The following is a 143,001-nucleotide window of genomic DNA, read 5'->3' as shown; positions in this document are numbered from 1 at the left end:
ACGTGCTGTTGGAGTGTGAGCAAAGTAACATTTATGAAGGGGTTCAGGGAAACCGGCAGGCCGGACTTGAGTCCTGGAGATGGGAAGTACAGTGCCTGCACTCTGAAGGAAGGGTGTTAATGTTGCAGTTTAAAAACTGTAGTGTAAAGCACCCTTCTGGCAAGACAGTGATGGAGTGAATGATGGTGAAAGTTTTTCTTTTTCGGGCCACCCTGCCTTGGTTGGAATCGGCCAGTGTGATAATAATCAAATATATATATATATATATATATATATATATATATATATATATATATATATATATATATATATATATATATATATATATATATATACTATGCCAAGACTCAATGAATATGACGCACACCTGAGATCAACTTTTAAGAAGGCACTGAACCTGTCACTAGAGGATGAGCAATGGGATCAGTCAACCCTCCCAGTGCGACTTGGAGGTATAGGCGTGGGTAAAGCATCGCATGTTGCTTTACCTGCTTTTCTGTCTTCGTGTTTGGCTTCCAGTGCATTAGTCAAGAAGATAGTTCCCGAACGCTTGAGAGACGTGGTAGGAGCTCAAGACCCCATGTTTACTGAAGCAGCGATTCGGTGGGACACCCTTACAGACTCCTCCAGTAGACCAGCTCCTCCCAAACAGCACAGTCCCACTGGGACAAACCGATCATGGAAAAAATCGCCAACACAATGCTCTCCAATGCTTCAGGAAAGGACAAAGCTCGTCTCCTGGCAGTGAAGGCACCACACTCAGGAGATTTCCTCTTAGCTGTTCCCAATTCCTCCCTGGGCACCCGTCTCGACCCACAGGCCACTCGGATTGGTGTTGCTCTTCGCCTAGCCGCCCCCATCCTCACCGAACATAGGTGTATTTGCGGCAGGGCGACAGCTGATCAATTCGGTCTTCATGGTCTTGTGTGTCACACAGCAGAAGGGAAGTATGCCAGACATGAGGAGGTGAATGACATCATAGAGAGAAGCCTCGCCACAGCCCGTTGCCCAGCTCAACGGGAATCCCAAGTACAGAGGTCTGATGGAAGTCAAAAGCGTCCTGATGGAGCCACCATGCTACCCTGGAAGGATGGAAAGCAGATTGCCTGGGACTACACCTGTTCTGCCACATTGGCAGACACCTATTTGCCATACTCTGTAGTGGAAGGGGGTGGAGCTGCCAGCCACAGGGAGACCCAGAAGATCCGAAAATATGAAGACCTACCCCTTGCTATAACTTCATTCCAATAGGGTCGGAGACCCTTGGTGCATGGGGCAAGTGTGCTCTAAAGTTCCTCAAAGAGCTGGGTGAAAAGCTCATCATAGAAACCAAGGACCACAGGGCGACCAGCTTTCTCTTTCAGAGACTCAGTGTTGCGATCCAGAGAGGAAATGCCTGCAGCATTCTGGGCACGCGGCCCACCGCAGGGGAGCTGGACGAAGTATTCGAGATGTAGCTCTGAGTTAACTATGTTGTTTTACTTTCTGATGTATTTTTGTGAATGTTTGGCCAATGTATTTTGTCTTTAAATAAAACATACCTGAAATATAGGGGGTGGTAGGAGAAAATTCTCAAACAGCTTCAGGGAGAACTTGAGTTTTCCCTGAAGCAAGTTTATTCTTTTCTCTGAGGATGAGGGTCCCTATGACAGTTCTAGAGGTGGTACCTCCCTATATTTTATATATATACAGTGGACCCCCGGTTAACGAACTTTTTTCATTCCAGTAGTATGTTCAGGTGCCAGTACTGACCGAATTTTTTCCCATAAGGAATATTGTGAAGTAGATTAGTCCATTTCAGACCCCCAAACATACACGTACAAACGCACTTACATAAATACACTTACATAATTGGTCGCATTTGGAGGTGATCGTTAAGCGGGGGTCCACTGTATATATATATATATATATATATATATATATATATATATCTTTCTTTCTTTCAACACACCGGCCGTATCCCACCAAGGCAGGATATATATATATATATATATATATATATATATATATATATATATATATATATATATATATATAGTAATAACAGAAGTAGTAGCAGTAACAGTAGCAGTAGGAATAATAGTAGAAGTAATAGTAGTAGCAGTAGTAGTAGGAATAGTTGTAGCTGTATGAATCTGACTGTTCACCGGTATTGTGACCCATAAGCACATATTCTCTAGTTTTCTTAATTTTTAAACCCAACTTACATAGTCCACACCCCAACGGAAAGATGTTATTTTTTTGCTTAATGGGTTATCTTAGGTTAATTTATACATAAGTTAGTTTATAAGAAACTTGTACACCCAACCATGATAGTTCACACTTTTCTAACGTATAGGGTTATTGTTTATTTTATTCACAAAGCATTAAAACTGTGGTTATTCAGCAATCTAAACACATTCAATAAATAACATTATCAAATTTACACTATCATTATCAACAATATTCCATAATTCATCATCACAAAGAAAGTAAAATTATTCAAAATATATTTTACACATTCTGCAATCCATATTCGTAAATCGTTTCGTGTCATCTACAGCGTCAGCAAATTTAGACGAAAGGGAAATTATTCCCACCATTTATACAGAAATGCTAAGTTCTTAATGAGGTAAACACACCATGGGAAAAGTGGCACTCCTCCTAGAGAAGATGCCTCTACCCCAAGATACAACCCACTCGAACTTCACCACGTTAAGGTAACCCAACTCAGGGGGGTTGTATATGGAGACGATTAATAAATCTATAATACTAAACGAAAAGCGCCTAACATGCGAAGAACAATAGCTTTCACCAGAATAAATACATTAATAACAAAGCAGCGTTTACTTGTTTCTCATTGTTCTGTTTCTTTTCGACTACCTGGCTTTATTACATCACGTTGCATGTGACACACTGGGGGTAAATTTTAAATTTCAGTGTTGCACAAAGAGATCGTCTGCTAAGGAAGATTTTGCTGCATGGTAACTTGCAAGGATCCTAGTTAGGATTTATATTTGCTGGTGGTGGTAGTTATAGCCTCAGTTGATACAAGGGGACCCCGAGAGCCACGTTGCATCTATGTCTTAACAAGAACCATATCACAGCTTCCAGATATGAGCATTATGATTCAGCGTGCGGGTGACCCACCTGGCCTGGACCCACCTGCACATACCACTTTCTCACCTGAATATAACAATCATCCACCTTTCTCATACTAAGGCTAGGACGGGTGGTACCAGGGGTTGAAATGGCAGACTGGTCATTCTTGCCGATTATCACATCTTTCACGTTAGCCATGTCATATTTACTTGCTCTTATACCTTAATTATTTACGTTCATTTCACCATAAGATTCTAAAGCAATCTTTAGAGAATAATGAGAAAATATTTCCCGTTTCTGAAGAGTATAAATAATTTCAGCTCCTCTTTAATAATACAGAGGAACTGCAAACCTACCCATGAAAATTTACTTATGATTCATAATTTCCTCCTTTCAGTTGTTGCAAGCCATCAACAACTAAGAGAGGCAGAAGAGACTACTACGTACCCGTAGATTACCTCTGAATAGTTTCAGAGTTCACTGCCCCCTCGGAGGTTGAAGCCTGGCTCCCAGAATAATTTTTTTTTATGTTATTTTAATGGATGGAGAAACGAATCCTGAACACGCGTTTAATACTTTGCATAAATTTAATAATATGTACTAATAATAATACTAATGCTAATAATAATAAATCAGACCTAGTTGTTGGTGTTAGTTTATCTGAGGAACATGGCAATTTTTATCTTGAAGACAGATAATATTTCTACTGTCAACTACCCTAGGACCTGAAGGGAGGGAGTTAAAATACCTTAAAGCCTTTATGCTTAATGACTTCTTTCTAAGTGCTCTCCAATGTAGGGCACGACGTTGCCACAAACCACAAAATTAATGTCCAAATGGTGTACGAGATACATCAGCACAAGCACCGGCAGCCGTGAATGTACAATAAACCACAAGTTAGTATTGTGCTCGTCTTGCTAGCGTGCAGCCAACCATGAGAGTCGAAAATGAACAAATGGTATGATAAGCTGGGGGCACTTCATAAACTATTAAAATCTAACAAGACAGGGGAGGGGCAACTGTGTTGTGTGTGCATATATATATATATATATATATATATATATATATATATATATATATATATATATATATATATATATATATATATATATATATATATATATATATATATATATGTCGTGCCGAATAGGCAGAATTTGCAATCTTGGCTTAAATAGCAACGCTCATCTTGCCATATAGGACAAGCGAAAATTTGTGTATGCAATAATTTCGCCAAAATCATTCTGAACCTAACGAAAAAAATATATTTCACTGTGTCTGTTTAGTATTAAATTATTGTAAACAAATCTAAAATATATTTAGTTGGGTTAGGTTAAAATAAATTGTTCTTGTTATTATAAGGTTAGGTAAGTTTTCTAAGATTCTTTTGGAGCAAAATTAAATTTTTTTACATTATCATTAATGAAAAATATAAATCTTTAAACGTATAAGAGAATTTTTTAGAAGGGACTTAATTTTAAATGAGTTCTTGCTAATTGACCAGTTTTACATATTCGGCACGACATATATATATATATATATATATATATATATATATATATATATATATATATATATATATATATATATATATATATATATATATTTATATATATATATATATATATATATATATATATATATATATATATATATATATATATCATTCGTCGCTCAACCTCTGGGACGAGCGGACGTGAGCTGAGCCTGCCCTCTGCTGTCAGCCGGTGACAACTTGGTTTTCTCAAAATGGCGCAGCAGGCAAGAAGAAGGGTAAACACTGTCGGCATAGAAGTGGTGCGTGGGGCTGTGCATGCCCACTCAGCTCAAGTTTTATTACCTGCCATCATCAGGGACACATACGGCATTGCCAACGAAGAGCTGTATGGTGTAGCCTTGAACGGGGCATATAGAATTTTTGTGAAATTTCTCAATGCAAGTGTATACGAGGACATAGTCGCCAGGTTCCAAGATCTTTGTGTACCAGTGAATCCTGCAGTGACAGTAAGGCTACATGATGTGTCCCGCCATTATACGTGGGTGAAGATCAGAAATGTACCCTTTGAGGCTAATGAGGCAGACCTTCGTGCCGTCTTCGAGAAGTTTGGGACTGTTCATATGGCGACATTGGGGAAATGGAAGGAAGGATCGTATTCTGGGATGCCTGAAGGAAGTTTTTCCTTAAAAATGACATTGAGGCATCCTATTCCTTCCTATATTTTCCTAGAAGACTTCAGGACTCAAGTAATGGTGACTTACGCAGGGCAACAACGTACCTGTCGATTATGCGGTGCCTATGATCACATTGCTGCACAGTGTGTTAAACAACAGGGTATACAGGCGAAGGAGCAGCATAAGGAGGCATCAGAGGACCTTGAGACGTTGAATTTGGCACGACCTGAGTCGGTTTCCTTGAACATGGCTTGGAGTGTGGAGGTCGAGGAGGCCTTGAGGGAGGAAGAGTGTGTAACTCTTCCGAGAGAGACATGCACTGCCGGGCAGGCACCGGAGACCAAAGATGTGGTGTCACTGGGTGAGGGCAGGGCCGTGGAGGCTACCATTGATTCAGTCCTCCACGACCTGTTAGGGACCCCAGGAGAGGTCACAGTTGAGGGGCTTGTGGGTGCCCTGGATGCTGCTGGGGTTCCAGGTGGTGAGAGGGGGGGAGGCATGTCAGAGACCCAGGTTGAGGCTGGGTTGCAAATTGGCACGGTGGTGGCGGAAGTGCACGGGGATGGCTTCCGGGTGGAGGCGGGGAGAAAGGCTCGAGTGTCACGGAAGAGAGCGGCAGTGGGCAGTGCCCTCGGACGTGGACGATGTGGATGTGCTCACTCCGGCACAGCGTTCGGGCAAAAAGGTTTGGGCTGAAGTGGTTGAGCATGGACCTGGGGGGTCCAGGGGCAAGGGGCATGTAAAAGCAGATCACAGAATGGTGATTGAAGATCAAGGGCGTATAAAGGGGAAGGGGGATAAAGGTGGTGCAATACGTAAAGGAAAACCTCCATTGACAAATTCAAGAGTCTCTCTATAAATGTTAATGGTCTGAAAAAATCTAGGAAGTGTGAATGGTTTCATGAGATGCTCATTAGGTATGGTGTAGATGTAGTGTTTGTGCAAGAGCACAACCACAAGCCGGGTTGTATGTTGATGATTGAGGGGTATACTGTATATGCGGCACACTCAACGAGATTGAAAGGAGGAGTGGCTATTTTGGTGAGGGAGGCTAGCCCGTTTACTGTACATCATTGTGAGGAGGGGGGTGAGGGGAGGGTTATAAGAGTGGATGGGACATGGGGAAGAGATAAGATGTCTTTTGTGTGTGTTTATGGTCCGGCGGAGGGGGACAGTCGAGTGAAGAATGAGTTTGTACGTGAAGTGTTGGTGTATCACTTAAGGTCGCTTCCAGCATTAGCTGTGGTGGGAGGGGACTGGAATTGCGTTATACGCCACAAGGATGTGGAACCTAGGGGAGCAGGATATTGTTCTTGCGTTCTGAGGGACCTGTTAACCGGGGTGGGGTTGGTGGATGTGGAGGGGGGGGCAGCGTGGGAGGTGCAGCACACCTTTGTGAGGCAGGGGTATGCTGCACGGCTGGACAGGATATATGTGACAAGGAAAGCAGTGGTGCGGAGTGTAAGGGTTTTGGATGTCTTTTTTTCTGATCATAGAGGTGTTTTGGTGGATTTGGGATGGGAGGGTCGGCCGAACAGGTATAAGAGTTATTGGAAATTGAATGTTCGGTTGCTTCAAGATGTTGAGGGGAGGGTCCTATTTGCACAATGGTGGAAAGGCTTATGGGAAGGGATGGAAGTCAATGGGGATGTGTTGAGATGGTGGGATGTGACGGCGAAGACGAGGAATCGAGAGTTCTATGTCCGACAGGGAAGGCACGAGAATCAGTTGGCTTATGGGCTTATTAGGTATCTTGAGGGGCAGTTAAGGGAGTATTATGAGAGAGGAAGGGGGGGGATGGGAGCCCCTGTGGCTGACATAGAGGGAGTGAAGGAACGCCTAATGGAAGTGCAAAATGAGAGGTTTGATGCGGCAAGGGTTTTAGGGGGGTTGGAGGAGGTCATGTGGGGTGATAGACCATCGGCGTGTGTCCTGCGAGGGCAGGGGCGCCGGCGTGTTGCAATGGAAATGGTGGGTTTGAGAGTTCTTGAGGACATCGAGGAAGGGACAAGATTTGGTGACGACTGAGGGGATGGGAGGGTATGTTGATGCTTGGCTTAGTGCACATATGAGGAGTGTGGGTGTGAGAGAGGGGGCTTTAAGAGAGACAGGGGGATGGGTGCGGAGTGTGCTGGAGAGGGACGACAGGGAACAGTTACAGGGGCCTATTGTGGAGGAAGAGGTGTGGACGGCTTTAATGAGTATGAGCAGGGGTAAGGCACCGGGGATAGATGGGCTGCCTGCGGAGTTTTACATACAGCATTGGGGAGTATTAAAAGATTTTTTGGTGCAATTATTTAATATCATAAAAGAGAGGGGTGCGTTGGGACCTTTGCAGGCGACAGCACTAGTAGTTTTGGTGCCAAAGGGTGAAAGTCAGTGCACAGTGAGAGATTACCGGATGATATCACTCATGTGTGCAAACTACAAACTTTTTGCAAAAATTTTGGGAAATCGTATAAAAAAGGTCATTGGAAAGGCAATAGTGAGGGGTCAGTATGGGATTCCGGGGAGATCTAATGTATGAGGGGCATGGGGTTATTAGAAGGTTTATTGAGGGTCTGCAAGAGGGGGAACGAGGGGTATTGGCGTTGGATTGGAGAACGGCATATGACAGTGTCGAGAGGGAGGCTCTGTGGAGAATCATGGAGTGGCAGGGGTTCGGGGAGGACATTGTGAATTGGGCACGTACTTTATATCGGGGAGCTGGGATGTGTGTACAGATAAATGGGAGGGTGGGGTCGCATGTGAAAATGGGCAGGGGATTGAGGCAAGGTTGCCCGTTGTCACAAATATTATTTGCATGTTTACAGAATCCGTTTTATAGGGCAGTGGAAAGGTGCATACAGGAGGGGGTAAGGGAGGACATACGAGGTGGGAGTCCCAGTATCATAGGTTACGTTGATGACACAACTGTCCTAGTGAGTGGGAGGGAGGGATTGGAGGGTCTGGAGAGAGTTATAGATGTTTTTGGGATGGCAACAGGTATGGCAGTGAATGTGCATAAATCAAAGCTCATGAGATTGGGTGAATGGGATGGGCAGGAGGGCGGGGGTGGGGGGGGTGAGGTGGAGTGTCGTGGACCGGGTGAAAATTTGTGGAGTTGTGTATATGGGTAATGCTCAGATGGCGAGGGAGAATAATTCAAAGGGTGTGGTAGATAGGGTATTGGGAAGATTGTCAGGATTGAGGCCGACACATCTTACGCTACACCAGAGGGTCATTGTGGTCAATGTGCTTTTGTACAGTAAAATATGGCATGTGGCAGCTTTGTACCCTTTGGTGTATGGGGATGTCCAGAGATTGTTGAGCAGTTTTCCGTTTTATCTGGGGTTCGGGATGCGATTGGTTGAAAAGGGAGGTGGTAACACTTCCGGTGGCCTTGGGAGGGCTGGGGTTAATTCATTTGGAAAGAAGGTTGAAGTGTGTATATGTGAAACATGGGTTGCTAAGGGCTCGGGGGGAAGGGAGTGGAGGGTTGGGGATGCTGCAGGGAGATCTTCGGAGATCGTGGAAGGGACAAGATTTGAGAGATGGTGAGGAGTTGTTGCGTCTATTGATGATGGTCAGAGAGCCGAGAAACATGCGGGTAGGGTCCATGGAGAGGAAGATATGGCCTAGGGTGGTAGTGGCAACGGAAGGAGTGTACCCGATGTACGCATGGGAAGACATTTGGGGTCGATTAAAAGGGTTACGCATCCGGCCACGCGTGAGGGAGGTAATGTATAGGTTTCTTCACGGAATATTGCCGTCTGGGGTTGTTTTACGAAATAGGCGAATAAGGGAGGGTGGGGAGTGTCAGGTTTGTGGGGTAGATGAATCAGCTTTTCATGTAGTTTATTTTTGTGAAAGCCTAGGGATTGTGCGGGAATGGTTAGGGAAAGTTATCCGGTATGTGGGGGGGAAAGGGTTGTCGGTTTTGAGAGCGCTCAGTTTAGATGTAGGTGGGGTTGGGGTAAAGGTTCAAAGGGCAGTGGCTTACTTAATGGTTGATTTTGTGTATATATCATGGGCAATGAGAGACAAAGGGGCGGAGGAACGTAGGATGGCCATAGCAGCATCCTTTTATAGAACAAAGTGTCGCAACAGGGAAATATATGGTAGGAGGTGGGAGAGGGATTTCTCGGAGAGCTACAGGGACTTTCTTTTGAGGGATTTATGGTCTTTATAAGCGGTCAGGGGCATGAACGGGCTGGCCTTCCCAGGGAGGGGGGGTGTTGCAGAGGTCGATTGTGTGAGTGTGTGTGGAATTGTGTGAGGAAAGGATGTTGAGGTGATATCAATGTGATATTCAATGTAATGTCTTGGTGTTATTGTGAACACCGAAGATTATAATTTATCTAAGGATTCCTTCATGTTTTGTAAGGATGTACATAAGCATGTTAGTATATAAGCATATTTTAACCTGTAATTATACATGTCTACCTATATATGAGCAATGTAACTTGTCATAATAATGAGGTTTCATACCTGTTTTTTAACTAGTGGAACGTTTTGGTATTGTATATAATGTAAGATCTTGCCTGGGGTGTTTTTGCTTATATATTGTTACAGATGTTTTTTCACATTTTCATTATATATGTTCAAGTGAATGAGTTTTTGATCTTGTGTATAGCCAGGTGAAACTGGTCAGTTTTTCACTTGGGGGGGGGAGGTAGGAGTTTAAGTAATCTCTGCAATAGCAGGTCATGTGATACACATGTCATATTATTTTAGATGTCTAATGTTGTCCATTCTCTGTAGGATGTGATGTATAGATTATCTCCGACAGTGTAAATAATCTGTCTGCAGGAGGGAATAATGTGTAAATTTATTTATTACTGTGGTAGGTTTATGTGTGTAGCGTGTTTTTAGGGTGATATATTATAAGACGCTAATTACTATCAAGGACTGTTGGTGGTTATGAGTGGTGATGGCAGACACAGTTACTAGGCATGTGGGGGGGGGGTTGAAGTGTCAGCGGTAGTGTCTTAAACCCACCACCGTGCACGATATTAATTATTACCATAGGGTATATGAGGGTAGGGTGGATTGTGTTCTATGGTGGATGTGAGCCATCAGGTTCAGACATTCCTTGTATTATAGTGTCAGCCGTTTAGCTGGCTGGATTGTGTTTATATATATTGTCATTGAAGTTTTTAATGCTTTTACAAATGTATAAGAGATTTGTCACTGTGTATCTAAGGTGAAAGTGGCACGTTTTCATGGGGGGGGGGGGGAGTGTAAGCTTTACGGGGGAGGGTCTATCTTTTTTTTTTTTTTTTTTATGACCACCTCTTCATGTGAAGCACAGTACGTACAAGCGGTGTTTGATTTGAGTGCAGCAGCCAGTTCTGTCATTATATATGTGCTTCTTCAGTACTGTGTAGTCACAGTTGATTATTGTTCACTGCCTGTATCTTGTTACATATTGATTATGTACCCATATATTTTTGTACCTGAGTTTTAAATAAAATATAAAAAAAAATTAGCAAGAATTCATTTAAAATTAAGTCCTTTCTAAAAATTTTTCTTATATGTTTAAAGATACACTTTTTTCATTAATGTTAATGTAAAAAAAATAATTTTGCACCAAAATTATCTTAGAAAACTTACCTAACCTTATTATAAAAAGAACAATTTATTTTAGCCTAACCCAACTAAATATATTTTAGATTTGTTTACATTAATTTAATACTAAACAAACACAGTGAAATATATTTTTTTCATTAGGTTAAGAATGATTTTGGTGAAATTATTTCATACACAAATTTTCGCTTGTCTTATATGGCAAGATGAGCGTTGCTATTTAAGCCAAGGTCGCAAGTTCTGCCTATTCGGCACGATATATATATATATATATATATATATATATATATATATATATATATATCACTAACAACACTGCACTAGTCAAGGACTCGAACCCATGTGGCTTTGGCCTTCATCACGGTGGGCGAAAACACATGACGCCCTAGTCCACTTGACCATACGATCCTTCAGAGTAGTGCATCCAGCGGAACTGGATGTCGTACTCGCTACCCGAGGACACACGATGGTGTGGATGACTCTAGGCTAATTTCATTCTAGTCCCTGTTTGGTGTACTAGTACAACGAGGAGTATTTTATATTATTGTGACCACGAACGAGTGGTATTGATCAATAACAACACTGCACTGGGTTCGAGTCCTTGGCTAGTGCAGTGTTGTTATTTATCAATACCACTCGTTCGTGGTCACAATAATTAACATATATATATATATAAAGATGGCAGTCAGTAGGACTCGATACTGCTTACTGGGGAGGACAGAGTCCCAGGCAGCACTCTAGACCACTCGACCATCACAAATGCCACGTAGACTGGGCAGCCTGGTTCACAAGCCATGTTTCTCCCAGCCCGGGCACGTCAGTGAGCCTCAAGCATGGATTCAAGCTATTTCAATCTCCTCCTGTATGTTCTGACCTCTCAGGCGATTTAGTAATGCTGACTGCGATCTTTCTTTGTATATACCCGCTTGTTTCTGCGTGGTGCATTGATATAAAAATAGCTTGAGAGGTCAGAACATACAGGAGGAGATTGAAATAGCTTGAATCCATGCTTGAGGCTGACTGACGTGCCTGGGCTGGGAGAAATATTGCTTGTGAACCAGGCTGCCCGGCTTATGTGGCATTTGTGATGGCCGAGTGGTCTAGAGTGCTGCCTGGGAATCTGTCCGCCCCAGGGAGCAGTATCGAGTCCTGCTGACTGCGATCTTTCTCTGTATATACTCGCTTGTTTCTGCGTGGTATATATATATATATATATATATATATATATATATATGCATATGCAATAAGATCACAGTAAACAGGTGATTTTAAATTATGCAAAACAACCACTGTGAAAGAGTAGTGAAATTCCAAGCGGTTTCGTGATTACTCATAGTTCCTTGACAATGTGAGTAGTCACGAAAGCGCTTGGAATTTCACTACTCTTTTACAGTGGTTGTTTTGCATATATATATATATATATATATATATATATATATATATATATATATATATATATATATATATATATATATATATATATATATATATATATATATATATATATAGAAGTTGCAGAGATTGGTGGATGAATTTGGTAGGGTATGCAAAAGAAGAAAATTAAACGTGAATACAGGAAAGAGTAAGGTTATGAGGATAACAAAAAGATTAGGTGATGAAAGATTGAATATCAGATTGGAGGGAGAGAGTATGGAGGAGGTGAACGTATTCAGATATTTGGGAGTGGACGTGTCAGCGGATGGGTCTATGAAAGATGAGGTGAATCATAGAATTGATGAGGGAAAAAGAGTGAGTGGTGCACTTAGGAGTCTGTGGAGACAAAGAACTTTGTCCTTGGAGGCAAAGAGGGGAATGTATGAGAGTATAGTTTTACCAACGCTCTTGTATGGGTGTGAGGCGTGGGTGATGAATGTTGCAGCGAGGAGAAGGCTGGAGGCAGTGGAGATGTCATGTCTGAGGGCAATGTGTGGTGTGAATATAATGCAGAGAAATCGTAGTTTGGAAGTTAGGAGGAGGTGCGGGATTACCAAAACTGTTGTCCAGAGGGCTGAGGAAGGGTTGTTGAGGTGGTTCGGACATGTAGAGAGAATGGAGCGAAACAGAATGACTTCAAGAGTGTATCAGTCTGTAGTGGAAGGAAGGCGGGGTAGGGGTCGGCCTAGGAAAGGTTGGAGGGAGGGGGTAAAGGAGGTTTTGTGTGCGAGGGGCTTGGACTTCCAGCAGGCATGCGTGAGCGTGTTTGATAGGAGTGAATGGAGACAAATGGTTTTTAATACTTGACGTGCTGTTGGAGTGTGAGCAAAGTAACATTTATGAAGGGATTCAGGGAAACCGGCAGGCCGGACTTGAGTCCTGGAGATGGGAAGTACAGTGCCTGCACTCTGAAGGAGGGGTGTTACTGTTGCAGTTTAAAAACTGTAGTGTAAAGCACCCTTCTGGCAAGACAGTGATGGAGTGAATGATGGTGAAAGTTTTTCTTTTTCGGGCCACCCTGCCTTGGTGGGAATCGGCCAGTGTGATAATAAATTATATATATATATATATATATATATATATATATATATATATATATATATATATATATATATATATATATATATATATAACAATCGCAGACAGGCGATCTTAACAATGCAAGACAAGCCTCGGGGAGTGGAAATCTTAAGCTCAGTACTTTCACACTTCTCAGTGCGTCATCAAGAGCTGTGCAATGTTGCAAAGGCAGCAACAGGAGAAATGAGGGAAAGTTCTTTCAGAATATGATAGCGTGATTCTCACCCGCCAATGCTACCTTTGCAACATTGCACTGATCCTGATGAATCACTGAGAAGTGAGAATGGTAAAGCACTGCGTACCTTGTTCCGAGGTTCGTAGGTTCGAGTCTCCTCCGGCCAGAGATCAGTGTCTGTGTATATTTCGCCTGCTCTTGCGAATTCCTTACATTGTTAAAATCTCTAGTAAGGCTGATGCATGCAGGGGATGAGATGAAAAGGTGTAAGCCTTCTCCCTGAAAGCTGGCTGCCTTGGATCAACGTGTAGCACAAGTTGGACGCCAAGGTATTGGTCCAGTGTGGTGAGAATTGTAAAACACTGCGTACCTTGTTCCAAGGTTCGTAGGTTCGAGTCTCCTTCGGTCAGAGATCAGTGTTTGTGTATATTTCGCCTGCTCTTGCGAATTCCTTGCATATATATATATATATATATATATATATATATATATATATATATATATATATATATATATCAAATTGGGGAGGAGGAGTATGGAAGAAGTGAATGTTTTCAGATATTTCGGAGTTGACGTGTCAGCGGATGGATTTATGAAGGATGAGGTTAATCATAGAATTGATGAAGGAAAAAAGTTAAGTGGTTCATTGAGGTATATGTGGAGGCAAAAAATGTTATCTATGGAGGCAAAGAAGGGAATGTATGAATGTATAGTAGTACCAACACTCTTATATGGGTGTGAAGCTTGGGTTGTAAATGCTGCAGCGAGGAGGCGGTTGGAGGCAGTGGAGATGTCCTGTCTAAGGGCAATGTGGTGTAAATATTATGCAGAAAATTTGGAGTGTGGAAATTAGGAGAAGGTGTGGAGTTAATAAAAGTATTAGTCAGAGGGCTGAAGAGGGTTTGTTGAGGTGGGTTGGTCATTTAGAGAGAATGGATCAAAGTAGAATGACATGGAGAGCGTATAAATCTGTTGGGGAAGGAAGGCGGGGTAGGGGTCGTTCTCGAAAAGGTTGGAGGGAGGGGGTAAAGGAGGTGTTGTGGGCGAGGGGTTTGGACTTCCAGCAAGCGTGCGTGAACGTGTTAGATAGGAGTGAATGAAGACAAATGGTATTTGGGACCTGACGAGCTGTTGGAGTGTGAGCAGGGTAATATTTAGTTAAGGGATTCAGAGAAACCGGTTATTTTATATAACCGGACTTGAGTCCTGGAAATGGGAAGTACAATGCCTGCACTCTAAAGGAGGGGTTTGGGATATTGGCAGTTTAGAGGGATATATTGTGTATTTTTATACGTATATGCTTCTAAACTGTTGTATTCTGAGCACCTCTACAAAAACAATGATTATGTGTGAGTGAGGTGAAAGTGTTGAATGATGAAAGTATTTTCTTTTTGGGGATTTTCTTTCTTTTTGGGTCACCCTGCCTCGGTGGGAGACGGCCGACTTGTTGATATATATATATATATATATATATATATATATATATATATATATATATATATATATATATATATATATATATATATATTATTCCCCGAGCAGAATAAAGAACCTGGAAATAACACCTGACAGGAAACAATGGGATCTGTTTGTACTTTGTTTATTTACCTAATATCGGATCTAATTTATTTGTTTTAATGATTAACTAGCTTTTAAGTCTGTCGTCTACTTGAGTCACTAAAGCTGGACACGGTCTTCTCAAAAGTAGTCAAGAATACTTTAATCCCTAAAATCAGGATTAAACTAAACAATGAAAGATTGTAATTGTGCGTTTTTGCACGGGAGCGTTTGTGTGAAACTTACAATTGTTAAGGATCTTCTCGATAGACACTTGGCTTTTTTTTTACTCACCTGTTTGTGGCTGCAGGGTTCATGTGTGTGTGTGTCTGTGTGTGAGTATGTCCTGTTGTGTGTGTATGTGTGTCTGTGTGTGTGTCCTGTTGTGTGTGTGTGTGTCTTTGTGTGAGTGTGTCCTGTTGTGTGTGTGTGTGTGTGTGTGAGTGTGTCCTGTTGTGTGTGTGAGTGTGTCCTGTTGTGTGTGTGTGTGTGTGTGTCTGTGTGTGAGTATGTCCTGTTGTGTGTGTGTGTGTGTGTGTGTATGTACTCACCTAGTTGAGGTTGCAGGGGTCGAGTCCAAGCTCCTGGCCCCGAGTCCAAGCTCCTGGCCCCTGTGTGTGTGTGTGTACTCAATTGTGGTTACAGAGGTCAAGTCTCAGCTCCTGGCCCCGCCTCTTCACTGAACGCTACTAGGTCCTCTCTCTCCCTGCTCCATGAGGTTTATCATACCTCGTCTGAAAGCTATGTATGTTTCCTGCCTCCACTACGTCACTTGCTAGACTACTCTATGACTGAAGAAATTCTTCCTAACATCCCTTTGACTTATCAGAGTCTTCAACTTCTAAGTGTGACCCCTTGTCTCTGTGTCCCCTCTCTGGAACATCCTGTCTCTGTCCACCTTGTATATTCCACGCAGTATTTTGCATGTCGTTATCATGTCTCCTCTAACCCTCCTGTCCTCCAGTGTCGTCAGACCGATTTCCCTTAACCTTTCTTCGTAGGACAATCCCCTTAGCTCTGGAACTAACCTTGTCGCAAGGGATGTGTGTGTGTGTGTGTGTGTGTGTGTGTGTGTGTGTGTGTGTGTGTGTGTGTGTGTGTGTGTGTGTGTGTGTGTGTGTGTGTGTGTGTGTGTGTGTACTCACCGACGTGTTGTTAAGGGAGTCTAGTTTCAGCTCTTAACTTGCTACTTGCTGGATTTCCTCTCTCCTAGCCTAGCAATGCCATACCTATTCATAAATCTATGCTTAGTGGGCACTGTCATACGTATTCTTAAAAATATGCATGAAGCCTGTCTTCACTACTTCGTCCAAATGAGTCGACTTCCTGACCAGCCTGAGGATGAAGAAATGTTTCCTGACATCTCCGTTACTCATCTTTCTTTAATTTCCAACTGTACCCTCGTGTACTCGTTCACTCGCCTCTGGAAGTGTATCCCTTACCATCCTGTCAAGTCCTCTGAGTATTTTGCTTTTATCGTGTGATGTCTCCTCTGTTTTTTCTATCTTTTAATGTAGTCAGGTTCATATCCACTAGCCTCGCCTCACAGCTCATTTCCCTTTGCTCTTGGATTAATCTCGTTACATTCCTTTGCACTTGCTCCAGTTTCTTAACATTCTTTATCAGGTGAAGATTCCATGTTGGTGCTACATGCTTAAAGATAGGCCTACCATATGTCACATATTTGGCCGTGTATGTGTGTGTTAAAGGGGGGGGAAAGGGGATGAGTAAGGGGGTCAGCAGCAACGCCGTAACATCCGCTATAACCAGGCCTTCACCCCGCCAAGGTCCCATTCCCTGACCTCTTACTGTGTAGTCACCTCCGGTGACGCCGCCACCGCCAGTCTGCTGCTCCACCCGAGATTTTCTTTGTTACCTAAGACCTGGCAGATATTCTTTTCTTTTTGGAGGATTTTTACCCTGAGGAGCGAGTTATATGGTAACGTCACATAATGAAAGAATAACTTTTATGATAAAATAATATATTTTCGTCCTAATATCATGAGTTGATGAATCTACGCTGAACGAAACGTCCCAGTAAAAGACTGACTGATATGCATATTGCATATTATCAGATTTGTCTTCATACCTGTCGGCATAACGCTTGTACATCCAGATATATAATTTAATTAATACGCACCTCGTTAGCGAGGGGAAACTGTGTAGTAATTATCTATATATTAGCAAAGTGTCACAAACAAAACCGCTTATCTCTGAAAATAAAGCGTTAAGAGTAATGACATTTGTATTATCGTGACTATGTTGACCATAAAAGAAAAGAGATTGAGGTGAGTCTAGGAGACTGACACATGTTGGTTTAACATTGAGAGCGACCTTGACTCATGGGATCCCACCTAGCAATGTTGATGCCCGCTCACTCACCCGCCAGTGAGATGCTCTCTGGTAAAATGAAATGAAGGTGGAGGGAGCAGCAAATGGCAGTGTGCTGATCTCTGGTAAAATGAAGTGAAGGTAGATTGGTAACTCTCCAACGTACCAATCTATATAGATTGGTACGTTGGGGAAATGTGTGGGAAAGTGAAATCTTTATTATATGTTAAATTATTGATGGGCTTTTTATTTAGCAAAAATGATTGCGCCCACAGTTACGTGGTAGGAACAAACGCTAAGTATATTCAATGTCACATTCCATCTCGCAGGATGAGCTTCATATGTGAACTAATGAACTTTATTGAGCTGAGCTTGAAAACTTGGGTAAAGCGATGAGGATATCGTCAATCATTCAGCTATGAATTCACTAGCTACGGCAGCTTCCTGGGCGAGGGTAAGGATGTCGTAATAGGGTAATGATAGTGATATGTATGTGTATATATGTATATATATATATATATATATATATATATATATATATATATATATATATATATATATGTAGTAGGTTGGTAGACAGCAACCACCCAGGGAGGTACTACCGTCCTGCCAAGTGAGTGTAAAACGAAGCCTGTGATTGTTTTACATGATGGTAGGATTGCTGATGTCTTTTGTCTGTCTCATAAATATGCAAGATTACAGGCATGTCTTGCTACTTCTACTTACACTTAGGTCACACTACACATACATGTACACATTTATTTATACACACTCATCTGAGTTTTCTTTGATTTTATCTTAATAGTTCTTGGTCTTATTAATTTTCCTTTTATATCCATGGGGAAGTGGAATAAGAATCTTTCCTCCGTAAGCCATGCGTGTTGTAAAAGTCAACTAAAATGCCGGGAACAATGGGCTAGTAACCCCTTTTCCTGTAAAGATTACTAAAAAGAATAAGAAGAAGAAAATTGTCAAAGTGGGAAGTCTGAATGTGCGTGGATGTTGTGCAGATGATAAGAAAGAGATGATTGTGGATGTTATGAATGAGAAGAAGCTGGATGTCCTGGCTTTAAGTGAAACAAAGCTGAAGGGGGTGGGAGAGTTTCAGTGGAGAGGAATAAATGGGATTAGGTCAGGGGTTTCAAATAGAGTTAGAGCTAAAGAAGGAGTAGCAATAATGTTGAAGGATAAGCTATGGCAGGAAAAGAGGGACTATAAATGTATTAATTCAAGGATTATGTGGAGTAAAATAAAGATTGGATGTGAAAAGTGGGTTATAATAAGCGTGTATGCACCTGGAGAAGAGAGAAGTGTAGAGGAGAGAGAGAGATTTTGGGAAATGTTGAGTGAATGCGTGGGGAGTTTTGAATCAAGTGTGAGAGTAATGGTGGTTGGGGATTTTAATGCTAAAGTGGGTAAAAATGTTATGGAGGGAGTAGTAGGTAAATTTGGGGTGCCAGGGGTAAATGTAAATGGGGAGCCTTTAATTGAGCTATGTGTAGAAAGAAATTTGGTAATAAGTAATACATATTTTATGAAAAAGAGGATAAATAAATATACAAGGTATGATGTAGCACGTAATGAAAGTAGTTTATTAGATTATGTATTGGTGGATAAAAGGTTGATGGGTAGGCTCCAGGATGTACATGTTTATAGAGGGGCAACTGATATATCGGATCATTATTTAGTTGTAGCTACAGTTAGAGTAAGAGGTAGATGGGAAAAGAGGAAGGTGGCAACAACAAGTAAGAGGGAGGTGAAAGTGTATAAACTAAGGGAGGAGGAAGTTCGGGTGAGATATAAGCGACTATTGGCAGAAAGGTGGGCTAGTGCAAAGATGAGTAGTGGGGGGTTTGAAGAGGGTTGGAATAGTTTTAAAAATGCAGTATTAGAATGTGGGGCAGAAGTTTGTGGTTATAGGAGGGTGGGGGCAGGAGGAAAGAGGAGTGATTGGTGGAATGATGAAGTAAAGGGTGTGATAAAAGAGAAAAAGGTAGCTTATGAGAGGTTTTTACAAAGCAGAAGTGTTATAAGAAGAGCAGAGTATATGGAGAGTAAAAGAAAGGTAAAGAGAGTGGTGAGAGAGTGCAAAAGGAGAGCAGATGATAGAGTGGGAGAGGCACTGTCAAGAAATTTTAATGAAAATAAGAAAAAATTTTGGAGTGAGTTAAACAAGTTAAGAAAGCCTAGGGAAAATATGGATTTGTCAGTTAAAAACAGAGTAGGGGAGTTAGTAGATGGGGAGATGGAGGTATTGGGAAGATGGCGAGAATATTTTGAGGAACTTTTAAATGTTAAGGAAGAAACAGAGGCAGTAATTTCATGCACTGGTCAGGGAGGTATACCATCTTTTAGGAGTGAAGAAGAGCAGAATGTAAGTGTGGGGGAGGTACGTGAGGCATTACGTAAAATGAAAGGGGGTAAAGCAGCTGGAACTGATGGGATCATGACAGAAATGTTAAAAGCAGGGGGGGATATAGTGTTGGAGTGGTTGGTACTTTTGTTTAATAAATGTATGAAAGAGGGGAAGGTACCTAGGGATTGGCAGAGAGCATGTATAGTCCCTTTATATAAAGGGAAAGGGGACAAAAGAGACTGTAAAAATTATAGAGGAATAAGCTTACTGAGTATACCAGGAAAAGTGTACGGTAGGGTTATAATTGAAAGAATTAGAGGTAAGACAGAATGTAGGATTGCGGATGAGCAAGGAGGTTTTAGAGTGGGTAGGGGATGTGTAGATCAGGTGTTTACATTGAAGCATATATGTGAACAGTATTTAGATAAAGATAGGGAAGTTTTTATTGCATTTATGGATTTAGAAAAGGCATATGATAGAGTGGATAGAGGAGCAATGTGGCAGATGTTGCAAGTATATGGAATAGGTGGTAAGTTATTAAATGCTGTAAAGAGTTTTTATGAGGATAGTGAGGCTCAGGTTAGGGTGTGTAGAAGAGAGGGAGACTACTTCCCGGTAAAAGTAGGTCTTAGACAGGGATGTGTAATGTCACCATGGTTGTTTAATATATTTATAGATGGGGTTGTAAAGGAAGTAAATGCTAGGGTGTTTGGGAGAGGGGTGGGATTAAATTATGGGGAATCAAATTCAAAATGGGAATTGACACAGTTACTTTTTGCTGATGATACTGTGCTTATGGGAGATTCTAAAGAAAAATTGCAAAGGTTAGTGGATGAGTTTGGGAATGTGTGTAAAGGTAGAAAGTTGAAAGTGAACATAGAAAAGAGTAAGGTGATGAGGGTGTCAAATGATTTAGATAAAGAAAAATTGGATATCAAATTGGGGAGGAGGAGTATGGAAGAAGTGAATGTTTTCAGATACTTGGGAGTTGACGTGTCGGCGGATGGATTTATGAAGGATGAGGTTAATCATAGAATTGATGAGGGAAAAAAGGTGAGTGGTGCGTTGAGGTATATGTGGAGTCAAAAAACGTTATCTATGGAGGCAAAGAAGGGAATGTATGAAAGTATAGTAGTACCAACACTCTTATATGGGTGTGAAGCTTGGGTGGTAAATGCAGCAGCGAGGAGACGGTTGGAGGCAGCGGAGATGTCCTGTTTAAGGGCAATGTGTGGTGTAAATATTATGCAGAAAATTCGGAGTGTGGAAATTAGGAGAAGGTGTGGAGTTAATAAAAGTATTAGTCAGAGGGCAGAAGAGGGGTTGTTGAGGTGGTTTGGTCATTTAGAGAGAATGGATCACAGTAGAATGACATGGAAAGCATATAAATCTATAGGGGAAGGAAGGCGGGGTAGGGGTCGTCCTCGAAAGGGTTGGAGAGAGGGGGTAAAGGAGGTTTTGTGGGTAAGGGGCTTGGACTTCCAGCAAGCGTGCGTGAGCGTGTTAGATAGGAGTGAATGGAGACGAATGGTACTTGGGACCTGACGATCTGTTGGAGTGTGAGCAGGGTAATATTTAGTGAAGGGATTCAGGGAAACCGGTTATTTTCATATAGTCGGACTTGAGTCCTGGAAATGGGAAGTACAATGCCTGCACTTTAAAGGAGGGGTTTGGGATATTGGCAGTTTGGAGGGATATGTTGTGTATCTATATGTTTATGCTTCTAGACTGTTGTATTCTGAGCACCTCTGCAAAAACAGTGATAATGTGCGAGTGTGGTGAAAGTGTTGAATGATGATGAAAGTATTTTCTTTTTGGGGATTTTCTTTCTTTTTTGGGTCACCCTGCCTCGGTGGGAGACGGCCGACTTGTTGAAAAAAAAAAAAAAAAAAAAAAAAAAAATATATATATATATATATATATATATATATATATATATATATATATATATATATATATATATATATATATATATATATATATATATATATATATATATATAAATGTCGTGACGAATAGGTAAAATTGGTCAATTAGCAAGAACTCATTTAAAATTAAGTCCTCTCTGAAATTTTCTCTTATACATTTAAAGATATATTTTTTTCATTAATGTTAATGTAAAAATTTTTAATTTTTTCACCAAAAGAATCTTAGAAAACTTACCTAACCTTATAATAACAAGAACAATTTATTTTAACCTAACCCAACTAAATATATTTTAGATTTGTTTACAATAATTTAATACTAAACAAACACAGTGAAATATATTTTTTTCGTTAGGTTCAGAATGATTTTGGCGAAATTATTGCATACACAAATTTTCGCTTGTCCTATATGGCAAGATGAGCGTTGCTATTTAAGCCAAGATCGCAAGTTCTGCCTATTCGGCACGACATATATATATATAATGTCAATAACAATGCTGCGACTAGCCGAGGATTCGAACCCATGTCGTTTTGGCCCGCCTCATGGTGAGCGAAAACCACACATGACGCTCTAACCCACGGGACGCGTGGTCCCGTGGGTTAGAGCGTCATGTGATTCTCGCTTACCATGAGGCGGGCCACAACAACATGGGCTCGAATCCTCGACTAGTCGCAGTGTTGTTAATGGTTAATACCACTCGTTCGTGGTTACAATAATACATACACATTTCGTTTAAAAATAAGCCTTTCATTCTGTATGTACAGCACTTAAAAGATAAGCAGGTAATTAGGTGCGTTAGTATAATGATGGTGCGGGTGAGGGTAGTGCCCAGAGCAGATGCGTGTGGTGGAGGTGACCAGGTGAGCCAGAAATAACGACTCCTCATTACCATCCCACAGGTAAACACCCGCATACTTCCACTCTCACACATCCTGTCATTCACTTGATCACATTCACTGTAACCCATCCTGTCATACACTTGATCACATTCACTCTCACACACTCGCCAGTCATACACTTGATAACCTTCACTCTCACACGTCTTGTACACTTGATCACATTAACTCTCACACACTCGCCAGTCATACACTTGATCACCTTCACTCCTAAGAAGTTGCAACTTCTTGGGATCTTAATACTTGGGAATTCTTCGCTTGCCTAACCCTTGGGCACGACCTACTTCCACATTGAACAAATGTGACACCACCTATGACTGCTGCACCTCTCCTGCCTACGGTATATAAGCTCCTTCTCCGCACATATGCTGTATTCTATTCAAGATTGATGGACTGACCACATCGACTCAAGGTTGAGGGAGTGATTACCTCATTCTCCTCCTGTTCTTCAAGATTCTCCTTTGTATGGACTGATGAAGCCACTGTGTGGCGAAACGTTTCCTCAATAAAGATACCCAGGAGTTGCACATGTGTCTAATTTATCAACTTGTCGGTTCTCTGAACCATTCATCTACAGTCATACACTGACTTGGTCAACAGGACACTCATACATTCACATGGTCAGCAGGACACTCATACATTCACATGGTCAGCAGGATACTCATAAATTCACCTGTGGTGTAGAGAGGTATTAGTGGTGTAGAGAGGTATTAGTGGTGTAGAGAGGTATTGTAGTGGTGTAGAGAGGTGTTAGTGGTGTAGGACACTCATACATTCACCTGGTCAGCAGGACACTCATACATTCACCTGGTCAGCAGGACACTCATACATTCACCTGGTCAGCAGGACACTCATACATTCACCTGGTTAGCAGGGCACTCATACATTCACATGGTCAGGGCACTCATACATTCACCTGGTCAGCAGGACACTCATACATTCACCTGGTTAGCAGGACACTCATACATTCACCTGGTCAGCAGGACACTCACACATTCACCTGGTCAGCAGGACATTTATACACTCACCTGGTCAGCAGGACACTCATACATTCACATGGTCCGGACACTCATACATTCACCTGGTCAGCAGGACATTTATACACTCACCTGGTCAGCAGGACACTCATACATTCACCTGGTTAGCAGGACATTTATACACTCACCTGGTTAGCAGGACACTCATACATTCACCTGGTTAGCAGGACACTCATACATTCACCTGGTTAGCAGGACATTTATACACTCACCTGGTCAGCAGGACACTCATAGATTCACCTGGTCAGCAGGACACTCATACATTCACCTGGTCAGCAGGACATTTATACACTCACCTGGTCAGCAGGACACTCATACATTCACATGGTTAGCAGGACACTCATACATTCACATGGTTAGCAGGACACTCATACATTCACCTGGTTAGCAGGACACTCATACATTCACCTGGTCAGCAGGACACTCATACATTCACTTGGTAAGGACACTCATACATTCACCTGGTCAGCAGGACACTCATACATTCACCTGGTCAGCAGGACACTCATACATTCACTTGGTAAGAAGGACACTCATACATTCACCTGGTCAGCAGGACATTCATACATTCACTTGGTAAGAAGGACACTCATACATTCACCTGGTCAGCAGGACACTCATACATTCACTTGGTAAGAAGGACACTCATACATTCACCTGGCCAGCAGGACACTCATACATTCACTTGGTAAGAAGGACACTCATACATTCACTTGGTCTGCAGGACACTCATACATTCACCTCGTCAGCAGGACACTCATACAATCACTTGGTAAGAAGGACATTCATACATTCACTTGGTCAGCAGGACATTCATACACTCACCTGGTCAGCAGGACACTCATACAATCACTTGGTAAGAAGGACATTCATACATTCACTTGGTCAGCAGGACATTCATACACTCACCTGTTGAGCAGTACACTGATACAATCACTTGGTAAGAAGGACATTCATACATTCACTTGGTCAGCAGGACATTCATACACTCACCTGGTCAGCAGGACACTCATACAATCACTTGGTAAGGACATTCATACATTCACTTGGTCAGCAGTCTTCATTCATTCATTTGTTCATGCTCATTCATAGAGACCACTCATCTGCCATCCATACTCACTCACCTGCTCCCTCAGTCATCCTCCCTCACCCTCACCTGCCACCTCAGTCATCCTCCCTCACCCTCACCTGCCACCTCAGTCATCCTCCCTCACCCTCACCTGCCACCTCAGTCATCCTCCCACACCCTCACCTGCCACCTCAGTCATCCTCCCACACCCTCACCTGCTCCCTCAGTCATCCTCCCACACCCTCACCTGCCACCTCAGTCATCCTCCCACACCCTCACCTGCTCCCTCAGTCATCCTCCCACACCCTCACCTGCCACCTCAGTCATCCTCCCACACCCTCACCTGCTCCCTCAGTCATCCTCCCACACCCTCACCTGCTCCCTCAGTCATTCTCCCACACCCTCACCTGCTCCCTCAGTCATTCTCCCACACCCTCACCTGCTTCCTCAGTCATCCTCCCACACCCTCACCTGCTTCCTCAGTCTTCCTCACTCACCCTCACCTGCTCCCTCAGTCATCCTCCCACACCCTCACCTGCTCCCTCAGTCATCCTCCCACACCCTCACCTGCTCCCTCAGTCATCCTCCCACACCCTCACCTGCTCCCTCAGTCATCCTCCCACACCCTCACCTGCTCCCTCAGTCATCCTCCCACACCCTCACCTGCTCCCTCAGTCTTCCTCACTCACCCTCACCTGCTCCCTCAGTCATCCTCCCACACCCTCACCTGCTCCCTCAGTCTTCCTCACTCACCCTCACCTGCTCCCTCAGTCATCCTCCCACACCCTCACCTGCTCCCTCAGTCATCCTCCCACACCCTCACCTGCTCCCTCAGTCATCCTCCCTCACCCTCACCTGCTCCCTCAGTCATCCTCCCACACCCTCACCTGCTCCCTCAGTCTTCCTCACTCACCCTAACCTGCTCCCTCAGTCATCCTCCCTCACCCTCACCTGCTCCCTCAGTCATCCTCCCACACCCTCACCTGCTCCCTCAGTCATCCACCCTCACCCTCACCTGCTCCCTCAGTCATCCTCCCACACCCTCACCTGCTCCTTCAGTCATCCTCCCACACCCTCACCTGCTCCCTCAGTCATCCTCCCACACCCTCACCTGCTCCCTCAGTCATCCTCCCACACCCTCACCTGCTCCCTCAGTCATCCTCCCTCACCCTCACCTGCCACCTCAGTCATCCTCCCACAACCTCACCTGCTCCTTCAGTCATCCTTCCTCACCCTCACCTGCCACCTCAGTCATCCTCCCACACCCTCATCTGCTCCCTCAGTCATCCTCCCACACCCTCACCTGTTCCTCAGTCATGCTCCCACACCCTCACCTGCTCGCTCCCTCACCTCCCACACCCTCTCCTGCTCTCTCAGTCATCCTCCCACACCTTCACCTGCTTCCCCAGTCATCCTCCCACACCTTCACTTGCTTCCTCAGTCATCCTCCCACACCTTCACTTGTTTCCTCAGTCATCCTCCCACATCTTCACCTGCTTCCCCAGTCATCCTCCCACACCTTCACTTGCTTCCTCAGTCATCCTCCCAAACCTTCACATGCTTCCTCAGTCATCCTCCCACACCCTCTCCTGCTCCCTCAGTCATCCTCCCACACCTTCACCTGCTTCCCCAGTCATTCACCCATACGTTCACTTGCTTCCTCAGTCATCCTCAAACACCTTCACTTGCTTCCTCAGTCATCCTCCCACACCTTCACCTGCTTCCTCAGTCATCCTCCCACACCTTCACCTGCTTCCTCAGTCATCCTCCCACACCTTCACCTGCTTCCCCAGTCATCCTCCCACACCTTCACCTGCTTCCTCAGTCATCCTCCCACACCTTCACCTGCTTCCCCAGTCATCCTCCCACACCTTCACTTGCTTCTTCAGTCATCCTCCCACACCTTAACCTGCTTCCCCAGTCATCCTCCCACACCTTCACCTGCTTCCTCAGTCATCCTCCCACACCCTCTAATGCTCCCTCAGTCATCTTCCCACACCTTCACCTGCTTCCCCAGTCATCCTCCCACACCTTCACCTGCTTCCTCAGCCATCCTCCCACACCTTCACCTGCTTCCCCAGTCATCCTCCCACACCTTCACCTGCTTCCTCAGTCATCCTCCCACACCTTCACCTGCTTCCCCAGTAATCCTCCCACACCTTCACCTGCTTCCTCAGTCATCCTCCCACACCTTCACCTGCTTCCACAGTCATCCTCCCACACCTTCACCTGCTTCCTCAGTCATCCTCCCACACCTTCACCTGCTTCCCCAGTCATCCTCCCACACCTTCACCTGCTTCCTCAGTCATCCTCCCACACCTTCACCTGCTTCCCCAGTCATCCTCCCACACCTTCACCTGCTTCCTCAGTCATCCTCCCACACCTTCACCTGCTTCCTCAGTCATCCTCCCACACCTTCACCTGCTTCCCCAGTCATCCTCCCACACCTTCACTTGCTTCTTCAGTCATCCTCCCGCACCTTAACCTGCTTCCCCAGTCATCCTCCCACACCTTCACCTGCTTCCTCAGTCATCCTCCCACACCCTCTCCTGCTCCCTCAGTCATCCTCCCACACCTTCACCTGCTTCCCCAGTCATCCTCCCACACATTCACTTGCTTCCTCAGTCATCCTCCCACACCTTCACCTGCTTCCTCTGCCATCCTCCCACACCTTCACCTGCTTCCCCAGTCATCCTCCCACATCTTCACCTGCTTCCTCAGTCATCCTCCCACACCTTCACCTGCTTCCCCAGTCATCCTCCCACTCCTTCACCTGTTTCCTCAGTCATCCTCCCACACCTTAACCTGCTTCCCCAGTCATCCTCCCACACCTTCACCAGCTTCCCCAGTCATCCTCCCACATCTTCACCTGCTTCCTCAGTCATCCTCCCACACCTTCACCTGCTTCCTCAGTCATCCTCCCACACCTTAACCTGCTTCCCCAGTCATCCTCCCACACCTTCACCTGCTTCCTCAGTCATCCTCCCACACCCTCTCCTGCTCCCTCAGTCATCCTCCCACACCTTCTCCTGCTTCCCCAGTCATCCTCCCACACCTTCACCTGCTTCCTTAGTCATCCTCCCACACCCTCTCCTGCTCCCTCAGTCATCCTCCCACACCTTCACCTGCTTCCCCAGTCATCCTCCCACACCTTCACTTGCTTCCTCAGTCATCCTCCCACACCTTCACTTGCTTCCTCAGTCATCCTCCCACACCTTCACCTGCTTCCTCAGTCATCCTCCCACACCTTCACCTGCTTCCCCAGTCATCCTCCCACACCTTCACCTGCTTCCCCAGTCATCCTCCCACACCCTCTCCTGCTCCCTCAGTCATCCTCCCACACCTTCACCTGCTTCCCCAGTCATCCTCCCACACCTTCACCTGCTTCCTCAGTCATCCTCCCACACCTTCACCTGCTTCCTCAGTCATCCTCCCACACCTTCACCTGCTTCCCCGGTCATCCTCCCACACCTTCACCTGCTTCCTCAGTCATCCTCCCACACCTTCACCTGCTTCCCCAGTCATCCTCCCACACCTTCACTTGCTTTCTCAGTCATCCTCCCACACCTTCAGTCATCCTCCCACACCTTCACCTGCTTCCTTAGTCATCCTCCCACACCCTCACCTGCTGCCACAGTCATCCTCCCACACCTTCACCTGCTTCCCCAGTCATCCTCCCACACCTTCACTTGCTTCCTCAGTCATCCTCCCACACCTTCACCTGCTTCCTCAGTCATCCTGCCACACCTTCACATGCTTCCCCAGTCATCCTCCCACACCTTCACCTGCTTCCTCAGTCATCCTCCCACACCTTCACCTGCTTCCCCAGTCATCCTCCCACACCTTCACCTGCTTCCTCAGTCATCCTCCCACACCTTCTTCTGCTTCCTCAGTCATCCTCCCACACCTTCACCTGCTTCCTCAGTCATCCTCCCACACCTTCTCCTGCTTCCCCAGTCATCCTCCCACACCTTCACCTGCTTCCCCAGTCATCCTCCCACACCTTCACCTGCTTCCTCAGTCATCCTCCCACACCTTCACCTGCTTCCCCAATCATCCTCCCACACCTTCACTTGCTTCCTCAGTCATCCTCCCACACCTTCACCTGCTTCCCCAGTCATCCTGTCACAACTTCAATTGCTTCCTCAGTCATCCTCCCACACCTTCTCCTGCTTCCCCAGTCATCCTCCCACACCTTCTCCTGCTTCCTCAGTCATCCTCCCACACCTTCACCTGCTTCCCCAGTCATCCTGTCACAACTTCAATTGCTTCCTCAGTCATCCTCCCACACCTTCACCTGCTTCCCCAGTCATCCTCCCACACCTTCTCCTGCTTCCCCAGTCATCCTCCCACACCTTCTCCTGCTTCCTCAGTCATCCTCCCACACCTTCACCTGCTTCCCCAGTCATCCTGTCACAACTTCAATTGCTTCCTCAGTCATCCTCCCACACCTTCACCTGCTTCCCCAGTCATCCTCCCACACCTTCACCTGTTTTCCTCAATCAACCACTGTAAGTTCTTCTTACCTATACATATTCAGTACGTTCAGTCACAGGTATTGTTAATGTTGCTGTAGAGGACCTGCTCACATCAACTCGCCCAGACCTGACACCATCAACAAGTAATACATAGGTTGTTAACAAGACACGATAGTGATAAAACGTTTCGTGTACCTGGAACTTTATCAGTTGATAAAAGAAACGTTTTCTCAGGAGTATGCTATGAACTACATATTGTGTCTCCTTAACTTGTCGTCACATTCTACCATTAGTACACAAGAGATACGTAGTCCTCAACAACTCGACTACCAGACACATCCAAGATGATCTTCAACTGCACACTCATCATAGTCATCATTGCCTCTACTACAATAAAAAAACATCCCTAGACAGCAACAACCAACGTAATTTAAACTAAGGCTGGAGTTATACAGTCCCACGTAATAACAGTGGCAGAATCTACATAGAGGAAATATCCAAAGAAATTAAAAAACCCATTTAAGAATCCCCCAGAAGAATAGAATATTAACAGCGTCTGCATAATACATTACAGTTCTCACAACTACTTGAGAAACAGGAATGGCGAACTACTTGTTACCAAAGAAGATGACACACAAAAAAAGAAGAATCCCTGAATTTGCACTCATCAGTATCTCCAGTAATTTCAGAACAATGGTTTTTACAACTTACCCGAACCTCTTACCAGAAAATTACTTAGAAGCTTGGGAATCAATTTAACCTGACGAACACGTCAAAATTATTTTTCCAAGGTTGATGAATGATTTTTGTTTTTTATATTTAAAACTCAGGTACAAAATAGATATGGGTGCATAAAATAATATGTCGACGAGATACCAAGCACTAACTAGATTATTATTATATAATAAATAATAATTCAAAACACAAGAAAATATAAACACTATACAAATAAACAATGTGACAAAAACAAGCACACAGAATTACACACATACACAAGCAATCACGTATTATACAACGTGGTACTACATCTGGCATATTACTAGGCGTGGCTTCCGCCTACCAACACACAACGTATCCAAGACTTAATCTAAGAACTCAGGTGCCTTAAAGAGCACAACAATACATTAATTTGGGCGACTACCACGGGGTTATTATCATTGACTAAGGATAGGCATTACAGTTCAAAGGTGGAACAGGACGACACTACAATTCACAACAATGAAAATATCTAATATAACAAAACGAAACTACACTGTGATATTTGACATCTCAATAAACACAAATGCCAGCAGCTATAAGTGAACTTATACACTGACGAGATGCACACATTGAAAAATGCTGCCTCCACATATAGTTCAAGCTCCATCACAGCTTACAGGAAAACGAACACTTGCATAGATACATATACTATTGAAAAGCACACGGACACGGCATAAAGTATAAACGGAAATAAGAAAACGTTCAACTGTGCTAGGAAGCACACCATGTACAAAATGTACACCAATGACTTGTAATTGAGGCATAAATGACGAGAAACATTCCTAAAATTGTATATACAAAGCACGTAAGATATATCGTCATCACCGTTACATAGGAGACACACATAAACTCGGAGAACACAAAACATTCACGCACTTGACAAACACATTTAGGCACAGCTGACCAGCCCGTTAGATTACCCACTGAACACTCACAACTATCTCAAATCTCGTAACTCCAAGGCTTTATATTCAGGCGGGAAGTCTCTCTCCCATCTCCCCTCATATACCAACCTATTTCGACATTTTGTCCTATAAATCGTCCCCGCTAAAACCCTAATTCTTCTGTTACCATTAACGTGCCTCATAGCCCATGACACGAAAATATAATCGGTCACAACGTACAACACCTCACGTTGTACACGCAAGTCAACCCCACCTACTATCAAAGCTCAACGCCCGGAGTACCGACAAACCTCCCCCCCCCTATCAAACGCAAAACCCTACTGAACCACTCTCGTACCATACCTAAAGTCTCACAGAAATACACAACGAGAAAAGCAGATTCCTCCATCCCGCACGCCGGACAACCCCAGTCTTCCTCCAAACGCCTATTATACAACACCACCCCGGACGGCAAGATTCCATGAAAAAATTTAAAAACCACTTTCCGTACTTGAGCAGGCAGACGCAACTGCTGAACTCGCCTCCATATATTACCCCACGCATACATGGGATACATTCCTTCAACTCGCACCACGACTACCTCCCTACCCGCCCTTTCTAAGGTACATAATTTTACACAGCGCACGTCCCTCATGTTCAATAATACGCGAAGCATCGCGTCGCACCAAATTAAATTCCTCCCTCTCCACCACCTGCGCAGGTCGTGATACAATTCACTTAACCCACCATGCATCCCACCCAGTCGGAGAAAACGACGCTTCACGTAACATGCCATGACACGAGCCTCTAGACTAGAGGAATGAGACCCAACCCTCCCTGATGCATTGGTGTCTCCACCACCGCTCTTGTGAGGCAATCGCATCCTGAACCCCACAAAAATCGATAAACTCTATGCAAAAGACGTTAGACGTCCCCCTGCAACAGAGGATACAGTGCAGCAACGTGCCATACTTTGCTATAAAGCAGGACATTAATGACCACCGCCCTCTGATGCAGGGTTAAATGTCGCGGCCGTAGACTATTTAAGCGCCCCAAGACACGATGTACAACCCTCCCCGAATTGCACGCCCTCATCTGATCGACCTCCCGCATATAATGAATACCACATATAGTAATACGATCAACCACAGTCCACCCCTCTGCATCCACCCCATCCCCCACCCACTCCCCCAACTCTATAATCTTCGATTTTTCTCTATTAACACACATCCCCATAGCCTTGCCAAATATGTCAACAAGTCTCCCAACAAAACCCAATTGCTCCCGTGAACGTAATAACACAGTAGTATCATCTACATAACCCACAAGGGTCGGTCGACCACTACTCGGACCCCACGATGTCTCTATTCCCCGCCCACAAACAGCCCAGTAAAAAGGGTCCTGCATACATGCATAAAACATTTGAGACATGGGGCATCCCTGACGAATGCCCCTGCTCAAGTGTACAAAAACACCTAACTTGCCATTAATTTGTACTTTAAAACCCGCTCCATTGTACAACGAACGGGCCCACATGATGACCTCACTTCCAAAACCCTGCCACCTCATAAATTTCCACAGAACCTCCCTTTCCACACTATCAAAAGCGGCTCGCCAGTCTAAAGCCAAAACACCACCCCCACCCCTCACCCCGCATTCCTCAACAAACTCCCTGATATTCCCATGACCATCATACATTGACCTACCTGGCACACCAAACTGACTCTTGTGGATTACCTTATCAAACACTTTCTTAATTCTATTCATCAATATTTTCGCATATAGTTTATAGTCACTACACATCAACGATATGGGGCGGTAGTCCTTAATCGCTAACGGCACATCACATTTCCTAACTAAGACCAACACTGCCGTACGCTGAGACAGACCTAACACCCCCCGTCCTTCATCGCATTGAGTAAACGAACCATAAAAGTCCGTATTACCTCCCAATGTTTGATATAAAATTCACAAGGGATGCCATCAATGCCTGGAGCCTTCCCCTTACTTATTCCTTGTAGTGCCTCCCACACCTCTGCCTCAGGTATAGGCCTACCCATGAGAAGGCGATCATAATCATTTAACTCGCATCGTACTCCTCTCCCCAAATCCTGTATCGCATGCACACTCACATCTTTACTTTGCATCTGGAGCTTACTCCAAGTATCGACATAAAAACTTATCCCCCTCAGTTGTTGTTAAGACCTGTCCCTCACTATACCCGTCAACTTCATCCTGCACCACTAAACTCACAATTTCAGTCGCTTTTCGCCTTTGTGTCTGACTTCGTAAGACACAAGCAGACGGCTTGTCACCCCACAAAGCCTCATCCACCCCACTCGAAATGCGCGCCCCATCAAAAACCTTATTTTTCAATACTTGGATTTGTTCTTTAATAGCATCGATCTCATCCACTGGGTAAACCCCAGATGCCTCTCCCTGCGCATAACATTGTCGTAGATGACCCTCCAGGTACCTCTGAAAACTATACTCCAAGCGAGTGGCCTCCTTACACCGATGCACATAAAAATTCATAATTTGAGGCTTCACAACCTCATCCCACTGTCGTACTAAATCCCACCCCTCCCAGGAGTCTACTCCCATAGACGCCCAGAAGTCCGCAAATAGTTACCTATCATCCGCACTTTGTAGCATCCTCGTATTCAGTTTCCAGTATCCCTTAAAACGATGCGGGAGACCTCCCCAGTCGAGCTCTACAAAAACTCCCCGGTGGTCGGAGAAAAAGACATTCAATACATGCACATTGATTACGATCACCCGCCGAGACACATACACCCTATCTAAACATGCCGCATAGCCCCTACGCACAAAAGTATGCTCAATCCCCAAGTCACGTCCTCCGCGTACATCTACCAACTCCAACCCAGACAACAAGTCACCCAAAACAAGCAAACAGAAACCCGCCCCCCTCGGTTCAACGTCTTTACGGCGCACCACACAGTTCCATTCACCACCGACCACTGTAATTTCTGGCAGGGACCTCAAATAATATACCAAGACATCTCTAACAAAAGTATTTTTAATATTAACATCATGTTCAGCTGGCCCATATACCCCTACGAAACCAACCCTTCTACTACCCCAATCCCCCACGACTCGCACCACGTGACCCTCCCCCCCTTCCTCCCAATGTCTCAACACAAACGGGCTGGTCGCTTTTATCAACACAGCCACTCCACCTTTCAGACGTCTGGAGTGAGTCACATAAATGTCATAACCATCCATCTCAAACAAACTTCCTACCTTATGGTTATGTTCTTGCAAAAAACGCACATCCACTGCAAAACGATTCAACCACTCACGCACCTGCACACACTTTCTGACAGATTTCAAACCATTAACATTAATAGTTACACACCTAACTGTGTTAAAGGTGGCTTTCCTCTAGGGGCTACCACTCCCTTTTTCTCTTTGCGCCGGCAAGCACCCAAGGCACTTCCTGCACCTTTGGCAATCCCCGGGATATTACCTGCTGTCCTGGACTCGCGCAACCTCCCCCCACCCATGATTTCCGACCACGTCTTCTTCCCTGAACGTTGTCCAGGGGTCAAGACATCATCGGAGTCGGACGGGGTAGCCGCACGCTTCCTAGAAACAGCATCTTCAGACATGTCAGCACTTGGAGTGTTCTCCTTGTGAATTTCTGCCTCAACAGTATGAACTCTCGAACTCTCCAAATCTCTCACTTTAGCTATCTGATCAGCATCATCTGCACGTAATCTTCCCTCATCAGAACACGGCACAGAATCAGACTCATGCGATGCTAATAGGTCACTTATCGCAGATACAATGTCGGCCTCCATATCACCTGCCTCTCTTGCTAGAGGGATTTCACTGTTCACATGTTCCACCTCGTCAAGGGAGGCAGTCCCAGGTAGAGTCACACATGGCCCGATCAACCTCAGCACTCCATGATGTCAGACGCGGCGAGTTCTCGACAACCTCCTCTTCCAGAGCCTGACGGGGTACCTCACCGTCAGGACCACGACCACGCCCCGATGGTGGCTGGCGCTGAACACACTGAGCCGCTATGTGATCCAAAGCGCCGCAGAGGCGGCAAGTTCTTCTCTGTCCAGGATACATAACGTACACCTGGGAACGAAAATCCTCCAGTTGTACGTACGAAGGAATCGGCTGACGCAGGGACATTTTCAACGTAAATGACCCCTCCTGAAGACCAGCATAGTGGCCGTCAGACCACCTACCCATGGTGACCAGGTGGATCTTCCCATAATGTTCAAAAACGTCACGTATATCAACTTCATTGGCCTCAAAAGGCACGTTTCGCACACGTACCCACGTATAGTATCGTGAAACGTCATGCAACTGGACAGAAACTGCTGGGGTGACTTGCTTACTTATATCCTGGTACTGGGTCACAATCTTCTCGTAAATCTGAGTGTCACAAAACTTGACGAAGATCTGTGAAGTTCCATTCAAGGCGACGCCACACAAGGATTCACGTTGAATGCCATATGTATCACGAATGATTGCTGGCATTAACACATTTACTGATTCGCTGGTGATAAAGCCCTGCGTTAGTTGAATGCAAACAGTATTAACACGTCGGCGAAACGCAGTCGCCATTGTTGTTGATATTGTAAAAACTCCTCCACCAGGTGTCGGGACTGAGGAGAAGCAGCTGACAACCGCTCAGCACAACGTCTGAGCAGAGGCTGATGAATGATTACATCAACTTCGCTTCCACGTCTGCTGCTTCTGTATTTAACTGCATAAGCCTACTGTGTAGGTGTAACGTTTCAATCAACAGTAAAGATATTCAACTGTTGTACGTTTGTCTCGCTCTTCAACTTGTCGATATTGTATACCATTTTGAACATGATAAAGTCGAGTGTGTGGGCAAACCGTCATCAATAAAGAATTGTATTTAACTGCACCTATGTCTAGCATTATGTATCTTAAAGCATTATTTACCCAATTTCAAAAGTTGTACGAGATCCGAACCCAAAATGCGAAATAACTCCTTGAGTGTTAATGAAATAACTACACCTGATAGTCATAACTGTTGCTGGAAGCAGCATGGCTCTGCAACAATACCCACATATATAACGCAGGGTTCTGAGGTACCTACTTAGCAGTACTACTCGAGCTCTCATTACAAAGGCAAGAAAAACAGTATATGATGAAAGATTACCACTTTGTTTTTTTCCCTGGCGGTCCATTTTCACGTAATTTGTTTAACGAGGAGTTAATGGTCGCTGTCCATCTGTAGCAGGAAGAAATGTGTCTTTTCCCAGACCCATCCTAAAAAAAGTAATCCTTACATTTCACACTATTTATTTTCTCGACATATGTTCACCTCTTAAAACCAAACTGAGAAATTTTTTTAAAAGTATAAAGTTTACTCGAGAGAGAAATAAATAATTAAGGAACAACTTCAACGACGTTTAGTGTTTTGTGAGTTAATGGATTTTTTCCTTAGACCACACAGAGAGTCTGAGGCAGACACCTTCCAATTTAGGCCAGAATTTTCCGTTTAAAACTAACAACTTTTTTTTTTAAGACGCCCCCAATCAACACAACAAAAAAATGAAATGGCGTAATACTGTACTATAACAACGTCTCGGTCAATGAGAGCTTTAAGTTATGATAATTAGATAAAGTTCTCCTTGAGTGGAACTATGTCATAATAATGAAAAAAGCTTTTTCATATGTCATCGTTATGTACTTGTGGGATCGCTGCCCAATGTTACAAGACATTTCTCAATGTTTCACTTTATATACCTGGAGTATACCTGGAGTATACCTGGAGAGGGTTTCGGGGGTCAACGCCCCCGAGGCCGGTGTGACCAGGCCTCATGGTGGATCAGAGCCTAATCAATCAGGGTGTTACTGGTGGTTGCACGCAAACCTGTGTACGAACCACAGCCCGGCTTGTCAGGTACTGACTTTAGGTACCTGTCCAAAGCCTTCTTGAAGACAGCTAGGAGTTTATTGGTAATCCCCCTTATGTGTGCTGGGAGGCAGTTGAACAGTCTTGGGCCCCTGACACTTATTGTGTTGTCCCTTATCATGCTAGTGGCGCCCCTGCTTTTCTTTGGGGGGATGTTGCATCGTCTGTCGAGTCTTTTGTTTTCATAGGGAGTGATTTTCGTTTGCAAATTTGGTATATGCAAAACAACCACGGAAGGAGTTGAATAACAGGTCTAGGCCTTTCGTGTTGCAATCAACACATCATCAGGAGCTTGCAATGTTGCAGAAAAAGGAGGAATTCCAAGCAAATGTGTTCGAGCACACGTGTCTACTCGATTCACTTTACAATCGTTGCTTTTAAATTTCCTAAATCATGTACTTCATGTGACATTATCGACCTTCTCTTCGAATAATACTTTTATTTATATTTCTACCTGATATTATATTATGTTTATTTACATTAGGCGCAACGCTACAATTTGTATTTATGTACATTATTTCAATAGCATTCATCTTTATTATTGACAAAGAATGTTATCTATTTAGGATTCATATATACATTGTGTTGAAATTCCCTGAGGAAACTGAAGAAGATTCAGCCATGTATCCTTAGATAATCACTCTTCAGTAGCAATTACTTCTGTACCTGTATGTGTACTGTTTAATTTTGTCAAGAAAATAAATATATACTGATATCACAAACCTATACAATACCTAAATATTTATTGTCGGTACATTCTCAGATATGGCCTATTAAAAAGAAGTTTTAATACTTTTTCTTTTTAATCAGACGTGCTTCAATTATCATATTTCTGCTTAACAGCATTAATTGTATAAAATAACTCGGTATATTCAATCAAGGAACTATCAACGTAAATATTAAGTCAAGAGCGGTGGCCAATAAGGTAACGTTTTCTCAGTGATGTCATTAGTGTACTGCAACTGGTATTATAATAAAATATGAAGCACTAAACAGTTTACTCCAGTAAAAGCGGGCTTTTTAAAACTGGCACGTCTTTACCATTATTAATATTATTACAATGAAGGGGAGAGATAAACCCGTAGGATTATGCAGCGACTGTGGGAGTGATGTGGAAGGAATTCAGGAAACTGCAGCACAGATCCAATTCCCTAGATCAAGAGCCCCTCACCAGCGTCAAGGAACCTTCCTTGAGGGGCATGTCTTTACCAATAGGAGCGCTGCTTTCATCCTCGCTAAGAGCAAAACGGTGACGCAATGGTGACGTAGCCATCCGAGGTATTAAATAGAGGCGTGCGAGTCTCGGGTTATGTACTTTCACTTCCATCATCAAGAAAGGAGGATCTTGTGTAAAGTGTTGCGTTAAATTTATTGAATGATAAACGTTTGTGGTTTAAGTGTAATAGTGAATCTCAAGCCCGAAGCCTCTAGGATAGTTTAAAGCTTTTAAGTAAAGGTAAGCATAAATGTTTCGCAAGTGGGGGAATTGGTTTTGGATGGGTTGTAGGTGTGGTCTCCTCAAGGGAGGTTCCTTGATGCTGGTGAGGGGCTCTTGACCTAGGGAACTGGATATGTGCTCCGGTTGCCTGAATGTCTTCCACCCCCTCCCCCACTACATGCGCTGCATAATCCTATGGGTTTAGCGCTCCCCCATGATTATATAATATAGGCGTGGTGTAGATGGCAACAACTGGGGTCGATGGTTCTGAATGAGATGTCGGCGCGAAGGTGTGGGTAGTAGCAAGTGGGTCGATGGTTCTGGGTGGATTGTAGGCATGTTGAGCGCTGCATGATCCTGGTAGGTTTTGATGATATAGGCATGGTGTGGGTGGTAACAAGTAGATCGGATCAACGGTTCTGAATAGGTGTGCTTAGCAGTAAGTCGATGGTTCCGGATGGGTTGTGGGCGTGGAGGTGTGGGTAGCAGCAAGCTGGTGGGTCGACGGTCTGGCTGGGTTCTGTCTGCCGTCCCTCACGCCAATTTCCTTCCAGTCTTTTCTCGCGCATTGTTGCCGCTTCGTGATTTTTTCTATTACAAGTTCGTAGCTTGAATGCTTTAATTTACGAAGCGTTAAGCAGTCCTCATTATTGTAGCATATATAGTATTTATGATTTTATAAGAATCTCTTTTTCCTACAGATAAAATTATTTTGCCTATATTACACTACAGAGCTGCTTGGCAATATGTTCGGGACTACTACTTAACGTTTTTCCACGTTTTCCTGCAATTTATTGTTAATCATAGTTTCCTGTGCTGTTTTTTTTTTTTAGTTTTCTAATAGATGATATTCATTGTTCTGTATAATAACTATTTCAATATAATAAATCTATTTTCGAACTTAGTCTCATATGCGACATGATTACTTTGGGTAGTTTTAATTAAGAACTTTTTACAAAGTGGGTGACTGGATGTGATTCAATTCGGCCTAACTTAAGTTAGTAAGCTGCTTAGTTTTTCCCTATTATTGCATCCATTACATCTGTTGTATTCCTGTATAGTTAGATCATTTATTCCCGTCCTTTGTAACTGTATAATAAACTATTTGTGCGTAGTTATATGCAATGGTGTCAGTTTTCAGGGACAACAGTTAATGACTAAGTGGTTATATTCACTCTACCAGTTACGGGCTGTAGCTCGTACGTTAGTTTACGTGCGACCAGCAACCTGGTCGATCAGGCCCTAATCCATCTGGAAAGAAATGGTTCATTAGGATTTGAGATTAATATATATATATAAAATATATGACGAGAGATCTCTATGCATAACCTGTTTATTAGGATGCGTTTAGTGAAAGTACCTTGAGACCTCGACTAAGAATTTGTTTTTGAACATATTTGACTGACTTGTTTGATTAAAGCAGCACCTTGATAATGGTACTGCTTTAGTAAAGCATGCGACGCTTTGGTAATTACACCGAATACTCTCGTTAATGTCTATATACTGTACTCAGATTACTAACTACCTATGTTTAAGGTTTATAGACTACACGAGGGTCATAGTTAACTAAATCCAGCTAAGTATAAACTAAATAACTTAGTTTTAAAACAAAACGGTATTAAAAAAAACACATACCGTACACAAATGTATTATATATCTTGCATATGTAACTAGATGAAGAAGCTTTAATGACCCAAAGTAGTATACATGTACTGGGTTTAACCCTAACAACCTAAACATTGGCAACTGTAATAAATCTTACTTTTGTTTTAAATTTCTTTTTAAATCTGCAAGTTGTTGAATGTATAAAGTGATTATATCGGTTATACATAATAACGCATTGTGCCCCACAGAATATACTTAACCTTGGTTCAGTACATTGGTAATTAGTTTCCTGTTTTTTCACTCAGGAGTTAAGGCTAAGTATGACAATTTTATTTAATAAAATACGGAAGTGGAAACCTTAATTAGAGAAGCATAGTGTCATTTCAGACAATGGCGGAACATATTAAGATGGGTACCTCTGAGCTTCATTGCATGTATACACAATCCAGACGTAGCCATTTAAGTTTTGTTTTATCCCGCTAATCTGTATATATTTTTACCATCAAACTTCATGATTTGTGCTGTCGTTACAGAACTTAAGGTACCGCATGTTATAGCAAAGTCTGGGATATGAAAAGTGATATACAACCACACACGATCTTCCAGTAGCACCATTGCAATCCTCGATGTCTTGTGTATAAAAAAAAAATGATTTGACAATGATTACCATCCACTGGCTTGCTCGGTTTATAAACTATACACTGCATAGCTTATTTTTACTCGTTAATACGGTACTTTACTACAATAAGGAGTAAAAAATCGTAGTGAAAATAAGGTGCATCCCTTCTTTAATTTAACAGGACGTGGCTATATCCACACAATTTCCCGTCCGGTTTTATGTATGATTTCAGGATTGGTTGTCGTAACCAATATTGGCCAGTTTGTCATTAATCCCTTTCGCACAACGATGCCAAGGAAACCATACCACGGGTGGGGTTAGAACCCGCGATCAGTGTCAAAACTCCAGACCGTCGCGTTAGTCACTGGACAAGGTAGCCACAATAAGATTCATCCAACTAGGTATATTTATACACCATAGGAAGGTTAGCATAGGCACTGTTGACGGTTTTGAGGGGACTTGAGCCAGAGTTCGTCACGGCCACGCTAGCTGGAGATTCGTCTGTAAAAACTTGCATTTGTGGTCAGTGGTGCCTATGCTAACCTTCCTATGGTATATAAATATACCTAGTTGGATGAATCTTATTGTGGCTAGCTGGCCCAGCGGCTAACGCGACGGTCTGGAGTTTTGACTGATCGCAGGTTCTAACCCCGCCCGTGGTATGGTTTGTTTGCAGTCGTGTCATTACGATTTCGTGAGTCATACCAAGGAAAGTAAGATACGCTGGACAGGGAAGTAGGCAGAGCGCTGACCACCCTGGTAACCTCTACCATCACCTACCACTCTTAACACACAGTGAACAGTCAGTCATATTCATGCATTTTGTGGTATAATTCACTTGGATTATACACTAAACGTGAAAAATATCATTTAAAGAGTATATAATGCCAGATCTTATTTTGTTTAATTATATTAAATGTTCAGACGGATGTTGTGCTCTGTACTTGTTAGGACTTATAACAATGGTGTACTGCTATATGCTGATTCTGTAATTAGTGTTCGAGTGTCTTAATGATATTCTGTTCCTGAAAAGAGCATAATGACAACTTTCTCTGTACACATGAAGAGGCAGGCCAGCGCGCACTGTTTTTATTAAGTTTCCTTATCGCTGCCAGCCGTAGAAATAAATTGAAGAGGTTGATGCGCTAATTAAGTTATAATTAATAGTACTTCGTATTCATAAATATCAAATGGTGTCAAGAAAGGGGGTAGTATTTTAGGAAGACTTTAGACCACGATTTAAAGGCACTTAATTGGTGTATACAAAAGCAATTGTATTTTCACCCACATTCTTAAGTGTACATGGATTAACTGTGACCTAGACAGACCTGTAAATTAAATTTAAGCTATATAAATAGTTAATTTTAACGTTATTTTTAATTTAATAGGATCAAAACTGATTACATCTTATTCCCCCGGCGATGTGACCCATGAAAGATTACTGCTCCTCCAATAGTAGTCTAATACATTATTTGAAGACTATTACCATAACTGCATTGAAAAACTCGCTAACCTAAATTATTAAAAGTTTTATAGTAATATATAGTTTTGTTCAAATTTCACTACTAAAAATGTAGGAAAGCACACAAAGATCCAGATGAAACAATCTTAAAAAAAAATGTGCAGAGGTGGCAGCCGCTGCCTCCCGGCGAGTGTAGAAACCTGCTTTCTCCAGTTTCCACAACATTTTGACCCAAAATATTAGGTGTCGCTATGTCGCTGTCTTCCCCTCAATCTTTCATTATTATCCCTTTTTTCCTATCTATTCTCGCATTACTTGTACAGATAGAACCTATAGCAGTAAGAATAAAACAAAAATCCTCAGAGGTGGGTGGTGCTCCGGAGCCTTACCTGGAGTCTACCCCCCCCCCCTTTTTTTCACGGTTTGACAAGGTTAAGGAGGGCATTCCGGGGATCAACGCCCCCGCGGCCCGGTCCACGACCAGGCCTCCCGGTGGATCAGGGCCTGATCAACGAGGCTGTTACTGCTGGCCGCACGCAATCAAACGTACGAACCACAGCCCGGCTGATCGGCACCGTCTTTAGGTATCTGTCCAGTTCCCTCTTGAAGACAACCAGGGCCCTACCGGTAATGCCCCTTATTGCTGGTGGGAGGCTGTTGAACAGTCTTGGGCCCCGGACACTTGTTGCGTTTTCTTAGTGTACCAGTGACGCCCCTACTTTTCACTGGGGGTATATTGCATCGCCTGCCAAGTCTTTTGCTTTCTTAGTGATTGCTGTGTGCATATTAGGGACCAGTCCCTCTAGAATCTTCCAGACGTAGATTTTATCTCTTGCCTGCGCTCCAGTGAGTACAAGTCAAGTGCTTCCAGGCGCTCCCAGTAGTTAAGGTGCTTGATGGAACTTGTACGTGCAGTAAAGGTTCTCTGTACATTCTCTAGTTCTGCAATTTCACCTGCCTTGAATGGGGAGGTTAATGTACAGCAGTATTCCAGCATAGAGAGAATAAGTGATTTAAAAAGGATCATCACTGGCTTAGAATCTCTTGTCTTGAATGTTCTCGTTATCCATCTTATCAGTTTCCTCGCAGATGTGATAGTGGCATTGTTGTGGTCCTTGAAGGCGAGGTCTTCGAACATTACCACACCCAGGTCCTTCACATTACCTTTTTCTCTATTGTGTGATTAGTTTGTAGTATGCTCAGTCCTAGTATTTCCTCCAGTTTTCCATAACGGAGTAGTTGGAATTTGTCTTCATTGAACATCATATTGTTCTCTGTTGCCCATTGGAAAACTTGGTTTATATCTTCTTGAAGCTTTGCCGTGTCCTCCAATGGATGACTCTCATGCAGAACCTAGTATCGTCTGCAAAGGATGATAGTGCTATGGTTTACATCTGTCTGATATGAGAATAAGGAACAGGATAGGTGCGAGTACTGTGCCTTGTGGGACAGAGCTCTTCACTTTGGCAGCATCTGATTTAACTCTGTTAACCACTACTTTGTGTGTGATTGGTTAGAAACTTGGAGATTCATCTGCCTACTTTGCCATTTATCCCTTTAGCACGCATTTTGTGTGCTATTACACCATGGTCGCACTTGTCAAAGGCTTTTGCAAAATCTTTGTATACTACATCTGCATTCCGTTTTTCCAGTGCATCTAGGATCATATCATAGTGGTCTAGCAGTTGCGAAAGGCAAGAGCGACCTGCTCTGAAACCATGTTGCCCTGGATACTGAATTCTAATCCTTTGCCTAAATGGCTGATTTCTCTTTTGTCACTTAAGTACAGCCTATTCTATAAAATTGTATGATTTTAATTGCTATTAATGGATTTTAAGTTTTTATTTACAAAGCGTCAATGAATTTGTCGTATTATGGAATTGGTAATAACACTGGTCAACAATTCTTGAAAAGTTGTGCGCTTCTTAATTGAGATTAGTTAATTCTTGTGCATTTTCATGTCCTGAATCCAAATATTACCTTGAAAATGCTTATTGGCTACAGGTTTAAAGATACGAGACTTGTAATATTTCATTATTTTGTTATAACATAATCGGTATGTTTTAAACTCTAATCTGTACCTACTCTGCCTTTTTGTTTGACGCTTACAGTGGGCTGAATTATTAAAATCAAGGGGAAGAGCTAAACCCGGAGGATTATACAGCGCCTGGGGGGATGTGGAAGGCATTCAGGCTTAATTCGGGGAACTGGATCACAGATCCAATTCCCTAAATCAAGAGCCCCTCACCAACATCAAGGAACCTTCCTTCAGGGGACAGTGGGCTGAAGAATCATCTCTTGCCAAATGTCCAGCAATAGTCTGCAAGCATTCTTATGCCTCATTTGCCCTGGTACTATTTTTCCATGGTTGAAATATCTTGGTGAAACCATTCACCATGTTCGTCACTAACTGCCCCACAGTTCGCTGGAAAGTCAGTCCAAAAAGAGAATTTTAAGTGACATGTTACATCCCATGTTCTTGTAAGTCTTATGAGGTTTTCCACCAATTCCGCCTTCCCCTCTGTTTCCGAGAAAACTCTTCTCCACTAACTTGAATGCTTTCCAAGCAGCTTTCTCCTCCCCACGAAGGTCTGATTCAAAGTCACCCTCTTAAGAAGCTATCGAATCTGAGGACCATTGAAGACTCCCTCTCTTACCTTAGCGTCGCTCAGTGAGGGGAATTATGATGTTAAATGCTTAAATCCTTGACCAGATTTGTCCATAGCTTTCCCAAAAAATTTCATGAGCCCCAGTTTGTGTAGTGGTGGTAGCCAAATTTTGTTTGGTTCATTGAGAGGTGAATGTTGAACATTTTTCATTCCAGGTTTTCTAACCATAGCAGTTATATGGCGCTTCTGTGATGCAAAGGTCATCTCACCACAAATGTAGCAGCTGTCTGCTCTATTCACACAAGTACGAGGCATCTGAAAGAAAAAAAATTAGAAGATAAAAAGAAAACTTATTCATTAATTTTATCATTATAGTACAGAGCACGACAGGTAAACAGAAGTATTTATATCATTCAGTAGGAAAATTAAAATACATGCCTCGCATGCATATCAATAGCTTGCTCAGTGAATATTATAAGTTTAAAAGGTGTTTGGCTAAGAAAATCACATACCTTTCACCTCGAAATATAAACTTGCACAGCACAACCACCTTCTATGACTGCTGGAACAATAATGAAGGGCAGTGAGACAGTGTGGTAAGAAATACTGCCGCAAGCCTGTTGGAACCTGTTGACACGTAGGTGTATATTGAAACGTAGAGCTAACAATTTAACCATGATATTATCAGTGACCAAAAATTAGTTGGAAATTGCTACTTTGGTCTCGGAAGCATTTTGTTCACCCGTGTAATACCAAATAAGATAGAAAAGTGGTAATGGTGGCTGCCAATTAACAATGACACCCACATTCTTTTAAAAGCTCTGAATAATCCAACTGTTCCAGTACCTTGTACATAAAATCAATCTTGAGTAAAGTTAAATTAATTTAGACTTGCAAGATAGCTGTTGTATAAACCCTTGTTTCCTTGAACGATGTTATATACGATGCCATTCTGCAATCAACTGCTAGTAATTTTTTTTTTGCAATTTGCATGTGAACTGGACATACACACGTGATTATAGTACGTGTTAGTAAACTATATGAACATTTGAAGTTTTTATTCGTCACTGGACAGGATTTTTGTTTGTAATTTTTCAGCTGTTTGTTGCTAAAATTACGTTAATTGTATTGGTTGTGTTAGCCAGTAGCAGGAAAATATTGATAAGTTAGAAATGCCTAAAGGATAAAATAGTATAGATGCAACTGACATGACTGGTGATTTTTCTTAAAACTGGATTAACTAGCAGTATGCTACTACCCTGTTCCATGTGATAAATATGGCAGGAACAGTACGAGTTTCATAGTGCTGAATTCTCTAAACATGAGCTATGAGACTTCAGTAGGGCAATGAAGATAACGTAAAGCATTTCATTGAACTCAACCGCTACGGGAGCTTCAAAAGTTTCATTCCAGCAATGCTAGTTAATGGGGGAAATAGTCTCTCAGGATGGCCGAGGGAAGAAAACGGAGAAAGAGGAAAATATCATCCTAGCAGTGGCTCATGTTAATGTACTAGCATGTAACCTTCATTACTGTCGTCAGCCGAGGACCACAGTTGACTGACCTGTTTATTAGTGATGGATGTAGTGAACACACGCTGGCCGTGATTAGGATGTTAAAATATCTCTATTATCTCTGTTAAACTTAATATTCTTGTAACGTATAAAGCTTGACCCAATATTCTTGATTGTAGTAACTTTGCATTAATATTGTAACGTTTAATGTGTTTTTTTACTGATAGTTCTGGTAAGAGGCAGTGATGCTGCTGTATGTGGTGCCTTTAGGTGTATCTGGCGCTGACTTTCTCCGGACTAATCTAGTACCGTTCGCTTGAGGAACGTAAACTGGCTTGGAAACCTTGGCGCCGCCGTTTTTCTTTTTAACTGCACACAAAAAGAACAGTACTAAACTTTATATTATTTTCGTACATTATTGCTTTTGGATGCCTATAACGTACGTTTTCATGATTTGTATTCTATAAAAGTGAAAGTTGTCAAGAAGCACGAGAACCTGTTGATCCAACACGTGAGCGCCGGTCTTGTTACTCGGTTGACACTGTTATGAGGAGCAACATTCAACTAGATGCGTTTCGGTGTCTGCCCGATCCCCGTATAGAATATCTCCAGTCAAATGTACCTCAGTGCACGATTTCGCATTAACTGAGGTACAGAGGGTACGAGATTAGGGCATACACCGCCCATTTTTTTTTTCAAAAGAACCATCTTTAAACTTAAAACCAAACTGAAGAGGCATTGGTAGTTACCTCGTATAGATCAGTATCCCAAAATACACTTAACACTAAGTTTGAAGCTGCTCAGAAGTTGCATTATCACAATATCGGATTGAAGTCACTGATAAGGAACCCGCAAATTATCTTGTCAAAACGTTGTATTTTGGTCGCTTCGCGATCAAAGTATCCCCATATTCCATTTATTTATTTATTTACAATTTGAGCATACATACAGAGGTACAAAAAAATACAGATAAGAGCAGCATGCCAAAGCCACTTATACTATGCATAGCATTACGGGCTGGCTTAAAATTAACTAAGCAATGATGAAATCAGTGATAATACATTATTGTAAACAGATAACTATAAAGCACAAATGAGTATTACAAAGACAGGTCATATGGTTGCATGCATTGTTGTACATTCAGTCGTATGGAGTATTCTGTTAGGTAGTGTATTTAAAAAATAATAAAGTTAGATTGGGTTTTAGGTTTAACATTTGTGATATAATTGAGAAACATTTAAGATATACAATTTATAAGGTTCAGTTATTCAGTATTTATTTGGTTTTGGGTGAGTAAGTGATCTTTGAGAAGAGACTTGAATTTATAAACGGGTAGTGTTTCTTTTATATTTACAGGTAATGAATTCCAGATTTTAGGGCCTTTTATGTGCATTGAGTTTTTGCATAGTGTGAGATGGACACGAGGAACATCAAAGAGTGATCTGTGCCTTGTGTTATGGTCATGTGTTCTGTTGAGGTTGGCAAGATGATGTTTGAGGGGAGGGTTAATATCAGAGTTAAGTGTTCTATGTATGTAATAGGTGCAGTAATAAGTATGGATGTTTTGTATGGTGAGTAGGTTTAGTGTATTGAATATTGGTGGAGTGTGCTGCCTGTAGTGAGAATTTCATTCTAACTGCAGCCTTTTGTTGGGTAATTAGTGGTCTGAGATGGTTAATTGTTGTTGAGCCCCATGCACAAATTCCATAGGTGAGATAGGGGTAAATAAGAGAGTGATATAGGGCCAGGAGGGCTGACTGTGGAACATAGTACCGTATCTTCGATAGTATGCCTACAGTCTTGGAAATTTTCTTAGAAATTTGTTGTATATGTGTATGAAATTTGAGTCTATTATCAAGGTGGATTCCTAAGAATTTTCCCTCTGTTAGCTTTGTGATAGGTGATCCGTTTATCATTATGTTAAGAGGGACATCTGTAGCTCTGTTACCAAACTGAATGAAGTAGGTTTTGTCAATGTTTAGTGCAAGTTTGTTAGTCCTCATCCAGGTAGATATTTTCTGTAATTCGGTATTTACAGTATTGGCTAGCGTGACTGGGCTCGGGTGGGAGAAGACGTATGTAGTGTCATCTGCAAATAGTGTGGGTTTGAGTAATTGCGAAGCATTTGGAAGGTCATTTATGTATAGGAGAAAGAGAAGAGGGCCAAGGACACTTCCCTGTGGGACACCAACTGTAATTGGTTGCGCAGAAGAGTTTGCCCCCAGTCTCCCGTGCCTCAGTGCAGGCGACTGAAACAAGGCAGACTGCACCACAAGTTGAAGATCTAAAGAGAATCGGAAGTATTCACGAATCATTGGGAAACTAATATCCAAATTTCAATGAAAGTGGTAAATCAGATCATACACAACTCAAATCCAATTCAAACCTTTCATAGAAGCCAGTAAAACTAATATGCTAAAATACACGCACAAATTAACCTTGAAGCCGCTCAGAAGTTACATAGTTACTAGCATGGAAGAATTAACGCTAATCAGATGCGATACTTAATTATCACACGAAAAGCAGCATTTGGAATTTACAAATTTCTTTCATGAAAAAAGCAAATTGAAACCTACATAGGCAAAAGCCGATCCAAACTTTTCTCCAATAAAGACTAGCCAACTTTCAAAATTACAGTAAGTTTGATATATGCTCGGTGTACATAAGATTTTTTTTTTCTTAATGGGCCTGAGGGCACACGGATGTTATAGGCGCATAAAAGAACATTGTTGATTTAACTGAGGATAACCAAATGTCAAACATTAATTTCTGATTAGAAGAGGCATTCTTCAGTTATTTCACCAAAATTGAATAAAATTGGAACATGCTAACTTGTATCGCCTAACATCAAGAAGTTGCTTCCTTTGAAGCAAACATGTAGGACTAAAAGTTTCAAGCTGACCAGAAGATGCATTTTCCAGTTACAGCACAGGATGTAACAATTTGTACCTATAAAACCAAAACTCGTGAAAGTCTCCATCAATTTCATGCGATGCATCAGCTATTGTTATATTTTAACAAGGATAATTGTTATATTTTAATAGCTAAATCCGTAGTGGTCATAGAATTCTTGTGTAATTGGAGGCATTCAAAATCGACCCATGAAAGGAAAGATAAGTTCAGTTCCTTGGATCAAGAGCCCCTCACCATCATGGCAAGATAATGCAATAATGTAAAACATTACACCATTTCGAGATTAAAATTAGCAAAATGGCATCTGCACTTGATTCCAATGTTCTTTTAAGTAAGATACACCAATGTTAAAATTTTGAAGGCGACCAGACAAACCTGTTCCCAATTATCATAAAGAAATAAAATTTGCGAATGACTTGTATAACACTGTGCACTAGGCACTCCCTCCCCCCTCCCCAGCAAATAGTTCCATGAATCTTGCCCAAGTTAAATTACACCAGCGTTGAAAATTTGGGGCAGATCCAATAAAACTTTCTCGTACTAAACAAAAATTTGAGGAAGTAACGAGAATGTAGCTGAGAATGATTCGAGAAAAAAAAATAGGTATCTCCTCGCTGAAGTTCAAAACGCCGTAATATTTCGAAATTATTTTTTTTAAGTTCGCTGCTCGTATTTACATCTATTTAAAATTTTCTTACATTCCTGCAAGAAGCAATACTTTATTTTTTTTAATCCATTTTGAAAAACTGTCAATAAAAACAAATTGGCACCCACAGCCCAAAATTAATATCAAAATACTTGTAGTTAAGATAAGACAGCATTTAGGGTTTGAAGCCGATCAGAAGTGCATTCTCTAGTTATTACAAGGGGAAACTATTTAATAAAATTGGCAAACTGAAATTTACACTGTTTAAAGTTAATGGCAAGCTTTGTTTTAATCAAGCTCATGAGTGGTAAGTTTGAGGCCGATCAGAAAAGGCATTTTTCTAGTAACTGATCTGATTCCAATGATTAAAAGTTTTCAAGTTTGTACCTACTCGGACTAGACTTACGCGGTATCATTCTTCTTACAGAATGTACCTAAAAGGCACCATATCGCCAGCTGATAACTTAGCGCATTTAGTTTAATATGACGCACGCTTTTTATTTCTGAAATAACCTGCTTCTGGCAAACAATGAAGCCCCCCCTCGTAAATCTAATTACAAAATTGGTAGATAAAAGTTATAAATCCATAACTTTAACATTCCATGGAATTATGGTAAGAATAATTCAATATTTGTCCCAGATTTTTATTCGGCAGTTTAGTGGTGAGGGAACACTTAGCCAGTATAGGAAACCTTTGCCAATGGTCATAGCAATGATTTTCAAATTCTAACGAAGAGTAATATACAAAAATTTCCCAAAATATTGTGCAAGCTGTCCAAAGAACATTTCCCCGCATAAAAATCTCTCGATAAAAATGATCTCGATTGGATAGACAAAATTCAGACATCTCTTGGGGTAAAACGAATTTATTTTAGCATCAAAAGAAGAGAGGGTAATCTTAACATGACCATATTAAATGGTCAAAATAAAGGTACACAAAAAACTAAAGGAGACTGAGATTAAAGTTGCATGGTAATCAGACAAATCTGAAAGGCTTTAAAGTGTGTAGGACAAAACTAAGATTAAAGTTTGCTTCAAACTAATGCAAACTCGTGAGAATTGACAGTGAGGGGAGACTGGACCTAGGGGTAAATATAACAGCGCACATATCGCAAGAAATATACAAAGCCTATGGGCAGCTTACTGAAAAATTTTCATTCTAAACGCTTGTTTCCTGTATAGTTACACAAGACTCAAATTAAGTATCAGAAGCTGAACATAATAAGCCGCTGACTTGCCTGAGAAGTCGTAAGTAGGAGAGGTAGACGTGAGGTAATACAACTTTGAGGAAGCAAGTTTGAGGTGGTCCGTCCCTCAGCCATATTAGGTGTGAAACTTCACAGCTTCAATCAGTGATCAAAGCCATGTAGGTGAATACCTACCAAAGTCTACTGGTCATGGTCTGCCTTAAATGACTTATTGAAGCTTTTTTTTTTTGGGGGGGGGGGGAGGGGGATTGAGGGCATAAATGGTCCCCCCCCCCCCCATGTAAGTATCTGCAGTATTTGTCACTTCTGTATTTTAACTGGAGAAGATTGATGAGCATGCGAAAAGGCTCAGCAATACAAATGCCCAACTACTGGACATGATACTTAACACTTGAGTATCTTTATAAAAGAGAAGTTGCGCCAACTGGTGGCAACAGCTGGTTACTCTAAGCGACAAAATAGCTGAGAGTAGCCACGAAAATTAAAAAATTACACGAATATCACTTATCTGAAAATGAGTTTTAATTTGAGTCATGATGAATGAGTGAATATTACCACTCCCCGTTACACCTTCGACATGAAACCTTCCATTCTTAAGCATATCTTGGTTAAAATTTATATAAAATATATATATATATATATATATATATATATATAAAATATATATTAATATATATAATATGTTGCCACTTCAACCTTACTTTTTATTAGCTGATCTTTCATGACTAGCCTGAGAGCGTACACGGTTATTTTACTTCCTGTATACATTGACTATGAAAGACGATTGACTTCCTTGGACACAATAAGAAATTATCATTGGTAATGTCAGATACGAGTTATAAAGTACATTCATTTTAATAAAAGCAGAGACTTGTTCAGGATGTCGGAGAGTTTCTATTTTTTCATCTTCAGTATCAAAGTTGTGAATTGCTTCGGTCACGGTAATGACGTGTTCTTGTAGTGTTACCCCGGCCTAGCAGCTATGTAGTGCTAGTCTAAACATTCATTAGTGAGCGTGAGGCGAAAGAGGGGTTGTAACAGCCACGAGGTAGGCTTGCGGGGGTCCAGGACTGATATGACCTTTCACCTCATGGTTCACGACTTTGACCTCAACTCCAGCATCTTTGTTCGCTAGAGAAAGTTTGCGAACGACTTGTAATTTCAGATGTAAATTAATAAAGGTCTTCAAAGATAAATTTTACCAAGGGACAGTAATAACAAATTAATAATTATCACTGGTGAGCGGCACAAATCTTCAGACTAACAGTTGTATATTCTTGTTAAATTGAAGTATAAATATATAGTATTGTTTTATCTTCATGTGGATTTTTTTTATTTTATTACAACTTTTATATCTGATGCACTGTGACATTAGTAGTGGCAGAGGGCGGAGAATAGTGTCAGGGCAGAGTTCTGAATCCTTAAGTGAAGCATGTCTGTGCTGATGGTACCTTTGCCGTTCTATACTTTTTCTTCCATCCCCTTTTCCTACTCTGCCACTCGTTCACACCTACATAGCGAAGGGAGGAGTCGAGGTGTAGGTACTGTGCACTTAACCCCCAGACACCTTGGTGCTAGTGAATCAAAGTTGGAGTTATTTTATCCTTGTATCAAATTTGATTACCTACCATTTACCAGGCGCTATATAACCCCTACGGGATTAGCACTTCACAGCAAATGTAATGTGATCTATGCATAGTACCTGGGAGCCTTTCTGAAATGCCCCTCTAATACATCTATACTCGTTAAATTTAGTAATGGGTATTTCAGTTCTGATTTGGAAAAATTGACTAGTGTGGGTAACTTTAAACGCGTGCCAATGACATTTTTTTTTTAGTAATGTTTTGAGTAGCTGTCTTAGTAATTATCTTTTCAAATTTAGTTAATTTTACTAGCATAATTAACCATTCTAATCATGCGTGCGCGCTCGAAGTAAAACGTCCCAGGGCAGCAATAGTCTCAAATTATTTTTTAAATCGCCGAGCAGAACTGCACTAAATTTGCTGCAGTTTCCACAAGTTTTAGAAATGCGTAACAATTTTGTGGTTCTTGGAAAGTTGTGAAAGCTTCTCTTGTCTTGGTTGTCAGTGTTTGCTGCCAACCATGTCTCTTGCTGCTGCTGCTGCTGCTGCCAGCGATGCTAAGGGTAACATTCTCTGGAATTACAGTATGCAGGTCGTATCAGCCCTGGACGTTCTCTCAACTTTCAACCTTCGCCAGAAGTAGGTTGACTAACCTGCCAGTTATATTAGGTTTGGGGCTCATAGAATGACGTAGGCCATAAAACCCCCAAGTCATCTGCAAGCTAATATAAAGAAATATTTAGTCCATACTCAAGGGATTAAAGTACATTGTTACTATAGATGCATACCTATGTATATACTGTACTGCTAACCGGTTCGTCATCGCGCCACAAGATGTAGCCTTAAAAAAATTCTGTAATTGTCCACCAAGTCAAGCATATCTGGTAATTATATACACACTCAGTGGCTACATAATTAGTTAACCCTATCTATTCTTTATTTTAAAGATCCAATTGATTTACAAAAATTAAAGATAAAAAGCTTCTCTAGTCCAGATAACTATGAAAAACGATCAGACATGTCAACATCAATTTTATCCAGAATTTCTCTTGGAGAACTATGCATTTCCTCCTGAGTGGCCAATCCCGCATTTAATGTCTTTCCACCATGGGTTTTTCTCTTAATTAGCCACATTCCATTCACTGCCTAATTCTTAAGCGCCAGCAATTGCTGTTCCAACTCACTTGTATAGGTATGATTTATAATCTGAAGATATTTCTGAATTCGGTCAGTAAGACAACTTTAGACCAGAACAATAGACCTTTAAATTCGAACTTTAAAAGTTCAGTAAGAATTGGAGCCGCATCCTAATGTCAGTCATTTCAGACATACGAACATAAGGAAATATCATCATTGCAGGCCTACTGGCCCAAGCTAAGCAGGTCCACATTATACCTGCCCACTCACTCGTGTACGTGTCTAACCTGGTAGACCTTGGTAATACACAGACAAATTGGTTTAGAAGGACACGTGAGCAAACAAAAGAACTTATTTATTAGAAAACATCCCACGACTGAAACTTTAGAAAAAGTTTAGGTCCTGGGATGTTTTCTAATAAATTTCCTAGTGTTTGCTAACGTGTCGTTCTTACCACTAGTCTAACCTATTTTTAAGCTACAAAAGATTTCAGCTTCAGTGACGCTACTCGGGAGTTTGTTCCATTCATCCACAACATTATTACCTAACCAATGCTTTTTTATATCTTTCCTAAATCTAAATTTTTCTAACTTGAATCCATTGCTGAGAGTCCCGTCTTGGTAAGATATTTTTAGCACTCTATTTACATCTCCCTTTATTCTTATTTTCCGTTTATACACCTCAGTCATATCGTCCCCGAGCTCCACGCCTCTCTAGAGTAGATTTAGCGCCCTCAGTCTATCCTCATAGGAAAGCTTTGATACATGGGATCAACTATGTCATCCTTCTCTGTACGTTTTCCAACGCATTTATGTCCATTCTATAATATGGTGACCAGAACTATGCAGCATACTCTAAATGAAGCCTAGCCAACGATATATAACTTTTAAGAAACCAGAAGTCTCCTGTTATTTATACTTCTTGATATGAAGCCAAGAATTCTATTAGCTCTATTGCTAACATTAACGCACTGTCTTCGTTTTATATTACTGCTAACCAGAACTAAATCTTTTTCGCATTCAGCGTGATCAAGATCTACGTTATTAAATATTTAAGCGCCATGGTCATTTTCTTTTCCAAAGCTTAGGTATTATACTGTCTCTGCCACTTCTCCGACCACTGCACAAGTCTATTCAGATCTTCTTGTAGCGCTCTAGTGTTATCATCAGAATTAATCCCACGGCCTATTTTGGTGTCGTCGGGGAAACTTTTTCATGTCACTATTGATTCCCTCCTCTCTCTAGTTAATGTATATTGTGAACAATAATGGGACCAGTACTGACACCTGTTGAACACCGGTTTTGACGCGTCCCCCCCCCCCACTGATTTCTCTCCCATTTATGCAAACGTTATTTGCATAAATGGGGTGCAGAGATGCAGCTCATCCCTTGCATACATATGTTTGCCAGAGAAATTGCTCCAGTTGTCACTGACTTGGATTAAAAGTTCTTTGCAGTAGCTGTCTAGCCAGCAATTCACACAGATTGCCCTCGACATCCATTCATTGCCCACTCCTCTTCTGGTCGGTATCCTACATATGTTCGGCTCCCTTTCCTTAGACCTAATTAAGTCTATAGCTGTCCTGCACTTAACTAGTAGGTAATTTTCTTCTAATTTTCATCCTTGAGAAGTAAAATCATCTTCAACACTTTGACCTCAATCTGACACTACAGAAGCAAAGCATGGTGCTCGGTAACACTCGACGCTAATCCCCCAAAACAGCTCAGTATAGGTACGACCTCTCGCGACCACCTACCTCCAAGCCTTCCATAATCTTTCAAGGGCAATAATGTTCGTTTTATTATTATTATTTTATAAGAGTAGGCAGAGTTCATGAAATCAGGATAATAGCCAAGGCAAGAGGAGCCGCAAAGGACTCCTTTCCGCCCCTTGGATCGCCCGGGGCTACCTCACCACTCGCTCTTTCCCCCTTCTATAGTTGCTCCACTGCGTAGATATATTTTCTAACGCAATCCAGCTATGCAATAACTGAATATTCCATAAATGATAATTAGCAAACAAGCTTTAATATTATGGTAATATTAAATTACAATTGTAAAGTAACGACGCCTCAAGAACGGGCCCACAGGCTTACGAGGACTAGAACTAGCAAAAAGATACGCGCAGGAAGTGTCCCAAGGCTAAGTCATTTTCTTCTCCACAGGTAGTAGAGGGCGGCGATTGTCATTATCCAGACTTCATTGTATGGCAACACCAACGCTGCCGGGAGGACTTTATTACTTGTAATTGTACATCTTAATTGTTTACATCCCAGGACTTCCGAAGTGTTCTTGATAGGTGATTTTCTGTAATTTTTTTTAGCATGAAAATCGGATAATCTTTTAAAGTTGTTTTTACGAGTTTGTTGTTTCCAGTATCTAATCCTCGCCAAGAATGTTAAGTGGGGAAAACGTTGTAGTCACTTTAATTAGACTCGCGTCTCTCTCTCTCTCTCTCTCTCTCTCTCTCTCTCTCTCTCTCTTATAATTTTTATATAAATATGAATCATAAAATTAGTGACTGCGAATATATAAAAATACCAGTGTAAAGAGAATACGCACCTAAGTGCGTTCATGTCCTTGAACACGTCTTCAGAGGAATAGGAAAAGAGAGGCAAGAGAAGCGCGTTTTATGTTAACTACTGAGGTGATACTTCACTCAGAGATGGTCACAACTTGGCCATTGAGGTGCTACCTAAACCCAATGCAGTAACGCCTCTCAAGTGATGAGACAGCTCAAAATACAGTCGGAGGCCTACTGGTTCATAATTTAAATAGAAAATAAAGCTTAATACTGTAGGAGGCCTACTGGTTAACAATTCCAGTTATAAACAACAAAGTTTTTCCAATAAAATTGTAAATTGCAAATAAATCAAACTTTTAAATTAAAATTATATACAACCAATAATGTGTATAGGTAATTCAAATTAAACTTGTATATTTTTATTCAACACGCCGACCGTCTCCAACCGAGGCAGGGTGGCCTAAAAATGAAAACTTCCATCATTCACATAATCAGTGTTTACAGAGGCGCTCAGAGAAGACAGTTCAAATGTCACTCCAAACGGTAAATATCCCAAACCCCTCCTTTAAAGTGCAGATATTGTTTGGTCCACCTCCAGGACTTGAGTCTAGCTAACCGGTTTTCCTGAATCCCTTCACAAAATATTGCCTTGCTCACACTCCAACAGATCTTAGTCCCAGAAACCATTAGTCTTCATACATTCCTATCTAACACTCACACATGCTTGCTGTATGTCCAAGCCCCTTGCGCACACAGCCTCATTTACTCTGTCCATCCTTTCCTAAGACGACCCCTACACTTCTTCACTACAGATTTATACACCCTCCAAGTCATCCTGTTTTGCTCTATCCTTTCTAAATGTCCAAACCACCTCAACCTTTACCCTCCTCAGCCCTCTGAATAATACTTTTAGTAACTCCACCCTTAATTTCCACACTACGAATTCTGTGTAATATTTACACGACACATTGCCCTTAGATACATCTCCACTGCCTCCAGCCTCTTTCTCGCTGCAGCATTTACAACTCATGCTTCATACCCATATAAATGTTGGTACCACTATACTCTCGTACATTCTCTTTGCCTCCATGGATAACTATCTTTTTCTCCAGATACCTCAATGCACCACCCACCTTTTTTCTTCAATTCTATGGTATACCTCGTCCTTCATAAACCCATCATCTGAAGTCTACTCCCAAATATCTGAAAACACTTTCATACTCCCTCCCTCCAATGCAATATCCATTTTTTTTCCTAACTCATTTGGTACCTACCCTCATCACCCTACTCGCACATTTATATTTTCAATTGTAGTAGCGCGCGAGGTCAAACTCTACCAAAGCAAATGAAAGCGGGTGGGGTCTCGTCTCGTTCAACTAGACATTATATGAAACTGGTTATTGTATTACTCGCGTATGATTTGGGGAACCTTCTTGTGTATGTTCATGCAAGTTAGAAAATGGGAAGATAATGACTTTAGTTTCGGAAAACTCCTATTTATGCTTAAGAATTATGGTTGCAATTTGTCTGTTATACTCTGGTGACTCGCTGCAGCCTCTTCACCTGCACAACAGGCCCCGATGTTATGTCAGTAATCAGAGGAAACAGATTTTCTAAAATAAGGGAACCCTTCCCACTGACTATAACTTCGACAGCCACGCACGATATTGTCAGTCTTGCTTACAGTCTGCTTAACGTAAAGGTTAATTTAACCAGTATTTGCTAGTCTGATATTGGTGCCGTGGACTTGCAGTCTAACTAGCATACCTGAACGCTACTTAAGAATGGTTTAGAAGATAATTGCCAACAGTCTGATTCCAACCCAAGAATCCCTGTTGATAGTCTTATCAGTGAGGCTGATGCTAACATAAGTAACGGATGCTTGGAGTTTATAAACGTCCATGAACCCGTTAATGTATTTCTATGAACATGCATTTAAATGTTTGATACCTGTGTCCGTCCTTCCGCCGCTGTCAGCAGGGTTCATTAAGCTTCCCTCCTAGCCTGTTCCTTGCCACATAACCACAGAAATGGTGATATTGTGATTACCACGAAGCTGTGGACAATTCTGAGCCATCAGCCAGTACAGGCACTTATTTTTAAATTCCACCTATTGTCTCTGGCCGCACGAGGAAATGAGTTTTAAAACATTGATTTTATTGCAGTTTGATGGATGTTAGTGCCATTAACGTCATGTTGGTGTTTGCTCGTGGATAAGAGAGCTATTCATCGGTCATTCAGGTGGCAACTGTTGTGTACGTGCGCTCTAAAAATGAAGACGAAAAATTATGTACTTGATGAAAATCGCGCATCGGTTGTTCAGTCAACAGTTGTCTAAATGGCAAGCAGAAAAATGTTGCTACTCCAACACGCATTGTGTTAGTGAAACAGTTTGTCTCAGCACTTTACAATCACGATGACAAATTTAGGAGTTTTGTCTTTACTATTTTCTTAATTTGAAGTTCTACTCCTTTACAGTGAAGACAAAGGTATGATAACCTTGCATGAATGCCTGTGACATATATCCTTGAAATTAAGCGGCTGACTTGTAAATACTACATCGTATTAAATTCTAGGCAGGGTAGCCACATTTTTTTAAGTCAAAGAAAGTGAAATTTACATATTAAAAAAAATGGATGCAGCAGTGTACTGCTACCCTTATTCTATATAACTAATGATAGCAAGGATCGTGGTAGAAAGAATTCATCTCTACATGTCGAGGAAATTAGTATGATGGTTCACATGTTGTCAGATATGTATAAAACTCCCAGGTAGGATCAGTGTGGAAAGATCCTAGAGTAGCTTTAAATAAAAGTTAGAAGGGTAAAAGTGTGTGGGTGGGCGAGTTGGACATATCTAACATGGGAGAATACGCCTACTGCAGTGTTCCTTTATTCTTGGGTTTCGGACATGCATAAAAGTAGCACTTCTCCAGTGCACTGTACTTACGAAAAGTATTTCCCCATCAAACACGTGAAGGGCTAATAATGGTAATTAGAGAAGTCTTCATTAAAAATCCTAATTCAGGGGACAGTATCATGGGACTAGTTACTCGAAAAAAAAACTATTTCCACGCAGATGTTCAATTCCCAGGTTTGTTTCCGCATTCGTGCTGTCCCCTAGCCTCCAGTCACAAGTACTCTTCATCTAGGAATCAGGGAGACCTGTTTAGTTGTACTAAAACTGAAATAAATGTACATTAAATAGACTCAGGTGTGCCTCGTCTGGGCAGCCTAAAGTGTATTTTTAGTAGGAACATCAGGATATTCAAACGGTGGTGTACTTCTCTATATACGCAGTATACTTTAATCCCTATTTATGGTATTAAAGTATTGGTGTACAGATGAATTGCAACTTAATGACCCACGTGCACTTTCATCTGTTTTAAACAGCAGTCTTGTAGCTATTATTCACTTCTGTTTCCTTGCATAAAGTTTTCATGTCGTATATTTCGTGTTCAGCACTGTCAACGTTATGCTTCCTCCTACTGATTTATTAATAATTCCTAGACACTAATAGCAGTTAGCAGCCGCATATACATTTCATCTCGAGTACTTAGATGATAGTTGTATGACCTCATCCACGTAGTTACGCAGTAACTGGTTAAACTAGTCACTCACGCTTAGTTGAGTGTAATGTTTGTCATTGTTCCTAAGTGGCTCATGTTTACCGTAATGGGGTGTGAAGGTTGTGGAGCCTTATGGATGTTGTAAGAACTGAAACGGGTTGTAGCGTTTTTAATGGTCATAACGTCATTACGGTGCTTGGTTTGTGATTCTTAATTATCATGAGGGATTGTTGCGCGCTTATTGCATTTGTTGATGGATCGTACAATTTATTAGCGATGTTTATTAAAAAATCTAAATATCTTGCTTTCGCGGAACACTTGTCTTTAAACTAAAAGAAATAATGAACTATAACACTCGCGGGCACTTACATTTTAAGAGAAGGCACAGGGTGTGGTTACCAGTATTGTAAGATTCCAAGACGGCCACGTTATTGTCACCAGACGAAATTAGTAATCCAGAGATTGAAACATTACATCAAGGAGATAACTCTAAAAATGGTATTTTTGGTTTTAAAAATATGAATTCATGTTCAGAAGTATATTTTTCCAGTCACGAATTACTGTGTATTCAAACAGTCTTATTTTAAAATTCGAGGAGGCTATCAATATTATAACATTTCAAGATCACATTGCGCACATCAACCAGTTTACATGAAATACTGAAATAGGTTTTAACTTTAACTACTGATATGGTGTATAATGCAATGTCTGAGTTCATGATTTGTCCTAAATACCATGTATTTAAAAGTTTCTACGAGGAGTTTTTCTACTAGTTTTCGTATTGATCTAAGAATAAACTGCTTAGTTAATTAACGTGCATTGTGCATTTATTAGCTCCGTGATGAATATTTAATTTTCTAGGTTGATTATCAACTCTTAAAAACCTGACGTCCCATTCTCGCAACTGTGGGGATTTCTCAGTGTTTTCAGAAAATTTCTAGATTTACGTTAGTTAGGTTAGACTGTCCTCCATTACAAATTAACCACTTATAACAACGCCAACAAACGAACTGTAATGTACAGTATATAACGTATTGACGCTCGCACAGAAAACGGGGACCCACCGTGAGCACTACAAAAATGTCAAAAAACCACTGTTTAAAGGGTTGCCTGACCTTCCCACACCTGTGACTATTCCACATATATGCTGGCAGCTACCATAACTCGTTTTCTAAATAACATGCAAACGAATATGAGAACTAATAATTTTTTATTTTATTTTATTATCACACTGGTCGATTCCCACCAAGGCAGGGTGGCCCGAAAAAGAAAAACATTCACCATTATTCACTCCATCACTCTTGCCAGAAGGGTGCTTTGCACTACAGTTTTTAAACTGCAACAGTAACACCCCTCCTTCAGAGTGCAGGCACTGTACTTCCCATCTCCAGGACTCAAATCCGGCCTGCCGGTTTCCCTGAATCCCTTCATAAATGTTACTTTGCTCTCACTCCAACAGCACGTAAAGTATTAAAAACCATTTGTCTCCATTCACTCCTATCAAACACGCTCACGCATGCCTGCTGGAAGTCCAAGCCCATCGCACACAAAACCTCCTTGACCCCCTCCCTCCAACCTTTCCTAGGCCGACCCCTACCCCGCCTTCCTTCCACTACAGACTGATACACTCTTGAAGTCATTCTGTTTCGCTCCATTCTCTCTACATGTCCGAACCACCTCAACAACCCTTCCTCAACCCTCTGGACAACAGTTTTGGTAATCCCGCACCTCCTAACTTCCAAACTACGAATTCTCTGCATTATATTCACACCACACATTGCCCTCAGACATGACATCTCCACTGCCTCCAGCCTTCTCCTCGCTGCAACATTCATCACCCATGCTTCACACCCATATAACAGCGTTGGTAAAACTATACTCTCATACATTCCCCTCTTTGCCTCCAAGGACAAAGTTCTTTGTCTCCACAGACTCCTAAGTGCACCACTCACCCTTTTCCCCTCATCAATTCTATGATTCACCTCATCTTTCATAGACCCATCCGCTGACACGTCCACTCCCAAATATCTGAATACATTCACCTCCTCCATACTCTCTCCCTCCAATCTGATATCCAATCTTTCATCACCTAATCTTTTTGTTATCCTCATAACCTTACTCTTTCCTGTATTTTCTTGAAGAATTGAGACACTTGTGCAACACATGGGAATCTTTATTGAAGAAACGTTTCGCCACACAGTGGCTTCATCAGTCCAATACAAAGTAGAAATGGGTAAGGAGAGTTGAAGTATGAGGTAATCAGTCCCTCAACCTGGAATCGATGTGTTCAGTCCATCACTCTTGTAGTAAGTGCAGCATAGGGCCAGAGAGGTGGCTTATATACTGCCGTGAGATGAGTTGAAGCAGGAGGAGGCGGGATCACAGTGGGACCTGCCACTAGTGTAAGTAGGTCGTCGTCCAAAGGTTGGGCAAGCGTTGAAGTCTTTGTACCAAGATCCCATGATGTTGCAGTGTCTGACAGATGTGATGAATGGTTTTGAAAACCGACAAGTTGAAGAATTGAGACACTTATGCATACCCTACCAAATTCATCCACCAACCTCTGCAACTTCTCTTCAGAATCTCCCAAGAATAGTGTCATCAGCAAAGAGCAACTGTGACAACTCCCACTTTGTGTGATTCTTTATCTTTTAACTCCACGCCTCTTGCCAAGACCCTCGCATTTACTTCTCTTACAGCCGCATCTATAAATATATTAAACAACCACGGTGACATCACACATCCTTGTCGAAGGCCTACTTTTACTGGGAAATAGTCTCCCTCTTTCCTACATACTCTAACTTGAGCCTCACTATCCTCGTAAAAACTCTTCACTGCTTTCAGTAACCTACCACCTACACCATACACCTGCAACATCTGCCACATTGCCCCCCTATCCACCCTGTCATACGCCTTTTCCAAATCCATAAATGCCACAAAAACCTCTTTAGCCTTATCTAAATACTGTTCAATTGTTTCACTGTAAACACCTGGTCCACACACCCCCTTCCTTTCCTAAAGCCTCCTTGTTCATCTGCTATCCTATTCTGTCTTACTCTTAATTCTTTCAATAATAACTCTACCATACACTTTACCAGGTATACTCAACAGACTTATCCCCCTATAATTTTTGCACTCTTTTGTCCCCTTTGCCTTTATACAAAGGAACTATGCATGCTCTCTGCCAATCCCTAGGTACCTTACCCTCTTCCATACAAATAACTAATCGTTATTTGAAACAATTTTCCCCCTCATTCTTTGCCTACGAGCGAACAAGCGTAAGTACGTACCTGCGTGGCGAAGTGCTGTTGGGGCTAGAGTCCGGAGTTTGTGGATGCCCATTTTTCGTGATCGCCAGCAGCCATGACGTGCCCTGATGGACGGGATAACAAGCAGGTGGTGGAGAGCTTCCGCTCAACCCACAACCCGAGGCTTCAGCCCGCCATTACTGCTGCCACTCTGAATTACACAGAATTATTGCCCGAAGTGCCGGGTAACTTAGACCTGGGATGGGGGGGGGGGTCCAGGGTGATTGGAGCCAGAGGGTCCTGATTACTTAGGATTATTTAATGTGATTTGGATCTTACATTATGGATGGGTTGTCATCGTTACTCAGTCATAACTATTGCTCAAGTCTTCGGCCTGTCAGATTTTATTCTTAATCAAACATTTTTTTCGTTTAGACGCTAGCTTAATAACTTTAAAATTTGGTGCGAGTAAGCTAGTAATTTTTTCTTTAGTGTGAGAATTGTAGACTGATAACACTTGACTACATGCAGAGCTCCTGTGATTGGTTGTATGAATGAGGAAAAATGAACACGCATTGAAATCGCCGCTAACAGCAACAATTTATTCCAGATTGAGGACGACGAGGCCGAAAACATACTCCGTCACTGTGGAACTATATGGAGAGCATAGTAAAGGCAGGATCCATACATACCTTTAAAAAGAGGCACGGTAAAGCTCTTGGAGCAGAGAGTGGACCTAGTAGGGACCAACGACGTCCCGGGGGGGGGAGGGGTCGCGCTCGCACAGACACGACGCCAGGTGGCTATCAACAAGTGCTCTTGACAAGTACTAACACCCCAAACAAGTTAGGTCCCAGTTCGACCTTGGTCCCATATGCTTGTGTCCACAATATTTAAAAAATGGTCTTTTTTAATGTTTATAAACGTCCAAAAGTTCCAATTTGCACACTAAAAATACCTCAATCACAAAATAATGTACACTTTTAATTCCTCACAAAAATATATATAAACTACTAAACTATTTTACCACTACAGCTTAAAACTATCAAATGCGGTTAACTTGTAAAGAACCAAAAAGTAAACACTTAGAGCATATTACTGGATCGGTGTATGGCGGGGAATATCTGCATTCCAAAAGGCCCGTATGTTCTCGGCTGTTACCCCTCGTCCCCAGCAGCTGAAACAAACGCGCGGGCTCACTGCTAGTTCGTGCTGGGGATGTGGACCGTCAGCTTTCTTGGTCATTAACTGGTGTTGTTAGATAAGGTCATAAAAGTTGTGCTTTTCTGACAGGCAGTGTAATGGCGACATAGTGTCATTAACAAATTATATATATATATATATATATATATATATATATATATATATATATATATATATATATATATATATATATATATATATATATATATATATATAAATTGAAATTAAAATTAAAATATTTATATATATAAATAGTTGAATTTTAAAGGCTGTTATGTTGCCTCAGTTTCAAACACCACCTGTATTTAAGGTGCACTACCACCCACGAGAATACGACCCACGTCAGTATATTAACACTCGAGAAACAGTTTACTGTATAGTCAAAGGCAGCGGGTAGACTTGCCCATACGTCTGGCTTGGTCTGGAAATTATAGTAGTTTACCCTTTAGGTGTGAGCTGAGTACTATAACCTTTAGCTACAGGTCGCGTACCGGTGGGGAAATAGTTATAATAACGGAAACAGTTATTATGTGGGTGATATGTGCAGGTGGTTGTATGACGGATGTGGAAGAGGGTGTCACAGCACATTACCTAGTGGCGTTCTTTTGTCTCTAGTTTCATTTTTGTCTTCAGTGTTGCCTCTGACGATTTTAGTCTTGTTTATTGTTTTGGCGTAGTTTGCCAGTTTTTTTTTTCCTAATTCAAGTTTAATTTTACCATTATTAACCTTTGGCAAGTTCCCGATTTTCTGAGTTGCTAAGAAATTTTGATTTCCTTGCACTATAGTTTTTCCTGTACAGGTTTATTTATTTGTAATAAAAAAATTTCGATTTTTTAACCCAGAGGGTTAGCTACTCAGGATAACACAGTCGGTGCGTCATAGAGAAATGTTTCATTTCCAGTGCGATCCTTAATCTTTTCCCTCAGGATGCGACCCAAACCAGTCGACTAACACCCAGGTACCAACTTACTGCTAAGTGAACAGGAACAGCAGTTCACCCATGGGGTTCTTCGCAGGGCACAAAATGAACATAAGTTGGTCAAGAATTACACGTGGCGAAAGAATTGGTTGTGCAATCACTACCCATGGCAGTACTGACGAGCCATAGAACAATGAATGAAAGTAAAGATTAAAGAATATGTTCTGCATATTTTTCTTTTTAGCCTTCTACTACAGTTAACATTAGTGACAAATGTAACCGTAATATGTGATATTTTTGTGAAAGGAATATTGTGTACATTAATGAACACAATTCATGTCCGACAATGCTCGCGTGTCATACATTTATGTATTATATATATATATATATATATATATATATATATATATATATATATATATATATATATATATATATATATATATATATATATATATATATATATATATATATATTGCGATCTTGGCTTAAATAGCAAAGCTCATCTTGCCATATAGGACAAGCGAAAATTTGTGTATGCAGTAATTTCACCAAAATCATTCTGAACCTAACGAAAAAAAAATATATTTCACTGTTTAGTATTAAATTATTGTAAACTTGTGTAAAATATATTTAGTTGGGTTAGGCTAAAATAGTTTGTTATAATAAGGTTAGGTAAGTTTTCTAAGATTCTTTTGGTGCAAAATTATAAATGTTTACTTCAACATTAATGAAAAAAATATCTTTAAACGTATAAGAGAAAATTTCAGAAAGGACTTAATTTTAAACGAGTTCTTGCTAATTGACCAGTTTTACATATTCGGCACATGCGTGTGTGTGTGTATATATATATATATATATATATATATATATATATATATATATATATATATATATATATATATATATATATAAATATATATATATATATATATATATAATATAACAAGTTGGCCATCTTCCACCGAGGCAGGATGACCCAAAAAGAGAATACTTTTATCATTCAACACTTTCACCTCACTCATACATAATCACTGTTTTTGCAGAGGTGCCCAGACACAACAATTTAGAAGCGTGTATAAAGATGAATAACATATCCCTCCAAACTGCCAATATCCCAAACTACTCCTTTTAAGTGCAGGCATTGTACTTCCCATTTCCATGACTCAAGTCCGGCTATATAAAAATAACCGGTTTCCTTCAATCCCTTCACTAAATATTACCCTGTTCACACTCCAACAGCTCGTCAGGTCCAAAATACCATTAGTCTCCATTCACTCTAACACGCTGACGCACGCTTGCTGGAAGTCCAAGCCTCTCGCCCACAAAACCTCCTTTACCCCTCTCGCTCCAACCTTTTCGAGGACGACCCCTACCCCGCCTTCCTTCCCCCTACAGATTTAAACGCTGTCCATGTCATTCTACTTTGATCTATTCTCTCTAAATGACCAAACCACCTCAACCCCTCTTCAGCCCTCTGACTAATATTTTTATTAACTCCACACCTCCTAATTTCCACACTCCGAATTCTCTTCATAATATTTACACCACACACTGCCCTTAGACAGGACATCTCCACCGTCTCCTCGCTGCAGCATTTACAACCCAAGCTTCATGCCCATATAGGAGTGTTGGTACCCCTATACTTTCATACATTCCCTTCTTTGCCTCCATAGTTTTTTTTTCACCACATATACCTCAATGCACCACTCGCCTTTTTTCCTTCATCAATTCTATGGTTAACCTCATCCTTCATACATACATCCATCCGCTGACACGTCATCTCCCAAATATCTGAAAACATTCACTTCTTCCATACTACTCCTCCCCAATTTGATATCCAATTTTTCTTTAAATCATTTGAAGCCCTTATCACCTTACTCTTTTTCTATGTTAACTTTCAACTTTCTACCTTTACACACACTCCCAAACTCGTCCACTAACCTTTGCAACTTTTCTTTAGAATCTCCCAAAAGCACAGTATCATCAGCAAGAAGTAAGTGTCAATTCCCATTTTGTATTTGACTCCTCATAATTTAATCCCACCCCTCTCCCAAACACCCTAGCATTTACTTCTTTTACATCCCCATTTATAAATATATTAAACAACCATGGTGACATTACACATCCCTGTCTAAGACCTACTTTTACCGGGAAGTAGCCTCCCTCTCTTCTACACACCCTAACCTGAGCCTCACTAACCTCATAAAAACTCTACGGCATTTATTAACTTGCTATCTATTCCACATACTTTCAACATCTGCCACACTGCTCTTCTATCCACTCTATCATATGCCTTTTCTAAATCCATAAATGCAATGGAAACTTCCCTACCTTTATCCAAATACTGTTCACATATAAGCTTCAGTGTAAACACTTGATCTACACATCTCCTACCCACTCTAAAACCTCCTTGCTTGCAAAGGATTAGATATAATTACTAAAGAGCCCCATTTGAACACTTTTGTGATCAGCATTTGTTCAGATGGCTACAAAATGGAAAGACTATACCAGACAACCACAGGAAATTGAATTCCTCTAGCACTAATTTGATATTCTACGTAGATAATTAGACAAGCACTCGTTTATTCATAATATACGCACACTTTCCCACGAATCTCTTTGCATCTTCATTCTTTGCCCTCGCTCTCCTTTCACGTCCGTATCAAGGGAAAGAAAAAACCGGTTTAACCAACAATGGGCGCCGTCCCTCTTTTTTCTCGCTGCTAATCCGGACACCTGGTTAGGTAATCCGGATCTTGCTGGGACTAATCCCTCTTCCCCTCCACAATCAGGTTGCTAGCATCACCTGAGCTCCGTGTGCGGTCCAGGAGGGCATAACCTCTTACCTTACCTTAATGCATCTATTCTTTCACGTAATCTTAACATTCAATAACCCTTTAACCCCATTTGTTTTAATTATTTGGGAGGGTAGGAGGGTAGGAATTATAATAGTCTCTAAACATTTACTTTGATTCCATGGTTTGACAGTTCGTAGGGGTGATGCGAAAGGAAATACATGTATATCACGAGTGGGAAGAAAGAGGAAATGGGAGACCTAAATAATGAACACTAAGAGGATAGTTGACCCATGTGAGGCAGGTCCTACTCATAAATTTTTCCCTTGTTTGATGAGACTTCAAAAGTAAGTTATGCAAAGTCTATTCTTCAATGGCTCTACACTGTAGTTCGTTCCACACATCTACACCTGTTGCGAAAAGTGATGTATTAAAATCTGATTCTAATATGTCATTGTTAAAAAGTTCTTATACGTTATCAGCAGTCTTCTTGTTCATGACTGTAATGCTTTCAGTCATAAGTGCCTCCCTCACTGTATGCCATTCAAGGATATAGTATATACTTTGTGTTTATCTTTTTCACTGAAGTCTTCACATGAAATAAGACTTAACTCCTAAGTTTCAAAAGGTATGAAATTGATATGTAAATAAAACACGTGGAACTTAAGATATATTTAATACGATACGTTTCGCCCACTTTGCACTTAGATGCAAAACGTATATTTAAAGTATTCTGAAGCTGCATAGCTATCGCATTTATCAGCATATATTTCTTTTTCCTCTCCTTCCCTTTTCAAAGAGAATCTAAACTGCAGAGCATAATCTACGAGGTTTAACCAACCATGCGTAGTTGTAGTTGTAGCATAACCTTGGGACTTCCATTACTAGCACCAGTTAGTTGTTCCTTACTCAAGTGGTAAGACTTGATGAAACATGAATACTGTGTGGGCTTTACGAGAATAAAATGTTATATATAAAATCACAACTCGGCAGGTAAATTCACTTACAGTACTTCCTGCTACAATATTGCCTTACAAAATCTTCCATTTATCTTAGTTACTGCTTAGACCATTTTATTTCATAGCTATTGCAGTCTTGATATGCTTAGATTTTTTTTTTAAATTATCCTGATGAACGTCTTGAAATATCCGTTGAGATGTTTCCTTAATGCCCGTTTCAGTACTAATCAACGAATTGGAAATAAAACATTAGACTGTGCCCGTCCCCAACCAAGTCGCGAATGAAAATGGAAATCTGGTCAGGATGGACAGAAAAGGTCTGGCTTTTCTTTTCCAATTTGTAGGTTAGTTGTGAATTGTTCCCAACCATGATTCTGTATAATTTTATTTTTCCTGCTTCATTATGCCATTTCTCCATTCTTCCTCTCGACCCCTCATCATAATCCACGACATCTCGATAACATAATTCCCCACACTTGCCAGGTTAACAGCTCCTAGGACACCTACATGTATAGAATGCCTCGCGATGTTCAGTATCCGTCTTGTTACAGTAACGTGTGTACTAATTGTCATACCCGTCTTGTAAGAACAAATTAAATATTACTGTATACAATTTCTTAATTTTTATGTAAGCAGAGCACATGACAACCTTAATTTAGTAATGCTTAGGAATATTAATTTATGGGAATTTCTATATGGGAGTTTTATTTTACAGTAATATTCTGTATAATAACGACCTGGGTATAATTTTGCTCACGATTGGGGTACAGTTATAATGTTTTACTCTTTAAACTTAAGGGCCGTTCCCTAGCCCTCGTGACTGCTGTCTTCCGCCACGGGGTCAGCACCGCAGCTGGCAGCCTACCCGCGGGAGGTGTACAACATAAAGTAAATTTATTGCAGTATAACTGTTTGTTCATCCTTTAATAATCAAAGTATATCATTTAATGATTATAGTTGAAGATTGTAACTTCAATGATTGGCCATAACCAAATCAGCACCGGCATAGAGGGAAAATGAGGGTAAGTAGAAAGTTATAAAACATAACTCAAATTTCGCAACATGACAAAAAGGAATCTTTCTAAACTATAAACTACTATACCCGTGCTAGACAGTGGCGCTGATCAATGCACAACCCAGCATTAAAGAAAATAATTACTTGGTTTCGGTCACTGAGATATCAAAGATAAGTATTCCCTCATTCCACAACCCCCCCCCCCCCGGATGCCCCTCTAAGACCGCCCTACAGTGAACTGCGTCTTAAGTTTCAAATGCACCAAAATATAAAAATATACTTGTCTACATGTGTGCAGATATATACTTGTGTAAGTACACATGCATATGTATTGGTGGATGTATAACTGTTTAAACGCACGAGTGTAGAATCGGAGGTCGGCGAACTTTTTGAGGTATATCCCCAAAATAAATTTGTGTACAGAGAAATTACCCACTAAAAAATTTGTTTGAAAAAATATAACATAATTTTCCTTGCTTATTAAATACATTTTTGTGCAATTTTATTTGTTTATTGAGCTTTCATTACCCCCCTGAGATTTTCATATTTACCCCATTTGAGGTAATTTACCCCAGCTCCCCGATCTCCTGGACTGAAGGTGTTTACTAGTATATATTACTGTGTACACGAGTATTATTTGTCGAAGGTACTAGTCGATAGATACTCGCCCTCTTCTCGTGCGCTCACAATTCCGATACTTTGTGATGCATCAGTCCCACCACCCAATCCTCTCTTCAGCTGTACCACCTGGTCACTGGGAAGACCATCTGCCTCAGAACCGCAAGGTCCCGGGTTCGATTCCTGTGTGCTGAGAAATTTGTAGGAAAGTTTCCCCAAACCCATGTTCCTGTCCACAAAGTAAAAATATTACCCGCTTAGCACACTATGGGACGCATAGAGAAAAAAATTATAAATGTATTGGAAAACGCTTTCTCTACTGCAGTCATATTCTGTATAAGCAAACTTCAATCCTGCTGGAATTATCAGTTTGCTAAAAGGCGTCCGCACGATGTGGTGTACATAATGTTAATAAAAAAATACTCTGAATTATATTGTTCTACAGTTATAATTTTTAAAAATCATTGACCCTTCCCCTCCCAGCAAGACTAAGATTGAGATGCTTAGGGGATATTTCTGCATTTTCAGCAGCCTTGGATACGGAAAAAAACACTTAATGATTACTTCACTAATTACGAACAGGAAACGAGTAATTCGTGTCCAGATTAGTTTTTTCTGGTTGAGGAAATTGTTGTAAATATTTACGGCAGTATAGTATATACCGTACTGTAAGCAGTACCGAATACCAGAATGCTTGAATGGTTTAAATTAAAAAAAAAGATCCTTACTTAAATTTTGGGGGGCAAAGATTTCAATTATCAAAGTGGATAGAAGGCTAATATATTGATCCTGAGTTTAATTCCTGTGACTACCTGATTTCTTAAGAAGAGATACTCTTCTAAAATTGAAACTTCCCTAAATCCTACTGTGAAATTCACAGCTCTAGTAAAAGTGAGCGTCCAGTTATGGAATCACCGGTAAATGCTACCTGCGTTGATGAATTAGGTAAATGTTCAACATCTGGAACTTATCTGGGTATCATTATTTTGTAGAAGTTTCGCCAACCAGTGTTGAACATGTCTAGTTCATCATTTGTCGGTATTGTTTAACGCTTGTATACTCTCTTGGACGAGCAGAGGAAGATTATCACGATGACTGAATAAACGTTTTTTGTTTTAACATTCTCATTTAAAATTATCATTGGTCTGTTTATAAGCTGTAATTCAACAATATTAAAGAGGAGCACGCATAAGTGACTTCCACTTTGAGTTTTCTAGGTTATTGCAGTAAAGATTTGAAGTGGCGGAGACACGCTCTGTATGATTGTGTTCACTATAATGATATGCGGTCTTTAAAGATAAAAAAAAAATTAGATTGGGGCTACTTTTCTTTACTGCAAATTGGATGTGACTTTCATGCATAAAATGACAATTTTAAGAATTTGTCGTTGAGGAATGACTTGCGGATCTGGCCGTGGTGAGAGGAATCTTACCGAGGCTGCGGTTAGTCCCTCATTTGCTGCTTAAATTCTTCCATGTTTTATCTTCCAAGTATGAATATTCTTGAAGGTGTGAAGTTATAAATTTATGGAAGATTCATATTTAATGAAATTGTGTACATCGTCCCTGTGCTGGTACCTTCTACATGATACTTATATTGTGGGAATAAAGGCTACGTTTCATTTGTCCATAATCATCCAGGATTGGTTTCAAATACAGGATGATGCAGTCTGAAAGCATAATCTGGGAAACATGAGCAGTGATACAGGACTAACGTACAGTATTCCACTATGGGCTCCGCAGCACTGTGGCCTTTAAAGGTTTAGTCTAGCAGTGTTAACTTTCTTAGTAGAAACAATAAGTTTAAAGTTGAATACGAAGAAAAGTCAACTGCCATTTTTTTGGATATCCTTGTATGCAGAACTGCCAGAAATATGCCTTTTAATGTAGAAAAACATTTTGAACTCTGCTTTTTAAACTCGGCCCAAACGAAAAGGTGTCATTTTTGAGCTTATTTGTTAGAGCATAACGAATTTGACTGGTTTTAGACCACGAGATTGACTATATTTACAAATTTTCTAAGCTAAGCGCCTAGGGACATGGGATAAAAGGTCCTTCGTCAGCAGCAAGACAACTCCCTCAATTATTATAATCAAAAAGAAGCGCTAAGCCACAAGGACTATACAGCGCTGCAGGGCAGGAAGGAAGCGAGGGCATCAGGTGGCAAAAGGGAGATGGATGAGTAATAGGTTACGGATAACAGCGGGGCAGTGGATGGTGAAAGGGTAAAGGGCAGCAAGAGACTGAACTAGAAAGGGCTGAGGGGAGTGCGAAAAGTATCATCAGAGTTTGTGGAGTAAATCAGTCGTTGTCAAGAAGTCAATGAGAGAGTCAGGATTAAAGGAGGGTCCATCACAACTCCCTCAAGCAAATAATTCTGGAGACATTAAAAACACTAAAACTTCCCCTTAAACTACTAATAATGATGTATACATACCATCTTGAATCAGAACAGCGACTTGAATTTTGCTAACAGTTTGTTACAATTTTTCTGGCACTGTAACGTCAGAATTTACATAAAATTTGTTTTTGGGAGAACAGCTCTGAGGGTGACGTCACCCACAACACCTCGTGTGCAACGTCGACTTCATCCAAAGACTGTAATAATTATTTAAATAATTAAGGAAAATGCATCCTATTTATAATTAGAAATACTTTTTTTTTAAGAGCATTCGGATTATTATAATCAAGGGGAAAGCGCTAAACCCGGAGGATTATACAGCGCCTGGGGAAGGGGGGGTATGTGGAAGGCAGTCAGGCTTAATTCGGGGAACTGGAGCACAGATTCAATTCCCTAAATCAAGAGTCCCTCACCAACATCAAGGAACCTTCCTTGAGGGGAGAGCATTCGGAAATATTTCAACTTAGATACTTATGAGAATAATAGTGCAAGTCGTCTTGATATTAAAACTTGACCCGAGACTGGTAATATACATTAAAATATTAAAATAGCTTTATTGAAAGATTAAAATTTAGTAATCTTTTCTTAATGATCATTAAAAACATACCCCTCAGGGAAGGTTCCTTGATGTTGGTGAGGGGCTCTTGATTTAGGGAATTGGATCTGTGCTCCAGTTCCCCGAATTAAGCCTGAATGCCTTCCACATCCCTCCCAGGCGCTGTATAATCCTACGGGTTTAGCGCTTCCCCTTGATTATAATAATAATTAAAAATATAACGTTAGGCAGGTCTGAGTAGGCTTTTAAAATGTTTAGAGTTTTGGCGCGCAGTGTGTGCAGCAGAAATATTCACCTTATTTCTTATGCATTCATGGCAAACAACGATCTTAGTTATATTATTAATAGTAAAAAAATTAGGTGTTACTTTTGGTTGGTTAATTTGGTTTAAAGCTTATCGTCTACATTGGGTTATTAAGGTTGCACATAGCCTATACACTACCTATCACACATTTAGGCCAAAGGACCCTGGAAGATACGACCCTGAATACATGTCTTAGTTTATATTTCATATGTATATAATGTATATTAATTTGCATAGTATATAATACCAAATTTTAAATATATATGAAACAAACATTATCTCTACGTCCACAGGACTCGAACCTGCAAACTTTGTATCAGAGTACACAGTATTTTACCCACAACTCCAGTTAAGTATGGGCTCCTAGCCGAAGCTAGACGATGTTTTCCCATACCCAGGAGCACCAGGCTTATTTCCAAAGTTATTTCACCATATCCTGCAACCTGCAATGAACGACGAAAGTATTGGGACCTTGCTTCGGTGACCTCACTAACGCATGGCTTTTTAATTAAAATGCCAGTCTTCTAAATCAAGACTTTATATTGGACTTCTTGTAAAAAAAAAATTGATTTGGGTGAATAATTGAAACTCTTTAAAACAGTAAAATTTCAAAAGACGTGATTGGGAAACACTGACCCTGGTAGCCTACTGTAGTAGTTATAATGGTGGGTCACATCGGGAGGTCGCTATATCCAAACTCGGTATTCGTTTATTCTTCCTCCCCCCCCCACTCCCATACCTGCTCTACACACGTGAAAAGGACTTACGGGAAAATTCTTGGTTACTCCTTGAAGCTGGCCGTAGGCTGGGCTATAAAAACTTACTGTAAAAGATCGCAGGTAAATTCATTCATTCTCTCTCTCTCTCTCTCTCTCTCTCTCTCTCTCTCTTATATATATATAGTGTTGTAATAGCACTGCTGGTGACCCAGTTTTGTTTAATAGGAAGATTCCTATCCTCACCTGGGCATGTTTAAATGCCCAGCATGTAAAATGCGAAATGCATTTTACACGTTAAAAAAGCCAGATATAAACATGTTGACAACGAATATTAAAGGCCACTTTCTTTTCCTTTACAGGAAGCTGTCAACCGCACCCAGACCCCCACTGCTGAGATCCCAGCGACGTGATTGGTTCAGTTCTGACGTCATCGTTCTCTTCCCTTGCGATTGGCTTAATTTTACCTGACGTCACTGAGGTCTTAATGAATGGTATATTTTAAAGGAGAATTTTATTTTATATAAATATATAGATTTATTTGAATTGTAGAAATGGCAAGTGTAGTGTTCTACTGTCATAAGATATCATTGCGCTACTTATTAGAGAAGGTGATGAAACTTAAAACACCTCTCGTAATCTGAAGTGGGCGGAGCTGATGGAAGAAGGCACGAGACGGTGAAAACTCGGAGGACTCAGTAGAGACGCGACTAGCGTGCTGTTTGGAGGTGAAAGTAGCCGACCTTGTGTATCCTCGCCTTGTGAATGAGGTATCAAAAGTATAGTCAATGTATATTGACACTTCGAAAACTCTTAAAATGGCATTCAAATTAATACTGATAACGGTAATATCCCTGGCTGGATTGTCATCAGGTTTCCAGTATTCTGATTTAATAGCAATTAATGCAACATGTCCACCTAAAGACACGTGCAATATTGACAAGGGCCCTCGCATGGGCGATCCTAATGACTGGAAGGAGAGAAACTGTTTTTGTGATTATCTCTGTGCTGAATATGGAGACTGTTGTCTTGATGCCAATGCATACAAAGTGGACGAGCAAACTAAGCCTGATCATTATAAATGTGTGCATCTGAAACAATTTGGAGACCTTTACATGCGAGGGTCTTGCATGTCAGGCTGGGAGGACTTGGAAATAGCTATGTTGTGTTCCAGTGGCTCGCCAGACACAAACGCTGACAGGAGTGACCCCATGGCTGGCCTGCCAGTTACCAGCATAGATTCCTCTGTCACCTACACTAACTATTACTGTGCCGTTTGCAACAACGACTCCACCTCGCTGCAGCTGTGGCAGTCTCGTCTCGAGTGTCCTACTCTCTCCAGCTACCAGTCGCGTTTTAGAAACTTGACCATGCAGTATGTCTCTTCGAATTTAGTGTTCAATAACGACAACTGGGGCCTCTACATAGATGACTACGGGGTTGATGTATTCCACGCCTGCTTCATAAATCCTGTCGTACCAGAGACTGTGCTCCATCTGGTGAGACCATGCAAGTTGATGACTGCTACATGTGCTGCTAATTGGACGGACACACAAGTGGAAAATCTGTGTCATTTATACACTGCTGTTGTATATAATCTTGAACAGGCGTACAGGAATCCTCACTGTGCCCAGTGCAACTTTGTACCCAAGAAGTACACCCTTTGCTTTCATGGATCATTCACCAGGTTTTATTTCGGCGATGAGTTCAATCCGAGTGCCTTTTCTCTGCTATTTGATTTTATGGACAGAAGTGGAAGTAATGTTGTAGGGTCGATATCTGCTTGCAAGAGAGGTGAAGTGTTGGATCCGTTTTTCAAGAAGTGCAGGAATGTGGTGTGTGGGAAGACTAACCAAGAATACCGGTTTGGCCGTTGTATTGACAGAGACGTTATCAGCTACCCAGAAAGAGAGAATTTCACTACATCCACAACCATCACCCCTGTTGGCAGTAAAACTATCACAACAATCGAGCTCCTTAACTCGACCACGCAGAGTAGTGAAGACCTGTTAGTCAGCACTACCTTCATCCCTGTCGAGGTAGATACAGTGACTCCATCAGTCACGACTCGTTTTCCAATACCCAGTGAAGAATTTACTAGTTTGCCAAATGCCACTACAGAGAAGACGCAGACTCTGACTTGCGAGAGATTCCTCCTTCCTGCTGAAGAGTTTACAATGAGTGCCAACGGTACTGTTGTTGTTGAAAAGTATCGTCGAACTTACCAGCCGCAAGATTATGAACAAACGGAAGGTGGGATTCTCATATGCATCATTCAGCCTGAAACAGACAAGTTCTCTCGTTTGATGGGCTGGGTGTCATTGGCAGGGCTAGGCCTCTCCTGTGTCTGTCTCCTGTTGCATCTGATTGCGTTTTTGATAGTTCCAGACCTAAGAAACCTGTCAGGAAAAAATCTGGCTTCCCTTTGCCTAGCTCTTTTAGCTGCCTATACAACTTTCATACTTAGTGTGTTTGGGGAGCCAGGCAAAAGCGAGTGCTTTATTCTAGCTGCTGCTATGTACTACTTCTTCGTCTCTTCCTTTTGCTGGATGAATGTGATGGCATTCGACATCTGGAGGACGTTAAAATTGGCAACTTCAGAGCTTAGAGTATCAGCAGGCGGACAATGGAGTAAATTTATTGTTTACTCCATCCACGGGTGGCTATTCCCGGCTGCTGCTCTTTCAATTTTGGTAACACTAGATTTAGTAAGACCCGATATCATGCCTCCATACTACTTTCCAACACTTGGAGAACGCTGGTGTTGGTTTGGACAACGTAAAGCACTTCTGGTATTTTTTGCAGCTCCATTGGCAACAATAATGTTGGTAAATTTAGTTTTCTTCATCTTTTCTGCTCGCATAATCGCCAGTACGACACAGTCGACGGCGAAAATGACATCATGTTCACCACACCAGAACCAATTCAAGCTGTATATGCGTTTGGCACTGTTGATGGGCGTCACATGGATCAGCGGCATCGTAGCTGGCTATTTACAAATGGAACCCATCTGGTATATTTTTGTGCTGCTGAACACTTTGCAAGGAGTCTTCATCTTCCTGGCGTTTACGTGCACGCGAAAGGTTTGGCGCGTGGCTGTAAGTGGGTGCTGGAGGCAGGTGATGCTTGCCAGTCGCAGCGCCCACTGTGTAGCCAGAAGCCCCTCCTCCAGCAGACAAGGCCTAGAGTCCCGTGACTCTCAAGACTCTCAGCTTTCACACACCTCCCATTCCTCAGTCACACACCTCACTTCAAACTCCCGCACCTCCGTCGACGCCTTCTAGAAAGGTTTTACAGGATCCCAGCCATGGTGGTCGAACCTACTTCAATAAAGCTTTACTAAGTTTTATAAAGTTTAATAATTATGCCACCAACCACTTGATAATGACTATCAACCAGTTGGACTTTTCTTGAATTCTGAAACTGCTAGAAATCTGTCAACCTAGTATTTGTCTTCAGTAACCTCAGTGATGTGTGAAATACTAATACTCATGTTGAACTGATTAGTGTTTTAATATGGAAATAGACTACATTGATGTGGCTATATTCTGGGTAATATGTGATAGTGACACCTATGTTACACACGGTCACGCTCATTTATGCGTTCGTGTTCTTATGCTAGTCGAATGTGCTCTTAGTTGTGTAAGTGTTAACATTAATTTACCTCTTTTACTTCCACTTCTTGATGGAATGTTGTGTTCTGTAAACTTAAGAATGCGTAGATAATTATGTAAGATCTTTAATATTAATTTACCTTAAACCTGATACTTCATATTAAATATTTTTAAATGTTAACGTGTGTGGCCATTGTTAATACATGTAATGAAGGTGTATAAAATCTGAATTTGCTAAAAAAGTCTATCGATGCGTGGCAAATATGTGCATATCACAAATATTCTGTACTTAGGAGGAAACTTAAGAGGTTGGTTCACTCTAGACCGCTATCCTGTCAGTTGGTTGTGACTTCACTATGGTCCAAGACGGACCCAAGTCGTCAAAAGTTTTCTCTTAAGTGTGGGTTTTGAATTCTTCCAGCCACGGTATTGTTACGTTTATTCTTTGTGTATGTATAATGTGAAATTTCTTGTGAATATTTTAATTATACAAATCAATAACTTTGTAAAGCATGCTTGAACTCGCGCTGATTGAAGTTAACATTACCAAAGTATTTTTATTAGCTGTATAATGTTTTGTATATACCTCTCACAAGTAGGAACTCGTCAGGGATAGTCTTCACATAATTGATTTTTTTTACATGTTTGAAAATGGTAGAATTTGGTATCAGTTATGTATTCATAATTATTTTATAATGCACGTTATTAATTTGTGTAAAGCATTAACAACAAAGGCATTCTAAAAAGAAATATAATAAAATGAATACATAATATTCTTTGATGTTTTGGTTTATCTAGCTTTTAACGCTACAATCACTAATGAGAGATGCTGAGCTCATGGACCTGGTATTATATTGTTGATAAATACAAATGTTTTTAAAGGGACCTCGCTAAGTTTTTGTGATAATGGTTTCCAAGACATCTCCAATCCCTGTGTAAATATTATGTAAATACATTTAAATTCTACATATCAATAAAAAGAAAATTAGATTTATAACTTTTATTACCCAAGTTTGATGTATAGTACAGCATGGAATTGTAAATTAAAAAAAAATAGAGCAATACTTTTTGCAGCTGACTACTGTATAAAAAATATTTAAAGAATTCCAGGATGCAGTCGATTATGAATTTATATTTTCAATGAAGTTGTATAATCACATTGTAGTACAAATTTTTTAAGTGTTGTAAAGTTTAAATACTTCAGTAACGCACGTATTTAACGGTTTTTGTGTATATAGAATCGATTGAGGTAGCTACAAATGGGAAGTTAAACAAATTAATGATTTATACAAGCTTAGTGCATATTTTGTTAAGTTAATAATTTGCAAGGATAATTAAAGAAAAAAAATCAAAACTAGTATGATACAAAACTCGATGTGGCCAGAGAACGGAAAAAACTATATAAATACTTGGCCAAATTGTGAGAACGTAACTAAATGTAGCGAAAGGCAAGAATAATACAGGAAGGATTTCCCGCAATGGCGGTAGTTTCTTGACGCCGGTGAAGGGATCTTGATAAAAGGATGGCTTAGCGCTTCTTTTTTGATTATAATAATAATAATTGATAAAAGTAATCTGACTTGATTTCCCCCCCCCCCCATTTCTTGGAGTGAACCTGATTGCATCCCATTTTCCCTGATGTGACCCCCAACGGTTTAGCGAGATTTTCTCCCATGAATGTAATATTGTAGGGTGGATTATGACAGCTTTGAAACAACTGCCACGACTAATTGTGTGTTTTAAAGCACACGACTCTGGTTTTAGAATGCTATTGCTCTATGACCCTTGTGGGTTATTTGCATTTTGTGAATATAGTAATAGGTAAAACATATAAACGGCTAGATGCCTCGAACAGCTTCACTGAAATGAGTGCTCAGAATTTATACATGGAAAGAATGAAACCCGATTACCTCCCTTCCTCAAAGCGTTGCATGGACCTTAATTAAGAGTTTAGCTCTCTCCTACGAATCATTTTGATGTCTTCATGCCTGTAATGGGTTCTTGTTGTGAGTAGTTTTAGCTTCCCTTATTCGGATCAAAGCTACTTACCTCCCTTTCTCAAGCGTTATATGGCTTGTGAATATATATGACCCTATAATAATATAATTATTTACTACAAGTACATGTACATGGTATACAGGCCTAGCTGACCTCAATGGCATAATGCTATATAGAAAACCCCTTGTTACACTGAGCATTTCGGGCAAATTAGGTCAGTGTCCCAGGATGCTACCCACACCAGTCGACTGGGACCTAGGTACCCATTTTACTGGTGGGGAACATAGACAACAGGTGTAAAGAAACAGGCCCAATGTTTCTACCCTGGCTGAGAATCGATCCGAGGCCCTCGCTGTGTGCAGCAAAAGCTTTAGCCACCAAGCTAAAGCACAACAAAATCCCCTAATTAGCCTTGATGCTGGTGAGGGGATCTTGATCCTAGAAACTAGATTTATCTTGGACCAAGGTCTCATTTCCCCGGCACTTCACGACCCCTACGGGCTTAGCTTCCCCTAAATAAAATGAAATGCACAACAAACGTAGTTTACGCTAACTAGAAGCGTAGTGATCCAGCCCATCCTCAACGTTTACAAATTTATACTGAAATAAGTTAGAAAGTCTAATGGTGTAACAGAAGGTTGCAACAACAGAAGTGTCAACGTTTGAGGTCTCCTGTTCAGCATCATACCACCAAATATTTGTTACCGGGACAAACGATGACGTCTTGTATAACCAGACAATTTTCTCTTTACAGTAGGAACAGTGGGGTGGCTCGGGTGTTGAAGCAAAAGCCTGGCTGATTAGGTAGTCATCAGGAAAACTGACCACTCACTTTGCTTGAAAAGGACTCGAATCAATTATAGGTATATCAATTATTGTATATCTTAAATGTTTCTCACAATTATATCACATAAATGTTAAACCTAAAACCCAATCTAACTTTATTATTTTTTAAATACACTACCTAACAGAATACTCCATTCTACTGAATGTACAACAATGCATACAACCATATGACCTGTCTTTGTAATACTCACTTGTGCTTTATAGTAACCTGTTTACATTAATGTTTTATCACTGATTTCATCATTGCTTAGTTAATCTTAAGTTAATTTTAAGCCAGCCCGTAATGCTATGCATAGTATAAGTGGCTTTGGCATACTGCTCTTACCTGTATTTATTGTACCTCTGTATGTGCTCAAATTTTTAAATAAATAAATAAATAAATAAATCCATCCCAACCGTTGACTCCGAGGAAAGAAGTACTTCCGCTAAACACCTGATGAAAGCATTAAATTAAATACTACAGCATTTAGAAAAGAACCGCAACTGAAGACAGACAATGTAGTGAAGTCCGCGTTGGATTTTATCAAGTAATAGATAAAATCTAATGAGGATTTCCACTTCCCCTACCACCCCATCTTTTCATTCTTTTTTACCAATAGGTATATTTTATTACATATGGTACAAAAGGTTTAAGAGATACATTGCTGATATAAAAATGGCATGTACAGTGTATAAGTGAGAGATACATGTCTAGTACATATTGTAACGTGTTTATAGTGTGAAAAATTCATCCAGCTCTTCAGAGCTGGGGCGCGTGCCCAAAATACAGCAGACATTACCCCACTGAACAGCAGCGCTGAGTCGCTGTAACAGAAAACTAGCTGCCCTGGGATCCCTAGTTACCCTGATGAGTCTTTTGCCTAGATATATATATATATATATGTATATATATATATATATATATATATATATAATATATATATAATTATTTATTTTATTTGATGTGCCAGCGATTTATATACATCGCTGGCACATCAACTTCCCGTGGCCAGCGGTGACCACATCCTATGGGTGATGGGCAGGCAGCTCTGCCTTCATTACCTACACATACGACCACCTCGTTCTTGTTAAGCGTATTAGCATAATTCTTTCTGAAGTTCTTTTCCTCAAGCCTCGATTTCACAAAATGTACAAAATTTTCGCTCACCTTGGAAACGTATTTCCAACAATTCGGAACTTGACCCACGAAAACGATGATAACGTCTGGTAGCAAGTACAACATCGTCATTGCTTAACTCGGAAATCATACGCTTGTATGTACTACATTGCACAAGCATTTGTAGCATTTTTCTCTGCCGACAGAACAGAACAGGATGCGCGATGCCCCACATGCACGTCTACCATACACTAGCACCCCTCCACATTGGCACAACTATTCCCCCACTCGCTCCACTCCACATTCAAATGCCTCTCTCCCCACTCGGACGCCTCGCTCCACACACGAATCACCCCCCCCCTCCCCATCCTCCTCCAACAAACCTACCTATATACCTACAACCCACCCAACTTTCCTTTCTTCCCTTCCTCCTATATACACGCATACCTCCACACGCGCATTTAACCCCCCCCCCCCACACTTGCATGCCTTCCGTACACGCGCACGTTTCTCCATATACGCACAAGGCTCCACACCGAGCAGGTCAAGTCTTATCGACAAGTGTTCTTGACAAAATCGTTAACTAACAGCCATCCCACACGCACACATCTCCCCAATTTCCTACACATACGACTCCTCACACAAGCACATTCCTCTCAGGATGTCAGGTTTCACAGGTGAGCGGATATCATGGCCAAAGTTTTCTGTTTACATTTTTTTTTTCAATTTCTAACAAGGCTGCGCGGTAAGACAGACCGGATAAGACAGTTGCTGCTGCATCACCACTGCTGAAGCTGCAGTGGTGGTGCAGTTAGTGGTAGTGATTGTGCTCTATCCGGTTGTGGTACTGGTGATTGAGATTTTGGTAATAGGTTCTGGTGGTATAGGGGGTGATACCATATTGTGATGGTACCAAGTGGTGTTCAATGTGGTGGTGGGTGTAGATGTAGTGGTACCATGCTGTGAGGATTATAGTAGCAGTGATATCAGGTGGTGGTTCCAGAGGGTGGGAGTTGTAGAGGTGGTGGTACCAATGGTGGGGGTTGTAGAGGTGGTGGTACCAATGGTGGGGGTTGTAGAGGTGGTACCAATGGTGGGGGTTGTAGAGGTGGTACCAATGGTGGGGGTTGTAGAGGTGGTGGTACCAATGGTGGGGGTTGTAGAGGTGGTACCAATGGTGGGGGTTGTAGAGGTGGCGGTACCAATGGTGGGGGTTGTAGAGGTGGCGGTACCAATGGTGTGGGTTGTAGAGGTGGCGGTACCAATGGTGTGGGTTGTAGAGGTGGCGGTACCAATGGTGCGGGTTGTAGAGGTGGTGGTGGTACCAGATGGCGGGGGTTGTAAAGATGGTGGTACAGGTAGTGGGGGTTGTAGACTTGGTACCAGATATATAAGGCGTAAGTTGGAGGCTGTCACTGTATGACCATTCAGGTGAGGTTCCATGAAAGTTAAGGGCGGATGCGGATTGGCTCTACCTTCCGCTCCCTCAGATCAAACCTGATTACCTTCCTTCTGAAAATAATTATTACATTCTGTGTCTGTTCTTAAGTCTTTATATCTGTGTCTTCTGGGAGGCAACACTTGCTGACAAGTGTGTTAAGACACTGTGTAGAGCAAACCTTTATTTATAGACTAGATTTCGCTCTAGGCAGAAATTTTTCAAATTGTTCAGGGCGACACAGTCTCTAAATAAAGGCTTGTTTTGGACACTAACGTCATATGTCTGTTACCTACGTCGTTCTACAACGCGTTCTTACATTAGTCTTACATAGTCTTGCAAAAGTCTGATGGCGTGCTAACCTCATTTAGCGCGTTTCAGTGGCATGTATCTTTATACTGTCTGCATCATTCTAGAAGCTTCCTCGTGCTACTTTAACCTTGTCCACACACCTTCACACCTCCAGACAATCGTACACATCTCATCTTCAGGCCCTCCTGAATTGCTGTATTATTATATTTATAAAAAGGCTAAACTATGTGGAGTGTATTTCTGAAGTTTTCCACACCATCCCTGCCATCTTTTTTTACCGTCATCTGTTGCAACGACAGATTAAAACCATCCAGCGTCATTCACTGGCAAACTTGTTTTCCCTCGTTATAGACACTTGGTACGCGTAATTCAGGAGCTCTGTATATCATGACTTCTCAGACACGAAGCATATTAAGGGTTCAGTTTTTCTCTACTTTTTACCACTGGAAAGTTAAGGTTCAAAAGTACACGTGTAGTCTAGACAACGTCAGTGTTTAAGATGTTGCCTTCAGGCTGGCCGTGCTGGGCTACAACCACCCAAGCATGTAACAGCACGCGTTACTTTCATTTCTTTTACATGCACTTTATCAAGACAGTAAAGTGATTTAGTGTCAGCTGAATCGCAAATCTTGCTTTGCTTCTCGCTTCTCCTCTCCCCATACCCTTCCATGTGTGTGTGTGTGTGTATATATTATATATACATATTATATATATATTATATATATATATATATATATATATATATATATATATATATATATATATATATATATATATATATATATATTGGTTCTTAGGTGGTGGCCAAACTGCGAAAAGCTCGATGTCCGTTGTGACAGAACCAACTAGAGGAAATAACCTGCTTGACTTGGTTCTTGCCAGCAGGGAAACACTAATTAATAATCTTAAGGTTAATGATGAACCTGGGGAAAGTGATCACAAATCACTCACTTTTAATATATCACGGAATTCCCCTAATAATGGCAATCAAGTCTCTGTTCCTGACTTCCGCTTGGCTGATTTCATAGGACTGAAAAATTACTTGGGTGGGTTGAACTGGAATGGCCTGACTATGGGTCAGGTAGGTAGTGATGAATGCCGATATGACGTTTTCCAGGGCATAGTTCTAGCTGCTCAGACAATTTATGTTCCCAATAGGGAAATCAGATCAAACAAAAATGATCCTAAATGGATGAACAATATGTTAAAACATCTAATTGGTCAAAAGAGGCATATATAGGCAAATCAAAAGAGGAGAGGGGCAATTAAGAAATCAACATATTCATTTAGAAATAAAGAGGGGAATAAGAAAAGCAAAAAGAGATTGAGGTTAAAGTTGCAAGAGAAAGACTAACCTAAAAGGAATCTTTCAGGTATACAGAAGTAAGATCAGGAACAAGATAGGCCCACTCAAAAGTTACTCGGGTCAGTTCACAGACAGTGAAAAGGAAATGTGTAGAATTTTTAACACATACTTCCTCTGTTTTTACACAGGAGGATACCAGCGATATTCCAAAAATAATAAATTATGTAGAAGAGGACGATAAACTATGCACGATTAGGGTCACAAGTGACATGGTCCTTAGGCAAATAGATAAATTAAAACCTAACAAATCCCCAGGCCCTGATGAACTGTATGCAAGGCTTCTAAAGGAATGTAAAGAGGAGCTTAGCAAACGTTTGGGTAATCTTTTCAACATATCGCTACAAACTGGCATGGTGCCAGATAAGTGGAAAATGGCAAATGTGATACCTATTTTCAAAGCAGGTGACAGGTCCTTAGCTTCAAACTATAGACCAATAAGCCTAACCTCCATAGTGGGAAAACTTATGGAATCAATATTTGCCGAGGCAGTTCATAGCCATCTTGAAAAGCATAAATTAATCAACGAATCTCGGCATGGTTTTACAAAGGGGCGTTCCTGCCTTACGAATTTATTAACTTTTTTTCACTAAGGTATTTGAGGAGGTAGATCATGGTAATGAATATGGTATTGTGTATATGGACTTCAGTAAGGTTTTTGACAGGGTCCCACATCAGAGACTATTGAGGAAAATTAAGGCACATGGAATAGGAGGAGAAATTTTTTTCTGGATAGAGACATGGTTGACAAATAGGCAGCAGAGAGTTTGCATAAATGGGGAGAAATCAGGGTGGGGAAGCACCACGAGCGGTGTTCCACAGGGGTCAGTGTTGAGCCCCCTGTTGTTCACAATCTACATAACGACATAGATGAGGGCATAAAGAGCGACATAAGCAAGTTTGCTAATGACACCAAAATAGGCCGTCGAATTCATTCTGACGAGGACATTAGAGCACTCCAGGAAGATTTGAATAGACTGATGCAGTGATCGTAGTGGCAGATGCAGTTTAATATAGAGAAATGCAAAGTTCTAAATGTTGGAGAGGACAATAACCATGCCACATTAAACAATGTAGATCTTAATATTACGGATTGTGAAAAAGATTTAGGAGTTCTGGTTAGCAATAATCTGAAACCAAGACAACAGTGCATAAGTGTTCACAATAAAGCTAACAGAATCCTTGGCTTCATATCAAGAAGCATAAATAATAGGAGTCCTCAGGTTGTTCTTTAACTCTATATATCCTTGGTTAGGCCTCATTTAGATTATGCTGCACAGTTTTGGTCACCGTATTACAGAATGGATATAAATGCTCTGGAAAACGTACAAAGGAGGATGACAAAGTTGATCCCATGCATCAGAAACCTTCCCTATGAGGATGGACTGAGGGCCCTGAATCTGCACTCTCTAGAAAGGCGTAGAATTAGGGGGGATATGATTGAGGTGTATAAATGGAAGACAGGAATAAATAAAGGGGATGTAAATAGCGTGCTGAAAATATCTAGCCTAGACAGGACTAGCAGCAATGGTTTTAAGTTGGAAAAATTCAGATTCAGGAAGGATATAGGAAAGCACTGGTTTGGTAATAGTTGTGGATGAGTGGAACAAACTCCCAAGTACTCGACTCGACCCACAGGCCATTCGGATTGGTGTTGCTCTTCGCCTAGCCGCCCCCATCCTCACTGAACATAGGTGTATTTGCGGCAGGGCGACAGCTGATCAATTCTGACTTCATGGTATCGTGTGTCACACGACAGAAGGAAAATATGCCAGACATGAGGAGGACAATGATATAAAGAGAAGCCTCGCCACAGCCCGTTGCCCATCTCAACGGGAACCCCAAGTGCAGAGGTCTGACGGAAGTCAAAAGCGTCCTGATGGAGCCACTATGCTACCCTGGAAGGATAGAAAGCAGATTGCTTGGGACTACACCTGTACCGCCACATTGGCAGACACCTACTTGCCATACTCCACAGCTGAAGGGGGTGGAGCTGCCAGCCACAGGGAGACCCAGAAGATCCGCAAATATGAAGACCTTCCCCCTTGCTGTAACTTTATCCCAATAGGGTCGGAGACCCTTGGAGCATGGGGCAAGTGTGCTCTAAAGTTCCTCAAAGAGCTGGGTGAAAAGCTCATCATAGAAACCAAGGACCACAGAGCGACCAGACTCCTCTTTCAGAGACTCAGTGTCGCGATCCAGAGAAGAAATGCCTGCAGCATTTTGGGCACGCGGCCCACCGCCGGGGAGCTGGACGAAGTATTCGAGATGCAGCTCTGAGTTGTTATCTAGGTTGTTTTACTTTCTTTTGTATTTTTGTGAATGTTTAGTCAATGTATTTTGTCTTTAAATAAATATATTAAATATAGGGGGTGGTAGGAGAAAATTCTCAAACAGCTTCAGGGAGAACCTTGAGTTTTCCCTGAAGCAAGTTTATTCTTTTTTCTGAGGATGAGGGTCCCCAGGACAGTTTTAGAGGTGGTACCTCCCTATATTTAATATATATATATATATATATATATATATATATATATATATATATATATATATATATATATATATATATATATATATATATATATACATGTATATATATTTGAAAGCAATCATTGTCATTATCAGTACAACATAAAGTAAAAAAGTAAATTCATTTATCATTTCATTAATATTAACAAAGGTAATGACAATATAACACACACAAGCTGTGTGTTATATTGCTGATTAGTAAATTGTATAAGTTAATAAGTATATTTGCGGATATGAAAATAGTTAAGTCTTCACTATTTTTTATGCTGAATGACCCACATGGGTTTTGCACTTCACATAATAAAATAATTATAAGTGGTTGCCTGATTTTTTTCCTTCCTCAAAGGCTTTCCCTTATTACTTGAAATGTCTCTTCTGATCTGCTTCAAACTTTCATCAATGGTAAAGTTTAACCAAGAGAAGGTTCACATTGATTTTATGCTCAGTAGGTTTTAATTTGCTTATTTTAGTAAATACATTGTAGAGATGTATGGCCCTTAAGGGTGATACAAGGTTATAAAAATAATATTAATTTGGTTTCCATCCAATAACTGGAGAATTAATCTCCTAATTGGCTTAAAACCCTAAATGCTGGTGAATATTAACTGGAAAAACACTGAATCTGGGCTGTGTAGGTGTTGAAGAAACTGTGAAAATTGCAATAACAGTTTTCATGTAATAATTTGTGAAGAATGCAACTTCTGGTCAGCTGCAAAGGTTTAGCACTGAAATGTTGGTTTTCATGTGATAATTTATAAAGAATGAACCTTCTGGTAAGTTTCAGACTTTTTAGCTTGACATTGTCAAGCTTCCATTAAGTTTTAATGCCCCAGTTTTATTAAGCAAATTGGTTTCCGTGTAGCATCTAGAGAATGCCTCTTCTGCTCAGCTTTAAAACATAAACTTGGCTGTATATTTCTTAGAAATATATTTCTTGGGATATTGAATATGAGCATATTATTATTATTATAATCAAGGGGGAAGCGCTAAACCCGGAGGATTATACAGCGCCTGGGGGGGGGGGGATGTGGAAGGCATTCAGGCTTAATTCGGGGAACTGGAGCACAGATCCAATTCCCTAAATCAAGAGCCCCTCACCAACATCAAGGAACCTTCCTTGAGGGGAATATGAGCATATCTTTCCCGAATCGCGCATTGATCAAAACATATCTAGCTATTCTAGCACTCGGCAAGCCTTAAACCTTAACGCTTAAGGCTGAGGGTTAATATGTGTTTTGACTGGATGTATAGCAGTGTCATTTGATGAGTGGCAATGTGACTGGGTCGCACATTCCCTCTTCCCATCTTCCTTTACCCATTTCTACCCCTCCTCTTTTCTCCCTCCCCAACACGTGTCTATTGTCTCTCTGTAAACCTCATTACTGCAGCGTACATCACCTGCTTCCTCCGCCTGCCTTCCTGCAGGAAGGAAGATCCTCTTCCTCTATACCTCCAGCTTCCTGTGAGAGGGAGGGAGGATCCGCTCCCTCTATCGTATTGCAGAAAGAATGACATTCGATAGTCACATTTACAAATTATACATAAGAGAACCTTCATTTTAGCACCTAGCTGGTGGATCTGTGAACGTTTCTCCCTTAGCTTTTCCCTTCAAGGGGGATGAGTACTGTCCATTGATGTTGGCGAAGGCCTCTTATGTCAAGGAACTGGAGCTTAATTCTGCTTCCTTGAATCAAACGTGATTACCCTTATTTCTCAGGTTCTCCGCTAAAACATTAAGTTTTAGCGCTCTCCCATGAATATAATTCTTGCAACTCCGCTTTGTCGGTAGGAGAATGTTGTTCCTGCTGCCCCTAACTTCCCTGCACCTGCAGGAAGGAAGGATTCCTCAGTGGTACTCGCAGAGGAAGACCAAACTGCTAGTTGTTAGAGGCTAATAACTAGCGAGGCAAAAGATAAGTGCAGAGAATAATGGTGATGCAATACGAGGAAAGGAAATTGGTGACGAAAACAGTGTGTGGACTGTTGGTGTTGCAGCCTCTGTTGGTGGTGGCGGCGGAAGCAGGTGTGGTAGCGATAGTGGCAGTGGTGGTTGTAGTTGAGTAGAGGCGGTTGTGGTTGTGATTTTGGTGGTCGCGAGTGACGGGTAGTGGTGAAGATGTTTGGTGGTTGTGGAGTTGGCGAGTGATCTTGAGTGGTAGTTAATAAGTGATATGTATTCATAATAATCCTCGTGCAGTCAAAAGGCTTCTAACCTTTCATAGTATGGTGTGAGCTGCCAAGTGGTGAAAAAAAAAAGATATACAGCAAAAGATCTTTTGTTATGACTGTTTCACCTGCAGGAGGTTTTATCAAGTTATTAAAGATTTGCAGAACTATATACAAAACTATACAAAATGTTTCGATATACGTGTTTTTTTTTCAATAATCTTTAAACCTAACATACTATAATTATAAGGGATGTATTTATATCAAAGTGCATGCACTAACAGCAGTAGTGTATATTCACCGTGAAATGTCTCTCTCTCTCTCTCTCTCTCTCTCTCTCTCTGTATATATATATATATATATATATATATATATATATATATATATATATATATATATATATATATTATATATATATATATATATATATATATATATATATATATATATATATATATATATATATTATATATATATATAAAATACACAGTCAATCCTCACCAAGCCAGACCACATAACTCAGGCACTTAGCGCACTAGGCGCTTGTTCCAGGGTCCAGGGCCTGTGTCACTAGGCTTGTGATTAGCTTTTCTTCACCTTTCCTGCATGCACTGATTCACTAGAAGTGAGTGCATGCAAGCGAGCATGAAAACTAATCATCAGATTAGAGCCACCGGCTTTAAAGCAAATGTCAAGTTCTCAGGGCACAAGAATTATGTGCGACCTGTCTCAAGGTGCCCTTGTTCAAGCCTCCTCTGGCATAAAGTAAATGTAAATAATTGTTCGCCTACCGACAGAATTTTCGATCAGTCTCTGTATATTAGTATACATGCTACTCCCTCCCACTCCCACTGTACTTGCTTCATAATTAAGGTACATATCTGCCAGGTTTTATTAAGATGTTGTTTTATGCTCTGACTTTGTCAGGAAATTAGGTAAAAATGTTCAGTGAATATCCGGCCGTTTGATGTAAGAAGAGGAGGTAGGTGTCCTCCCTTGAATATATTAATTTAACATAACTTGTACATATATTTAACATTGAAACACAGATATAAATATCCAAATGTACACTTCTATGCACATACAATCGCCAAATAAGAACATAAGAAAGGAGCACTGCAGTGATCTTTATATGATCCATATTTTTATTCTACTTTTCTCACTTTTCATCGATCAGTCTTCGTGACAGTTTAGTCCAGTCACATATATGTGCATACAAAAATGAACACATATGTACACATAAAAGCATATACTCATGAGAACCAGCAAAAAAGAAACGCGTGCTGGCACATACTCTAAAGAACTCGTAAATTCACGAGTAGGCTCTTTAAAGTATAAAATATAAGGTGATATTCATTAAAAACAAGTGATTTTGAAACAACAGAACTGCAGTTGGCCAGGACTTGATCCTGTGATCCCATGCCCAGCCCAGTAAAAACAGGACATAGTACGAATCACCCTATCCACTGGACTACAAATTCTCAAACACCAGGCGCTCAAAAGCACTGGGCGTGTTTTCCCTGATGCGAGAACATACGTGGTTGTGGAGCTTCAGAGACCAATTTCAGCCTCATCCTGTCTGCGGTACCAGCCTTCACGCTGGTACAAAGATGGCATATACAGCACATGAGATTTGAGGGATACAGTTTCCCTCTGGATTCCAGCACTGAGTCCCAAAGAGGAAGCTGGCTGCTCTGGGGCCCTTGGTTTCCGTGATGAGATTTTCACCTAAACCTTTCAGGAACTTTGGAGCACACTTGCCCCATGCTGCAAGGGTCTCCAACCCAATTGGGATGAAATTATAGCAAGGTGGCAGCCCTCTGTATGTTGGTCTTCTGGGTCTCTCTGAAACTAGCGGCCCCACCCCCTTCTGCTTCGGAGTATGGCAAGTAAGTGTCAGCTAACGTAGAGGCACAGGTGTAGTCCCATGTAATCTGCTTACCATCCTTCCAGGATAGCATAGTGACTCCATCTGGGCGCTTTTGGCTTCCGTCAGACCTCAGCACTTGAGGTTCCCGTTCTGCCGTCAACGGGCTGTGTCGAGACTTCTCTTGATGATATCGTTGACCTCCTCATGTCTGGCATACTTCCCTTCTGATACATGACAGACGAGATCATGTAGTCCAAATTGATCAGCTGACGCCCTGCCGCAAATGCATCTATATGTTCGGTGAGCATGGGGACGGCTAATCGGAGAGCTATGCCAAACCGAATGGCCTGTGGGTCGAATCGAGCACCCAAGGAGGATTGGGGAATAGCTAAATGGAAATCTGAATGTGTTGCCATCACCCCTAAGAGAGGAGTTTTGTCCTTTCCAGAAGCGTTGTTGAACACTGTGTTGGCGATTTTTTCCATGATTGGTTTGTCCCAATTGGGACTGTTTGTGCTCTCTAGGAGGAGCTGGTCTGCTTGAAGAGTCTGCAAGGCTGTCCCACTGCGTGACTGCTTCCATGAACTTTGGGTCGTGAGCTCCTACCTCCTAAAATATATATATATATATATATATATATATATATATATATATATATATATATATATATATATATATATATATATATATATATATATATATAGTAATGAAATCACGAAACAAGTGATTTTAAGTCATTTACCAAACTGCGGCAGGCCAGGACTCGACCCTACGAACCTTGTACTATAAAAACTAGATTGTGAATGTTAGGATAAAGAACACGTGACTCTAAAGGTCACGTCCTCGACAGTATTAATTTATCAAAGAATATTCTGCATCAAACACGTTAAGTAGCACTAATCCAGGAAGAAAATCTTTGTCAAAGCTAAATTAACTTTTTTGTCTAGTTTTCGAGTTTTAACTTAAGACTAATCTGTCAATCAGTATATAAATCTTACGCTAAGATTCATAACAGACGATCAAGAACAGTTGTGGATAATATCTAGCCTGTTCATAATGTTTTAGTCTTGTAGGTCTTGTACGCTTGTTGACCTATTTTATACATGCTGAGGCTCTCATGCCTTCCATGAAAAATGCCTTGAGGCCGGTGAAAGGCTCTTGGTCCAGAGAACTGGAGCTATTCTTCACTTCCTTGGATCAAACCAGATTGCCTTCCATTCCTCATAAATATATTACTAGTCAATCGCTCGTGGAAGCAGCGTCGGTGTAGTCGTTTCACGGTTATCATTTCGTTTCTAAAGCACCAACACTTTCACGGTCCCTCGATTATTTCTTTCACATTAGAACTAAGTTAAATTTCCTGCGTCGGAATAGGGTGACTGGCGTGAACCTTTTACAGGAATCTTTGGCAACTATTCATCAGTTTTCATGGCCGGTCAGTGTCTCTTTTTCACACACCTTGACGAGTTTCCTGCAGGTGTTAAGGACGGGGCAGAAGGAACCCTGGCCGTGAAGAATTACGACGAAGGAAAACCTGCTTAGATGACTCATGGGTAGAGGAAGAAACGCGTACCTGCCACACAGACGCAACTAGTATGCAAGAAACTATCATCAGGAGTCATAATTATTTAGAGTCCTAACGCTTAAGTTACCGTCTACCTCTTATAATAAATATCTTGATCATTGTTACTGTGTGCCTCATTTTCCATACTTTTTTTTTTAGATACAGCCTTAGTCTACCGCACTCTGGAGCAGCCTCATGCACGACAGACGAAGAGCAAAATTTTCATGTAAAATAAAATATGGTTTTATATTTCTGGCAGATATATTATTACGTGGAACATTATCAGATATTGCTAGCCACGGCATAGATGGTATAATCGGTGGCAGTCTACAGCCAACTTTTTCTCTTGAACTACACTTCTTATCTTTTAATTAAGTGGAGTATTTGATTTCTAACTTCTTGAGTTTGGTCATATTTAGTTTTAAACCTATACAAGACTGCCTTCACTTTCTCACTACTCTAACACTGAAGATTTGTTTTATGTATCTTGGACTCTCTTAGACATTGTTTAATGTCTGTGCCCTTTCATTTTGGTTTCTTCTGTGTTAAAATGTGTGTACGTTGTGAATGCCTGAGTATTTTAAACATTATGCTCATATCTCACTGGTGTTTCCTTTTCTAATGTCGCGAGTTTATTTATTTTTAACTTTTCCTCGTATTTCGATCCAGCAATCATACAACCGCACGGACCTGTATAGTCAGCAAGCTAATATAATTGCACTGCTAGTTATTGTCAAACTTTTAATAAAAATAAGTTGGCTGGCAGGACAGGCATCGCAGAGTAGCTGCTGCCGCCTCGATAAATTATTACGAGTAAATAGTTGCTTGCAGTAAGCGAATGGCTGCAGTCACTGGTTAGGGTTTCAGGGTAATTGTTGTGGCTGTTGCCAAAGACTGGATCACAGCTTTTTAGCTGCTGATTCATAAATATACGAGAATGATGGACTGAACACGTTGATTCAAAGCTGAGAGACTGATTAACTCAAACTCCTCATCTTTCATCGTTCTTCTCTGCATTGAACTGAAGAAGCCACTGGCTGGTAAAACGTCTTCACAATAAATATTCCCAAATGGTGCACAAATGTTTCATTTATTAACTTGCAGGTTTTCTAAAACATTTATACAAACGGAAGTAGAGTATTGATGAGTAGAACAGTCTACCCAGTAGACTGGGTAGCTTCAAAATATAGCTTAGATAAATACAAGAGTGAGGGGGATTGAATCGAGTGGGTCTTACACGACATGAGTTAACAGTTATTAAATCTTATTCCTTGGGTGGCATTGAAAATGTGTTGGGCAAATATTTTTGTTAAAGGGTTTGGGCTTGAGAAATAAACCTGCCTAGTATGGGCAAGTTTGACCATAATAGGCAGGTTTTTTTCTGAAACCGAGAGTTGTGTATCTCTTAGGATATATAAGCCAAGAATTTTAATCCTTATTTCAGGGATTGAAATCTTATTAACTGGTGGTGAACAGGTTATTTTCAACGTTATTAACTCTTTAGGAATAGCTAGGCTTTAATCCCACTTAACTAACTCAAATATAATTAAATAATTAATATACGATCATAACCCTGAATGTTATGAATGTGATTGACAATAGTTTTTCAAAAGTAAATAATGGAATTACTAGCACGCTAAAATTATATGCAAGGGTCATGAGTAATGGAAAGCGCATCATTAAGAATACAGAGAAAGCGGAAGAGGAAGCGGCACGTAAAGAACAAGTCGTGCGTAGCCAACAAGAAGAGAAAGAAGTGAAGAAAGGCAACGGAAAAATACTGCCGCCAGCCACATTCACTTGGTAAGTTATTTAACACTTTGTGGGTTGTGTTACTCGATGTATATTCACCTTCTGTTGATCTAAGGATGTCTTTCCACCTTTCCCGGCGATATTCAATTCACAAAGTACTTTGCTTTGTATATGTATTTGTTTGATTATTAGCGCTATTTCATTTATAAATACTACACACTTTCATATGAAATTTAAGTAAACACCGTCTAAGAAGGAAGGAATTAAAGTCTGAGGGGAAATCGGTCGAAGATCAAGGTGAAGGTTACTGAAAACTGTGGCCAAAAACTGGTGGATCGAGGCTTGGCTATGTATTGTGCTATGCTCGACGATCTGGTTTTTGTAAGTGCATATCTGTTTCAATAATTTCCTTTAAACATTTGCATTTATTGCATTCAGTCTTGAAACTTAGTCTTTCTGGTGTTTATTTTATATAATTTTGAATTTGTTAATTGTTTTAGATTTTGTGACCATAAATAAATATCAAGTGATTACCCAGACGTCGGCTGAGTATGACACCCGGGATCACCTAGCTAGGAAGAGCCAGTGTGCTGGCAATGGTTGCCAAGTCAAGGTCATCTTGCTACGCGAATGATCACGTACATTAATCGGTACACAAAATATACGAGGAAATTTGATGGTAATAATGAAAAAGATTCTGAATCCAATTTCTAAGCAGGGCGAGACGGATTAGCAAGTCAACCCCTTCTGCCCGTTCTTCTAAGAGCGATTAGATACCCGGTTGTTATTCAATTGTCTTTGGTGACATTCTTAGGGATAATAGTATACCTTAGATAGGAGTATATTTAAAAATGAGCTGAGGCAGGATAAAAGCCTCAGCCTGGAAAGCCTGAGTGTAAAACACAACATTGTGCACTGTGCACATTGTAGCTTTTTAGTAGTTGCATGATTGGATAATCGTATGCCTAGGCATTTTTTAAAAAAAATATAATTCTAGAAATAATTTGATCCTTTATTTTTGAATGATGTGGAAAGCTAACTCCGGTGTGCTAGAAATTACTTGATCACTGCCAAGAATACTTTTAGCCTCATTGCGAACACATGCACTCTTAGCTTTAAATTTCTGCTAACCAGAACTTCTAAATCTTTTTTCGCATTCAGTCTAAGCTCTACATTATTTAGTTTGTAAGTACCATAGTTATTTTCTTTTCCTAGTATTAGAACTTTACATGTCCACATTGAACTACATTTACCATTTCTCCAACGTCAAGCTATTCAGGTCATCCTGTAGCTTTTCAGTGTCATAAAAAAATTATCTGACAGCCTATTTTAGTGTCATCAGCAAATTTAGTTATTCCCTCATTTATGGAGTTTATGTAGATTATGAGCAACAAAGGTCTCAATACTGGCCCCTGTGGCACCACTTGTAACTGGTCTCCATCCCGCTTTCTCTCCATTTATTCACACTCTGTTGCCTATCGGTCAGCCATGACTCAACAAAGGAGATAATTTCTCCTCCTGTACCATATGCTACTATTTTTTCATCAGTCTCCTGTGTGGGACTCAGACTCTATCAAAGGATTAAAAAAATTCGTGTACACAGTATTATATTCTTTACCTTGGTCTACTGCCTCAGATACCTTAGTGAAAAAAGGTTAGTAACTTTATAAGGCAGGAACGTCCCTTTGTAAAACCGTGTTGAGACTATTTAATAAAACTTTATTTCTCATGGAGGATTCGAATGGCGTCCACAGTTATTTACCTCATCAACTTTCCCAACAATTGAATTAGGCTGATTGGTCTATAATTTGAAGCTAAAGACCAATCTCCCGCCTTGTAAATGGACATTACATTTGCCATTTTCCACTAATCTGGTACGATACCTGTTTGTAGTTCCTCCTGACATTCCTTAGAACCCTTGACAACAGCTCGTCAGGGCCGGGTGAGTTGTTTGGTTTCAATCCATCAAGCTGAAGATCATGTCACTATTGATTTTAATTCCTCATAATTTATTCTCGTCCTGACCTATATGATTACTGACCTCAAGACTTTCCCTTCATCTTCTTGTGTAAACAGAGGAAATGAGTATTAAAAATGGCACATATTTATTTGTTGCTAATAGTAAGCTGACTTAAGTTATATTTAAGTGGGCTTATATTTCCCCTCAATTTTATGCCTATATATCTATGGGTTGATCTTTGATTCCTTCGCAACCTTAATTTTATATTCTCTTTTCTCTCTCCCTATTCCTTTTTAAATTCTCTCTTAAATTTAATAAATTGGCTAATAAAATGACTCTGTCCTCTTCATCTAGAAGTCCTGGACTCTACACACGAAAAACTTCTCAGAAACAGACAATACCACAAACTTTCTCACTTGTTGGCCATGACATAAAAAGTACTGGTTTAAGAAGACACGTAAGCAAATACTAGGATATTTTCATTAGAAAACATCCTAGTACATCACAGTAAACAGGTGATTTTAGAATATGCAAAACAACCACTGTGAAAGAATAGTGAAATTCCAAGCGTTTTCGTGACTACTCACATTATCAAGGAACAATCAGTTGTTCCTTGATAATGTGAGCAGTCACGAAAGCGCTTGGAATTTCACTATTCTTTCACAGTCGTTGTTTTGCATATTCTGAAATCACCTGTTTACTGTTATCTTATTGCATATATATATATATATATATATATATATATATATATATATATATATATATATATATATATATATATATATATATATATAGATAGATAGATAGATATATATGTATATATGATGGAAGTGAGGTGTGTCACATAGACATAAAAAACGCAAGTGTTTGGTTAACCTGTCTTCTTAAACCAATTTATCGGTATCATTTATGGTATAACCCAAGGTTCATATCATAAAAAGTAGTACGCACACACACACACACACACACACACACACACACACACACACACACACACACAGCCGCTCACCTAGAGACAGTCACACTCACAATCCACGTAGATAAAAGGATCACATACTTTATACTAAAAGAGTTGTAAATGATCCATCAAAATCATTAGTAAGCGCGCCGACGCTGCATCACACATGTTTAGACTCGGCCATCACCAACTTGAGTACAAATTGGAAATTGTTGCGCTTGTATGAAACTGTATGACCTAATTTTCACTGTCACACAAGCAACCTTTAATGTGACGTAAAAGTCTCATTAAGTTAAAATTAAGAATTAATAAGATTGGTATATGGCTGGAAGGGTTGTGGTGTGAGTAGGGGGAATATCCCATGACGAGACGCTAGAAATACAATGCAGAGCTCAGGGCCTGGCCTACTGTATTGAGACGCATGAGCTCTGACACCAGCGCATGTATTGTACCAACACATTTGCACTTTACACCATTCATTTTGTTACGCATTACACGACGTCCGTTTATGAAGATCTAATATTATGGCCTTGGGGTGGCATCTTCAAAATGAGTTAAAAACAATACGTTTTTCATCTACGGTGTACGGACGGGTTAAGTGAGCAGCAGCTGTTTTTTATTTCGCAAACAAAAATACACCTGTAGTGAGCGACTACTTTATTCTATATGAAGTTACAGAGTGGGAAGAACAGAGAGATGTTTCTTTGATATATTCCGTCCCACAGGATAATTTTCTGATATAAGGTAATGAAATTTTACAGCCTGAGCTGGAAGACTTCAGAACTGGAAGGAATTTACCATTTCTAAACAAAGAATCACGGCAATTGCACTCCTGGAATCGCAGCAGTTGCATAATCCAAGTCAATATGGGTTCAGAACAAGTCGCTCCTGTCTCCTGGACCATACAACATGGTCTTGGATGCTTTTGAAGACACGAAATGCAAATGTAGTATACACTGACTTAGCAAAATCCTTTGATAAGTGCGACCACTGGATAATTGTACACAAAGTGTGTTCAAATTGAATAACTGGGAAGGGTGGAAAGGACAGATGAACTTTTAACTTTCTCACAAACAGAAACCAAAGAGTAACAGTAAACGAGGTGAAATCACTTGCTACAACATTGACACAACATTTCTGACACAGTGACATCAATCATAGTATTGTATCATCCTTTGTAGATGATACTAGAATCTGTATGAAAGTGGCTGATAGATGGTAGTGGTGAGAGGAAAGGTGATAAATAATAGTAATAATAGGCAGGGAAGAGGAGGGGATTATTATTATTATTACAGTCATGGGAAGATCTAAACTCGTAGTGGTCATGCAGCGCCTGGGGAATGGGAAGTAATCAGATTTTATCCACAGAAGCAGTAGGTAACTAATTCATCAGATCAAGAGCCTTTCAACAGCATCAAGGTACAGCCCTTAAGTAAGGGTTAAGATAGAGGATAAAGAGGAGGAGAAATAGGAAAGGGAGACAGATAATGACTGTGAGAAATAATTAATGTTGATGAGGAAGAGCGGAAGGTGGATACGGAGGGAAGGAGACAGGTGGTAATTAGGTGGAGGGGAACATGATGGAGTTAGGAAAAGAAGCGGAGAGTGGTTATAGTGGAGGAGAATCTTGCTTCTTCAAACCCCCTCCTCTCCCTCTGTCTCGTCACATCCTTTACATGCTGCTACATTAAGTTTTCTATCACTATCTCCATCAGGTTATCTTTCCGCGTGTCTGGTCCTCTACGTAGTTATCAATTTCTCTGTCTGTCTCCTTATGTGTACGTTTGCTTTGAGCCGCTGGGCTCTCCTTGCCACATTCTCCATGACTTTTTAGCATGTGTTGTCTACATATTCTTCCTTTCGCTCTCCTACTGTTTGATAGTAAGTTATAGAATATTACTACTTACCCGTAGTTACTGTAGGTCCCCTGACCGTGATTCTTCCTGCTATATACTTTTGGTTCTCATGACTGTGTATCGCACTCAGCTCCTCGAAGCACTCCATCTTCCTCACTAACAAGGTCACCTCTTCTCCTTATTCTTCAATATCTGGTACCTTGCTAGGTTTAAATATGAATTTTACTGTACACAACACCAACAGTTCTCTATAAGAATGGATAGCGTCTAACATGTGACGGATAATACCCATCCCGTCATCCTTGTAGGAAATAATTGGTGCAGAACTCTCAAGCACTGTAGAACTGATATTAATAATAATAATAATAATAATAATAATAATAATAATAATAATAATAATAATAATAATAATAATAATAGAAGGAGGAAGAATATATTCACTGAGAGATGTGTGTCTGTATATACGCTGAGATTTCAGTTTAGTTTCTAGTTTATGGATTAAAGTATTCTTGAATGTTGATGGAGGTGTAATGTGCAGCCTGAATGAACTCTCGTGTAAACGATAGGTGTTCAACTAAATTAACCAAATAATAAATGATAATGATAATAATAATAATAATAATAATAATAATAATAATAATAATAATAATAATAATAATAATAATAATATAATTGCAGTATCATTGTTTGTCAAGAATGGATAAAATAAGGTAGACAGTCTGCTGTCCTAGATCGCGCCAAAACTGCAGAAATTTGAAAAGTCGACTCTCTAACACTTACCTTGCTTTTTTTTTAAATTTGGCCATTCATTACGGAGAGAAAGATTTTATAAATTTTGTATCCCTGTATAAAACAAGTTTCTGGCTCAAATTCAATATTATAAAGACGTATGCTACTGTATTATACACAAGTGTCTGGAAGGTGAAATATATTTCCGATTGTTTTCTCAAATAAACACATCTCAGAATATTTATAAAGTAAAAAAAAGTATGTAGTCATTTTCCTTAATTATTAATTAAAATAAAATGTGGTTATTGTTTTTTTAGAAGAAGTCGACGTTAGTGTTGCGCACGACTCGTCGCCATCTCCAGTGTTGTCTTGTTGGTGAAGTTTTTTTTTTTTTTATATCAATTCTGACGTTACAATACCCGATAAATTGTAACAAACTGTTAGCAGAACTCAAGTTATTGTCCTGCTTCAAAGTGGTATGTATACATCTTCATTATTACTGGTTTATTGCGAAATTATTGTGTTTTTAACGTCTCCAGAAATTGTTTACATGAGGGAGGTATTTTGAGGCTGGAGGGCTCTTGATCCGAGGAATTGGAGCTTCCCTCTTGATTCTGACCTGATTACCTCCCTGTTTGCCAGGCGCTGTACGGTCCCTACGGGTGTACCGCTTCCCATTGAATATAATGAAATGCCTTAAATGTAAGTAAACTTTAAAACTTGACAAATCAAAATTTTCAGACTTGAAATAAGAGGACGTGGAGTAAAAATGAAGTTGAATAACGTGTAAGAGAGAGAAGACACTGGCGAGGATAAGTCCTGGTGAGTTAAAACTGCAGGTGGTCCAGGAAGCTGCTCTGTGACCATCGCTTCTTGGAAACTGATGCTCGTCACGCCTGGTAAGTGTTACATGATAGCAAAGGTTTCTTGAAGGTCATGACTCAGTCGGGCCGTACTTTGAGCCATATTCTAACGACATTATTTGAACGTAATTTCGATCGTTGGTTATGATTTCATTGAATCTGTTTGACGTTTGCACATGGGCTCGTTGGTTTATAATTTCAGTGAACTTGTTCGTTCTTAGTGGATAACATTCGGGGTCTTAGGAACCCACTAGATCCCTGTGTGACCATGTGGTAAAAAATAAAGAATATATATATATATATATATATATATATATATATATATATATATATATATATATATATATATATATATGATTTTGGCACATTTATTGCATAAACAAATTTGGCTGCTTATTCGGCAAAAATGACCTGTGATTTTTAAGCCAAACGCCCTCGTCCTGCCGAGTGTGAAACGGAAACCTATAATTGTTTTACGTGATGGTAGGACTGCTAGTGTCTTTCCTGTTTCATAAACACGCGGTATAACAGTTATATCTTACTATTTCTACTTACACGTAAATCACACTACACATGAATGTACATTCATATTTATATACACACCTATCTGGGGTTCTTCAATTATCTTATTAATTCTTGTTCTTTTTTATTTCCTCTTATCTCCATGGGGAAGTGGAAAAGAATTCTTTCTCCGTAAGCCATGCGTGTCGTAAGAGGCGACTAAAATGCCAGGAGCAAGGGGCTAGTAACCCCCTTCTGTATAAATTACTAAATTTAAAAAAGAAAAACTTTCGGTTTTTCTTTTTAAAGGTTACCCTGCCTCGGTGGGAGACGGCCAGTACGTTGAGTGTATACATATATATATATATATATATATATATATATATATATATATATATATATATATATATATATATATATAATATATATATATAATATATATATATATATATATATATATATAATATATATATATATATATATATATATATATATATATATATATATATATATATATAATATATATATATAATATATATATATATATATATATATATATATATATATATATATATATATATATATATATATATATATATATATATATATATATATATATATATATATATATATATATATATATATATATAAGAGAGAGAGAGAGAGAGAAGGATTAAAGCTGCCTGAGCTTGTAAAACAATCGTTATTTAATTTCTTCGTAGTGCGTTTCACAAACTGATAAAGAAGCAAGAAAAGCATCTTTTTTCATTAAAAGGATGGTTGGCATTTAGATGTTACACGTGTATCAGAGATACTGTTGCCATACCAAGCCGGAAACTGGCTAGGGCACAGCTCGTAGCACTTCGCGGAATTTTAAAATTAAAATTGTACCGTATTTTCACCAGGCTTTGTGTCATCGCTCATTGTTTCAGTTATGCACAACGAAGTACAATATATGAACTAATATTGTCATTTTCAAATATAAATAAACTAATTTTAAAAATATTCTTTATAATAAATAATTGCGATTTAGTTATAAAATGAAAAATAATAGTTTTATTCCTGATCTTTTTTCTGTATGTTGTATAAACCCACACTGATTGCCACATAAATAGTCGTTGTACATACTTTTCGACTACTTTGTAGTAAGACTGCTTAAATTATAAAACAGTAAATAGTTATGCAAGAAATGTGAGGAACAGACGAAAATAATATTAATTGCAACACAGTTAATAAGGAATTTGTGATTAGGTTTTAAGAAAAAGTACAAAATACATTTGCGGAAAGATCACAGCCTATCTGTATTTCACCCTCAGCACAATGATCCGTGGTTAGGCTTCAATAGCTTCAACTATAAATATTTTTTCGAAACCTGAAAATTCGCCCCCTCCCCACTATTTACATTTTTTTTTTCAGTCAGAAAATATTATAGTTTTAAGATTATTCTTTTGTGAGGAAGTATGTCATATATGCTTTAATCAAAGTATATATGCAGTCTGACTGTACCATTAATTCCTGTATGCTTTATGTTATTATCATCATGAATCAGTAGAAAGTATTTTTACTGAATTGAAACCGAAGTTTTTATCAACAGCAGATTTTTGCTTTCCGTATGTTTTATACACTTCTCATTAACTTTTTTCAGTGTTTTAATAACATTTGTTAGAGAGAGAGAGAGAGAGAGAGAGAGAGAGAGAGAGAGAGAGAGAGAGAGAGAGAGAGAGAGAGAGAGAGAGAGAGAGGCTTTAGCTCATAAAGTTTTTCTTAACACTTGTGTTAAATTATTAGCTCAAAAACTGTCATTTCGAAAAGCAAAGTTTCTAGCTTAGTTTCCCAGCACATTCCATCAAAAATATAATGAAGCATATAATTTTGAATGCAGTACTTGTCTGGTTCCATGGTAAGATTTTTAAGTACGTAATTTATTTTAATACTCTGCATCCTATTTGGTTGTAGTTGGCCTGTTGTCATATGTTGCCTGGTCTCATGGTAACATTTTTATTTTCTGTCTACCATAATATTATACAGTAATTTTAAAGTACAGTATTAATTTATAATGCAATAATATGAGGATAACTGTAAACATTTTATACATTGCATGTACAAAATGCTTACAGTTGTCAAGAATTTAAATTGACGTAGATTTTTTTATATTAATTGTGTATTTCTCATGATTATTTTCAAGCCTCGATTGGTGCGTACATATTAGAAATGGCTTAACTCAGAATGGGTTAGAAAGTAATTGGCAAAGTAATGATATATATAAGATACTCATGATAACTCTTTCGTAACTTAAAAAACAATGTGTCACTTTCCTACTTGAAAGAGGTTGGCCAGTCTACTGTTAGTTTTGAATCCTCTCGCCAAGAGGACGGTTACATAGAGGGTTTCTATAAACTAACCATAGTATGAAAACCTAACTAGCCCAGATTAGTCAAATTTAACCTTTCTATGTGGAATCTGTATGTAATCTCACTTATATCCTTTGAACATGATCAGGCTAACAGATGCAGCTTAGGACCTAGACACCTAGACTAATACATATAAGACTAGACTTGTCTCCTGTAAGCTGGGAAGAGGCGTTTGTTACTCCGGCTTTGTGTCAACGGAAGTGGTTTTCTTACAGTATACGCTGTCCTTTGTTCCCGAGGTGGCAAAAGCTCCGAAATTCCAGACCTGACTTCTTTGTACCAAGTCTGCGGTAGCGAGGCTAAGCTGCTATCAACTGATTTTCTTGACTTTTTTGATCCTCCAGTCAGGGACCCTTACCTACCTGGTCATAGTTCAGGATCATAGCTCTGGCGGCCTGGGCTTAGACCAGGCTTCATACTTGCTTGCCTGGTCAGATAGGCAACTGATGTTGAAAATTATTTTCTTTATTCTTACACAACCTTCAAGGGAGATGATATGATACCGGTAAACGGCTCTTCATCCAAAGAATTGCAGCTAGCCTCACATTCCTTGGCTCGAATCTGATTCTGTATGATTCCTACGGGTTTAGCGCTCCCACAAAAAACAATTCTTTAACACAACAGAATACAATTTATGATTGCTTATTTTTTTTTTACTGCAAGTTCTCCCCAAATAGGCTCTAAGATAAATTCCAAGCGCCTCAGGTTATCCCGGTATCTAATTGCGAATGTGTATATATATATATATATATATATATATATATATATATATATATATATATATATATATATTTATGTCGTGCCGAATAGGCAGAACTTGCGATCTTGGCTTAAATAGCAACGCTCATCTTGCCATATAAGACAAGTGAAAATTTGTGTATGCAATAATTTCGCCAAAATCATTCTGAACCTAACGAAAAAAATATATTTGATTGTGTTTGTTTAGTATTAAATTACTGTAAACGTATTTAAAATATATTTAGTTGGGTTAGGCTAAAATAAATTGCTCTTGTTATAATAAGGTTAGGTAAGTTTTCTAAGATTTTTTTGGTGCAAAATTAAAAATTTTAACATGAACATTAATGAAAAAAATATATCTTTAAGCGTATAAGAGAAAATTTCAGAAAGGACTTAATTTTAAATGAGTTCTTGCTAATTGACCTGTTTTACATATTCGGCACGACATATATATATATATATATATATATATATATATATATATATATATATATATATATATATATATATATATATATATATATATAGAGAGAGAGAGAGAGAGAGAGAGAGAAAGAGAAAGAGGGAGGTATATATATATATATATATATATATATATATATATATATATATATATATATATATATATATATATATATATATATATATATATATATAATTAAGGCTTATTAAAGGCAAAATGAAAAACATGTTTATTTTGTCAAAACGGAATAAGTGATATTCTTAGTATACAAGTCTAATATTATTAAAATGAGAGTGAGTCAAAATTGTAAGAATTTCGTTAGTGTTATACGCCATAGCCTAAGGCCCTAAACTGCAAAGGTAAACTCTAAATAAGGTATTAAAGAAATAAAAACAATGATGAGGAAGTAAGGTTCAATAAAGAGAGGCGGAGGTAAGCATGGCGAGGATAATAGGGAAAGAATGGGAGTTGACTCAACACTGGTCACCACAGGCAACCAAAGTGACCACAGGAGAAATGTGCCCACACAATTAGAGAAAATAGAAGGGGCCGAGAGGAAATGTTGTAATGGAACATTTTTACACGGTATGAGGAGAGTAAGAATGTAAGACTCGGTCAAAATGAACATGGAAACGGAGTATGTTGATATAACCTTAAACAAAAATGTGCATATCGGGTAAGAAAAATTCGTACATTAGGTTTGAATGTGAACATGAAACACAGGAAATGTATATACAGTATTGGTAGTGAAGAATGTTTATGAAACCTGACGAATGTATAGAATAAGGATAAGCATAATGGTAGAGAGAAATGTGATGTGAGAAGTTACCAATAACACGAAAGAAAACACGTAAACAGAAGACTGTTTACGTGGAATGAGAGGAATGCAAAACAATAAAGAAATAGAAAGTACTGTTAGTGACGAAAATGTATTTGGAAAGTGATGAACCTTCGACCTGAATGTTTAAATTTGATTCAGTTTTATATACATGTTAATACATAAAATACATAACGATATGTTTTCATTGCAACTTAATGCAGTAACTCAGTTCTATAATATCCAGAACTATATCATATCTGCTCACTGAGTTTGATAGACATTTTTGTGACCTCTTTAGTCAATTTTGTATTACCGCTCACAGTAAGACAGATAGACGTGGTATCAGGTAAGGAGAGAGCAGGAGTGTGGGGGCATACGAAGAATAGCACTGGAGAAGAAACAGTACCAAGGCTTAATCTAGTAGTGGATTGTCGATGGCAAGAGACGAGGGAAGCATAGCAGTATGTAGCTTGTGACTGTGATGACAGGCAGGTGCTGGAGCTCAGGAAGGTATGTCAGCAGGAAGTAGTGTTGATCTGGAAAATCATGGTAAATTCTTAGTTGAGAATCCATTCTTGTCTTATGAAGCTTCTGTGGGTAGGTGGTATATCCAAGGGGATGTCGTTCTCGTTGATGTGTCTTTTAACGAAATCAAGTATACTTGGTTTATTGAGATATAGGGAAGGACACAGACGAATTTTATTGTACTGTTGTATAATCTGTATAGCTCTTTGGAGTACATGGTGCAACCATTTAAAGGTGTGATGTAAAAGCAGCTATTTTTCCATTTAAGTCCGGAGACGTGATCGTCAGCATTTTTGTTCTATAGTCTAGCGATAACGGCTTCTTTTACTAGTGGGTAATGGCTGGCGAAGGCTTCAACAACTAAGATGACAGTGATTGGCGGCTTGCTTTTCTGAAACTGAGGTGTCAAGGGAGCAGACGTGGCGTTTTGTAGTCCTGCTATTGATGATAGGGGTGGTAGTAGGTTTGGTTGTTTGATGATTTCTTCGAATTTATCTCAGGAGTTTTGTTCTTTAACAGATTTGGGGAGGTCGTCAGGAAAAAGGCTGGCGACTTCGCGGTCATGTCTCTTAAAGAGACATGGCCACGAAGAGAGGAAGAAGGGACATCATCAGAGTGGTTCCTCATGAGAGTCTGGTTGGCAGTGGCGGCTACTAGCTTGTCTGCGTCTTCGTCACTGAAGGCAGTGACAATGGCATCTTTGATCGTGATCAAGTTACCGAGATGGACACCAAGGGTGTCCCTTCGGTAGAACAAACAGTGCCTGATTCCTGTGAACAGTGGTGTCCCTACAAAGTGAACGAATATACACACGGTGCTCCTGCATCCTTGCTTGTGACTGATGTGTGTGTTCAGACGTTCACAATGTGAACGTTTAGTGCACAGTAAACTAGCACGTAATGTGTGAACGTGTGCGTTGATTACAAAAGCATTTGTGTGGAACGGAGCCACAAATGCATATCTGACAGTCTGAAAACACTCCTGACGACCAATATTGCATGCACGGAATGTAGGGAAACTGCTCACTGAATCGGGAGAATCCACACCAAAGCTTTAGAGTGTGTGTATGTGTGCGTGCCAAGCCTATTTTATGGACGTTTGTTGATTTTGAAAGGCGTTTTATTAAACACATCGCAGGAGAGAGAGAAGAAAATAGAGATCCAACTTGGAAAAAAAAGACATTTAGTGTGTGAACGTGAATGTAATAGTTGTATTAATTAGTCAAATGAATGCGAGTTACATTTAGAATGATGATTGCAACAGAATTTTCGCATATAACCTATTTGTCAAATTGAAGGTATGTACAATTAATATGAAACGTGAGGGAAGTTAGAAATGGAATACATGGTTTTGACGAGAAAAATTATTAACTCCCTGAACGGAATACATTATATGCATGGAACATATAAATTTGAAGAGAATTATTTATTCATGAAGCCAAGTCGAATAAACACATATTTGTACCTGGGAAAGTTCGATATAAATATGTATCAGGGTTTAAGATACTTGCAGATAAATTAGAAAACTTTAAGTTGAAACTAAAACGTATTTGTTACAACACATTTAGGAACGGCCACCAGTTGCATTATGCCTACAACCAGTTCGAGAAAGCTATTGTTTTTATTACGAATGTTCAACTCATTGGCAGCAGTTGGGACAAGATCAGTATTCTGAATAGCTGTGGTGGTGGGAGAGGCTCTCCCCAAAAATTGCAGTAGGGTTGTAGTTGGGGCACTGATAACATTACCAGACCAGTAGAGTAATCTTGATCCATATTTAAAATTAACATTTGTTAGAAAGTGATTAGGGAATGGGATTCTTAGTGGACCATAGAGTTTTAATTACTTTTACTTCTTCGAGGAGACCTTCCGACCCCGAGGCTCATAAACTCAAGGTCCAATATTGTTGGTTCAGTACCCTCTCTTTTTTCTCATTCATTTGGCTTGTGCTTGTTTTACGTTGTTCAAGTGTAACGCAAAAAATCCCATATATATATATATATATATATATATATATATATATATATATATATATATATATATATATATATATATATATATATATATATATATATATATATATATATATATATATATATATATATATATATATATATATATATATATATATATATATATATATATATATATATATATATATATATATATGAAGTAAATATTAACAGGAGGTATTTGGTAAAAAAAATGGTTAGGGATATTTAGTTTTGCATATGTTTGAGATTCAGATTCTGTGTTCCCGGGTTGGCCAATCGGAGGGGGAGGGGGGAAAAAAATTGCATCAGCCCTCCATCTTTGAACCAGACTGCCACCCTTAAGCCTCCTGTATAAAATGCCAGGAGCCGTCACTGCTTCAAAATGTTACACTCATGGAGATATGAATTTCAGGTTGCAGTGAGTAAATATCATCACATTATCTTCTGTATTCAAAACACACATAGGGCATACACACCGAGAGTGATAGATCTATCAGCATGTATACACTAAGAAATTACTTTCAGCCCTATTTCAAGGATTACGGTAAAGCCCATTAAAACATTAACATCTGTAATCTTGAAATAGGGATGAATGTGTACACGCTGAAAGATATATTCCTCTCGGGGTATACGTTTGTTTTGAATATGGAAAACAATGAGATGCTATTTACTCACTGAAAATTGAAATTTAAACCAAATATACCGAGATGAGCTTTCGAGTTCCTTGTTGTTTGAGTAGTCGAAGTTTCTGGCAATAAGCCAGAGAACCATCTCTCACTGTTCCCCTAAGTCGTTAACAGTGACAGCAAGAGGAGTAGCGTCAGCTCGGCGTGACTGCTAACTGTATACGAGTAGCAGGCTTGGCTGAACTCACCTGCTAGACTGTCACATTACCTTGCTATCATATTTCATACATCCCGTCTCTGTTTGTATTTATCTCTGAGTTGCCAACTGTCCATATATGTGATAGGTTTGGCGTTGTTGCTACTCATTTTAATGTTTTGCTTAAGCAGTATCTATAGTACATGCTCAATAATAACTCACATGGAGACAGAAACTCAGGAGATGAATTGATTTGTATATTTCGAACCCCCTTCTGGGATCTTCTTGTTGATTTACTTGATTTAGAGGTGCGTACGTATTGAATTTTTAGCTGCATTATAACTTTAAGAATATAACAAGACACCAACTCCACCACCCCGGGGTAAGCTCTTCCCTACACCTTACAGATATTTCCATGTTTATTGAACATTTTCAGGCGTTGCCATAAACTTCTGCAAAAATTCGCCGTAATCTCGGCCCACATTACTGACCGACAAATTCTCAAAGGCCATTTCTACAGCTGAAGCTGTAGAAAAAAAAAACATATTCCACAATTCTCATTGGTAAGAGTTTAGGTAAAAATGGTGACTTAACACCAACAGATACACACAGAATTTTAAGATGCTTCAGTTTCTAAAATAAGTCCAATGATTAATAAAGTCGCGGGTGGGCGAAACGTCTCAGTAATAAATGTCTTAAAACCCACACACACTTTGTCTGTTTACTTATTAATAAGAGTTTAATTAATGTAAGCGAAAGTTAATAAAATTAGCCTGATATCTTAATGTTTATGTGATAGAAAGTGAAAACCATTAGTATAATTAGTTGCCGACTGTTTTTATCAAGCATATTTATGCTTTTATCTCTGTGGTGATTAATAAAATAAATGAAAACAGAATTTTAAATCTGAATGTAAACTAATGAGTATGGGAAGGAATATATTAAAGGGTTTTAAATAGTACTCGTTGAAAGAGTAGTATTATATCATTGTATAAGTAATTATTATTACTATCATCAAGCTTATCATTTTCAACATCATTGTCATCATTATTGCCATCGTCCTTATCACTGTCATCACCAAATCTTCGGTGTCATCAATTTTATTACCTTCAGCATCCCTTGCCCTTATTATCTTCGTTGACATCGCCATCAGTATCTTCAATCATCATTTTCACTGTCATCTTCGGCTGTCTTTACTCATCGCCTTCACTGTCATCATCTTTACCGTCATCACCTTCATTGGCATCACCATATTCAATGTCATGACCATCACTTCACTTTCATCTTCGCTGCCATCATGACTCATATTCAGTTATCACTGTTATCATAATCACTCATCTTTACTCATTACCCTTATCACTCTCATCTTTACTGTCATGATTCATCTTCACTGTTATCATCTTTACTGTCATTAGTTCTTTGTGTCTAAGTTCCCGTTGACCGGAAGTGGAATAATATGTCCGGTCTGCAACCGGAAGTTGAATGCTCACGCTCACTACTACTCCCTGCAAATCTTTCCTTAACCCCTTTCCTCCGTTCACTTTCCTCCACACCACCACTACCATTTCTCTCACCCCATCCCTGTTGCTGCTCTGTACCTTCTTTCCCTGTCCGTCGCCTCCTCTCCCATTCCTACTCTCCTCTCTCCCTTCTGTCGTCCACTTCCCTGTTTCCGTTCTCCCCACCTAAGATGCTAAATGCGATTTTTATCTTTTTTTTCTTTAATTTTAGAAGGAGGGGTGTTAATGTTGCAGTTTAAAACTGTAGTGTAAAGCACCCTTCTGGCAAGACAGTGATGGAGTGAATGATGGTGAAAGTTTTTCTTTTTCGGGCCACCCTGCCTTGGTGGGAATCGGCCAGTGTGATAATAAAAAAATAAAAATAATAATAATTTTAGAATGTCCCTGTTTACTGAATAATCCGTATTGTGGATGTTTTTCCCTCTCCTATCTTGCCTGTATCACTGTTTGTCAAACAATTCCTTTGTTATTATTAGTATAATTATTTATCCTGTTTTCCTAACATACCTTGGCAATTCTTGCTCCTTCCGTCCCTGTTTCTCACATACACTCGGACCTCTGTTTTCTCTCAGCTTAAAGCAGTACATAAATTATCACTGAATTCTTCGACTGAATTGGGTAATGATATCACTTAGCGCAGAGTCTGCACTAGAAAGATGTACCCCGTCCCTTGCATAAATATAATTGCTATAGAAATTATCACAATACTGCAAGTTCCATGCAGTACTTTTCTAGCCAACAATTTACACCAGTTGCCCTTGACACCCCATATACTAGTCACTTCTCTTCTAGGTAAAATGCTATATATAATCAGGATCCCTTCCCTTGACTTAATTAGATCAATATCTATCCTGTACTTGGCCAGCAACTCTTCTCGTCTGCGTTTCCCAACATCATTAATGTTATCCAACCTGTTAATTATATTACCCATGCCTGGTTACTAGTAAAATAGGAGCCAGGGTACCCTATTATAGATTGGGTGGCATTTCTGCATAAGCCAAAGGAGAACAGTGATTACAGAAAAAAATGTCATCCTTGAGACAGGGTGATCTTTTTGTAATATTGTTTCTAATTTGTAAAGCACAATTGATTTACCGAATGGAATAGTCATATATGTTAATATGTTTGCTAATGATGCAGATATTTTAAGCAGAATATTATTACAATCATAACTAAACGCTATTCCCATAAGGGTCATACAGCTCTAATTTAAGCAAAATAGAAAATCAAATGCCTGTATATGAAAGTCTTCGAGTATATGAAGTGAAAACTGGATAATGGATTTCTCTGTACGGAAAACTGTCATGTGATGAAGAAAGTGAAGAACAAAAAGGCGCAATACCGTGACTGGAACAATACACAAAAATAACCCGCACATAGGACAGAGGAGCTTACGACGACGTTTTGGTCCGACTTGGACCATTTTACAAAGTCACACTAACAGAAAGGAGAAAAGGAGCCAGTATATATAGGCAAGCTGACAGGGACGGGACAAGAGAGATGGGAGTAGTAATAGTAGTAGTAGTAGTAGAAGTAGCCTAGGCAGGTATTGGAAGTAGTAGTGGTAGGGGTAACACTGGTAGAGGAAGTAGAAGTAGTGGTAGTGTGAAGTAGGAGTGGTTGGTGGGGCAAGAAATAGAAAGTAGGAGCCAACAGAGAAGGTAGGAGCCAAATGTAGCGGGGAAGGAAGTAGTAGTGGAGTCAGTCACAGGCTCTTAGTTCTCCATGCAGGAGAGCTAAGAGCCCACAAGAGATAAGACCAAAAACACAGGGGAGGGGGGGGGGAAGTAAAGATTAAACACCAAAGGCAGAAGAAAGGAAACCCAAAATAAGAAAAAGGAAAGGAGAAGAGGTAGAAAGAGGAGAAACAAAAAGAATCAGGATAAGTCACGTTTGTTCTGAAGTTTGGATAATTTGACAATGTAATGGGAAAGGAAGGCATCTACAGAGACAAAGCTAGGACTAAGATTCATATAAGGAAAGTTGTATATAAAAAAAGATTTAACAATACGGCGACTGTGAAAGTTAGAAGGGTAGACAGTTTTAGCAGAAGACCAGTCAATAGGATGTTTGTGATCTCTAACACGACAGAAAGAGTAAGAATTGTTGGTGTCGGCTTGGAGAAAGTAAAAACATGAAAGTTCAAATTGGATTTTGGCTGTGTAGATGCCAATTTGCTATTTTTAATGAAGAAACCGTGAAAAAGTTTCCATGCCTCTTCTTATTGGAATCAAATATTTATTGTTGATATTTAACTATTAGAAACCTATGCCACACTAGGTAATAATTTTTTAGCGTGCATTGAGGTAAAGGCCTTTAGCGCCTGGCCGTAAACAAAATCAACAATATAGCGATCAACAGGGCAAGACAAGGGCAAGGCAAACATAGCAGGGCTAGATTTTTTTTTACCACTGTATTCCTTTACCACTTAATAAAAATATTTACAATGATATATTAGCAGTATGATGATGAGACAACCAAGAGTCACTCAAAGCAACTAGTGGATTTCACCAGAACTGGCGAAAATCTGCTCTCCCAATCAGGCAAATACTTATGATGTCACCTTGGCTGGGAAAACGAGCTCTTACCTGATTACTGGGTTGAAGTATACAATCAGTGCAGCAGTGGGGCCTCAGAACTGCTATATTCTGACTTCGCCAGTTCGATGGTCGAAAGGGCATGTCAATGGTTGTGTGACGAATGTCGAATAAAGTGTAACATACTTGGCGCACGCCACAACGGGTATGCTTTTTTTCGGATCGCGAAACACATTTTGTTTATAATAAGCTACATATCCATCCTGTGGATGATGTCACGGTAGTTATAACCAGTTGAGGTAAATGCAAATGGTAGAGTCAAACACGTCATTAGCAAATTTTAAGATAGTCATTAAGTATGTGTACAACGTATCTTAGATCCAAACTGAAGAGGCTGTTCATGAAGTCCAATATTTAAGGGGAAGCGCTGAACCCATAGGGGTTATACACCGCGTCGGGCATGGAAGGCTGATCTATGGAAGGGAAAGTTGTATCCAGTTTCTTGAATCAGAAGCTCCACGCGCATTTTTAAAGGAACACAACAAATTAGTAAAAGTTCACAGGTATGTAACAAAGGGAATTCAACGATTGAAAATTAGCTAAATGAAGAATGCAACTTATACTCGTAATGCGAGTGATAGACAATTTTGAATGTTTCCTGGTAAAGTTCAGCCACTTTGTTTATCACATCTGTTGCGTCCATTCCTTTTAATTTGCTTATTTGTGGTTAAATACAGTATAACCTAACTTTACTTATGTTTACTTAACCTGTCATAAAATAAATAATCCAGTATTAGAGTTTCAGGAAACGTTATGAAATTGATGCTGGGAAATTCGTAACAGGATGGAAGAATGACTAAAGACTAAATTTACCGCTGCTGGAAAATTGCAGGAGAGTTGCTGGAAGAGGAGAGGTTATAACGATGATTTATGAGTCCTTGAAAGGCTACAATAAAACATAAGGAAAATATATTAAAATTAACAATGTGAAGGGCATGAAAACAATCTGAAGTTGTGAAAGAAGAGTAAGGAAAGATTACGGGACTTATTTCTTTGTAAATAAATTGGTTGAGGAATGGATTAAACTCCATGAGGAAGTTGTGAGTGCCACAACTGTAGAAAGGGTAATTAAAAATTCGTAATTACCCGGACGGGCACACACGTGCTCACTAGCGCGCGCTCCCACATACACCTGGTCAAGCCCGTCAAGAAATTAGCAACACGACTAGTTCTGGAGTATGTCCTACGAGGAGAGGTTAAAGGAAATCAACCTGACGACATTGGAGGACATGATAACGACGTATAAAATACTGAGATGAATTGACAAGGTGGACAGGGACAGGATGTTTCCGAGATGGAACACAGCAACAAGGGGTCACAACTGGAAGTTGAAAACTCAGATTAGTCACAGAGATGTTAGGAAGTATTTCTTCAGTCATAGAGTTGTCAGAAGTGGAACAATCTGTAGTGATATCATGGGTGCAGGATCCATACATAGTTTTAAGAAGAGACACGATAAAGTGTTTAGGTTCGATCATTTGTTCCCAAATCGCGAGAAAGACACACTACTTACCTCCCTGTTGACTGCCCCTCATAGATTTCTCTGCTAATTGCACCTCCACTGTTTTATGTTCTTACTCACGTTCACCGTCTATCGCCATTACAACTACTACTCCCTGTTCCCCCACCTTCACACTCCTAACTAGGGCCCTCTTCCTCCCCACGCCAGCTGTTCCAACCCTGTCTTCCCTTCCTCCTCCCTCCGGACTGACCGCACTGTCCTTCAGCGTGTGGTGTTGCACGCTGCATCTTCACAGTCCAGTGACCAGAGCCGGCGACTTGTGGTTTGTGGTTAGTCTGATTTGATTCACGTTGTTTCATAATGCAGGGAGTTCACTACACCTCGTTTTATTGGGTTTCCTGTGTTTGGTTTATATTATCACAGTCGTATGCTTCTTTTTTTCTTCGAAAACTGTTTGACTCTTGATGATTATGATGTAGGTAGCAAAGAGTGATTTCCGGTTGGTTCTGCCAGCTTTGAGGGCTACATGCGAGTGCGAGGTGGCCGGCAGTTTCCTGTGGCAGGTTCCCACCTGAACCTCGTACTTCCCGCCGGAGCCAGGCTGGGGGTCGTCACGCAGCGTCCCGCTCCACCATTTTATTAGCCAGTATTGTAAGTGTATGTAAAATGTTCGACTCTAGGACTTTCCTTAAGTATGGTCACTTACCAGGGTGTCCTGAACTTGGCCTTAGCAAAAAAAAAAAAAAAAAAAAAAAAAAAAAAAAAAAAAAAAAAAAAAAAAAAAAAAAAAAAAAAAGATGTATGATTTTTATATTTTTGATAAGTATGTTAGTTTTAGCTTGCATGAAACCTATGGAGTTTGTCAGATGGTTGGCCATATATTTTTTCCTGCTTCATTACAAAATCGTATTACTCACTTATAATATCTCAAAATTTCTATTTTAGTTTTGAACCACCACACTTCCCCGTGAGCATGTCTTGCGACCTGTCAACTGAAGTTGGTGTGTGATTGCAAATTGACTCGATACTATATTATGATACGAAATTTACCCATGGAGGTGAAGTTGACTTTGACACATCCTTGTGCACACAGACAATGATTTTAAAGGTCAGATGGTCATGGGTGAAGGACACGCGTTCACTCAGTTTCGTCTGGGCTTCATTGTCCACTTCCGGGGTTTCTTTTTATTATATTATTCATGTTTTTAATATATATTTGATATTTTATCTTTAGCTATATTATTTTTTCATAATGCTGGACTTTTGGATTTTTACAGTTAAATGATTTGTAATATGTAGACTCAATTTTATAATTCTTGCTTTCTTCTAATGAATTATTTACGGTAAGTTACATTTACGCTGTCACTCGTACTTGTCTCCTTCGGTCAGTTTAATTTATTAAGAGCTTAAGAGATACCAGGAATTTCAAATAGTGTTATGTCATACATATATCTTATATTTACAAGAGATTGCACTGATTCTAAAAATTAACTACAAAAATATTTTTACCACAAAGATATCAGCGTTATATTTCTTTCAGTTACTATTTTGGGTGATCTGAAAAATCCTTTGCCCTCAGAATACCTAAAAAATTATGGTATGTAATGTTTCTCAGACGAATACTGGCATTCTTTGATCCTTAGTCTTTACACAGATTACACATTTATATAAATCAAAAGCGTGTTTTCTTTGCCCGTTCTATTATGAAATGGGTAGAATTGAAATGTATTGTTTTTAACGTATGTTTGCTAGAAAGGCTTGCGTGGACGCAGGTGTGATTGCCCGTTGGTAAATATAGGCGCAAAGTTATGCTTGTTGTGTTCCGCTTTCATTGTTTAGTTTGTCATAATGATTTAGGTTTTTAGTGGTTGTAGCACACACACACTACCTCCTCTTGGATTCCATTCTGGTAGTTTGATACTCTGTGAAGAAATACATTCTATCCTTTCGGCACATTTTTTTTTTTCAGAATGTGATTTTGATCACTTTTATCTCTCCTTGTTAATAGTGCTAAGAAATCTATATATTTTTTTCCATACCCGTTTATGATCTCTTTTTCCAACTGTCAAACAGCGACGGGATTTTCAGTTTTCAATCGCCACAGGTAAGTCGCAGTTCATACATCTTATATGTTGTTTTAGGTGCGAACATCACACATCTGCTACATAATTTTTGGTTTAAAATGTGTTGCGAAAGGTTTTCTTAGTATTTCACTCTCCACTCCCGCGTCCTTGTGTCAGACCAGGCTATCTGGTTGCTGGCTTGTTTATTGGTGCCGGCAACACACCGTCCAACGCAGTACCACAGCCCGGCTGATTAACCTGGATAGCCCAAGTTACTCTCTTGAAGACACTAGAAATCTGTTCCTTTTATAAAGTAAAGGATGGTCTTTAAGACAGACTTTTACACTTAGGAAGTTATTCTTTTAGTGTACGTGTTGCACCGATACTTTTCATTGAGGGTATTTTGCACCGTCTGCCGAGCCTACCACTCTTGCAAGGAGTAATTTCACTGCGCAGATTTGGAATCAGTTTCTTTTTGTATTTACCAGGTATAGATCACGATGTAACTTGTTTGTATTCCAGGGAGTACAGTCTTAAGGACTTCGGGCGTTTCCAATAATTTAGGTGTTTGAATTGATAAGGATACTGAAAGTTCTCTGTACATTGTCCAATAATAATCCAGTTTAGAGGGTGCAAATTACTTGAGTATCGTCACTGGCTTGACATCTGTTTTGAAAGTTCTTGTTAACCACAAATTATTTACCCTGCAGGTAAATAATATGTGGTGAACCTTGAACGTAAGATCTGACATCTTTACTCTCAAGTCCTTCACGTTTTTCCACTGCTCTTTTCGGTGTATTTTATACCCTCTTCATATCTTAAATTATTTTTTATAGCTTAGTAACTGAGGTTTGTACTTGTTGAACATCATAATGTTTTCTGGTGGCCCACTTTACGTCGGCTTGGAGTTTTGCTGTATCTTCGAGAGCTGCCTCTCATACAAATTATAGTAATATCTCCCAAGGATAATACACTACTATGGTATGTGATTTTTTCTGTGTATGATATAAGTAAGAGAAAGAAAATTGAGCCTTGAGGAACTGACCTTTCTACTGGGAAGGACTCCAGTGGTTTTGCTTTATATTACTGTTCTGGGAACAATTTCTTGGAAATTTGTAGATCAACACAGATATTATATCAGTGCGCATTTTGTGTGCTATTACACAGTGATAACACTTGTCGAATGATTTAGCAAAGTCTGTGTGGGCATTTCGTTTTTCATTCAGTGCCTCCACAACCACGTCGGAGTGTCCCAGCAACTGTGTCCCCTGGTGGTGTTTCTTGTGAATCCATGTTTGGGAATCTAACTTCTGAACACTTTCAGTGTGGTGATGGTAGTTTCTCATGGTCCTAGTTTGATTCCTTCTCCCTCCTGGTTGCCAGGTGGTGGCAGTCACTCCATCTTCAAGGTGTAAATGTGTTTCCTTCCTTCTTCTTCTTCCTCCTCCTCCTCCTCCTCCTCCTCCTCCTCCTCCTCCTCCTCCTCCTCCTCCTCCTCCTCCTCCTCCTCCTCCTGCTCCTCCTCCTCCTCCTCCTCCTCCTCCTCCTCCTCCTCCTCCTCCTCCTCCTCCTCCTCCTCCTCCTCCTTCCTGATGGTCAGGGTGGTGGTAGTAACTCCATCTTCAAGGTGTAAATGTGTTTCCCCTCCCTCTCTCCCTCCTAGTATTCAGGGTGTTGGTAGCCACTCCATCTTCGTAGTATTAGTGTTTCCTTCCTCGTTCCCTCTATCCCTTCTGTTAGTCAGGGTAGTGATAGTCACTACATAGTCAGTGTGTGTGCTTCCTTCCTCTTTTTTTTTCTTCCTTCTCTCCTTCTTGGTGGCCGTGGAGGTGGTAGTCTCTCCATCTTCAGTGGGTGAATGTGTTTCCTTCCTCTTTCCCTCCTGACGGCCGGGGTCGTGGTAGTCGGCCCATCTTCACGGTCGAGTGGCCGGCAGCAGCGCGTTGCGGTCTGTGGTTGTTGGCCGCTCAGGCCAACTTCAACACGATCTGGACTTCCTGCCACAGTCTCTGTCTTTGTTGCTATTCTCTTGTTGTTCTTGTTGCCGCCGCCCATTCATGATTAGCTTGCTTTTTCAGCGTTTGTCCCCATGGTGCTGGCATTACAGTATTGTGTTGCTTCCTGTGTGCTGTTATCACTAATCTTTTGTGTTGCTCTCTTGGTGCTGGTGTTGCTAGTAGTTTGTAACCTGCTCTCTTGGTGCTGGTCTTACTAATTTTCTGTGTTGCACTTTTGGCGCTGGCGTTGCTAGACGTTTGTGTTACTTGCTCCCTGAGATCTATTATTACTCATCTTTTGTGTTACGTTCATCCTTGATGTTGGTGTTACTCATCTTTTGTATTACTTGCACCGTAGGTGCTAACGTTACTCATCCTCTGTTATTTGCTCCCTTGAAGTATGAACGGGGACTCAAACTACGGCTCGAGTCCCCGTCTATACTTCATATATTCATTAATAGTCGTTCATTACGACTTACCGTGAGTTTACAATATAGAGTAATACAAATGTAGAAATGCCAATAACAGAGCGCCATTTCATACTAAGTATTAAAAAAAATAGTTAACTATTCAAAAAATATTAAAAAATAGTTAATATTAATGTTCCTTTTTTAGAGTTCTTCGTAATTATTAATATGCTGAAAGAAACTGTTGAAGACTTTTAAAGTATCCTGAACAATGAAATAAATAATTTATCACTTAAATATCCCATTAGAGACCAAATTCAAGGAGAATCAGTTTAACGAGGGTGCTGCAGTAGGGTGTTGCACTGAAGTATTGATGTATAAATTAATAATTAAATTTCGAATGGCTGATAAACTATTGGGAGGTGCTTGGTGGAATTAGACAGCGAGGTGTAGCTGGCGGCACAAGATTGATCGTAAAGGATGGTGGAACCAGACACGGGTGTGGTTGGGGCAAGTGTCGTTGTAAGGCTCGGCAGAGGTAGATGGTGGGATGTGGTTGGCGGAGGCTGCAGTAAGTGTGGTTAATTAGCTTGGCGGAACTAGAAGCTAGGATGTGGTTGGAGGTGAGCATGGATGTGGTTGTAGAGCATGATGGAACAAACAGTGGGGTGTGGTTGTAGAGCTTGCTGGAACTAGACGTAGTAATCTGGTTATAGAGCTTATTGGAACTAGATATTGGGTGGGTGGTTGGGGAGCTGCCAGTGGTTGTGCTGCAGAGGTTGGTAGAAATACTATATACTTTGAGGCTTGGTTGTAGAATTTGGTGGAACTGCGAGCTGGGGTTGGTTAGGGATGAGAGCGTTCAGCCATCTAGAGCAGAACATCGCTGCTCCTACCACTGCGTTTTGTCATCTGGCTGTAATTGTGCATTCTTCTTCTCTTGACTGCCGCAGGTCGACATTCTCATGACAGTGGCAAGTATGTTTTATCACTTTAGAATGTTTAACTTAATAAAAAAAATAATAATAATAAGCAGTATATTTTAGTTGATACCGGATAAGATTTTAGGATTTTGCTCCCGATGAGGCGAGTTCCTTTACCAGCGCAGCACATCCTGTGAAGGAACATACCGACAAAACGACACGTCATTAGTGATATCGATATATATATATATATATATATATAGATAGATATATATATATATATATATATATATATATGTGTGTGTGTGTGTGTGTGTGTGTGTGTGTGTGTGTGTGTGTGTGTGTGTGTGTGTGTGTGTGTGTGTGTGTGTGTGTGTGTGTGTGTGTGTGTTTGTGTTTGTGTGCAAAACAACCACAGGGGGGAGTAGAGTGATAGCCCTGGGCTTTTCGTATTGCAGCCAATACTTTTTCAAGAGCTTGCAATAATGGAAAGGCATTGAGATCAGCTCAAGTAGATGTGTCTGTGAAGGCATCCTACTAGGGAAAAGAGAGAACCAAGAACCGCTGATCAGGCCGCGGGATGCCTGACAGCCCAGCCCTAAAGCTTAGAATCCGTAGTAATAAACGAGAGCATATAGTGTAAGACATATGCAATAGTTAGGTATCTTTATTCCGAAAAGGTGCGCCTACAACGTAGGCTATGGAACAGAACTCTTCTCCAGGTTGAGGGACTAACCACCTCAAAACTACGTCTTCGAGGGTGATGAACAGATTACATCGTCTTTACATCTCTTTTCTTCTGCCGCCTCCTCTGTATTCCACTGAAGAAGCCTACTGTGTAGGCGAAAAGTTTCGAAATAAAGGTACCTGACTGTTGAACATGTGTCATACTTAACAACTTGCCGGTATTGTATACCATCAAATTCACAAGAAAATATATCGCTAATAACATGTCAAGAGTCAAGAACGAACCCACAAACGTCTATACATTTTGTTATAAAATGTATCGCTCTATTGCTAGCGCACTCAGCTCACACAATGAGGTCCATGGTTCGATCCCCGGTACAGGTGGAAACATTAGGACATGTTTCCTTAAGACGCCTGCTCTCCCTATTCATCTATCAGTAAAATAGGCACCTGGGTGTTAGTCGAGTGGGCCGCATCCTGAGGGCAAAATTGACCTGATTTGTCCGAAATGCTCTGCATTACAAGGGGCTTTTCATATAATGTGTCACTGATGTCAGCTAGGCCTGTATACTTTGTGCATATACTTGTTATTATTATTACTCATGTTTGTGTCAATGTTTTTTCCTAAGTTCTGGAAACTTCCTCACAAATTAGCCGCATAAATCAACACAAAAAGAATTGAATTTTTTCGAGATCCAAAAAGTTTCATAATCGATAAAAATATATTTTATGAGATCTTTTACTCAAGGAATAACTTATCCAGTGTTATGGAACCTTTCATGGTTATTGAAATTTTCTCGCACGCTCCCTGTGACAACAAAATATTCATCTGTATATTTAACCATTTTTGTTTTTGGGTTTAGCATCAGTAAAAAAGCCGCAACTGTTATCATTGCATTAGCTATGAAATATATTTTTATCGTTTATGAAACTTTCTGGATCTAGAAAAATTTACAAATGTTAAGGGGTGAATAGTACTTAGCGCGAACGAAATTTTTTTTTTTTAAGAATGAAGAAAGGATAAATTACAGTTCGGAGTCCATTTGAAATACAGTTTAGCATTGTTTTATGCGTAGATAATGCCAAAACAGCTTCTCCAAGTCCCATTACCAAATTACTGTTCAATATGTATGATTATTAGTAAATAATTTTTTTCTCAGTTGTTTTTTGAGCTATCTAATTGAAACTTGGTCACATTACTGTTGAAAGGTGATTCTTTACTTACAAAAAAAAAAAAAAAAATGAAAGAAATGAAAGAAATGTTGTGAGTGGTAGGATGGTGGGTAGTGTAGTGTTGTGAGTGGTAGGGTGGTGGGTAGTGCGAACGAAAAATAAAAAAGTTCATGTGTGCTGGATGTAGTGTTGTGAGTGGTAGGATGGTGGGTAGTGTAGTGTTGTGAGTGGTAGGGTGGTGGGTAGTGCAGTGTTGTGAGTGGTAGGATGGTGGGTAGTGTAGTGTTGTGAGTGGTAGGATGGTGGGTAGTGCAGTGTTGTGAGTGGTAGGATGGTGGGTAGTGCAGTGTTGTGAGTGGTAGGATGGTGGGTAGTGTAGTGTTGTGAGTGGTAGGGTGGTGGGTAGTGCAGTGTTGTGAGTGGTAGGATGGTGGGTAGTGTAGTGTTGTGAGTGGTAGGATGGTGGGTTACCTGGAGGTTACCTGGAGGTTATTCCGGGGATCAACGCCCCCGCGGCCCGGTCCACGACCAGGCCTCCCGATGGATCAGGGCCTGATCAACTAGGCTGTTACTGCTGGCCGCACGCAGTCCGACGTACGAGCCACAGCCCGGCTGATCCGGCACTGACTTTAGGTATCTGTCCAGCTCTCTCTTGAAGGCAGCCAGGGGTTTATTGGCAATTCCCCTAATGCTTGATGGGAGGCTGTTGAACAGTTTTGGGCCCCGGACACTTATGGTGTTTTCTCTTAGTGTACCAATGGCGCCCCTACTTTTTATTGGCGGCATTTTGCATCGCCTGCCCAGTCTTTTACTTTCGTAGGGAGTGATTTCTGTGTGCAGATTTGGGACCATTCCTTCCAAGATTTTCCAAGTGTAGATTATGATATATCTCTCCCTCCTGCGTTTCAACGAGTACAAGTCAAGTGCTTTCAAGCGTTCCCAGTAGTTAAGGTGCTTGACAGAACTTATACGTGCAGTAAAGGATCTCTGTACACTCTCTAGATCTGCGATTTCACCTGCTTTGTATGGAGATGTTAATGTACAGCAGTATTCCAGCCTAGAGAGAACAAGTGATTTGAAAAGGATCATCATGGGCTTGGCATCTCTCGTTTTGAAAGTTCTCATTATCCATCCTATCATTTTCTTTGCACGTGCGATCGTGGCACTGTTGTGATCCTTGAAAGTGAGATCCTCAGACATTACTACTCCCAGGTCCCTTACATTATTTTTCTGCTCTATTGTATGGCCGGAGTCAGTAGTATACTCTGTTCTAGTTATTATCTCCTCCAGTTTTCCATAACGGAGTAGTTGGAATTTGTCCTCATTGAACATCATATTGTTTACCGTTGCCCACTGGAAAACTTTGTTTATATCTTCTTGGAGGTTAACCGCGTCCTCAGCAGATGACAGCCTCATGCAGATCCTAGTATCATCCGCAAAGGATGATACGGTGCTGTGGTGTATATCTCTGTTTATGTCTGATATGAGGATAAGGAATAAGATGGGGCGAGTACTGTGCCTTGTGGAACAGAGCTCTTCACTATGGTGAGTGGTAGGATGGTGGTTAGTGTAGTGTTGTGAGTGGTAAGATGGTGGGTAGTGTAGTGTTGTGAGTGGTAGGATGGTGGGTAGTGTAGTGTTGTGAGTGGTAGGATGGTGGGTAGTGTAGTGTTGTGAATGGTAGGATGGTGGTTAGTGTAGTGTTGTGAGTGGTAGGATGGTGGGTAGTGTAGTGTTGCGAGTGGTAGGATGGTGGGTAGTGTAGTGTTGTGAATGGTAGGATGGTGGTTAGTGTAGTGTTGTGAGTGGTAGGATGGTGGGTAGTGTAGTGTTGTGAGTGGTAGGATGGTGGGTAGTGTAGTGTTGTGAGTGGTAGGATGGTGGTTAGTGTAGTGTTGTGAGTGGTAAGATGGTGGGTAGTGTAGTGTTGTGAGTGGTAGGATGGTGGGTAGTGTAGTGTTGTGAGTGGTAGGATGGTGGGTAGTGAAGCGTTGTGAGTGGTAGGATGGTGGGTAGTGTAGTGTTGTGAGTGGTAGGATGGTGGGTAGTGTAGTGTTGTGAGTGGTAGGATGGTGGGTAGTGTAGTGTTGTGAGTGGTTGGATGGTGGGTAGTGTAGTGTTGTGAGTGGTAGGATGGGTAGTGTAGTGTTGTGAGTGGTAGGATGGTGGGTAGTGCAGTGTTGTGAGTGGTAGGATGGTGGGTAGTGTAGTGTTGTGAGTGGTAGGATGGTGGTTAGTGCAGTGTTGTGAGTGGTAGGATGGTGGGTAGTGCAGTGTTGTGAGTGGTAGGATGGTGGGTAGTGTAGTGTTGTGAGTCGTAGGATGGTGGGTAGTGTAGTGTTGTGAGTAGTAGGATGGTGGGTAGTGCAGTGTTGTGAGTGGTAGGATGGTGCGTAGTGCAGTGTTGTGAGTGGTAGGATGGTGGGTAGGGTAGTGTTGTGAGTGGTAGGATGGTGGGTAGTGCAGTGTTGTGAGTGGTAGGATGGTGGGTAGTGGAGTGTTGTGAGTGGTAGGATGGTGGGTAGTGTAGTGTTGTGAGTGGTAGGATGGTGGGTAGTGCAGTGTTGTGAGTGGTAGGATGGTGGGTAGTGTAGTGTTGTGAGTGGTAGGATGGTGGGTAGTGCAGTGTTGTGAGTGGTAGGATGGTGGGTAGTGTAGTGTTGTGAGTGGTAGGATGGTGGGTAGTGTAGTGTTGTGAGTGGTAGGATGGTGGGTAGTGCAGTGTTGTGAGTGGTAGGATGGTGGGTAGTGTAGTGTTGTGAGTGGTAGGATGGTGGGTAGTGTAGTGTTGTGAGTGGTAGGATGGTGGGTAGTGTAGTGTTGTGAGTGGTAGGATGGTGGGTAGTGTAGTGTTGTGAGTGGTAGGATGGTGGGTAGTGCAGTGTTGTGAGTGGTAGGATGGTGGGTAGTGTAGTGTTGTGAGTGGTAGGATGGTGGGTAGTGTAGTGTTGTGAGTGGTAGGATGGTGGGTAGTGTAGTGTTGTGAGTCTTAGGATGGTGGGTAGTGTAATGTTGTGAGTGGTAGGATGGTGGGTAGTGTAGTGTTGTGAGTGGTAGGATGGTGCGTAGTGCAGTGTTGTGAGTGGTAGGATGGTGGGTAGGGTAGTGTTGTGAGTGGTAGGATGGTGGGTAGTGCAGTGTTGTGAGTGGTAGGATGGTGGGTAGTGCAGTGTTGTGAGTGGTAGGATGGTGGGTAGTGAAGTGTTGTGAGTTGTAGGATGGTGGGTAGTGTAGTGTTGTGAGTGGTAGGATGGTGGGTAGTGCAGTGTTGTGAGTGGTAGGATGGTGGGTAGTGCAGTGTTGTGAGTGGTAGGATGGTGGGTAGTGCAGTGTTGTGAGTGGTAGGATGGTGGGTAGTGTAGTGTTGTGAGTGGTAGGATGGTGGGTAGTGCAGTGTTGTGAGTGGTAGGATGGTGGGTAGTGTAGTGTTGTGAGTGGTAGGATGGTGGGTAGTGTAGTGTTGTGAGTGGTAGGATGGTGGGTAGTGTAGTGTTGCGAGTGGTAGGATGGTGGGTAGTGTAGTGTTGTGAATGGTAGGATGGTGGTTAGTGTAGTGTTGTGAGTGGTAGGATGGTGGGTAGTGTAGTGTTGTGAGTGGTAGGATGGTGGGTAGTGTAGTGTTGTGAGTGGTAGGATGGTGGTTAGTGTAGTGTTGTGAGTGGTAAGATGGTGGGTAGTGTAGTGTTGTGAGTGGTAGGATGGTGGGTAGTGTAGTGTTGTGAGTGGTAGGATGGTGGGTAGTGAAGCGTTGTGAGTGGTAGGATGGTGGGTAGTGTAGTGTTGTGAGTGGTAGGATGGTGGGTAGTGTAGTGTTGTGAGTGGTAGGATGGTGGGTAGTGTAGTGTTGTGAGTGGTTGGATGGTGGGTAGTATAGTGTTGTGAGTGGTAGGATGGGTAGTGTAGTGTTGTGAGTGGTAGGATGGTGGGTAGTGCAGTGTTGTGAGTGGTAGGATGGTGGGTAGTGTAGTGTTGTGAGTGGTAGGATGGTGGTTAGTGCAGTGTTGTGAGTGGTTGGATGGTGGGTAGTGCAGTGTTGTGAGTGGTAGGATGGTGGGTAATGTAGTGTTGTGAGTCGTAGGATGGTGGGTAGTGTAGTGTTGTGAGTAGTAGGATGGTGGGTAGTGCAGTGTTGTGAGTGGTAGGATGGTGCGTAGTGCAGTGTTGTGAGTGGTAGGATGGTGGGTAGGGTAGTGTTGTGAGTGGTAGGATGGTGGGTAGTGCAGTGTTGTGAGTGGTAGGATGGTGGGTAGTGCAGTGTTGTGAGTGGTAGGATGGTGGGTAGTGCAGTGTTGTGAGTGGTAGGATGGTGGGTAGTGTAGTGTTGTGAGTGGTAGGATGGTGGGTAGTGCAGTGTTGTGAGTGGTAGGATGGTGGGTAGTGTAGTGTTGTGAGTGGTAGGATGGTGGGTAGTGTAGTGTTGTGAGTGGTAGGATGGTGGGTAGTGAAGTGTTGTGAGTGGTAGGATGGTGGGTAGTGTAGTGTTGTGAGTGGTAGGATGGTGGGTAGTGTAGTGTTGTGAGTGGTAGGATGGTGGGTAGTGTAGTGTTGTGAGTCTTAGGATGGTGGGTAGTGTAATGTTGTGAGTGGTAGGATGGTGGGTAGTGTAGTGTTGTGAGTGGTAGGATGGTGGGTAGTGCAGTGTTGTGAGTGGTAGGATGGTGGGTAGTGTAGTGTTGTGAGTGGTAGGATGGTGGGTAGTGTAGTGTTGTGAGTGGTAGGATGGTGGGTAGTGAAGTGTTGTGAGTGGTAGGATGGTGGGTAGTGTAGTGTTGTGAGTGGTAGGATGGTGGGTAGTGTAGTGTTGTGAGTGGTAGGATGGTGGGTAGTGTAGTGTTGTGAGTCTTAGGATGGTGGGTAGTGTAATGTTGTGAGTGGTAGGATGGTGGGTAGTGTAGTGTTGTGAGTGGTAGGATGGTGGGTAGTGCAGTGTTGTGAGTGGTAGGATGGTGGGTAGTGTAATGTTGTGAGTGGTAGGATGGTGGGTAGTGTAGTGTTGTGAGTGGTAGGATGGTGGGTAGTGCAGTGTTGTGAGTGGTAGGATGGTGGGTAGTGTAGTGTTGTGAGTGGTAGGATGGTGGGTAGTGTAGTGTTGTGAGTGGTAGGATGGTGGGTAGTGCAGTGTTGTGAGTGGTAGGATGGTGGGTAGTGTAGTGTTGTGAGTGGTAGGATGGTGGGTAGTGTAGTGTTGTGAGTGGTAGGATGGTGGGTAGTGTAGTGTTGTGAGTCTTAGGATGGTGGGTAGTGTAATGTTGTGAGTGGTAGGATGGTGGGTAGTGTAGTGTTGTGAGTGGTAGGATGGTGCGTAGTGCAGTGTTGTGAGTGGTAGGATGGTGGGTAGGTTAGTGTTGTGAGTGGTAGGATGGTGGGTAGTGCAGTGTTGTGAGTGGTAGGATGGTGGGTAGTGCAGTGTTGTGAGTGGTAGGATGGTGGGTAGTGCAGTGTTGTGAGTGGTAGGATGGTGGGTAGTGTAGTGTTGTGAGTGGTAGGATGGTGGGTAGTGCAGTGTTGTGAGTGGTAGGATGGTGGGTAGTGTAGTGTTGTGAGTGGTAGGATGGTGGGTAGTGTAGTGTTGTGAGTGGTAGGATGGTGGGTAGTGCAGTGTTGTGAGTGGTAGGATGGTGGGTAGTGTAGTGTTGTGAGTGGTAGGATGGTGGGTAGTGTAGTGTTGTGAGTGGTAGGATGGTGGGTAGTGTAGTGTTGTGAGTCTTAGGATGGTGGGTAGTGTAATGTTGTGAGTGGTAGGATGGTGGGTAGTGTAGTGTTGTGAGTGGTAGGATGGTGGGTAGTGCAGTGTTGTGAGTGGTAGGATGGTGGGTAGTGTAGTGTTGTGAGTGGTAGGATGGTGGGTAGTGTAGTGTTGTGAGTGATAGGATGGTGGGTAGTGCAGTGTTGTGAGTGGTAGGATGCTGGGAAGTGTAATGTTGTAGGTAATAAGATGGTGAGTAGTAATGTGTGCATTGAAAAGTGATGGGTGGTGTAATGTTGTGGGTGGTAGGATCGTGGGGGGTGTTGTGTAGTGGGTGGTAGGATGGTTAGTATTGTGTTGTGTTGTGGACAGAATGATCGGTGATTTAACGTAGGTGGTGTAGTGTAGGTGGGAGGAGAACTGTGTGTGGGTGATGCCGGTGTCTGGGAGGATATCCTGTCTACGCCCTACCTGCGCCGTCGCACGCAGGAAGTGGAACCACCTGCACACACTCATCACCCAACACAAGCACAACATACTTGCTCACACACACTGTGTAATCCAGTCAATCTGTGGTTTGACATGGAACAAATTGCCAAAGAAATAATTTCTGTGGCGACTTATTGCATAAGCCTTACTGAATATCATATACAGAACGGAATGAAATATAGGCAGTGAAATATTTTCATTTTTTTTATTTTTTAGAGTAAGATTGTAGATTCTTTATTATTGCTTCAGTCATATTAATTTTTGCTTCACTGTTGTTTCTGTCGTGCGTTTTTTTTATACATTATGTAGTCTGAAACGCTGAACATCTTTTTCTTAGTAAGATTTTATTGTCAGATTGAATTTTGAATTCCCCAAAATTTTATTATTAATTTTTGGTCGTCTTTAGTAAAATATCTTCCTTAAAGAAGAATGTGCACGTAAGAATGTTTGTATAATACAAAAAACTAATCACTATTGAAGCAGTAATAAAGATAAAATGAAGGTGATTGAATCAATAATAAAGATAAACATACGAACCTGTAACGTCTCCAGATCCAGTAATTTGATTCTTGTGTTCAGTCATGAATCATGCTTCATTGAGTTTTTGATGAGTATGGACTGTGATCTGCAAGGAATCGTTGGTGAGCGGTCAACAAGCTGAGGTACTTCAAGAAAAGGGAAGAAATGGAATCAGCCCAGCAAGTGAAGTGCGTAGAAACAACATCTATACATCTTCGGGAGAATCTGTGCATCAAAAATACACACATAATTATTGCAAATAGTATCAGTCCATATCTGTATATCATTCAGTGTTTTTGTTTGTTCTAAATATGGAAACCAGATCTGCGCAGCATATTGTAAATGATTCCTTACGAGAGATGTGTATAATTCTTGTATAATGTTGGGGCTTTTGCTATTTAAACTTTTTGATATGAAGTTACGAAGCTTATTAGCTTCATTACGAATGTATATGCACTGTTAGGTTTTCTTCTGCTTTCCAGAATTCCTGTGTTTTTTCATCCGATTTTATTCAGTTTACTGTATTATTCATTTATTTTATATCTACGAACATTATCTCTTAAGTCCACAACAGAATTCGAGCCAGCAAACTCGGCATCAGAGTACACAGTACTTTATCCACAACGGGTTTTGGCTGTGTAGATGAAGTCCTGTGTGCTCTGATGCCGAGTTTGCAAGTTCGAATCCTGCTCTTCACTGAGAGATAATATTTGTAAATAATTTCACTTGTTTGTAAATTGTTAAGCATTATATTATATTATTCATTTAAACTTATTACATTATTAACTTTTTATATTATTCATTTATTATATTCAGTCCCCAGGATTGAAACCTTATATTAATCTACATCTAGCTACATTTGAGGCTTTCCCAACTCTATCATTATCTTTTCCAGATTGTTTTGAGATTTCGGAGTGTCCTCAGAATTCATTGTCCGTTTATTTTTGTGCCGTAAGCAAACTATGTCCCTTTTCACTTTCATATTTCCCAAAGATTATGTAGATTGCGAAGGGGCACAATCTTTACTCCTGTGGAACGTTACTCGTGACTGATTTCCATTATGATTTTTTCATGCTTATGCATTTTTTTATAGCCCATTAGTCAGCCATATCTCAACACATGAGAGAGATTTTTCCATATTCATTCGTTGCCACATTATTCTTCCAGTTTCCTGTGCGGAACTTTGATCAAAATCCTTACTGTAGTAGTTAAACAAAGTCGTACAGATTATCAGGGTTTACCGTCACAGATATCTTTCTCCCACCGAAGTAGGATGACTCAAAAAGAAAAAAATACTTCACCGTCTTGTGTGCAGACATCGCAGTTCAGATGTTCCTCCAAACTGCAACATCCCTACCTCCTTCAGAGTAGAGGCACTGCCCTTTTTTTCTCCAGGGCTCAAGTCCGGCTGATCGGTTTTCCCTGAATCCTTTCATAAATGTTGCCTTGCTGACACTCCAAGAGCACATCAAATCATAAAACCTACTTACCTCCACTATTGTCTAACGCGTTCACACAAGCCTGTTGGATGTCCAGGCCCCTAGCACGCAAAATTTCCTTTCCTCCCTCCTTCCAGCTCATCCTGGGACGACCTCTGCCTCTTCCCTTCTTCCTCAGATTTAGACACTCTTGGTCATCCTCTTTTGATCCATCCTCTCTGAGTGTTCAAACCACCTCAACAACCCTTCCTCATCCCTCTGAATAATACTTTTGGTAACCCCACACCTGATCTTCAAATTCTTTGCATAATATTCACATTACACATTGCACTCAAACACAGCATCGTCAATGCCTCCTTCCTGCAATTTTTAAAATCCATGCTTCTCACCCATGTAACATTGTTGTTACTTCTATACCCCGGTACGTTCCCCTTCATACTTACATGCACCACCCTCCTTTTTTTCCTTCATCACTTCTATGGTTCACCACATCTTTCATAAACCCATCCACTGACAGATCACTCCCAAATATTTGAGCACATTTATTGCCTCTGCTAGAAAAATGACAGGATGGATAATGAGAACCTTCAAAACTAGGGATGCCAAGCCCATGATGACACTCTTCAGGTCGCTTGTTCTATCTAGACTGGAATATTGCGGCACACTAACAGCACCTTTCAAGGCAGGTGAAATTGCTGACCTAGAAAATGTACAGAGAACCTTCACAGCACGCATAACGGAGATAAAACACCTCAATTACTGGGAGCGCTTGAAGTTCCTGAACCTGTACTCCCTGGAACGCAGGCGGGAGAGATACATGATCATATACACCTGGAAAATCCTAGAGGGACTAGTACCAAACTTGAACACGAAAATCACTCACTACGAAAGCAAAAGACTCAGCAAACGATGCAACATCCCCCCATTGAAAAGCAGGGGTGTCACTAGCACGTTCAGAGACAACACAATAAGTGTCAGGGGCCCAAGACTGTTCAGCTGCCTCCCAGTATACATAAGGGGGATTGCCAATAGACCCCTGGCTGTCTTCAAGCAGGCACTGGACAAGCACCTAAAGTCGATACCTGACCAGCCGGGCTGTGGCTCGTACGTTGGATTGCGTGCAGCCAGCAGTAACAGCCAGGTTGATCTGGCCCTGATCCACCATGAGGCCTGGTCACAGACCGGGCTGCGTGGGCGTTGACCCCCGGAACTCTCTCCAGACTCACTCACACCCTTCCTCCAATCTGTTATTCAAGTGTTCAATGCCTAGGTTTTTTGTTACTCTTATCGCCTTGCTCTATTTTCACGTTTTATCTCCTTCTGTTACATGCCGTCCCAAATTCCTCCATTAACCTTTGCAACTTTTCTTCAGAATCTCCCAAAAGAACTGTCATCGTCAAAAAGCAACAACACCCATTTTGTATCATCGTCGTTATCTTTTAATGCCATATCTCTCCCTAATAATATAGCGTTCGCTTCTTTTACAGCCCCATCTAAAAATGTGTTAAACAGCCATACTTGTGTAAAGCCTACTCTCACTGAAAAATAATTACTGCTTTTAGTAACCTACCACCTATTCCATACATTTGCATCATCTACCACATTCCTCCTCTATCCACCCTGTCGTATGCCTTTTCTAAATCCATAATGCAACAAAAAGGTCCTTACCTCTGCAATCCTGCTTTGTCTTACAGTCAATTCTTTGTATAATAACTACTGTCCACTTTACCTAGTGTACTCAATAGGCTTATAGACCCAGTAATTCTTTCACTCTCTTTTATCCTCTTTTCGCCTTGTACAAAGGAACTAGGATTCCCCCCCCCCTTTCATGCATATATTGAACAAATACAACAACCATGCCAAATTATATCTCCAACTGCTTTAAAGATGTCTTGATCCAAAATATCCCAGTTGCTTTACCCCCACCCCTTCCTCTCAGTCTACCCACTGTTTAATGCGCTCACCCAACACATCTGGCTCATCCTCACTCATACGAGATGTTATACTACCCCGCCCAGTGCATGAAACCGCTCTCTCCCTTTCTTCACTAACATTAAATAGTTCCACAGCGCTGTTTTTACTGTTTTTATTAGGAGGGTTTTGGGGGCTGAGTGATTTTTTTTTGGGGGGGGGCTGAAGCTCCCAATCAGGAGGGCTGTTCTCGCCTTGTCACTTCCGATGACTAAGTAAGAGAAGAGTGACGCATGGTCTCATTTAACAATTCACTGAATTATTCCCAGCATAATTTGTAATCACTTGTGATTTAACAAAATAATCTATCTTTACACATCAGTAGTGTTCATGTACAAGTGTCTATATTATGCATCATAATACTTCAACGGATCTCCTAATATGGTATAACTGCTGAGATGTCGATTACTGCTCATGCCTTTGTGGATATACGGCTGCAATTGAGCCATTTTTCGCATAATTTTCTTTTATTTTATGTATATGCATTTGGCAGCATTCGTACAAACAATTCTACCTACACTGTTTTCTCTTACGATGTGTGATTAAATAAATCTTGTGTAGGAAACAAAGTTAGTTAAAGGCTGTACTTTTTACAACTTACCCATAAATTGCAGATAAAACGAAACCGCATTTTGGTAGGTTAATTGTTGATTTGTTTCTGCCATAGTAATGAGATTTTTATACTTTATGTGCCTTAAATTTGAGGAGCTATAGGAATAATTTAGTTGAAGGAAGGTTTGCAGAAAAAGAGCTTTTGCTAAACTAGAACCAAACTATAGCAAGACATTGTATTTTTGCACCTGACGCATCATAAAGAGCGACTTGAAGTTGACATTTATTTTTTCCAATAAGTTGATTTTATTCGCTGTCAAAACAATGGTGAGAGCCTTAGCAGTGCACAATGACAGCTTCCGGTCATACGCGTCCGCTCCCTTTGTAGCCACAATTAAAATATTATTTTTTTTTTTTGTGTAAACTATTTCAAATAATGTAACACTAACTATAGTGATATCCCTTTTATGGAGAGAGTTCCGGGGGTCAACGCCCCCGCGGCCCGGTCTGTGACCAGGCCTCATGGTGTATCAGGGCCTGATCAACCAGGCTGTTACTGCTGGCCGCACGTAATCCAACGTACGTATGTTATGGATATAATTTATTTATTACAAAAAGTGTTAATATTTTTTTGTGACCTGTAATCTTTTAACTGCCGCCCAAAGGAAGCTATATATACCTATCTTTTGAATACTACATATATCAAGTTCCTTGATAATGTGAGAAATCACGAAAGCGCTTGGAATTTTACTATTTTTTCACAGTGGTTATTCTACATATTGGGATATCACCTGTATACTGTGATCTTATTTCACCGGCAGGCCGGACTTGAGTCCTGGAGATGGGAAGTATAGTGTCTGCACTCTGAAGGAGGGCTGTTAATGATGCAGTTTTATAGCTGTGGAAGCGCGCCTCTGGCAGGACAGTGATGGAGTGAATAATGAAAGTTTTTTCTTTTTCGGGTAACCCTACCTTGGTGCGAGACGGCCGATGTGTTAATAAAATAATATATATATATATATATATATATATATATATATATATATATATATATATATATATATATATATATATATATATATATATATATATATATCAAGGACCACAGAGCGGCCAGCTTCATCTTTCAGAAACTCAGTGTTGCGATCGAGAGGGGAAATGCCTGCACCATTCTGGGCACGCGGCCCACCGCCGGGAAGTTGGATGAAGTGTCTGAGATGTTATTTATGTTGTTCTCATTTTCTGTTGCATCTTTGTTAATGCATTTTCTTTATAAATGAAGTTTACATAGAATATAGGGAGTGGTAGAAGAGAATATTCAAACGCTCCAGGGAGAATCTCGACTTTTCCCTGAAGTAAGTTTATTCTTTTCTCTGAGGATGAGGGTCCCAATTCCAGTTCTAGAGGTGGTACCTCCCTATATATATATATATATATATATATATATATATATATATATATATATATATATATATATATATATATATATATATATATATATCGTGCTGAAAAGGCTTAAATAGTAACGCTCTTCTTGCCGAATAAGGCAAGCGAAAATTTGTGTATGTAATAATTTTGCAAAAAACATTCTGAACTGAACGAAAAATATTTCATTGTATTTGTTTATTATTAAATTATTGTAAGCTTATCTAAAATATATTTAGTTGGAGTAGGCTAAATTAAATTGCCCTTGTTATAATAAGGTTAGGTAAGTTTTCTAAGGCACTTTTGGTACAAGATTATTAATTTTTACGTTAACATACATGAAAAAAATATATCTTTAGAAAGGACTTAATTTTAAATGAGTTGTTGTTAATTGACCAGTCTTACCTATTCGGCACGACATATATATGTTTGGCTCCCTCAAAGTAATTTAAATACGTGTATTTTAGTAGTATAAAGTTGTGGAACCTGTGCACCACTCCGCTTGTTAGAATGTGTTTGTTTCACCGTGAGCTGGGTTAGCACCAATATAGCCCTGACCAGGTTTGTGTTCAACCCATTCTCGTACCAATAGTGACCGGGCTACTTAGTAACCACGTAGTCATTGCCAGATGTGAATTTGCTTATTTTTAGTTAAACACATGTTTTATAGGTTCTTGTAACCTAAATTAACTTCAGATAAATAATGGTATTTGTAAGCTTACGAGAAGCTGTCAGGAATTGACATTGGGAATCGCGTATTACAATAACGTTATTAAAATGATAAGTTATTGTCACATCTCTCGTGGTGGTATAAAATGAGAAAATTTTAACGAAACAAATTTTTTCAAGTCTCTGAAAAAGCTCGTAAATCAAGCTAATTTTTTTTTTCATTCTGCATCAGAATAATCTCATTTTATTCCTACATATCAGTATTCACATACCATTCCACCTACAATCTGGTGGTAGTAGTTGGATCTTCCCGAATAATATCTCTTGACGCTGGTCATGTGATGACCCGCTCTGTGGTAAGACAAGCTGGAGAACCCGTACTATGGATCCACTCCACTTAAAATATCAACTAATCGCATTGTGTCCGACCTTAATTTGCTTCTCTGTCTTGTTAGCTGACTGGCCTACGTGATCATGAGGATGAAGTCAGTGAAAAATGTCGAGTATTATATAATCTTGATCTAAGTTATTTAAGTTATTTCGTAATCACAATTTGTAACCTGTGCATAAACTTGCAAAGGTTTTGAAAACGAAAGAAATTTGCACAACACTTATCGAGAAAACTCAAGTACATGTACAAGGTATACAGGCCTTGCTGACATCAGTGACATACTACTGTATATAAAGCCCATTGTTATGCAGAGCATTTCTCGCAAATTAGGTCATTTTGTCCCAGGATGCAACCCACACCAGTCGACTAACACCCAGGTACCCATTTTACAGATGTGTGAACATTGGACAACAGGTATCTTAAAGAAACACGTCCTAATGTTTCCAACCGTAATAATTTATTTTCATAAAATGTATACAAGTGATACAGATTTTGCGAAAAGCTCATAGTAAGCACAGCAGTTTGTGAATGATTACAGATTATATATTTGTAGACTTTAGTTTGAGACAGTGGAACCGTACTAGCAAAAGGAAGTGCTAAGAATGTATCACTGATCATGTGGTTTACACTTTTATTTTACAGTACAGTGGGGCCAGTATTCTGCAGTATTGAACGAACCCTGTCACCCCCCACCACCTTTGTCAGTGTCAAGTACTCGGTCTGGAAAATTGTACGAGGTTCGCACCTAAAGGAAGTTTGTGGTTTAGTAGGCAGGTTGTTATTATCCGGTTTGTAGTTTCAAGTGTGACTACATTAAACACAGTATTTGATATAGTGTTTAAATATATATATATATATATATATATATATATATATATATATATATATATATATATATATATATATATATATATATATATATATATATATATATATATATATATATATATATATATATATATATATATATATATATATATATATATATGCAATAAGACCACGGTAAACAGGTGATTTCGGAATATGCAAAACAACCACTCTGAAAAAATAGAGAAATTCCAAGCGCTTTCGTGACTACTCACATTATCAAGGAACTATGAAAGTAAAGCATACAAGGAAGCTATATAAGGGGTCAGGCCAGCACCTCACTATCAGATCCCACAACGGTTAAACACCTGACGCGCGCCGACCCAACTTGGATAGGTCCTTTGCACAACTCGCCCCACAAACTATTCTACCCAAGAAAATTTAAAAATTATTTGTCCAGTGTATTATTATATTCTTCCCAAATTCTATTAATTATAAATGGATCTAATTTATATAAACCAAAGGAAATATTCATATTATTGTCAAAACTGCTTTTTATGAAACAAGATTCAATTATATTCCTGTCGACCATGGACTTGCTTGATACTACTTTCTCAACTTTATATATATATATATAAATATATAAATATATATATAATATATATAAATATATATATATATAAATATATAAATATATATATATATATATATATATATATACATACATTTGTAAAGCACATAATATTTGGTATAGTGTTTAAATATATATGAAAAGAAGGCATTCACAAAGTACGCATTCACATAGTAAGGAAAGATATATGGTAAAGAGTTGTTGAGCATCAAAAAAATTGCTAAAGGGAAGGAAGATCGTGCCTTACAAACCTTTTAAAATATATGATGGATGAAAAGATATCACTTAGGGATCTTGGTAATGGAGATGGTTCTTGATTCCTTTTGGATTCCTGTTTAAATGCGTAAGATTAAACAGTCAGGTCCCACCGAGACTCGAACTCGGATTGTTGGATTCAGAGTCCAAAGTGCTAACCATTACACCATGGGACCATGGATCCAACATGAAAAAATTATCCTTCTCTGGTCAGCTGCATGTTTACAGCTGCTTTGATGTGTAGAATGATCATAGATTCTTACATTATAAATATACAACATTCATACCTTAGATTATGTTCATTAGGGTCGCAATTTACTATTTCTAATATTAGTATTTTGCACCATGAAATCAAAGATTTAAATTAGTTGTTTTCGGCATGGAATAATTACCTGGGACTTGTCTTTGTCGTAAGTTGGCACGCTCAGTAGTGTCGGCCCTATGGTGGGGACAGCAAGTTATATTTAGGGACACTTGGTCCTGTTGTGGGTCAGGCAGTAGCGACCACTGGCTTACCCGTGCTAAGATGTGAGGGTTTTCCTTGCCATAGTGATCGAGGCCTCAGTCAGTGCCCGCTCTGGAAAAATAAGTTTGTTATTTGAGACCTTATTATTATAATGGGGAAGCGCTAAACCCGTAGGATTATACAATTCCGGTGGGGAAGGGATGGAAGGTATTCAGACTTAATTCAGGGAGCTGGAGCACAGATCCAATTCCCTACATCAAGAGCTCCTCATCAGCGTCAAGAAACCTCTCTTGAGGGGTTAGGACCTTAATAAGTCGTCAGTTTCATTAGTGAGAATTCGCGAAGCCTAAACTTCAGTATAAAGTTAGATTCTTTTGTTTACGATATTTACACACGTGTTTGCACATAAACTTTATATTGCTGTGCATAAACCTAGAATTGTAAACAAGAAAGTCCTTCAGGGATTTGAACTCGATTTGCTGGTTCCAGGTTAACTATTTTGCTATGTGACCTTTGTTGATCTGTTGAATAAAAATACTATTCACAATGTTTTTGAGGGGTGGGAGATTGGAGAATAGATTATTAATTGGTATATATATATTATGAAAGGCAACGCCTTTTTCTAATGTCATGAAGATTACGTCGTAATGCTCTATTTCTTAAAAATAACATCCTAGTGGTTGTGTCATTGTAAAACAAGTAAAATATTTTAAGCAATTAAACATCTTGTATGTTTTCCACATTTTTAATGAGCTGCATAGTGTTACCTGGTTTATCCCTTAAATACCTGTGAATGGTTCCGTGGATCATCGCTGCCGCGACTGCTTGTAGTTGACTGAATGGTATCAGGCTAAACAATATAATGCCTGGGGAATAGGAGACAATTAGGTTTGATCCGAGGAAAGGGTTGATTGCTCCAATTTCCTTGATCACGATCCCTTCAACGTAGAAGGTGGACACACACTAGTTTACTTACCAACTCTACAAAATAGTTAATGATAGCGGCAGTTTGCCTGCTTCGGAGTGATTATAATACAGAAATAGTAATGATATTTATGGGACTTCATCTGTGCTAGTGTTAGTACATTACAATCATGCTAATGTCGGTCACAGTTGATCAGAATTGTTTGTGTTGATAATTGTTCAACTTATTCATCCTGGTGTTGGGTTTGTCATCGTTTATCTCATGCTCGAGTTGGTGAGGTGTTAACAATAGTTCGTTTCATACTTGTGTTAGGTTGGTAACAGTTCAACTCATGATTATGCAGGTAAAAGTTCACCTCGTGCTGCCGTAGGTAACAGTTCATCAGTCCTGCTGGTGATGGTATCAGCAACACGGTGTTGGTGGTGTTGGTAATAGTTCAACAAGATCATATTGGTGCCGTTAACAGTTCAATATACTAATTCTGGTGCCGGCTGTACGATATTGTGGTGGAATATTTATCCTGTGCAAGTCATAATCTTAGGTTAGCTCACTAGTGTGGCTTTGAGGACCTGGACTGTGTTATAACACGCGGCTGCAGCCTCTCTTTTTTTTCTCCTACTGTGTCAGTGTCTGCAATACCCTTCTGGTATTGGTAACAGTTGAGCCTTTAACAACCCTTCTGGTGTTGCTAGCAGTGCACTGTACCTAGGAACATTATCTATGTTGGCAACGATAAACCCAGTGACTTCAAGATCTTACCAACTCCCGGAGGGTGTTGGTAAGATCTTAAACAACCCTCGAATTGGTAGTTGCAGTGCACCTAGTAACATTAACAATCCTACTAGTGTTGGTAACACCTTAAACAACCACCCTAATATTGGTAACTTTGCAACCAGTACTCTTATCTCTAGGACAGACGACTTTTCATGCAATGTGTGAAGTTAGTCCATTCCTCCCACGTTGGCTTCAGCATATCCGGTATTCAACTAACGTGAGCTGGGGAACGACCATGCTAGCAAGGCAAGGTATTATAGTGAATTTGATGACATGGCTATTTCCTGCTCTGTTGTTTGCAAGTTGTCGAGTCATTTATTATGCTGAATGTTTGCATAACGATATAACCCATCACTTCTTGTCTGTACCTCGACACTTGTCATCGGAAGTAGCGACTCGATGTGATACTTCTTGGCAACCTCGTTATAGCGACTTCTTGGCTGCCTTGTTTTAGTGACTTGATACTTCTTGGCTGCCTCCTTTTAGCGACTTGATACTTCTTGGCTGCCTCATTGGAGCGACTTGATACTTCTTGGCTGCCTCATTTTAGCGACTTGTTATTTCTTGGCTGTCTCGTTTTCGTGACTTGATACATCTTGGCTGCTTCGTTTTGTCGACTTGATACTTCTTGCCTGCCTCGTTTGATACTTCTTAGCCGCCTCGTCACTGTATATACTGAATATGGAGTAGCCTTCAACTAAAAGTGTAAAACACTATTCGACTTCTAAATAGAGCATTATCAAATTTTATTTTATTGTTTAGTTTCAAGTCTGTGATTCAACACCTGTTATCAAAGTATCACCTGATGTTTCCTTAGTAGTTCGTTGTCTTTCTTAATTTTACAGCAATCTGCTGAGAGTGTCACCAAAGATTCGCAAACGCTGATTACTTGGCTGTCACGCACAACTTCCTTGTTGTTAGGTTTTACTATAAGAAATATAAAGACTTCATTGGGAACTAGATGACAGTGTGGAAAAGGGTAAGGGAAGTGGATGATAAGATTGGAGCAGGAAAAGACCAGCACATTGATAATTATTTCTCCTTTTCTTCTGTAAAATTTGTGTGATATTTTAAATAAATTACTTTTTTTAAAAGTCAAGTTCAGCAAATTGTGTTTCCACATATGATGAACGCTAATCTTAGAGAACCAGTGAATATTGCATAATATGCTGTAGCAAAACATGTGAAATTTAATAGCTTATATATATATATATATATATATATATATATATATATATATATATATATATATATATATATATATATATATAGTGAGAGGTAGGATAACTACAAAGAGACAGTCACGAAATAGAAGTTATATTTTCACCTGAAGGGAAATTCCTTGATGTTGGTGAGGGGCTGTTGATGCATGAAATTGGATCTATCTTCTCCCTGGATCGAACCTGATTGTTTCCCACGTCATCAAGCGCTAGATGACCCTTACAGATTTAGAGCTTCTGCCTATATATAATAATTTATTTCCTCCAGTTCCTCCAGTTGAGGTCCCTTTTATTACGGATATTTACTAAAACTACGTTTGACAAAAAGTAGTAAATAACCAGGTCCCACCGAGACTCGAACTCGGATTGTTGGATTCAGAGTCCAAAGTGCTAACCATTACACCATGGGACCACGTTCTTCTTAACCCATAAATCGGATTTGTTAATTGCTGGCAACCACACCATATTGCTGAAAATTGCATTATATTCACACCACACATTGCCCTCAGACATGACATCTCCACTGCCTCCAGCCTTCTCCTCGCTGCAACATTCATCACCCACGCTTCACACCCATATAAGAGCGTTGGTAAAACTATACTCTCATACATTCCCCTCTTTGCCTCCAAGGACAAAGTTCTCTGTCTCCACAGACTCCTAAGTGCACCACTCACTCTTTTTCCCTCATCAATTCTATGATTCACCTCATCTTTCATAGACCCATCCGCTGACACGTCCACTCCCAAATATCTGAATACGTTCACCTCCTCCATACTCTCTCCCTCCAATCTGATATTCAATCTTTCATCACCTAATCTTTTTGTTATCCTCATAACCTTACTCTTTCCTGTATTCACCTTTAATTTTCTTCTTTTGCACACCCTACCAAATTCATCCACCAATCTCTGCAACTTCTCTTCAGAATCTCCCAAGAGCACAGTGTCATCAGCAAAGAGCAGCTGTGACAACTCCCACTTTGTGTGTGATTCTTTATCTTTTAACTCCACGCCTCTTGCCAAGACCCTCGCATTTACTTCTCTTACAACCCCATCTATAAATATATTAAACAACCACGGTGACATCACACATCCTTGTCTAAGGCCTACTTTTACTGGGAAAAAATTTCCCTCTTTCCTACATACTCTAACTTGAGCCTCACTATCCTCGTAAAAACTCTTCACTGCTTTCAGTAACCTACCTCCTACACCATACACTTGCAACATCTGCCACATTGCCCCCCTATCCACCCTGTCATACGCCTTTTCCAAATCCATAAATGCCACAAAGACCTCTTTAGCCTTATCTAAATACTGTTCACTTATATGTTTCACTGTAAACACCTGGTCCACACACCCCCTACCTTTCCTAAAGCCTCCTTGTTCATCTGCTATCCTATTCTCCGTCTTACTCTTAATTCTTTCAATTATAACTCTACCATACACTTTACCAGGTACACTCAACAGACTTATCCCCCTATGTTGGCAAAAATTACTAACCGATATGACCTGGGTTCGATTTCCGGGTGGACAAAGATGTATGGGCAAGTCTTCATAAGCCTTCTGATGATATCCATTTATCACTAAATATGTACCTAGGAAACTGTCGGATTTTGTGTGGCACATCCTGGATAAGGACCTCAATGGAAATAATTCGAACTACATTATTGGGTTATATTATCGTATATAATCCTACAGGGCTCTTCTGTTTTCGCTTTCCACCCTTTCCTCTCTTTTTTCTTCTTTCTTTCCCTCTGTCTCTCCAGTCAACAACACTGTTGGTGGTAGGCTGTTGATGGTAACCAGCATAGCCTATATGTAACTACCACAATTTATATCCATCACAACTTATATGTGACCACCATAGCTTACATGTAATAATTATAGCTTTTATATAACTACCGTAGCTGATTGGTAGAGCAGAGACTTTAAATACTCATAACCTTGTGCATGGTTGAATTCTTTACATTTTTTGATGAAATTAATAAGAGTTGTTCATAACGATCTTTGGAGCCCGCACATACACATGCACACACGCATGCACGTTCGATAATGCAGCCCGTCCTGTTAACCACAACATGGCACTGTTGTATAAACAGTCAAATGAGTGACTCTTGACGGATTTTTGAGCAGTTGAACGCATTGGGTGTCCATTTTCTGTTCGCGCAGCAGACTGTTTTATCGTCTTATATTTATAACTTTTCCGTGGTAACTTAACCTAACGTACTCTAACCTACAGTCTCCATCACTAGGTTCCACGATAACGCATTTATACAGTCCTATACTTTTAGCGCCTCAAATTGGGAACTGTCGAAACATTTCTTATGGCGTACAGTACACCCGTTATAATTCCACTGACTAGTATCCTTATTTAACAACAGCATGCTTATACTACACTATAAAAAAAAGGTCTCTGCCTTTAAAGTTAGAAATGAAAAATAGACATATTTCATTTAGTCCTGGACTATATAAC

General features: G+C 40.4%; 1 protein-coding gene, 2 long non-coding RNA genes and 2 other non-coding genes across 6 annotated transcripts in view; 2 read left to right on the top strand and 3 right to left on the bottom strand.

Annotated features, from left to right (window-relative positions):
- Positions 1–37,984: 37,984 nt before the first annotated feature.
- On the top strand, positions 37,985–78,904 carry LOC128690284 (uncharacterized). Of its 2 annotated transcripts, XM_070090541.1 has the most exons (3): positions 37,987–38,194; positions 63,422–63,515; positions 74,663–78,904. In XM_070090541.1, exon 3 carries the CDS (start codon positions 75,089–75,091, stop codon positions 77,582–77,584), a length of 2,496 nt encoding a protein of 831 aa, XP_069946642.1. In that variant the 5' UTR covers positions 37,987–38,194; positions 63,422–63,515; positions 74,663–75,088; the 3' UTR covers positions 77,585–78,904. The 2 variants fall into 2 exon arrangements, with proteins under 2 accessions (XP_053634867.2, XP_069946642.1); XM_053778892.2 differs by lacking the exon at positions 63,422–63,515 and having other exon boundaries at positions 37,985–38,194.
- LOC128690285 (uncharacterized) lies at positions 38,218–64,048 on the bottom strand. Its single transcript, XR_008407269.2, has 4 exons — positions 63,911–64,048; positions 44,984–45,098; positions 44,520–44,786; positions 38,218–39,427 (listed from the first exon to the last, which is right to left on the bottom strand). It is a non-coding gene; the product is annotated as an uncharacterized lncRNA (long non-coding RNA).
- A 21,782-nt stretch (positions 78,905–100,686) lies between the features above and the next one.
- The window catches only part of LOC138853510 (uncharacterized), a 211,779-nt gene continuing 169,464 nt past the window's right edge, over positions 100,687–143,001 (top strand). Inside the window, exons 1-2 of the long non-coding RNA XR_011392683.1 lie at positions 100,687–100,824; positions 101,090–101,247. This is a non-coding gene — a long non-coding RNA (uncharacterized lncRNA). The remainder of the gene's footprint in view (positions 100,825–101,089; positions 101,248–143,001) is intronic.
- On the bottom strand, positions 137,252–137,323 carry TRNAQ-CUG (transfer RNA glutamine (anticodon CUG)). The gene has a single exon. It is a non-coding gene; the product is annotated as a tRNA-Gln (tRNA).
- On the bottom strand, positions 140,873–140,944 carry TRNAQ-CUG (transfer RNA glutamine (anticodon CUG)). The gene has a single exon. It is a non-coding gene; the product is annotated as a tRNA-Gln (tRNA).

This window comes from Cherax quadricarinatus, chromosome 32 (assembly GCF_038502225.1).
Source record: "Cherax quadricarinatus isolate ZL_2023a chromosome 32, ASM3850222v1, whole genome shotgun sequence".
Classification (NCBI taxonomy): domain Eukaryota; kingdom Metazoa; phylum Arthropoda; class Malacostraca; order Decapoda; family Parastacidae; genus Cherax; species Cherax quadricarinatus.
This window is presented reverse-complemented; position numbering and strand designations above follow the sequence as displayed.

Coding starts and splice junctions, on each gene's coding strand:
- LOC128690284 (XM_053778892.2), top strand. CDS start 75,089: ATGTATATTGACACTTCGAAAACTCTTAAAATGGCATTCAAATTAATA.